Consider the following 127199-nt stretch of genomic DNA (forward strand, 5'->3'; position numbering starts at 1 on the left):
AAATGGCCTCTCTTTGCTTCACCTGAAACACTTGTCCTTTTCTGTTTTCTGAAGGGGCGCCAACTATGAAAATCTACAAGGAACAACCAGCCCCAGACCCCTTGTGTTAAAACCAAACACATAGGATCTGTGGTGTTTATCCAGTCTAGGTGACCATACAAGATACATGCAAACTAGTACGGATATGAATGTGTTGGTGTGTGTGTGTGTGGCTGGTTACCATAGATCTACTACACAGTGTGCCTATGTGCTAAACTATTGATCACTCAGCTCAGTTCTCACCCTGTCATGTTTTCACAAAGAAACTTGAGCCCAATTTTCAGGTAATTATTCATTAAGGCTTTGATGATGTCCTCTCTTGCCTTACCAATCACAAAGGGTCCCAAGTAGTAGACATATGAATGTGTTTAACATGTGCCCCTGTGGGACACCTGAATCACTCGTTCTCAGCATTGCAATCACAACTGAAGCTGTGTTAGCATAAAAAGTTTGAGATTAATAAAAGCAAGTTAAGACTCCAGAGGAAATGTGTAATGGGGCCAGTCAGTATGGGGTTAGTCAAAGGGGAAAAGGTAAGCAAGCAGCATAGAGAGTACTGATGCAAGAAATAAATGTAATTGAGGCACAATATTGATGCTCAGTGACTAAAATACCTCCAAATCCTAAAAATATTATATTATTTTCTGTCATAATTCCACTGTGAATGCACTGGTGTTCTTTGAAATAGTGCATATCGGAAGTTAAAATATAAGCTATGGGGAACCCACATCAACTCTTATTTCATTTACAATGAAATACAGTGTGGAGGTGAGTCCATAACTTTCATAAATAAAACGTATTTTATTTTTTAAACCGTTAGTAGAAACCAACTTTCCTGTGTTTAGAAATATATTAACTTCTTGTATTTTTAATTAAAAAACAAATTTCTTGAGGTTACTCATAAATATGTTTTCTTCATTTTAAGATTTTCATAAATAACATCCTGAAACTGACTTAATCCTCGTCTTTCTATGAAATAATAACCCATGTTAGCAAAATAGATTTAAGAAACTGTAATAATATTCATTTTTAAAGTTGCTTTCTATAAATGTATGTGGAAGAACTCTATAGACTGCGGTGAAACCTTCTCACAAATTCTTTCCAGCTCACTTTAAAATGTATAAACCAAAAGGTAAAAAGAGTGCAATGGTAATTTATTTTACATTCAAATGCATTACTTGCTCATCTTGTGATTATGATAGGTCAGAATAATTGCTTAAGTGCATCAATTTAAAGGATTTCCTATCACTCCTTGAAAGGGGTGCTATTATTGTTATACATAATGCATAAAGAGTTGTACATTTGTTAAAGAGAAGAAAACTGTTCAGAGTTTCTATGGTTACTTTAATATATTATAAAGAACACTAACAATTGAAAAAAATAGTTAATGAAATAGAAATCCCCCTAAGAGTTCTCACCGCCATCTTTGTTTCTCCACTAAAGGAAGTGGGAGTACTTCATATACTGGGTGCATATATCAAGCTATACCTCATCTTATAAGACAGTCATTATTTGAATTTCTATATCAATTACACCTCAAGGTAAATATATGGAATTAAATATATGTCCATCTTAATTTCTTTAAAGCTTTTTATACACCTTGTGGTTATGTTGATGAAATATGTTAATGCCATGGGATCTTAATTTTACTGTTACTCTTATATACTGTACTAAACTTCAGCTATCATACTTCGACATGGAGAATAAAGTTAACTAGAAACAATATTAAATTAAAACCGCAGTATTGTTTTTGAACTCTAACAAAGATACTGCAGGGTATTTGTGTAATCTTAACAACTTTCTTATGCATTATTCAACTATTGTTCAGTCTGGGGTCTTTGAGGCAAATCTAGCCCTTCAGCTGAAATTCAACATGAATTTGAACAGAATTGTAAACAAAGACAAATCTCTAACCCTTATTTTTCTCATTTAGTATGTGTTCCTGCCCCATTCTGAAGAAACATAAACTTCCTAAGACAAGTCTAGCGTTTTCATATTAAGAGCTGTGATGATGAAACAAAACTTATTGACATCATTATTCATAAATCTAAGTTGGCAATAATACCAATATAAATCAAACTTAAGAGGGTGATGCATTAGGACTGGTGTCTTTGGGCAGTGATTGGGTAGTTGATCACTGAAGCTACTGTAGCATAAAAAAAGACCAAACTGAAACAGGATGTCTTTATTGAGACAAGCTCCATTTCACAGATATTGACTGAAGCTTGTGTGCTGTATGACTTTTGACAAAACTATCACTAGCGGGTTATTAAAAACAAAAGCTGATTATTATTGTATTGACCTCAGCCACCTTCATTAATAAATCCAAACTATGATAAGTTTGAAATGTGTTAACATTCGTAGAATTGTAAGCTTACGATTAGCAATATAATTCCTATAGATGTCCTCGAACCTCTTCCAAGGTTTTGTTCTTTGGCTACCTTTTGACCTTTTATTTTAAATCAGCTAAATGCTGGATAATGACAACTACTTATAACAGACAGCATAAAGAAATAATTAAATTGTGCCATCAAATCAGCTACAAAATATGTTTTGGAACCAATCTAAAAACTGAAATATATTCTCATGATATGCTTATGGTAACTATAAACGTTTCTCCCTAAACATGAATAAATACAGAGTAATACATGTTAAATAAATGCTACTTTCCCAAGTGATGAAAATGTTTGTCTCAATGCATTGGGCATCAGAATACGTTCATATGGAAGAGGTCTTCGACAGATCCTATGGAAATAATCCAACCTTCTGTTTTACCATTGTGTCTACTTTAGTGTGTGATTTAAGTTGTTATGAGTTCCTGCTTTCGACAGACAGGAAATGCCTCAATTGTTCATGTTATGTTCCTGAAAAGCATTGTATGTTTACACTAAAAAGCTTACTTGTACAATGCAATTGGTTTCTTCCAAATAACAGGTATTGTGATCTCAAAATTCCACATATACTAAGAGGAGGAAATCTTGAGGTTGCACTGGTGTTGGCACACCCTGTATTTGAGGTATACTTGCAGTCTTATTAATATTCAATGTGAAAATGATGGGATTAAGTAGTCAAAAATGACTATAAGCAAGATGTAGGAAAGCAACAAAAACATGCTATTGTGCCTGAAACTGTTACTAATTAATTACATTTCTCATCCTACATTGGCATAAATCCATATGCATTTTTAGAAGATATTAGACCAAAAATTGAATAATATTCAAATGAATCAAGGTTGCGTTATGGATGGTGCTGAATTCTATGAACTTACTAAACTGGCTCTTTTGTTTACTGTTGCAGTATTGACATTATTGCTTTTCATCCTAATGTACATAACCTGATTCATCCAAAAGGATCTAGGAATATTTTAGAACACATGTCTTTACATATTTGAGAGAATGTATCAGTATATGTCAGTGGAAACATCAATACAGCCCTGTATTCATCATTACAGTATGTGGTATTGTGGTATTCTTATCTATATATTTGACTTGATGAAATGCTTAAGTTTATTAGATCCATACATATAAGTAGCCTATCAATATACGTCTTTGTGTTTAAGGATGAGGGGACATTATATATATATATATATATATATATATATATATATATATATATATATATATATATATATATATATATATATATATATATATCAAAGTGATCTTAAAAGTCCACAAACAAATTCAAAAGGATATTTTCACCTTGTAAAAATAATCAAAATCCCACTTATATAGCAGGCATTTGACTGGATGTAAATTACTGATATATATATATATATATATATATATGCACACATACACAGATGTGCAGAATCCTGTCTCATAAAGCACAATGCAAATTTCTCCCACAGCCTCTAAAACAGTGACTCTCTAAAAAGCCCTCTACATTAAACCAGTGCAAACTCAACCAAGTCATCAGTACTGACTGAATGGATGAGAGGTCTCCCATAATACCACTACTATAAGGAATAACAATAATTATATTATAAAAACATGATAGGGAAACCTTATGTGCATGTCTTTCAAAATCTATGAAGAAATATTCACCATCAGTGGTCGGTTTGGTATTAATTCTATGTGTTTTCTTATAATAAGGTGCTTTACTCTATATTTTAATGTAAAGGGTTTAAGAGCCTAATTTCCCAATTCAATTTAATCCCTCCCAACCCGGTTGATTCACATTATTTTCTGACAAATAGTTCCGTGAAAGTTTTTTTTAAGGGGCAATACTATTGAAGGCCTACTGTATGTCACTAAACTTTCATGCCAAAGTGAAAGCAATATGTATCTTTTAATACAAAATATTAAGGCTTAAAACAAAATAAAAAAGAATAGAAAATACTATATTCAGTTAACAGTGTTATACTGCCTTGAAATTGCCATTGACAGTTCAGACCAAACCACTCTGCAGTTCTCCCCATTAATAAATAGTCAATTAATTTCTAAATATGTAATAGAATTTAGATACTCTGAAAGTACAGTTCTATTTCTTCACAGTCCATGGACAACAGGAGTGGTCTGCTGACAATACAATGGGGGAAAGGGGGGCTCTGTTGCTGCCTAGACTAGGGACAACAGTCTATTGTAACTATTCATCATATTTTGATGGACAAAAGTTGAGCAAAAGAGTTCTCCTGAAAAAACAACTTAATAGAGTGATCTGATGCAGTGTTAGTGGGAGGCCAGCTGAATCACCAGCATGTCCTTGTTCACCTGCCACCACCAGCAAACATGAGGCAGCAGCCTTCTAACTACCCCTTCACTGAAGACACACAGATGACCCCTCTCACAAAGACTAGATCTGCAGGTTCTCTTTTCTTTGGGAGCAGCCTTCTCTCTCTCTCCACCCCAAAAAGCCCCCCTCTTATCCTCCAACGGCTCTAATCCCCCCTCCCTCCCTCTGAAATCCCCAGGCTGGGGCTAAGGCAGAGGCAAAGGGTGTGTAATTTGATTCAGCATGAGTGGTGGCTAAATGGGGCGTTTCCTCCGCTTTCCTGTCAATTACAATCGTCTGATTTCATTCTGAAGGCCCAGTGCTAGCCTGCCATTGGCTAAGCCTGTGTGTCTGTGGTGAGTGGGCAGCTGCAGGATGTCCCATACAGACAGGAGATAAAGGGGGGGGGTACTCTATGGAAACTTCGATCTGCACTCGCTCTCTGTCACAAAGGCCTCCATCCAAATTGGGGGGGGTGATGAACTCCAAGTGATCAGCCTCCTCGTACTCTTAAATGATACATGTCTGCATGTTTTCATACCCTTATCTTATTGAGAACACATGGAGACATCTAGTTCAGTGGGGCATTTCAAAGAATTGGATCTGTGTGTCAGAATTGTACACTAGGTAATTACTGTATCTACTGACACTGTAGATATCCTTTCTTTCTCCAAAGTCCCCTCACTCTCATTTCAGAGCTGGCAGCCTGTTCAGTTGGTCTCTTTCTTTCATATGCTGCTTTTTTCCTGAGTGTTGGGACAAAGGAGGCCCCTCTCCCCAGTAGGGATAGCTCAGAGCAGTAGAGAAGGAAAGAGGGAGGGGGATATGGAAGGAGGGGTCCCATTCGCCCAGCTGCACCCAGACTGGACCTTCTGTGCCTGTGACAGAGGGGTGGGGCGGTCAGCAGCCCACGCCGGGACTCTGTCTCACCCCCCATTCAGCACCAGGGTCGCCACACGGTCCGCACCTGGACCGGACAATTTGCCTAATTATCAATGAGTCTCCCCGGGCCGTGTCCGAGCACTCCGGGCCCACGCCACCGCTGGGCCCAGACAATACGCCCCACTCAGGGAGGCAATGCATTGTGGGTCAGCTGCAGTCATTACTACCTTCAACAGCCAACGATCGAACAGTAAGCGCGGGGGGGGGGGGTAAGCCACTCCCAAAGAAAATAGAAAAAGAGGGGGCTATTAAACACCTGCTTCTGCACAGCTCTGATAATTATAGGCCTCTGAGCTAAAATACAAAGCTGCTGGACGGGGGTGGCGAGGGAGCTCTGTGGATGGTGGTACTATATTCTAGGAGCTTTTCGCTCATTTAGGCACACTATTACCAATTCAGAGAACAGCTCAGTGTTTTCCTCAGCTTCTGTCCACTCTAATGGCTGACGCTCTAACTGCGCAAACCTCAGAGAGATGCCTGTCAAAAGTGGCTCTCGTTTTTTTGTCCTACATCGTTCAGATAACAGCTAAATTACCACATAAGACAATAAAGTGGGTATAAGTTGGCTTTGAAACTAGTCCGTCGGGGAGACGGATCTCCCAAATTAGCCAACTGGACAAATTCCAAGGCTCTTGGCCTCACAAATTAAATCAGTGCTTAACACCGGCGAAAGAAACCTGCTTTTCAAGTGCCACGAGGAACAGGCATCGCTGAAACTTTTCACCAAACTGCAGTGATATTTCAGCAATATAATGTGTTGCATTCATTCACCTCTTTGTGAAAAAGGAAATCTGTAAGACATATCTGCATAAAAAAAGGCGTTTGTCTGCTATTCTGTCCCATATTATTACCATTCTAACAGGTGTTTAGGGAGGACTACCAGGTATAACAACAAGCTTGTAAAGGGACACAAATGTCAGAAAGATGACAATGATGGAATAGTCTGTCCTTCGATTGGAACAAATTTAGACTTTCAGTGACAATATCAAAGCTTGTTCCATTTTTTCGAGCCACATTGAGGGATTTACCTTTTCATCAGCTACGTAATTTTTCTGGATGATTGACAATCATTAATCTGACTATCCGAAACTAAGACGATTATAAGGTGCAATGAAAGATTCAATCTTTTTCCTTCTGTTTGATTTTGACTTCCCATATCATTCAGGTACAGATAAGATACCAGGGAGTTAAACTGAACCTCAATGATCACCTCCTTCCTTTTCTCCATATAAAACCACTTCATGGTAAAATAAATCTGAATCGTAAAATGTTCACGTTCCTACTACTCCGCCCATACTGTGATTCGTGAATGAAAAACAGCAGCAGTAAAAAAAAAACTGAAAAAATGCTAGGTACTATACTTTTCTTATAAACAAAACTTTTATAAAATATATATGTATATATATAAAAGAAAAAATTCAAAATATTTCTTATACTTTTTAGTAAAGCAAGCAGTGCCTTCTAAAATATCTGCTTGTTTGTTTTAACTTTTTCTGAGAAAAGAAAAGTATAATAATAATCATAATAATAATAATAGTAAATAATTGTCGAACAAACACTGTGATAAAACGAATGGTAAAAACTGACGTGGTGTTTTTTAGGAGAATATTCGGATAGCCTGAGAGACCAGGGTGTGGCACACCGGGCACTCTGGATGGTTGAGCTCACAGATGCGGATGGCACACTCCATGCAGAAGAGGTTGTGGCCGCAGGGCACCAGGGCGGCCGTCACTTTGCTCTCGAAGCAGGTCATGCAGTCCCGGAGGATGGCTGGTGGCGAGTCCGGTACAGGGAGGCGTCCAGGGAACCCCGCGCCCGAGGTTGGCTCGCTGTGGGCACGGCGGGCCTGGGCATGAGGAGAGCCAGACAGAATAGTGATGCTGGTGCCCGAGGAGTTGCCGTTGTTCCCTCCACAGGGGTCAGGAAGGCCTGGAGAGAGTCTGGTCAGGGGCAGGGGGAGGCCTCCAAAGCTCTTGGAGCGCTGCTGGGCATAGAAGGCCACCTGTTTTGGGTAGTCTGGGTCTCCCCAACTCTGGGTGCCCTCTGAGCCAAAGTAGGAGCAGGGCTTCTCTCCAGGGCTGTTGAAGTTGCCCTTGCTGTAGATTACCCCACCTCCTTCTCCTCCTCCAACCATGGCATCTGAGAAGTTCTGGCGGAAGCTGCTGGTCAACGGCTTGCGCTGGCCCCCCTGCAGACCCCACACCTGCTGCAGGCGGCTCTCCAGACCCCCGGAGCCTACTGGGCTGCCGCCATCTGGCCCCAAGCAGTCATTCTCATTGTTGTGGTCATGCAGACCTCCCGTTCGGAATGCGATGTGCGCCTCGATCTCCTCACGGGCCCTCTCGGCGTTGCTGGGTGATCCTGTGATCTCGAAGACGGGGTCACGGTCTCGGCTAGGGGTGACGATGTAGGTGCAGGTTTGCTGTTGGATGCGTTTGATGGTGGAACCCTTGGGCCCCACCACCAGCCCCACCACGCGGTAGGGCACCCTCACCTGGATGGTGGTCTGGCCCGGCAGGGGCGCAGGCGGGGAACCGCTGAAGGACACACCCAGCTTGTTGCGGGAAGCTCGGAGCATGGAGAAGTGCTCGGCGGCAGAGATGATCTCGCGCCGGGCCAGGGCCACATCTTCCTTTCGGCCCGTGATGAGAAACACAGGCTCCTCGCCCCTCACAGGGGTCTTGATGTAGGTGTTGGTCTTGGCCCGCAAGGCTTTGATCTTGCAACCTGCAAAAACAAAAGACAAAGTTTTTAAAAAGCCAAGGACACAATTTTAATTCAATTTTCTGATACACTCATCAAAGATGAGTAATTTGGAATAGCTAAGATTGTTACACCTACACGGTAATACGAAGCAATGTTTTTTTCTTCTTCTATGGAGGCAAAGACAGAATTGATAGTTGACATACCTTTTTAAAAGATGACAAATTTTGGTCTAAAATGTTCACAACTTCAGAGTTGTTGGGTGTGACTCCCTTTTAATGCCCAGTGCCTCTGACCCACCAACCATCCACCCACCCATTTATCCCTGCTTGTCTAACCAACCCCTCTGTATCGTTTGGACGCATCACAACAGAGCCAGTCAACAATAGGTGCAGTCAAACAAAAACAACCATGTAGCACAAAGCAATAAGTTGCTGGTTCTGAGAGTTGTACAGGTTACAAGCAATCTGGAGAATCGATAAATAGCCAATTTGAGTTGATCACAATATCAATATGGGCAATAGGTTTTAAAAAGGCAACATATTTTGTTATTATTTGTTCTTATTTTATATCAGAAAATAGAAGAACCACACAACATTCAACTCGACACGTTGGTCCAACTTCTGGCTGAGTCACGCTTCGATTCCTATGATCATCCCAAGTGTCTACTGGTAACACTGCCTAATAAGGTACCCCTCCCCTCACTTTCACACCTTTGTTTGACAGCTGCTGTCATTCAAGTTCATGTCGAGGTCTTCGACAATTACTCAATACACAGATATATCCATCTTAAATCTGGGAATTCACTTTTAAACTGCTCAAGAAAAGAGAAAATAGAGAAACACACTTGCCATTGTCTAATTGTGTCACTGGGGCAGTCAGCAACAAAAACAATTAACATAATTAGAATTTACGAAACCGAAAACAACAGCTTGAAAACACCAATCGTCACTCAAATTCAAGTTCTATTCACAATAAAGAGAATAAACAATTTGTAAACATTTCAGGGCGAACGAGATTCCTCCGTTACCAGCAAGCAGCACGTTGCGTTTTTTTTAACAGTCTCGCGCGTTCAGACGACAAAGGAAGCAAGTGCGATCCCTGCCTGAAGTGTGCGTCTGTGAGCTGACATTGATGGCTGGATGTAGAATAATGCGCCCATGAGGTAACGGTTACAGTCCTGCTTTGTGTCTCCCCACGTTTGAAAATCACTAGACGGACAATAGAACGGAGCCTAGTTGCAACAATGTTGCAGTTTCTGCCACTGTATGTTAACTTGAAACAGATTTGTTACCATGGCCAAAGAGTGGCAAGGAAGCCTGTGTAGAAGAATACAACAAAAAATAACACCACTCCCTTTTCTATATCAATAACACCAGCTAACGTAACAGTTATAGAGCATTATCAAAACACCCTACAAACTACAGGGAGAAACATTAAGCTCAGAACTGCAACATAACTTTCAATAGGAACATTTGGTTGGAATCTTTACCTTGTCTCCCCACTATTTCGGCCACATGTTCTGAGCTGGGCACGGGGACGCATTCTGTTATGTTGCAGCCTCGTCCTTTCGTCTCACTTGAAGAACCCTCGTACAGGACACATAACTTGTTCTTCCCTTGCAAAAGCCCTGTGTCACCAATACCTCCGCCAATATTATTGGTATGGTTGTGATGGTTATTGTTATTGTTACTGCGATCCTGTACTCCCGTTCCAGGAGCCCCGCCACCGTCCTCGCCTTCACCAAGCCCCAGTAGAGACAGCTGGCCCAGCGCGACCCTCAGGGCACGGGAGTCGTCTTCTTCCTCGTCGGGTGGCACCAGGAGACCTTCGCTTCCGAACCCGGAGCCGGCTAGATCCCCGCCGTAGCCCCCATTTTTCTCCATGATCCCTGCTAGAACCAGCAGGCTAGGCATGGCTAACAAAAGAGTGTGAGACAAAGACAGGGGAAAGAGACTGGAGAAACAGCACCCGTGCCGCCTCCCTGCCCCCTCCTCCTTCCAATTCTCCCTCTGCGCTAGTCCCTCCCATAGACCTGCCCCCCTCTCTGTCTGCTATAGGCCTACTTGCGATACAGTATTCTCCCAGCTCTAGGCAAACGGGACACAAGGCCGTCTGCACTGAGAGGGGCTAGGCTATGCATCACTCCACCCCGTCTGGTACACAGTCCCCTCCTTGCTAAGACAAAACGAACCGCCCTCCCGTTATACCATTCCGTCTCAGGTTCCCAAGCCTGTGGCATCTCAGAAACCAACCCCCGCGTTTTTCCTCGCGTATGGAAAAAAATACAAAATATTCCCTCCACCTTTCCTTTGTCCATATCAGCCATGCGTTAGAGCCAAGCAACGCTACTCATTCCCCATCCCTGCAATGCAAGACCGCAACGGTCTTTGTACTGTAGGATACTTACACAAGGATGCATGGGCTATAGCTTAATAATTCCCCCTCAATAAAATGTCCAAAGTGAATGCATTTAGGATTGTTTCCGAGTCAAGTTACTATTTGGGCACCAGAGCGTACTGTTTTGGTATATTGCCAATGTTGTATTATATATGGTGGGACGCAGTAGCCTACTGAGGGATAGATGGACTTTGGATGGAGTTTATTTGTGAAATCTTAACGAGTTCGTTCACTGTCTTGGGTAGGATTTGCGTTATTCTGTCTGTCGAGAATGAAGGAGTTAAGTGACATATTTCGGGGTTCCGCCCACCCCACTCGTCGTGGGTTGCGGCAGGTCACCGCGTTGTTGTCTCGGGCGCCGTTGCGCATGGGGGCTGTAACGTAGGAGGAGGGGGTGAGGAGGAGAGGAGAAAGGGAGTTGTCAAACAGGCGTTGCAGACCCTGTGCAGCAGGGATCTTTAAAAAAATGTCCTTACATATTTCCCGTAAGCAGAGCTCTTGCTTGCAGCATTTCTTGCCTGGCGCGAACAAAGAACCGCGTTTGCCTCGCGAAATCTACATACCAAAATGTCCTCTAGAGAAGCCACGCCTGGCGGCATGGTTTTATAATAACACAAAGACACATGTGCTTAGTAGTAATAATAATAATAAACATAATAGTACAATTGAATAATACAATCTATCTCCTGTGTTTTAAATTAAAAGGTCTCCAATGTCTAATTTCACAAGTGAACAATACAAACTCTCAATAGTGAATTGGAGCGGAACAGTAGTCTATCTCTAATGTAGCCTATAGTGCCTGTCGCGGGCGCAGTGGGTGCGCATGGCAGGGCTGTGGCAAACTGTGGGGGGCATCACTGCTTGCTCTCTTACCAACGATGATACGGTTCATTTGATCGGTAATTGACCGTTTCCATTAATTCTTACTGTGCACTTCGCATAAGCAATTATGTTATCTTGCAGTTTCTGGTGTCCATCGAACTAACTGTGGAAACCTTGACGTTTGTCACCAAAGCCACCCTCAAATGGGTGGGCACTCACAAAACTATAGTTAGCCTAACCGATTATGAATATTATCGGATGATTTGATGCTCTCTTTGTATTATCAAAGGGGATATGGTTTGGCTGGACTGGCTTAACCAGACTATCTGAGGGCTTGAACCCCACTGAGTGAGTTCAATTAATCACTTGTCACCATATACTGTATGTGTCCTTGTCATGCATCACACTACTGATAACAACAACAACTGTCCTTAATTTGGGATGTGACAGACTGGGTATGTGATCAGACAGTCTGCCACTCATTTCATGGGCACAAATCCCTATACAATAACTATACCTAATAATGTGGTAATACAGCAGTAATACATGTTCATAATGAATGTTTAGCCTAATACATTGATAAAAACACTAATTTATAACCATGATGATGTTTACGCCATTATTGTTTTTACAGCCATTACAACTTGAGTATGTATGAAACTGAGAAACAATTACTCAATAAATCATTATTTAATTTATGATTTATTTAGTTATATGCCATTTATTTATTAACAGGGACAGTTCACATGAATCAGTAAACGTTTCAGTGTTCTCATTAATGTACTGTAAATGTGCCAGAGTCTGCAGATGAGCTAATTTTCTCATCCATAATCTCTGTAATTAATTTGTAAATAGTTAAATGAATCCCTTGTAAAGACATTTTAATTGAAATCCCTCAACTTTCTCTTCTGGTGACATGAGACACTGACTGAGTCACTACAGATGAGTAGGCTATGTCATGTGTTGAAAGACACTGTCACAACAAAGGTCAGTTCAGGTGCACCTGTGCATAATCATAGTCTAGAGAGTCTAGACTCTGACACCTGCCCTGGGTGCTAATCAGAAATGGGTGCTCACCCAAGGCTGGCCCATGAGGAGAGGGGAACTAATATGTACAAAGGAATACAGGATTAAAAACCCTGTATTAGTCCACCTAACCCCAAGGCCTCTATGACAACAACAGCACCAACAGCCTGATTGCTGGGGATGAATAAAGGACTGGGGGAGGGGGTCTGTATCCCCCTAACCCAGCAGAGAGGCTTGAGGGCTGGGGAGAGTGTGAGGATGGGGGAAGAGGCTTTGGGGCAGACGCTGGAGAAGGGATAGCTTCTCAGTGACACACAGAGCCGGTGTTGTCCAAGAGGTCATCTGCCTCCATTAATGGGGTCTGCAGGGAGCCCAAGGCCCAATCAATAAAGAGGACAGATCAGGGATAATCTTTCCCCCCCACCCCAGTCTGTCTGGGGCTCCGGGTTACGGGCCTGTTTGTGATGATACTGTATTCCTTACTTTATTTCTCTCAATAAACCTACATTTAGGGACCCGGATCTGACCCCACCCCAGTACAAGTTTCACACAGTATGCCGCTAAAACTTCAGACACAGCAGGCCTGGTTTACATCCAGATGTTATTACCTAGTAGTTTGAGTGTACAAACTCATCAGCTGTGCGTGTATAGAGGATGCTTGATAAAACCCAGAGTGCTGAAGTCATGTTACATGCCCACATAAAAAACTCTCAATGATCTTGACCATCTGGCTGTTTGATTATGCCTGTCTCCCTTCTGCACCCTCTGAAAGGGAAGCTGCATCTGTGGGGAGGTGCTTTGGTTTACTGTGCCACAGAGACAGACAACAATCTCTTTGTCCAACAACTCATGCAAACACCGTATCCACCTATGGACAGTGTCTGTCTTTCAAAGTGGACTTAATGGAGTGTAAAGACATCTTTAAGAAACTCCCAAGGGGCATCCCTTTGATTTTCATGTCCAGATGTCCTTTCATGACATGTTTGGTGCCCCGCTGTCGCCTGAATGATGCTATGAGCACAATGGAGATGTTGGCCTGGCGCCAAATGCTGATGTCTTACAGTGAACCAGCACATGTGGATGACGTAACTCCTCCTGCATATGATGTCACCATGTCATATCTTGCACTAATATCTCATTCTAAGCTGAATATAGCCTAAAATGCCCTGCATTGCATCAGCTTTGCGCAGACAAGACGGCAATAGAATCCTCTGTAAGAGGATCAGTTTAATATTGCAGATTATTTCACATAAACCATAATCAGTTAGCTTGACTTAGACAAACATGACACTTATCAATATGTTATTCACTTAAACCTGGTCCTTGCTGGTTTTATTTGCCTCTTTGACTTTATCCAATTGATTGTGTTTTTTCCCTGAACACTGTACAAGTTGTCAATGAAACTGCAGCATTTTCTCAATGAACGGCAACCCATAAATACAGCCCGATAAAACGTATTTGTGAGTGAGGCTGTTAATGTGTTTCTCTCACTACAAGGCAAGCTCCATTTACTGTATGTGAGGGAATGTGTTTGTAACAGGAGAGTGGTAGGATTGGTGTGACAAACATATCCACACCAAGGTTTATTCAACACCCTCTTTCGCTATTAAACGCATGATCCTCACCAACAACTCTCTGGACAGGCATACACTCACTCACTTTCTCTCTTGAATGCACTGACACACACACACACACACACACACACACACACACACACACACACACACACACACACACACACACACACACACACACACACACACACACACACACACACACACACACACACACACACACACACACACACAGGCTTATGGAGATTGGGAAACTGGTCTCAGCTGGGAATATGAGTCAGGTGGCTATGACTTCATCGCTTTTCTTGGGTATTAGGTCATCCCCTCCTCTCTCTCTTAGCAAACTGATCACATCAATGCTCAGCAGGTAGTGACACACCTAGTGATGAGTACGGTTCACCTCACCTCATGTTTTCCGCTCTCTAATGATATCACCCATAAGATACTGAAGTCAGATTTATATCAAATATGTCCTATAATTAATTACAATATGTGTAAAATAGTTTTCCTTTCAAAAAACAGTAATGAAGTATGTTAAAAATAAGCTTTTCTGTGTTTTTTGTATACATATTTTTTTCATTGGCTCTATGCACACTCACTAGACTCTACCGACACACTCACACATACTACACTGACACTCCAACACGCACGCACACACACACACACACACACACACACACACACACACACACACATGCATATTGACGCCAAACACACACACTCACACAGACAGTCTTTTATACTCTTTCACACTCTTCACATGCGCTGCTGCTACTCTGTTTATTATCTATCCTGATTGCCTATTCACTTTTATCCCTACCTACATGTACATATTACCTCAATTACCTCAACTACCTCATACCCCTGCACATTGACTCGGTACCGGTACTCCTTGTATATAGCCTCGTTATTGTTATTTTATTGTGTTACTATTTTCCTTGTTTTATTTAGTACATTTTTATTTTATTATTATTTATAAATATTTCTTACTTTTAACTCTGCATTGTTGGGAAAGAGCTCGTAAATAAGCATTTCACAGTAAAGTCTACACGTGTTGTATTCGGCGCTTGTGACAAATACAATTTGATTAGATTTGGAATGTTTCGGGAGTACCTCAACAACAGAATGGTGTGGGCATATACTGATCATAAAAAATATTAATGCGGACCGCTGATTGGCCAGCTCATCCTCCTCAGGAGGATGACATCATCCTCTATGAGGAACTAGCAGGCATTTTTTGAAATGGTCTGTTTGAGATACAAGTGTTTTTTCCCACTTAATGCTTTCATTATTTGGGGTATGAGTTAACAGAATAGAAACTTTTAAAATGGAGACTTTCACTGCAGTTACCAGTGGTGGAAAAAGTACCCAACTGTCATACTCAAGTAAAAGTTAAAGATACCTTAATAGAAAATGAATCAAGTAAAAGTAGAAGTCACCCAGTAAAATTCTACTTGAGTAAAAGTCTAAAAGTATTTGGTTTAAAATATACTTAAGTATTGAAAGTAAAAGTATAAATAATTTCAAAATCCTTATATTAAGCAAACCAGATGGCACCAGGGGCACACTCCAACACTCGGACATCATTTACAAACAAAGCATGTTGGTTTAGTGAGTCCGCCAGATCAGAGGCAGTAGGGATGACATAGGATGTTCGGTTGATAAGGGCGTGAATTGGACTATTTTCCTGTCCTGCTAAGCATTCAAAATGTAATGAGTACTTTTGGGTGTCAAGAAAAATGTATGGAGTAAAAAGTACAATATTTTCTTCAGGAATGTAGTGAAGTAAAAGTAGTCAAAAATATAAATAGTAAAGTACAGATACCCCAAAAAACTGCTTAAGTAGTACTTTAAAGTATTTGTACTTAAGCACTTTACACCACAGACAGTTATTTTAATCTCTTGTACCTTTTCTGGTCTTTTTGTGTGTTTATTCTAGGTGAACAAAGTCATAATGCCTAACAAAGCAGTGTACATACATAGAACGTTGGGTTACAGATGTAACCTTGGTTCTCTGAGTAGAGTAAGGGGCCGCCAAATGACCTATGGGAACTCCTTCCCCTTCACGGGATGTGATTTAGATGCTTAATATCAAATATGTATACATCTACAGTCACGCCACACCCTTACTGTACCTATGTGACCTGTCACTATAAAAGGCGGTGTGACGTACTGTCTATTACATCACTTGAACTCCACGGAGGTGGAGGAACGACATGAAAGCTTGGCGACCCATTACTCTACTCAGAGAACCAAGGTTACATCCATAATCCACCGTTCTCTTTAATTTTCGTAACTGGTCACCAAACGACCTATGGGAAAGGCTGTACCAAAGAGGTCTTTCGAACAACAGAGAGGGATGACTCACCATTTAACTTCTTCCAGATGAGTCCCTGGGATTTCCTTATATCCCCCACAGGATGCAACATAATATAATTACTCAACAGGGTAACACAAAATTTCAACTGTGGTATACAACCGTATACACACGCAAGCTGAAAGCTAGAACTTAGAACATGAGGCTTCAATTGGGTGCAACAGCACCAAGACTAGATGACCTCTGTATAGAACATCCATCTCACTGATGGTTGATAAGTGCAAGGTTCACGGTATGCTCACTTATCTGTGTTGAAAGAGCGTGCAATGTCCAGAACCACAGACGCCACTGATGGTGTGGACAGAACATTGAGTCTTTAGTTCCTCATGAAAGTCATGGTTGTTGCCCAACTTGCAGCAGCACAGATAGAGTCCAGTGAGGCCCCTCTGAACAGGACCCATGAAGTGTCCATACCCCTGGTGGACTGTGCTACCACGCTGTCTGGAGTTGGTCTACTTGCTGCAGTATAGGATTTTGACACTGCATTGGTAATCCAATGTGCCAGTCTCTGCTTCCCCTTTGGTGTTATCCCCATAACACACAAAAAGCTGTTCTGTTTGACGAACAGTTCTTGTTGCAGCAAGATAGGCACTCAATGCCCTAACCGGGCAAAGTGAATGCAACTCACAACTCTCCTGTGAGAAGTGGGGAGGCGGGTGAAATGCTGCTATGATTAAGGGCTGGTTAGCATGTGATGATGAAAGCACCTTAGGTAATAATACTGGATTTGGCCAAAGCATTGCCTTAGATCCAGCTTCTGCTAAAGTGAGGCATGAAGGATGGGTAGAAAGCTCATGTAATTCTCCAACATGCTTGGCTGAAACAATAGCCAATAGAAAGGCAGTCTTGACTGAGAGCTCAAATAGATCAAGTGAAGAGTGGCTCAAATGGTGGGCTCATAAGTGATAGTAGGACAACATCTGACTCCCATGAGGGTACTGAAGGAGCCTTGGGGGGCCGTAGCCTGTGGGCACCTTTCATGAATTGCGATACTTGAGGGTGTGCCCATGATGATGCAACCGCAATCTGGTCATGACCCATAGAGATGGCTTCCATATACACCTTCAATGTAGATGGGGACTTCCCTGCAGTCATAAGCTCCTGGAGGAAAGTCAAAATGACAGATATTGGGCAGGATGATGGCGATTCTGTATGGTCGACACCACCTCCTGAACACGTTCCACTTTTAGGAATACAGGGTTTGCATAGAGCAGGCCTATGCAATTCCAGTCCTTCGGGGGCCTGATTGGTGTTACACTTTTCCCCATCCCTAGCAAACACAGCTGATTTAAACTAATTGCATTTTTAACTGAAGATCATGATTAGTTGATTATTGGAGTCAGGTGTGTTAGCTGGGGCTGGGGTAAAAGGGTGACACCAATCAGGCCCCCAAGGACTGAAGTTGCCCAGGCTTGGCGTAGAGGATGCTCTGGCTGCCTGAATTGTATCAATCACCAAGGAGGGCAACACTGCAGCTACAAGGCGGTCAAGTTCGGAGGCCACACCCACAACTTCAGTATGCCTGGTTTGAGGTGCCAAAGCTTGCCGTTCGCTTGTGACAGGAGGTCCGCTCAAAGAGGGAGTTCCCATGGTTGGGAGGTTGTCAGCTTTACAAGGTCTGAAAACCAGTGCTGCTGTGGCCAATGTGGAGCAACAAGTAGAACTGACTCGCTCATGAGAACTGACTCGCTCTCAAGACTTGAGGGAGCAAGAGAATTGGTGGAAACGCATACTGCAGCCCCCTTGGCCATCTGTGTGGCCGAGGTGGCCTGATTTACCCTTTATTGAGAACCAAATAGGACAATAGGTTGAGGCTTGCGATGCGAGCAGATCAACGATGGCCCTTCCGAATCGCACCCAGATCTTCTCCAATACTGTGGGATGTATCTTCTAGTCTGAAGGAAGAGGGCCTCCTCTGGAGAGAAGGTCTGCTGCCTGATTCTCCACCCCCGGCAGGTGTATCACTTTTGTTATCTGGTGCAGTGCCATTGACCTCAGTCCGCCCTGGTGGTTGATGTGTGCAACCACGAATGTGTTGTCTGTCCGTATCAGTACATGTTGTCCTCTCAGTACTGGGAGGAAGTGCCAGAGTGCAAGGTGAACCGCATTGAGCTCCAGTACGTTGATGTGAGGCATTGTCCATGGTGCTGACCATACATCATGGACCACTGACTGGTTCAAGACTGCTCCCCATCCCTGTAGGGAGGCATCTGTGGTCATAGTCACGCGGTGTCATGTCTACTCCCGCTCCCCCGCTCCGGCGCTTGACATCGCCGGTCTACTAACTACCGGTCCTGGCAACTCATCATTACGCACACCTGTGCCCCATCATTAGGCACACCTGGACTTCATCACTACCCTGATTACTTCCCCTTTATCTAGCACTCTGTTGTATCACCCATCAGGCAGTATTGTTTCTGTTTTCATGTTCAGACGCTACTCTTGTTTTTGTATTCTCTCTATGTTCATTCTGGTTAAACTCACCTACTGCACCTGCTTCCTGACTCCCTGCATCTTTGTCACACCTGGTTGTGAACTGCGCCTAGGAGAACTCCACTGGGAGTTTGAAGTGCTAGGGGCCACCATTGTATTACTCTCCAGCAACTCATTGAAATTGTCAGCTTTTTGTGTTTGTCCCTTCTGTTATACCAACGCTGTATTGGCCGCATGTGGAGCAAGCCTAATGGTACAAAATGGACTGCAGCAGCTAGGTGTCCTAGGAGCCTCTGACTCGCTGTCACCTGTTTTCTCAGTTTGAATGTTGAAAGACAATTTGTCAAAGATACCACTCTTTCTGGAGAGTGTTTCTCGCATGATTTGATTGTCCAATGTCTAGCCCAGAAAGTGCACACATTGAGTGGGGACTAGATAACTCTTTTCCAAGTGAATTGTTAGTCCCAACTCGGAGAGGTGATGTGAGACCATGGATGTGTGTTCCAAGGCTTTGTGACCCTGCACATATTACACATCGTGTGGAGTTCCCATAGGTTGTTTGGCGACCCGTTACGAAAATGAAAGAAAACCACAGATACATGTAGGTAATAAAGTAATCAATGTAGCCTACAGTATCAATATTAATGCAGATTCTGTATTCATACTTTTTTTTTCAATTCTATGAGCATGGTCATTATTTTCTGGCAATTAGATTAGGTATATTAAATAATCCAGACCCTTGTTTCAAACGACATTATGGATAGATTTCAGTTATTGCATTTTATGGAAATCTGATGACACCAAATGGTGTTATATGCAAATTGATCAGTGCAATGGGAAAAAGTGAAAATGTCATCTCACCTCCTCTGTGTGGCCTTTCCCTTGACCCATGGTAGATATGGGCCCGGTTTCCAAAAAGCATCTTAAGGCTAAATTCATCTTAGAATCATAGGATCTTATGGTTCTAACAATGAACTTAGCCTTAAGATGCTCTTTGGAAACTGTGCCCAGATCTACCATGGGATTTCGGGCCTAGATCAGAAACCAAACCCAGATCCCGTAGCCTACTACGTTGGCTGATCATTTAAGAAAAGTGTCAACTTAAACTAAGAAACACATAGAGCTTGCATACAGATATTTTGCCTCATATTTAGCCCCATTTTCTATTAAAAACAAACTGTTCTACTGTGAAATTATTGACAATTCAGTCAGGGCGCTCGCCTCTTGAATTGGAATTTGAAATAGTTACAAAGTATTTTTACGCAACCTACTACCTGCCATTTCAGGGACCAGTGGGAGGAAAGTTTTTGGAGAAAGTGGATCCCTGCCTTTTGGCTGGTCCATATGTAGCCTTGGGCTGGGTAGAAAATAAGTTGGGTACTTTTAAATAGGTGAAGGTGTGAGGACAGATGCTGGGAGACGAGAAGCAAGTACATGGAGTGAAGATTTAATGGATAAACGGACATATAACAAAACAAGAACAGCAACTGGACCGGGAACAAAATGACATTAATGCAGACACGGGGAAGAAACTGAGGAAGTGACAGATATAGGGGAGGCAATCAATAAAGTAATAGAGTCCAGGTGAGTCCCATGAAGCGCTGATGCGCATAACGATGGTGACAGGTGTGCGTAATGATGGGCGGCATAGCGCCCTCGAGCGCCAGAGAGGATAACGGGAGCAGGAGCAGGCGTGACAGTACCCGGCGTCCCACCTGGGCGAGCCTGATGGGCTAGCCCGCGGCGTGGAAGCCCGACGAGCCAGCTGAAGCGCGGAAGCCACGACGAACCGGCTGAGGCGTGGGAGCCCGATGAACTGGCTGAGGCTTGGGAGCCCGATGAGCCGGCTGAGGCGTGGGAGCCCGACGAGCCTGCTGAGGTGTGGGAGCTCGACGAGCCGGCTGAGACATGACATGGGATGGGAGCCTGCCGAGCCAACTGAGGCAAGAAAACCTCTAGAGCCAGCTAAGGCATGGAAGCCCGACGAGCCAGCTGAGGCACCCCTGGTTCCTTCGGCAGCGGCACCCGGACCCGACGTCACCAACCCCCCCCCAAAAATGTAAAACTCCCTGATGCTTCCAATATTGGTTTCTGCATTCTGTGTGGACAGTCGCTGGGAGACGAGAAGCAAGTACAGGGAGTGAATATTTTATGGATAAACGGACATAGAACAAAATAAGAACAGCGTCTGGACAGGGGGAACAATACAACATTAATGCAGACACGGGGAAGAAACTGAGGAAGTGACAGATATAGGGGAGGCAATCAATAAAGTAATAGAGTCCAGGTGAGTCCCATGAAGTGCTGATGCGCGTAACAATGGTGACAGGTGTGTGTAATGATGGGCCGCCTGGCACCCTCGAGCGCCAGAGAGGGGAACGGGAGCAGACGTGACAGAAGGTAGCTCGAAGTGGACGCGATGATTTTCTGTTTTTCATCCGTCCAGAGGAAGCAGGCACTTCACGTCACGTGACTAGGGACAAGACCTGTGACTTGCTTTGCTCTCCGGAGCAGTACACCTTTGAAAGGAGTGATTACTGGGGTGGCATTAATTTTTGAGATTAGGCAACTGAAATTGAAATTCCCTGTTTCTGTGACGCCCGCCGTTTTTGTGAGATGCCGTCCTTGTAGTGAAACTGTGAAGACATTACATTGTCTGTCCTTTTGAGTTTTGAAGCAGACCTGATAAAGTAATGTAAAGATATGTAGTTATCCAGTGAGAGCTTTGGTGCCAAACACATTAAGGTGTTAGAGATGCCAAGCTTATGATCATGTTGCAGCAGTGTGTAGGAGGGAGATTCCAAGATGTGAGAAGTGTGTAGGAGGACATGGGACAAAGGAATGTGTAGTATCGGTGTAAAAAACTGTGTGTGTCAATTGTCGGGGTGCCCATGTTGCTGGGGATCAGAAGTGCCCGGTGCGAGAGAGACAGGTTGAGGTTGCCAGGGTTAGAGTAGAACAGAAAGTGTTGTATGCTGAGACAGTGAAAAGAGTAGAGGATGATGGGTCAAGTGTGAGTAGTAGGCCTAGGGTCAATACAGAGTGATATGAATTTGTGCTTCAGTAAGGTTGGCTTCTTAGTGTTCATTGCCATCAATCCAATCACAGAAAATAGATGTTGTGGTGGCAGCTGCAGTTGGGTGTACGAGGTTTTACTGCAGAAGAGTTACAAGGTTTGTTGAACGTAAGAGTCCCGTCCTACCTGGCCATTGGCCTGGTGTAGGATCAGTTAGATGATAATTCTTCACGTTTTACTGGTGAAACTGCATCTGCATGTCAATCATTTGATTGATCTCAATCAGTTTCATGGGAGTAGCCTATGCATTTCGATCTTATTGAATTACTGTTTCGTGAGTGAATTAGAGCAGATGGTGTCATCAAACTATTAGCCTTTCTTGTATTTTGTTTCAATGAAAGCATATATCCTTCCTAGTGGCTCTGTTGAGTTTTGGCTTAGGAGATTTTTTGTTGTTGTACTATTCAGCATCAGCTAACCATCCTAAAACCTAGTTTGAAATAAGGAGGTGTTTTTGGTGTAACAGTAACGTTGTAGACATGCTATGCAATTATATTCGGTTCTGTTATGTGATCTTGCAAGACATTGATTCAGCTTTGATCTAACTTTAGTGATAATCTTCTATTCATAATAATATAATAAGTGATGAGTAGGACTATTAGCTATAGCCAACAGATATTGATGATTGTTATTTTAAATGATTGGCGCGCCCTTGGTAGTTCTAAAAGGACAGCGCTAAATGAACTTTGATTTAATTAGCTTGAACACATGGTTACAATATACCCTATTACAGAATAAAATAAAACAGAGGTGAATTATCAATTCATAGAATTTATTTGCATAGATTTAATCATCAAATTGACCAAGTAGTGAACATAATTTGCAGGCAATTCATTTTAAAACGGCCATAAAATCAAGCTTTTGGTGTGGTGTAGCCTATTCATGCATCTCAATGAACTATAATCTAAATCCATTATTACCTCCAACTTGGCCCGATTCACATTTCCAATTTCCCAAGCTGACATACCAAGCTAGAACGGGCCCTACGTTTCAACCAATAGCCAATATAGGCTAAATATCCCTAGCAGGGCTACAGGAACTTCCAGAAGGTCAGGCTCTTGGGATTTGTGTTAGCGACTCTGGTTTCGGTATCCTCGGCAGAATGGTGTCGCCGTAACCAAGTGGTCACATATTGTTCTGGGTTCCACTGCACAAGAGGGGGTTGTGGAGTTTTATAAACATCAAGGTGAATTTAGATTTTTTTTCAACGGGCCTTTGCAGTACACACATGTAGCCTACAGTTTTTCATCATTCTCACCACCGAGAGAAGACAGGGAAGAAACCATAATTTACACTACCTACTTCTAGCCTGCTGTAGCCTACATATTTACAGTGCATTCGAAAATTATTCAGACCCTTTCCCTTTTTCCTCATTTTGTTACGTTACAGCCTTATTCTAAAATTGATTTTTTTTTTCCTCATTAATCTACACACAATACCCCATAATGACAAAGCGAAAACTGTTTTATTTTTTTATTTTTGCAAATGTATTAAAAATAACAAACAGAAATACCTGATTTACATAAGTATTTTGACTCTTTGCTATGAGACTCGACATTGAGCTCAGGTACATCCTGTTTCCATTGATCATCCTTGAGATGTTTCTACAACTTGATTGGAGTAAATTCAATTAATTCAATACATTTCACATGATTTGGAAAGGCACACACCTGTCTATATAAGGTTCCACAGTTGACAAAGCATGTCAGAGCAAAAAAACAAGCCATGAGGTTGAAGGAATTGTCCGTAGAGCTCCAAGACAGAATTGTGTCGAGGCACAGATCTGGGGAAGGGTACCAAAACATTTTTGCAGCATTGAAAGTCCCAAAGAACCCAGTGGCCTCCATCATTCTTACATGGAAGAAGTTTGGAACCACCAAGATTCTTCCTAGAGCTGGCTGCCCGGCCAAACTGAGCAATCGGTGGAGAAGGGCCTTGGTCAGGGAGCTCCACAACTCCTCTGTGGAGAACCTTCCAGAAGGACAACCATCTCTGCAGCACTCCACCAATCAGGCCTTTTGGTAGAGTGGCCAGACGGAAGCCACTCATCAGTAAAAGGCACATAACAGCCTGCTTGGAGTTTGCCAAAATGAACCTAAAGGACTCTCAGACCATGAGAAACAAGATTCTTTGGCCTGAATGCCAAGTATCACATGTGGAGGGAACCTGGCACCATCCCTACGGTGAAGCATGGTGGTGGCAGCATCATGCTGTGGGGATGTTTTTCAGCGGTTTTGATAACCGTGTAAATATTTGTTGTCTTGCATGATGTCTACTTTGATGCTAATTAGCATTTTTGAATCTGATAGTAAATAGAGCTGAAAATATTGGTAAACATCACCTTGTCTGAGAGAGATTTACATGGTTATCAAAAACTCACGCCAGGGTAAGACTACATGAAATAAAGCCCTTTTTTAAGTACATTTTAGTCATTCAGCAGATGCTCTTATCCAGAAGTGAATGCATACGTTTCATTTCATTCAATTTTTTTTTTGTACTGGCCCCCCATAGGAATCGAACCCACAACCCTGGCGTTGCACACACCATGCTGGCATTGCAAACACCATGCTCTACCAACTGAGCCACAGGGAAGGCTAAGTGTTTCTAAAATTCCCTATGGGAAAAATGAATGCTGAAAAAACTATTGGCACTATTTCCCTGTTTGAAACCAAGATTTTATGGGTATTATGACACCTCTACTGTGGATCTCTATTTGGTTTGTCATTCTATTATTTTTCATGGAATTTTTGTGGTAATTGAATATAATTGATTCAGAATTTCTAAGAATTAATTTCCTGTAATTCTCAAAATGAAAACGCTTCCTCGGCACTACACACCTGTATATAGATATTGGGTTTAGTGGTGCCATTTTTTTCCTTTTCCCCCTTCCTTTTTTATTTTTGTATCACAAAATGAATATAACGTGATTGACCACACACTACCGCACAGTAGGTGGCGGCATGCACAAACAAAATGAGCGAACGCCATGATACCATAAGAAGAAGAAGACGTTAGCGGGCGCAGCAATGTAATTAATCAAATTTGCAGATGGCTGTAACACCGTAAGGCCAGGTAGTTTACAATTAGGCTACATCAGTATTTCAAACAAATTGTAGGCTACTTACATTTCACTTACGGGTGACAAATGCGTATGTTTTTGAAGTGGCTTTCTTTCATCAGTCAACAAACCAAAAAGTCCCCAACTAGTTGTGGTAAGTTTTATCAAAGAAGCCAATATGGCCATATGTCTGTTGAGGTGAAATGGTTTGCTGTTTTCAATCAGCATTATTCCGTCACAATTTTTCCTTCTATAATATGTTTCCCAAACTGTAATTCCTGCACTTCACGCCAGTCAGAGTTCTCATCAACAGTTGGCCGGTGGGTGGCGCTTATGCCTTTGTTTCTGCCTGTGTTTACTGAAGGAGGAATAATTGTCTTGCCTGGATGGATAACAGAAGGCAGGGGGCGCGGCCACGTGTCTCTCAAACGTCAAGTACTACCTACCAAAATGTCCATTCCAAACGAATGGAAAGATGAGAGATTTATTACTTTTTTTGGGATTATGAGAGATGAATTACATTAAATTCCCAACCCATATTTTGGGCCTGCTCGGCAGCCTCAGTAGTCACTCATTAGATATTCAGCAAGCCGTATAAACAAGTGGTTAGGAAGAGGCTCATTGGAGGAGGCACATTGGAGCTCTTTTCCATTTTGAGCCCTATACCCTCTTTATCTGTTCCTATGGGACACTTCATAATCACATCATGTTCCTAATTATGCTAAATGGGAACTTGGGCTTGATCCTTCGTCCCTTGTGGTCCTGTATCTTTTGGCCCCACCCAAAGGGAGGATGCCTGTACAAAATAAAGTTAGTACATGTCTGCCAATGTAGTCCTACTGTACTCTGCTGATACATTTTGTAAATCAGGAGCAGAAGAGTAGAGCATCTGAAGTGAAGCCTGCTATTCTTCCCCTGAGGGTAAAGGATTTACAGTTAATACTAGTCAGACAATGCATCAAAAGCCATTCATACAACATAGAGTATAAACCATCTTAGCATACACTGACATTTAACATTTACATTTAAGTCATTTAGCAGACGCTCTTATCCAGAGCGACTTACAAATTGACTGAAACTTTAATACAAAGTAGGCTAATGTATCTTTACATTTATTTTTGTTGAACTTTGTAGAGATTGATCCTGGTTACACAAATTCACACTCAATAAACTGAGACAGATAGATGGGCGCGCTAGCTACAGCAAAGCAAACAGCCTATAGCAACATGTCTCAACTACATGTCAAAAATAATTTTCTGTAGCTATTTGTTCATTTTTCAAGCTAACACAAAATAAACCAAGGTGGAATTATGAAATAAACTAGGATATGCCATGCAGGATATGCCTTGCAGTGAGAAATGTAACAAGTGATAATACTGTTAGAAGGGTAACATGAAATGGTACTGTAATTATGATTCAGATTCGGGTAAATATTCCATACTTTGTGACTACCATTTGCAGTTTTACTGTGGCCTTAGATGATATGTGATTCACCACCTGGATTCGGTCTTATGTAGCAAAATTTGAAATTGTGGGTTTTACTTTGGATAAAAGTAGAGACTCGGAGCTACAAAATTATATATCATACACAGCATTTTTGAGGAACAACGGGAAAGTAATTCTGCTTTGAATGTTATACGCTTGTAAAATCACTTTTGAGAAAAGGGCCTTTGAATGTTTTGGTACCTACTGGAGAGCTTTCCTTTGTCTACACCCATTCAGTATTGTTCACACCCTCTTAAACCAGGCCCACCCATCTCTTTAAGGATTCACATGAGGTCATGTGCTAAACAGTGAGTAGTGTAGTAAAGGTTAAGACTAAAAGTGGTAGTAGCCTACAATAAGGAAAAATTCCAGGTAAACAAAGTGTCCAGATAAAAAAATATTTTATAAATTTTAGATGAAGCTTACCCAGACACACTTGTCTAAATTGATGGGTCATGTGAAAGAAATGCTATAACCCCAGCCACATCCTGTACATAGTGCATCAGCATTCAATAGAGTATCTCATTTGTAAAAAAGAAAACATATTGCTCAACAGAGTGCCTTGTTTTTTGCTGCCCTCTTGGAATGCTATAGGGGAATGGAAAGAAATAGTGAAAGAGAATGAAACAGAAAGGGCTGACTGCAGAGTTAACATGCCGTTTGTTGCCTGTCATGTCTCGTAAGTTGCATCACAGGCTGTCATTCCTGCTCCTGCCTGTTGACTGGATGAGTGCCTCAGAGAGTTAGAGCATTCACTCCTGACCCTGGATTTCAGCGGACCCACTTTGTGTGTTGGTTTTACATCAAGCAACAGCCTTCATCCAAAAGTCCGATCTCTCTGTTTAGGGCTGTGAGGATACCAGTAACATAACATTTCTTTACATGGCAAAAATGAGAACACGAAGCAGACCAAAGTCTTTGGTCCTTTAAAACCTGCTATACAGTTGAAGTCGGAAGTTTACATACACCTTAGCCAAATACATTTAAACTCAGTTTTTCACAATTCCTGACATTTAATCCTAGTAAAAATTCCCTGTCTTAGGTCAGTTAGGATCATCAATTTATTTTACGAATGTGAAATGTCAGAATAATAGTAGAGAGAATTATTTATTTCAGCTTGTATTTCTTTCATCACATTCCCAGTGGTTCAGAAGTTTACACACATTCAATTAGTATTTGGTAGCATTGCCTTTAAATTGTTTAACGTAGGTCAAACGTTTCGGGTAGCCTTCCACAAGCTTCCCACAGTAAGTTGGGTGAATTTTGGCCCATTCCTCCTGACAGAGCTGGTGTAACTGAGTCAGGTTTGTAGGCCTCCTTACTCGCACACACTTTTTCAGTTCTGCCCACAAATATTCTATAGGATTGAGGTCAGGGCTTTGTGATGGCCACTCCAATACCTTGACTTTGTTGTCCTTAAGCCATTTTGCCACGACTTTGGAAGTATGCTTGGGGTCATTGTCCATTTGGAAGACCCATTTGCAGCCAAGCTTTAACTTCCTGACTGATGTCTTGAGACGTTGCTTCAATATATCCACATAATTTTCCATCCTCATGATGCCATTTATTTTGTGAAGTGCACCAGTCTCTCCTGCAGCAAAGCACCCCACAACATGAGGCTGCCACCCCCGTGCTTCACGGTTGGGATGGTATTCTTCGGCTTGCAAGCCTCCCCCTTTTTCCTCCAAACATAACGATGGTCATTATGGCCAAACAGTTCTATTTTTGTTTCATCAGACCAGAGGACATTTCTCCAAAAAGTATGATCTTTTTCCCCATGTGCAGTTGCAAACCATAGTCTGGAGGTCTACAATTTTTTTTCTGAGGTCTTGGCCGATTTCTTTAGATTTTCCCATGATGTCAAGCAAAGAGACACTGAGTTTGAAGGTAGGCCTTGAAATACATCCACAGGTACACCTCCAATTGACTCAAATGATGTCAAATAGCCTATCGGAAGCTTCTAAAGCCATGACATCATTTTCTGGAATTTTCCAAGCAGTTTAAATGCACAGTGAACTTAGTGTATGTAAACTTCTGACCCACTGGAATTGTGATACAGTGAGTTATAAGTGAAATAATCTGTGTGTAAACAATTGTTTGAAAAATTACTTGTCATGCACAAAGTAGATGGCCTAACCGACTTGCCAAAACTATAGGCTGTCCCTGTGGCTGTCCCTGTGGCTCAGTTGGTAGAGCATGGTGTGTGCAATGCCAGGGTTGTGGGTTCGATTCCCACGGGGGGCCAGTACAAAAATGCATGAAATGAAATGGTTCACTACTGTAAGTCGCTCTGGATAAGAGCGTCTGCTAAATGACTAAAATGTAAAATGTATAGTTTGTTAACAAGAAATTTGTGGAGTGATTGAAAAACGAGTTTTAATGACTCCAACCTAACTTCCGACTTCAACTGAATGTAAAATATTGTGTGCTATAGTTTGGAAAATAAATAAATGTTACTCTGGATGACATAATGTTTGTTTCCAAAATTAGGGCTGTTTTCCTAAAGACGTAAAATCCACTTTGTGTTTGGTTTCCTTGCCACGAAACTAATGAGTATTGTGATTCTGGCATCGTCCCGGTCTTACTATTGTTAACCCAAAGGGTTTTATGGTTATGTTATTTGTGCATGTACCAAAATGAAGTGCATTTTTATTTAACCTTTTATTTGACTAGGCAAGTCAGTTAAGAACAAATTCTTATTTATATTGATGGCCTAGGAACAGTGGGTTAACTGCTTTGTTCAGGGGCAGAATGACAGATTTTTACCTTGTCAGTTCGGGGATTCGATCAAGCAACCTTTCGGTTACTGGCCCAATGCTCTAACCACTAGGCTACCTGCTGCCCCAATTTGAAGCAAACGCAGTAGTGGCTTCTTTGTACTAGGTTTTTTGAGTCCTTTATGGTTCAGGCACAGATGCAGTCCACCCAGACAGAGAGTTGGCTATTTGCTGCTTTTTAGTATAGTCCAATGTCCAGTATAAGAGTTTGGGGTAAATACTTCATTTGGAACAAGCTTGTTGTTTGTTAGGGGCAGTGGTGTAAACTACTTAAGTAAAAATACTTTTAAGTACTACTTATGTAAAGACACCCCAAAAAACTACTTGACTTTACTATTTATATAGTACTCAAGTATGACAATTAGGTACTTTTTCCACCACTTGTTAAGGGGAATGCCTAAGGAGCAAGAACAGTGAGAGGGAGGGAGAGAAATGGGGGAGAGGGAGGGGTTAAAAAAGGGGGCACCGCTGAACACGGTGAACAGTTTGTGCTGGGATATGTGACTCAGAGAGAGAAGGCCACAAAATTACAGGTCCTTTCCACTGCTAGGGCTTCGCCAGGGTACTCCCATAGCCACTGGGCCTGTCCAATGCCATGCCCACACTCTCCATCAACAACACACACACACACACACACACACCAGAATAACCATCCTCTCCTGACATTGGACTTGATTGGACCTGTTCTTTTATTAACTCCACCCCGAGGCAATAAATACAAGATCCATCTTCGAGGAGAGATGATAAAGAGACCTGGGAGCTTGAAGATGACCTATGGGAATTACTGTATTGGTGTACTGTGCTCTACCCTTCATTGGAAATATAGCAGTAACATAGACTATTTTCTTTGGGATTTTTGGTCTTTTGATAAAAAAAATGGTGCAAACGCAATCTTTTTTTGTGAGCTGACAGTAAGGTGATGATTTGCAATTGCAGACTAGACTAATTTGTACAGCTCCGTACAGTTAAATAATGGATAACGGCGGATTTTCCATCCAACCATTTTTCTCTGTCTGTTTGCACTTGAAAGTGGAGCTTTCAAGCAGTTGGGATCACTGTGTCTGTGAAAAGAGAGTAAGAGAGAGACACCAGGGAGCTGAGTAGTTGCTGTGCTGTGTGTGGGCTCTATCTGTATTAGTCCAGCCTGGCTCCTCCTTGCCCCACCCTCTCCCTCTCCCTCCTTCCCGCTCTCTTTCGCTCTTCAGCGATACATGTGCAGGGAGAGACTGTGACGCAGCCATTCCAGAGCGTGAGCCAAAGGCACACAGACAGCACTGATCCTCCTCCCTATACTCCACAGGGGCACCCCAGACCCAGAGAAGAACACCTATCTACAACACACAGCGGCAGCTGAACTTCCATCGAGGTCCGGCTGTGCAGACACACACACTGCTCCATCAGGAGGCTTCCACTCACAACCTCACACTCTCACTAAGGTAAGATAAAGACATTTTGGCTCTGGTTGCACTTTGACTGACAGTTGTGAATGTCAGCCCACACTAACAGAGATGTGAGAATAGGTTCCTGCTTGTACTTTGATCTTGACGACTACAGTGTACAGTTCAAATTTCATTTCACTTTCGTTGTTGACCGGTTGGGGGCGTAGGATAACAACTCGGCTGTGACCTTTTTAAAGTATATAAGTCATTCAGTGTAAGTTACTCTAATGCATGGTTATTGGGGAAAGTAATGTAGTAGTTACTCTTTCCAAAAGTACCTCATTATCTATGGAAAGGGCTTGACACATGTACATTATAGGGAGTGCTAAGGTGTTCACATTCACTAGTTACTTATTTATCGTAGATGCTGTATCATTGCATGAGTAATGAAATAGATTACGTCTATATGTTATTGAGTGATTCCTCACAAAACCCAGACAAAAAAGACCATGATTTTGGGGATTTTCTCAAAATGTAATCCATCCTTTGGAAGAAGGATTGTTGACATACAATGAGTGTACAAAACATTAGGAACACCTGCTCTTTCCATGACCGACTGACCAGGTGAAAGCTGTTAAATCCACTTCAATCAGTGTAGTTGAAGGGGAGAAGACGAGTTAAAGAAGGATTTTTAAGCCTAGAGACAATTGAGGTATGGATTGTGTATGTGTGCCATTCAGAGGGTGAATGGGCAAGAAACAAATATTTAAGTTCCTTTGAACAGGGTATGGTAGTAGGTGCCAGGCGCACTGGTTTGAGTGTGTCAAATTGCAACACTGCTGGGTTTTTTAATCAAGTTTCCCGTGTGTATCAAGAACGGCCCACCACCCAAAGGACATCCAGCCAACTTGACACAACTGTGGGAACCATTGGAGTCGACATGGACCAGCATCCCTGTGGAATGCTTTCAACACCTTGTAGAGTCTGTGCCCCGACGATTTGAGGCTGTTCTGAGGGCTAAAGGGGGTGCAATATTAGGAAGGTGTTCCTAATGTTTAGTACATTCAGTGTGTATTTGGTATTTGTATCTAAAAGCATAATTGAGAAATAATTAATCAAAGTTGGCATATTTATGACATTTTGGGCATACCAAGGCCTCCTTTAAGACTCCATATTGTTTAATCTGTAGATGCTACAAAGCAAGAATTGGTGGCATATGAAGCTTTACAGCTTGCTCTGTAATATGAGTAGTATTTAGATTTCAATATTTATTTTTACATTATTTTATGAATATTGAAAAGTATATTAACATGGGTATTGAAAATATCATTTTTTTTATGTTGCTAATTGTCAATATATTGTGGAAACATAATTTACTCTACTGCCATCTCAGTGTTCCAGAGTGGAATCTCAGCTAGTTTTTTGGGCTTCGAAAGCCTTTCATCCAGTACTTTCTGACAGTCATTTCACTGCTGCCTCTGCCCATCTAAACATTGAGAAAGTGGTTCTTCATCTCCTAATCAGGGCATCCTGCTGTGTTTGTTTATGTAGTGAGTCAAGGCCATGGTATAATGACTGAGATTTAGGCAAGCCGAATGTAAGTGGAGGGAGACAACCATCGGACAGATTTCTCCGAATTAGTGACTCTGACATAATTAGCAGGCTGTTAGTACTTCTTCACTCTGTCTCAACAAGCAGTTGGCCGACAAGGGAGATGATGCAGATATTCTTTGCTTGTATAATGTTTGTTCATTGTTTTGTATGCTTCTGAAGTTCTTGAATACATATTTTGTGTATATTATCAAAATGGTCTAATTGCCTGTTCACTGTGCAGACGCCAGACGGTGGGAATTAGACTTGCTCAGGAGAGAGCTAAAGTTGCTTAACCACCCAAACAGCAATTTTAGTAGAGCTTCTCTGATGGTGAGAGAGATGCGTAGCTGTTATACGCCTAAGCCCCAACCCCCTCCTCCTTTACTATTTTCTATTTTGGCACATGCCATCTCACATGGTTCCTCCCTCAGGCTTCGCTATACTTGTTCTAACATTTGCTGTATCAGATGTTGATTAATTAATGAATCCTTCCCTCCACAGCCTGTCTCCCAGCCAACCACCTGAACCACCTGCTGGATATCCACTATGGAATCTCCGGGTCAGAAACGAGGCAGTCGTGTTGGGACTGCCACCCCACTCTCCCCAACCCGCATCTCCCGCCTGCAGGAGAAGGACGACCTGTGCAACCTCAACGACCGGCTGGCTGTCTACATCGATAAGGTGCGCTCGCTGGAGATAGAGAATGCTGGGCTGCGGCTGCGCATCACCGAGTCCGAGACCGAGATCAGCCGTGAGGTGACGGGCATGAAGGCGGCCTATGAGACGGAGCTTGCCGACGCCCGCAAAACCCTCGACTCGGTGGCCAAGGAGCGCGCCCGACTGCAGCTGGAGCTAGGCAAAGTCAAGGAGGAGTACAAGGAGCTCAAAGTCAGGTAGGACACATTGGGTTGGCAGGGTTTAGGTTATTTTCTTCGTAGGCAGCATGCAAAGGCTGCAAACACAAATGTTCAGTTGAATTGAGGCCAAATGTTCTAGGTGGGTGGCAAGAGAACTAGCAAAGATGGGGTGGCAGGAGTATTATTAGGGGAAACCCTGGGATGGGGATGGGGATGGAAAGGCAGGAGGTTTATGGGTAATCCTGTATCTGAATGTGGTGTCATAAAGTTAGTCTATTGCCATGCTCCCTGTTGTAAGTTTCTGGCTGAGGGACACATTGGGTTTTGGCCAAGGGTGTAATTAATTTAGTCTAAATTTGAAAGTGATTGTGATTCAGCATGTAATCTCACTGACACACATTTACCTGCCTACAACCTACTATATAATGATAGGGAGGGGCATATTCAAACCAGAGGATGAGACACCATCTCATTTCATTATACCTCATTTGTGGTGATGTTATTTCCCTGTACTGGCTCTGACTCATCAACCAGTGCAGGTCTGCTCTTACTCCAGTCCTTCACTACAGTCATTCTCAATGAAGTAGATTTCCACTACTATATCATGTTCCTCTTTCTCTTCCAAACCATAAGTACACCAGCCCTGAAACCATTTTCACCCTGGACTGGATACCTAGTATGCTGGCACATTTGTCAGAGCGTTGGTCAGATAAGCCTTTACTAATAAATAATTTAATTTAACCCATTGCAACCTTTAATTCTGTTAATCACCACATCCTCATCGGCAGACTCAGTAGCCTTGGTTTCTCAAACGATTGCGTCGCCTGGTTCACCAACTACTTCTCTGACAGAGTTCAGTGTGTCAAATCGGAGGGCCTACTGTCCGGACCTCTGGCAGTCTCTATGGGGGTACCACAGGGTTCAATTCTTGGGCCAACTCTTTTCTCTGTATACATCAATGATGTCGCTCTTGCTGCTGGTGAATCTCTGATCCACCTCTACGCAGACGACACCATTCTGTATACTTCTGGCCATTCTTTGGACACTGTGTTAACAACCCTCCAGACGAGCTTCAATGCCATTCAACTCTCCTTCCGTGGTCTCCAACTGCTCCTAAACACAAGTAAAACTAAATGCATGCTCTTCAACTGATCGCTGCCTGCACCTGCCCGCCTGTCCAGGATCACTTCTCTGGACGGTTCTAACTTAGAATTTGTGGACAACTACAAATAACTAGGTGTCTGGTTAGACTGTAAACTCTCCTTCCAGACTCGCATCAATCATCTCCAATCCAAAGTTAAATCTAGAATTGGCTTCTTATTTCGCAACAAAGCATCCTTCACTCATGCTGCCAAACATACCCTCGTAAAACTGACCATCCTACCAATCCTCGACTTCGGCGATGTCATTTACAAAATAGCCTCCAATACCCTACTCAACAAGCTGGATGCAGTCTATCACAGTGCCATCCGTTTTGTCACCAAAGCCCCATATACTACCCACCACTGCGACCTGTACGCTCTCGTTGGCTGGCCTTCGCTTCATAATCGTCGCCAAACCCACTGGCTCCAGGTCATCTACAAGACCCTGCTAGGTAAAGCCCCCTCTTATCTCCGCTCACTGGTCACCATAGCAGCACCCACCTGTAGCACGCGCTCCAGCAGGTATATCTCTCTGGTCACCCCTAAAGCCAACTCCTCCTTTGGTCGTCTCTCCTTCCAGTTCTCTGCTGCCAATGACTGGAACGAACTCCAAAAATCTCTGAAACTGGAAACGCTTATCTCCCTCACTAGCTTTAAGCACCAGCTATCAGAGCAGCTCCCAGATCACTGCACCTGTACATAGCCCATCTATAATTTAGCCCAAACTACTACCTCTTCCCCTACTGTATTTATTTATTTTATTTATTTTGCTCCTTTGCACCATATTATTTATATTTTAACTTTGAACTTTCTTCAAACTACAAATCTACCATTCCAGTGTTTTACTTGCTATACTTTATTTACTTTGCCACCATGGCCTTTTTTGCCTTTACCTCCCTTATCTCACATCATTTGCTCACATTGTATATAGTCTTATTTTTTTCTACTGCATCATTGATTGTATGTTGTTTTACTCCATGTGTAACTCTGTGTTTTTGTATGTTGTCGAACTGCTTTGCTTTATCTTGGCCAGGTCGCAATTGTAAATGAGAACTTGTTCTCAACTTGCCTACCTGGTTAAATAAAGGTGAAAAAAAAAAAAAATAATAATAATTCCAAGGCAGTTTGCCACTGAGGATGTGAGTGGTAGTGCTTCTAATCCATCCTGGGTGATGTAACATCCATTTTGCACCAGACTGCACACCACCTATTAGTTAAACTCTGACTTCTAAAATCCTTTAGAAAGAGGTGTGGAGAGTGACATGCCTGACATTAGTTGTGTACATTCCTGGTGGTTTTCAGCAGGTTGGGTAGTAATACTGTATACCCCCACATGGTAATGACAAAGGGCCCAGCCACGGGGCCACGCCCTGACAAACAGCTCGCTCTGTTTAGCTTGACTTACGAGTGTAATGACACAGTCAACACTCCCACAATCCCATGCATGCAATGCGTTATTACGCAACGCATTTCAATCAAAGCCTGTAAGCAGGTTTACAGGTTAAGATAAAATATGCTTTAATCCAAACTGGTTTGAGCACCATTCTCCAACCAACTGAGCCATCTGAACTGGCTGGGTAGGTTAGACTTAGACCTTCGGGAGAATGTTAAAGGAATCTGTCTACCAGAGTTAAGTGGTTAAATGTGCCCACAGACAGAAAATAGCTCACATCTCTCTCTCACTCACTCACTCACTCACTCGCAGGCAACGGCCCGCAATGACTCCACAGGAATGTTTGAATGTCTTGGCAAAGTGCAAATTGGGTTGCAGTGCGTCTGAGAAAATGAAAGACAGTTGAAAGTGTTAGTTGTATTTACTTGTTATTTTACTCTTTTACTTTGTTTCTTCAACGTACCCTCGTTTATGCACGGGGCTTCCCTCCGCAGGGAGTAGCAAACAGAGAATAGGAATATTTTAAGCTACGCAAACACTGTCTTCAACAGCTTCTCATTGGCATGACTCTGAGTTTCAACACCATGCAATTGCAATGTTGAAGCAACGGCGTCTGTACAGAGACGTGAGGGTGGAGTCTTACTTGTCCAACCATAGTGCCAATGTGTTTTCACTGGGTTCATGTTTCAATTAATGTTTGCAGTGTATCTGTCAAGATGGAATGTACAGTATTTGATGTGCCCAACGTTGCAGGTGAGGGTGTGGCTCTGGGGCGGGTTTGTGTTTGAGTGCCGACCTTGGTCAGGGTGTGGACTTCTGGGTCTTGACTTGAGGGTGTTGAGTGAGTTAGGCTGTCTGAAGAGTAGTGACTCTCTTTAAAAACCAAGCCTGTTTGGTGAGTGAATGGAATTTTACAGTTCACTTAAATTCTCTTTCCCATTGTGCCGTAAGGTCCCTAGCTGAGTGAAGAATAGCAACAGCGCCTATAATTGTATTGGTTTCCTTTGGAAACCAATCATTTGTTACACGTGTGGTGGAAATGTATCACTCAGGCCTGCGTGGGCAGCCTCGGTCTCTTACGCTGCAGCCGGGGTGTTTGCCAGTGTTAGGTTGCCATGGCAGCTGGGGAGTCTTGGCATGGGCGTGTGACAGGGTGGTGACTCAGAGGTTTTTTAGGGCCTTGATTGTGGGAAGGGAGCTGCTGGCTGTGGCCTCTCTTTAGGTCTGGACCTCTGGGGCAGAGCAGCGAGCCATCTTTATTAATAGTTAATGTGTATAGTTCCCTATCAACACCATGTTATTGCCACTGGCTGGTGCCCTATGAGGACTTGCAAGTAAATGTAACTTTCTTATCAGAGACAGAGCAGTATACCGTCCCAACAAATAAACAGTGTGCATTTCCCTTTCAACAATATTCTTAGTCATTCAAATATTATAATACCCCATTACTGTAGGCCCTACATTATCATTTTACATTTTAGTCATTTAGCAGACGCTCTTATCCAGAGCAACTTACAGTAGTGAATACATATATTTCATTTCAGGCATTTTTTTGTATTATTTTTTTTGTACTGGCCCCCCGCGGGTATCGAACCCACAACCCTGGCGTTGCACACACCATGCTCTACCAACTGAGCCACAGGGAAGACAAGGTTATTTTCTTCGTAGGCAGCATGCAAAGGCTGCAAACACAAATGTTCAGTTGAATTGAGGCCAAATGTTCTAGGTGGGTGGCAAGAGAACTAGCAAAGATGGGGTGGCAGGAGTATTATTAGGGGAAACCCTGGGATGGGGATGGGGATGGAAAGGCAGGAGGTTTATGGGTAATCCTGTATCTGAATGTGGTGTCATAAAGTTAGTCTATTGCCATGCTCCCTGTTGTAAGTTTCTGGCTGAGGGACACATTGGGTTTTGGCCAAGGGTGTAATTAATTTAGTCTAAATTTGAAAGTGATTGTGATTCAGCATGTAATCTCACTGACACACATTTACCTGCCTACAACCTACTATATAATGATAGGGAGGGGCATATTCAAACCAGAGGATGAGACACCATCTCATTTCATTATACCTCATTTGTGGTGATGTTATTTCCCTGTACTGGCTCTGACTCATCAACCAGTGGTAAGTTACATTTACTTGCAAGTCCTCATAGGGCACCAGCCAGTGGTAATAACATGGTGTTGATAGGGAACTATACATATTAACTATTAATAAAGATGGCTCGCTGCTCTGCCCCAGAGGTCCAGACCTAAAGAGAGGCCACAGCCAGCAGCTCCCTTCCCACAATCAAGGTCCTGAAAAACCTCTGAGTCACCACCATTATACAGTGCCAAGCCCTCTAGCCCTGTTTTGATGTGTGCTGCAGCAGATGTAACTGACACTTACCACGGCCTGTGACTGTACACACCTGTTCTTAGACATGCCATTGGGCCACGCCACACAGTCGTCTTTGTGTCGCAACAGACACATGCAACTCCCCTGAGGGCAGACCAGCGCCATTGGGCTACTAGGATGTAAACTGCTTGTCTACAAACCAGTCTAGCTTGTAAATGATTTGCCAGTGGGGATAAAAACAAACCTTATTTGGCTAAAGCATGTTCCACTGTTAGGATAAAGTAAGAATTGCTAGGCTAGAACACAAGCGGGCTAGCCTAAAAATATTGACTGCTCACCTAAGACGCTGCTATGCCGCAATTTGATTTGCTAAGCTTCAACATGAGCCCCAAGGCTTGGCCCACACTCCCACATTCGTCAAGGTCTAGTTATCCACTGTGGATGCTCCTCCTCTTGAACATAAGAGGGGCGGCGGACGCTAGTCTCATGCCACAGTGCCTTCCATCTGTGCCAGTGGCTGTGAAACAGGAGCATGTGTGGGGGAACCTGCTCCTGGTCGTCATTGGCAGGACAACCCCTTGTCTCCCCATCCAGACGATGAATAGGCTGCTTTGTGTTGACAATATACAGGGAGACCCATGCAAGCTCTGCAGATACGGTGTTCTCTCTAGATCTTATTGTTGGTTCACCTATTGAAAAATGCCACTTTGAATTCTGCCCAGTTTATAATGTGAATTATATTGTTAAAACCTATTGCTTTTTGACCTTCACTCCCTGGAAGTAAAGATGGTTCGTTAATCTATTGCAAACTGAAAAACAATGATTTTTATTGTCGGAGTTGTAGGCATTCGGGATTCATGGTGGTGGAATAGGCTAGATCATTGAGGAAGTTCAAAAGTCAATACCCCTTGCCATTTCCAGACTCTTTTCCAAGGTTGCTGTGTGCAAGACCTGTTGGCAAAGAGTAACAGATAAGCGTAGCTAATGGTGGGCCAGGACAGATAACATCTAGCACAATGGATCATTTGATAAGATCTTCTAACACATGTAGTCCAATGATGTTTTGTCTGTTTATTGAGGGTACGGTATGCAGGATAAATGTTCATTAGAATTAATATGGTTACAGTGTGAAGTATCCCAACATATATTTCCTTTTTTAATTGTCATTTCATTCCAATGACATGAATGATGGAAAATCTGATATGAAGTCGTTAGTCTTCCCTGTGGCTCAGTTGGTAGAGCATGGTGTTTGCAACGCCAGCATTGTGTGCGCAACGCCAGGGTTGTGGGTTCGATTCACGCGGGGGGCCAGTATAAAAATGTATGAAATGTATGCATTCACTACTGTAAGTCGCTCTGGATAAGAGCGTCGGCTAAATGACTAAAATGTAAATGTTTGGCTTCTTTATGTACTGTAATGTATTTTGTGCTGGAGTGGCTGCCATGCCAACGTGTAGCACTTTGGGGCTATCAGAGAACACAGCAGGAAGTACACTTATCATATAGCACGAACACATTTCCTTCATTAAGAAAATTTGTTCTGTTTCCTTTCTGCGCTCGCGCACACACAGCATGTGTTTTACTATATTTGTGGGGACCTAAAATAGATTTCCATTCAAAATCCTATTTTCTCTAAACCTAACCTTAACTCACAACCTTAACCCTAAACCTAACCCATAAGCTTCAAATAGCCTTTGTCCAGGTGGGGAGAATTTCTTGTTTTACTGTCCTTTTGGGGATTTCCGGTACCCACAAGGATGGTAATACAAGGAGGCTAAGTGGTCTATTTGTAGGCCCAAATATTTTATAAACACATAGTTTGGTTACCACTAGTAACCAAGGACTGTACTGCTACTTTTAGCTCTGGGAAACTCTAAACAATTCGCTGATGTGTACTGCACTCTACTTCCATTTAATCATGTGAATGTTCTGCCGGGCTGACACACAGCTGGACAACAGGAGGGACCCATTGAAGTCCATTTGTTATGCTAAAGTGTTTGAATTATGTCACTCTCCCTTAAAATGGACAAGAGCAAACATCCTCTCCCCACCAATGAATGATGATGTATCAAAGCTGTTCAAATACTCTGGGGTTCTGTACTCCCGCTCAATCCCTCAGGATATTAATGTCTAAAGTTCACAATAGAAACAGGGAAAGTACACCTCAGAGAGAAATAGTTGGTGCACATCCTTAATTGTGCAGAACATAACTTGAATTGAATATAAGAAGAAACATTTCTTATTCAACATAGAATCAATCCATCTTTGCTACAGTTCGTGAGGCACAAAGAATCAATATTTGGTTTCTAAAGCGCTCACTCTTCATGGAACAGATAGAAACTCAGCAGTGTGGGCAGCCTTTTCCCCACTCGTTTTCCTCAGGGAAGAAATGTGTACCATGACAATTTATTATACTACAGCTTCTCCCAGGAGGTTTGGATCACCACTCTCCTCTATTCTCTCGGTAAACTCCCTCGAGGACAGCGTCATTCTACCAGCATGACCTCATCCTGTATCATGTGACACAGTGTGACCTTCTCAAGTTATACAGAACCAAGTCTGTCTGGACCGCAGGCTCCCTGGATTTGGGTGACACGCTTTATTTTAGCCACAATGGTGTGTAGGCCACAAATGAAACCTGTTCTGTGACCTGCTATTAGAGAGACCGGTTCAGGCTTATTGAAAATGTTTAAGTATATTTAAAAAATATGTTATAGCAAAATTGTTTGTCTTCATGAACAACCAGTTTTCATGTCGTTGATTATTTGTATTTTTTAAATTTGACCTTTTATTTAACTAGGCAAGTCAGTTAAGAACAAATTCTTATTTACAATGACGGCCTAGGAACAGTGGATTAACTGCCTTGTTCAGGGGCAGAACGACAGTTTTTCACCTTGTCAGCTCGGGGATTCGATCCAGCAAACTTTTGGTTACTGACCCAACGCTCTAACCACTAGGCTATCCTGCCGCCCCATTGAGAGCATTTTACAAGTGTTTACTGTGTCATTAGTTGTTAGTTCAGTAGCTGTTCAACTAGTTTATTGACTAGTAATGCATCGGGAGCTTGAAGGCTGACTGTTCCAATGGCTGCTGTTATACAACATGGAATGTTGTTAATAGGAAGTCTGTTATGAAGGTTCTACAATTGATGGCTATTCTCATACATTGTTTTGTCTTTCAACTTAGTGTCCCCTAGGCTCTAGGGCTCTCCAAAGGTGTGAGTGGGGCAAGTGGGAGTATACCTAGCTTAGTCTCGTGGCTACGCGCTCCACTGGCCTTAACAAAGTACATAGCAATGGAAAACAGATGTGCTAAGACTGTACATGCGATGTCTGCAATATAGAACTCTCTTTGTTGGGCTGAGTTTTGATAATTAAAGAGTAGTGTTTGGCCTTTCAGTAGACCAGTACTGTGTGCGGAGAAGGCATTGGCGGGCTGGAACGAGTGTGTGTGGATCAGAGTTTCCATAGCACTTTGATTCTTTTCAAGACCCAGCCAAGCTGAATGAGTCATCCGCTCGCTAACAGGGTAAATCACTTTAAGATGCTGGGCCTCTGCACACATGCTCACTCTACACGAACACACATCATACTTAGACACACACTGCATGTACACAAATTAAAACACACACACACACCTCAAAGTAAGTTACACACACTCAACACACTGGGAAGTTCCCATTTGGTAGTGGATGAAGTGGGTGCGACCCTCAAATGTTCTAATCTGATCAGTAATGTAACTGCCAGTGGATTACCACAACTCTGAATGCTCAAAGTACATTTGAGATGATCAATATGTCTGAAGCTTTTTCATTTCCTTCAACAGAGTTTGATGTTTGCATGGAGCATTTTGAACATTCAGGAATACCTCCAGATGTTTAGCATTTTGTGTCACTCAACATCACTCTTGTTTACTGGAGCCTATACAATCCAAGCTTTAAAAGGATTGTGATGGTTAACCAGATGCAGGCCAATGTTGTCCAATGCACTGCTATAGACTACTCCTCAATGCAAGTGCTCACTAGGGAAATGTTTACTGACATTTACATACCGTAATGCAGAAGGAAACTAATCTTTACCTATTAAAGATGGATTATGTAACTTTTTGGGCGACCTGACCAAATTCACATAGAAATGTGGTGGGTTGTAGAGCTGTCATTCTCGTTGAAAGTAAGTCTAAGAAGCGGTAGATCTGTTCTATGTGCACTACTTCTATGCTTCCTGTTCTTAAGTTTAGTTTTTGCATCGTTTACTTTTCGGTTTTGCACACCAGCTTCGAACAGCTGAAAATACAATATTTTTGGTTATGAAAAATATATTTCACTGTGGTTTAGATGGTACAATGATTCTCTACACTATACTTGCTTGTTTTGTTACAAACTGAAATTAAGCTAACTATTAGAATTTTAGCAACCAGGAAATGGCAGTGCGATTTCTGCATAGTGCATCTAACAGTTGGGTGCTGTTACAGACTTATTCCCATTGGCTAGAATAGGCTAAAGAATGTTAAAGCTAACACTGCTCCTCCTCAATGGCGCCACACAGTCTGCTGTATTCGTTCCATAATGCTAACGTTAGCACCACTCCCCATCTATTCACATGGCACCACAGCAGAGCTTTCATTGTAACTCAATGCAGCTGCATGGGGTAATAGGCCTCAGATCAGTTAAACTCTGACTCTGTTCAGTGGCGTGCCCAGAACATTTTGAATGGGGTGGCCAAGGTGGGACACAAACCCAGTTTAGGGGGACAATACCATTTTGAACCTGATTTTTATTTTTTATTTTTTTAAACGTTTTATTTTTTAATATATTTTAGTTTTTTTTGTACAAATTTAAATTATAATGGTTCAACACATTAAATGCTTAAGTTTGGTACATTTCCCTGTTCAAATAAATCAATTCCAAAAGTGTTGTTTGCATTTGAGGTCAGGATTTTATAGAAGGGTATTAGCATTCACTTGAAAATTCACTTGAAAGTGACATCTAGAGAGCACCCCCTGCACACACTGTTTGTTGTTCATCTACATGGAGCGTATGTTCTACCAAGGTTAAAATGTATGCAGTAGTTTGATTTCATGCGATCTCAATTCATTTCATTAGTGTTATTGTCTGAAATTTGACTAAAGCTCATAAGTGAGACAGGTTTAAAATACATTTAGAGGTGTAAGAATTGATTTACATAGCATCATTTTCTGTGTGTAGGTAATACTCCTGACAGTTTAAGTATTATAGAACGAGTGTTACAAGTGGTAAAAGACAAGGACAAACTGGCTAACCTGTGTTCTCTAGTTATCTACCTTATCAGGGCTAGATAATCAAATCAAACAACAATAGCTAGCTCTTATGCCAACATGCTGAATGAAAGGGCACCAGGCTTCTGACTCATGTCATGGTGAATCACTAACTAATCATTAAAAGTGGAACCAGGCCTGTGTCACGTACATACAGAGCCAGAGCTACATAAAAGGCTTTATCTGTGGGAGAGATGCTTTCTTTTGGTCATTGCTGGCCATGTGTTTGAATGGGGATATTATGGGAGGAAAAAGCAGGGTCATGTTCAATAGACATGACAAGGGGTAAAAAAAACATTTAGAAGGGGGGGGGGGTAGTTTTCTGTCTACTGAGCACGACCCATGTGTAGGCTGTTTATGTGCCATGAAATGGCATCCTCTCCACCCCCCCCCCACCCCCCCCTCGCTGCACAATGATGTTGGTGGTGAAACACTAGGAACTCTATTCCCATCTGCCCATATGGATGTGGTGAGTGGGTGGCTTCTGGCTATGGCTGGGTTGTTTTCCCCTTGTGATTTATCTCTCTTTCACACACACACACACACACACACACACACACACACACACACACACACACACACACACACGGAATGAAAACAATCCCTTCCATTGTGTTTTAATCCCAGAAAAGACATGATCATGTGCCAGCCTGTACTTTGGATTGTATTATTTTCTTTTAATGTCAGAGATCTCCATGTCCTCTTAACAGTGCTTCTAAATGATGTGCACATAAACAACCTTTAGTTGAAATAATACTATGACATACTTAAACGTTTTGTTGAATCAATACAGAAGTTGAACCAATCCATGGTCTGAATACTTAACTTTAAATACGAACGGCACATTTTTCATTTAATCAATGCTGTTTTCAGAGTTCTCCTGAAACTCTGACACATTGTGTAGTCTGGCTGTTGGTCTTGGAAAAAGTCTCTACTGCTCTTTCTGGACCTTGTTTGCACTAAGAACCCATTATTCAACAGCCTTTTCCCCTCTGTGTTCTCTGTATCCTAAACTTACCACTTTGGTATTGGGAAAATGGAATTGTGAAGGATAGCTATTAATAGGGATGGGAGCCCGAAGATCGTCTTTGGGGACGGAGGACCCCTGGTAATTTCCAGCTTCCAAGGAAACCCACCCACACGTGTTCACACATGCCAGCCAGACGGGCGCGGTGTCGTTCCTTAGTAGCATACCGTACCAATAGGATCAATCAACCATTACAACTCTGTGCAGTGGAAGACTGTGTAGTAACACCAGAGAGGGAGGGGGGGATTACATTCTCATTCCTAACAGACCCCCTAATAGCACAGAGAGGCCAGAGGGCTTTTTGCACTGCCTGATTGACTGTGTGACTTTCTCATTAGTGGGGTGATTTAGCATTGACCGCCTCACTACAGTGCACTGTTAGCCCGTTAGCCTGCATTGATAGGGAAATGGCTGTGTTTACAAGGTCGGGGAACTGGGCAAGTAATTTACTGTGCGTAACAGAGTGAGAGTCAGAAAGTGGGTGTGGTAGTTTGAGGGGACCAGAGGATGGGTGCGGACACACACACACACACACACACACACACACACACACACACACACAGTATAGGAGCGTTCATAGTTGTCTGTAATCATGCCGCTGTAGTAGTTATGTGTAAAAAGTCATTTGGATATGAACTATGTATCCCTGGTTAAAATGAAGTGTCTAGTATTGTTCATATGCTTCCTACCCTTTAAAATATGATATAGAGTGCATACAATGAATGATCTGTTTAACATCAACTTCATGGGAAACAGATACGGTTTCTGGTTTCTGGCTGGTCTTCATAGTGAATCATTATTTGGGCATTACTGCTGCCAGGACATTAAAAGACTTTAAGACTTTGTGGGTATTCCCGCATGATGCATCTGTCATATTGTAGTAATTATAGGCTAGATTTTCCACCAGGAGCCTAACAGGAAAGCTTTTCCAAATAGGCCTATGAGGGAGGAAAAGCTCTGTCGAAAAGTTATCTCTGAAATATGCTCAAGGTAAGCATCGGCAGTGATATTCTACGTGTTTATCCATTACATCCAAAATGTGGGGAAATGCCATACTTTAGGCCTGATGAGTAGGCCTCTGTTGTCATAGCAACGGCACAGCAAAATAGCCAGGGTTGTGGGTTTTCCGTTGTTTGCTTTTTTTGGGGTGGGCTCGCTCCATTGTCGTCAATGAGGTGGACAAAGATAGCAGTGAGTCACCCAAGAGTGGAGGAATGAGGTGGACAAAGATAGCAGTGAGTCACCCAAGAGTGGAGGCTGAACCAACACATTCCTCAGTTGTATTATTCCTCCCCTTTCTCTCTCTCCTCACCTTTCTTTCTCCCTCTCTCTCACACACTCACTAAACTGTCATTCGGCAGTAGCTCTGCTGCTCACTATGTATACTGGAAAACGCTTCGAGACAGCTCTTTGTCCTTTGCCCTTTTTCAAAGTCGTGTGAGCTTTGATATAACACTGTTGTCACAACAGTAATCTCTCGTGGACAGATTGTGGTGGACACATGAAACGGCGTGAATCTGGCAAGGCTCACAGAATTATTTGATTACGAGCAGCAGTAGAGTTCCTGGTTTGATGTTTTTGTTGTTGATTACTTGGACGAATCAGGATTGGGCGAAGGCGGTGCTTAAACTGGTGTGGTCGATTTTCAAGCCCATGTGTGGATGATAAACGATTTCCACTAGATTACACAGCCACAAAGTCAAAATTGTCTCTACGTACAAATTCATGAAAACTAAAATGTGCATTTTGGCCATGATAAACACTGGGGAAATTAGCGGAAGGCAAGGGTTTACCCGAGAGTTTCTGTTTCCAAGGGAGGAAACTTTGCTTCCTTCCTTTGTACAAAGGTAATCATAATTGTTAACGCCATTCCCCCCCAGAAGTAAAACAGGAATTGACAAACTTTCGCAAGAGAATTTTACTTCTGGGTAACCAAGATTATCACAACAGTAATGTGCACAGGAGAAACAGTCGGGCTACAGTGTGTTCGAAGCATCATCAACTATTTCTCTTATCTAAATCAGACCATTGAATGGTTAACTGTAGGCTTCCTTAACTCCTTTTCTTTACATGGTTTCTAGATGCCCGGCTCAATGTCCTATGAGTAATTGTGACAATTGAACACATCACACCCTATATGCTATAAATACAGTACACCGGTTTGGTTCTTTATCCCCTAAAATTCAGTTGAATAAACTGTTCACATCCAACACATGCTGTTTTGATAAACAGACTTCCATCCACACCGGTTTCTGAAGTGTGGTCCAAGTTTGGATGGATTCAAATGTAAACTTAATTCGAAGTACATTTTGATCTACAAATGTATTCAGTTTGCACACACACATTCACGCTCTCAGGCATGACGTTCAGCCATGTCCTCCCAAACAGGTCATGCGTTCCGTTAAGTCAACATCCTGGAGCAAACAAACGCATTGCAGGCTTACTGGCAGTCATGGATACACAGGCATCCATATCCTCAACATTAGAGCGGATCAACAATGCCATTCAAATTCATTATCACCTATATTCTCAGCACTACAGCTGATGAACAAAGTTACTGACACACATCACAGCCAATATTGCCATACTCAGGTCATTCACATTCTATGTCATCACAGCCAGGCCGCCTGTATTACTATATCATCTTAAAGCCATTCGATGTTACCTTTTTATTACATTTTTTTATTTAACTAGGCAAGTCAGTTAAGAACAAAATCTTATTTACAATGACGGCCTACCCCGGCCAAACCCTAACCCGGACGATGCTGGGCCAATTGTGCGCCGCCCTATGGGACTCCCAATCACGGCCGGTTGTGATACAGCCTGGAATCGAACCAGGGTCTGTAGTGACGCCTCTAGCGCTGAGATGCAGTGCCATAGACCGCTGCGCCACTCGGGAGCTACCAGCCATTCACGAGTTAATATCATATACATGCTTATTATTTACATTCTATATCACCGTAGGTTCAGTACCAGAGCTGATCCACATAGCCCATTTAGTCATAAATGGCCCACCACCCACACATAAGCTACAGTTCTAGAGGCATTAATGTAGCCCCAGCATGAAATGTTTACATGTCTTATTTAAACACTGAATGTCTGGACACAAGTGCTTTACTGTTCCAACTCAGTGTGCAAGTTGGGCTAAACACACATGCGGACACTCAAACTCATGCCTCATAACACAGGACTAACAGCCCTATGTTGGGTTATTCTGGGTTCTCCTGTGTCTATTATATTTGAATGACTATTATAAAGTATTCCACACAAACAACACCCTCCCAACCATTGGAACAGTGAGAACTTCATTAGGGCCACAGTTAGGCTATAAGCCAGACAGAGGGAACTTGGCCCCACCAAAGGTGGTTAAACGTAACAAATATTGTTGAACGTAGGTTGGAAAAAAGACAATAACAGTAGAGTAACTGCTGTTTCATTTGCCCCCAGTCACTAAGCTGTCCGTCTTGATTCACTTGTTTTTGGTTGAGAGGTTGCTATTTAGTGGGAGATGTCTTCACACTACCTTGTATTATGCCCTCCAAGTACCTGGGTGTATAAGGGCCTGTGTATGTGTGAGCATCTGTGACATAAGAGCTAGGCCTATCTAAAACAGTGACTCTTGTTGCAGTTCAGTGGAAATATTTCAGCACAGGAGCCGACCGGAAATAATTCCTTTCTTCTTATCCCTCTCTTCCAGAAAAAAAACCTTATCTCTCCTCACTTCTGCCTGGCCTTGTCCGGCGACAGTACCAGCACATTCCTCACATGACTCCTTGTTCACATCCCACTGAGCTCTCCTGTGTTTCTCTGTCAGTCAGGCTTATCAGTACAAGCTGTTAGACTGGTCCTCTCCATCCACACAGGTGGAAAATAAGCTAAATATGACCCCAGTGTCTGTCATAAAGTCTAACGAGTAGAGCCCAATCAAATCTAGACCGGGGTAGAGTTTCCTTAAGCCTCTAGAAATCAAGAATAATGATTGAATTAATTCGGATCAGAGTAGGCAGTGTACTGCCACATGTACAGCTAAGCTATTATTGATTAAATATGCAGACAATGTACATTTTAATTGCTGGATCTTGTCCATTATCACTGTAATATATGTATGGGTGTTTGTGTTCCTGTGCATGAAGGATGTTGTGTTGGGTCTTTGTTTTCATGCAAATGGTGGGGGCTGTGTGGGTGGCTGGTGCCGGTAAATGTGGTTGGGTGCCAACTGTTAGTCCATCAATCACTCACCCTGCTGAACATTAGTGCTCTCTGGGCCTTTGTGAAATCTGAGATGGGACAAGGGCTTCTCTGTATGTGGCAGAGCATATTTCTACTCCATTGTAGACTTTATGTGTGTTCTTGTACTGGTGTAGGCGTGTACATATGGTTCCGATTTTGTGTGTGTCTTTTTATTGAATTCATGCATACATTTGGAAGTAGAGAGGGTTGTTGTAGGCTGGCAGGGGGAGCATGAGTGGTGGGTTAGTGGTCTGGAAGCCATCTCCCAAGCAGATGGACGTCATTAGTGATCATGAACATTGAAATGCAAGGGCCAAATGTAATAACGGGGAATCTATTTCCTGTTCGGCTTTCAATGAGCACCTTTGCCAAACTGGTATGAAGCTCAAGCTACCACTTTCCCATCCTCTTCTGTTTGGCTATATAGTTTTTCCACGGTCCGGGTCCAAGTTTCAGTTTTTTTACCACTACTGCAAATTGATGCCTGCTTTAGAGGTCGGACACAAAAAAACACACACATGCAAACAACAAATGTGAACGTTTTTGATTTAGGTCGTGGCTGCAATCCAAATTTCCGGAAAGTCTCGAAGCTTCTGCCCATGTTTTTCAACTTTTCGCGCATCTCTCTGCTCTACTCGTAGAGAACAGGCTACTCTGGCGAATAGTGCTCGTTTTAATAAAGTTAGACCAAAGCTGAATCAATGGCTGCAAGATCACATAATGATAGTATTCTACATAACCGAATATAATAGCATAGTATAACGTTACTGTAAGGACAAAACACCAGCGCAATTTTCTCTCGTGGCCAAAACTAAAAAGCGCACGCCACTAGGCAAAATACACAAGTAGGCTATGCTACAGTTTAACACCATCTGCTCTCGAATCTGCTTACTGTTTATCATTCAAAACAACACTGTAGACAACTTCGTAACTCAGGATCTAATTGCATATCCCCATGAAGTACGTTGGGCCAGTAACCGAAAGGTAGCTGGTTCGAATCCCTGAGCTGACTAGGTTAAAAATCTGTTGATGGCCTTTGAGCAAGGCACTTAACCCTAATTGATCCTGTTAAGTCGCCCTGGATAAGAGCATCTGCTAAATGACTCAAATTTAAATATTTAACTGATTGAGCTCAAATGGTTGGAATGCAGATGCTGCATGGGCATTTCAGCATTAACACTTGAAGAATTACCATGTGAAGGGAAGGAGACCACAAACGTGTGTGTACAAAGTAGAGGTAAAGAAACACATGCGCAGAATGTGGTCGGGGTATGCGCTGAGGGAAAAGTTGGATCTGCAGCCACTATGTTTGATTTAACTGGGATTCCCTCAGGAGTGCCTATGTTGGCCTTTTATTTAGAACACGTGAGCTTGATTAAATTATGTTCCTGTCAATTAATTTATTCAGTATGATGGGAGTTCAGTTAAGGACAGCTCAAGGCATTCATGAGTCTTTCATAGATAGTGGTAGTGATTATGTTATCCCAGAATTGGAACCTATGTGGATAATGTTTGTCAATGGGAAGTTTGTGTAGAGGTTACTAAACAGTTTGACCCTTTTTAAGAGCCTAAATGCATAACAGCTTTTATTGTAATCATACTGCATTAGACACAAGTTGCTCAAACACAGACCGTGTTAGTGAAACAGGGAACTGATATATTTGTCTACCTATGTCTCAACAGAAATGGGAAGAAGGAGTCGGACCTGGAGGCAGCTCTGGCCCGGCTGAGGGATCTAGAGGCTCTGTTGAACTCTAAAGATGCCTCTCTGTCCACTGCCCTGGGGGAGAAACGCTCTCTAGATGCTGAGGTCAGGGACCTGAAGGCCCAGCTAGCCAAGGTAAGAGACTAGTGGTAAAGGCCTAATGGACAACTCTGAATTCTACACATACTACATACTCTCTCCTCAGGTACAGGGTTCAAACTGCATATTATTGATTAAAAAAAATATATATATATATATATATAATCTTCCAGTGTATATAAAGAAAAAAAAATTACTTTTAAAGAACTATCAATTGTGAATATGACTTTTGGATTAGTGCTGTAACAAGGTCAGTGCATCACCGTGGATTGTTCTCAATGAACTCCGAAATGAATAATATTCCTACGCCACCTTCTGGTCACATAAGTGAACTATAGTTTCACCCAGTCATGCTTTCACATCTTACATGCAGCTCCTCTATTCCTCCTCGTTAAAGCGATTTGATAGCTAGAGTGATTTCAGATCAACAAATGATTCATTATTGATCTAACAGAACCCTAAAGATAAACATCAAACTTTAAACGCTCTGTCCCTTAGCTGGAGACCGGTCTGCGCGATGCTAAGAAGCAGCTTCAGGATGAGATGCTGAGGAGAGTGGACGCTGAGAACCGCCTGCAGACCCTCAAGGAAGAACTGCAGTTCCAGAAGAACATCTACGGAGAGGTGAGACTCTCTCTCTTACCTTACACTCTTACACGATCTCTCCTTTTCTTCCTTGACCTCTCTCTCTTTTTACCTCACTTTCTTTTTTCTCTTTTCCTTTTTTTTCCTCTGATCTGCTCCTCCTTATCTATCTCACTCTTTTTCTCTCCCTTCTTTTGTTTCCTCATCTGTCCTCTTCACTAGCCTTGTAAACTAGACTGATGGAACACCGAGGTCAGTCTGTCTTATGAGGTTACCTCTTCACCCCCTCTTCTATAACTCAAGTATGCCTGTACCGTCTATCTCCCTGCAGGAGCTGAGGGAGTCCAAGCGCAGGCACGAGTCTCGCATGGTGGAGATTGATAGTGCAGGAACAAAGCAGGATTATGAGAGTAAGCTGGCCGAGGCCCTGATGGAGCTGAGAGCCCAGCACGAGGAGCAGGTCCGCATCTACAAGGAGGAGATCGAGAAGACCTACACCTCCAAGGTAGGGAGCACAACCCACGGGTCCACACTGCCAGCTCAAGCGTGAACTTGAAGTAAATCAGTTCAAATCAGTAGTGTTATTTCATTTTAATTTCACTAAGCTGTCCATCCAGTTGAAATCGGTAGTACTGTCCATGCATCATTCAACATCCTTTCACTGGCCCAATGTATTGGGGTTTTGTTCTGACCTCTCTGGCCCTGTGTGTGTCTCAGCTGGAGAACGCCCGTCACTCGGCAGACAGGAACAGTACCCTAGTGGGGGCGGCCCACGAGGAGCTGCAGCAGACTCGCGTGCGGATGGAGGGCATGTCCTCCCAGCTCAGCCAGCTGCAGAAACAGGTACGGCTGCACCCTGTCCACCTGTCAATCACAGAAGTCTCTTACCATACATCTCCATACTGTGGAGCTCTGACAGCTGTTATCTTAGCTCTAGTGTTGGCTCTAATACAAAGTATTAGCTCAGTTCATCTCATCTCTGTCAAATATGGCCCTTTTGGTTGGTCTAACCGGGGTATCAACCCTCTGTGTGTTAGCTGGCGGCGAGGGAGGCCAGGGTGCGTGAGCTGGAGGAGTCTCTGGCCCGGGAGCGGGACACGATGCGCCGGCGCCTGGAGGACAAGGAGAGGGAGATGGGGGAGATGCGCATGCGGATGCAGCAACAGCTGGATGAATACCAGGAGCTGCTGGACATCAAACTGGCCCTGGACATGGAGATCAGCGCCTACCGTAAACTGCTCGAGGGAGAGGAGGAGAGGTGAGGAGACATTACGGAAATGCACAATACACATCATGCATACACAAATACACTGAAAGCCACACACAGACATTTACACACAGACTGAAGTAAATAAACTCATGTAACCTACACACCCACACTAGATTTGTATCAACACTCTTCTTCTCTGTCACCCCCCCCCCCCCCCCCCCCCAGACTGCGTCTGTCCCCCAGCCCTCCCACAACCCGAGTCACTGTGTCCCGTACCACCGGCTCGGGCTCAGCACACACCCATACCACCCGTACCTCGGGCTCAGGACACAGCCACAGCGCCCGAGTGGTTCAGTCCACCAGCGGCAGCCGCAACTCCTCAGGCACGGCCAGCGCCAAGAAGAGACAGCTCAATGACAACGACAGCGAGACCTCCAGCCTGGCAGGGGGCGCCGTGACGCGTACACGCATTGCCCAGCAGGCCTCCGCTAGCGGCCGCGTCACCGTGGACGAGGTGGACCTGGAGGGGAAGTACGTCCGCCTCAGCAACAAGGCCAACGAGGTATGGAGTTAATCGGTCAGATTGACATACAGTGGGTGCTTTCTGCTACGATGCGTCGCATTCTTTCTGTTATGGTCAAATGCACAGGTTTTGTAAGGAAGCTACTGTAGTAAAAACACCCTGTTAGGTTGATGTTGTAAAAGGACAATCTCTTCTACCTAGTGATTTTAGTTGATGTTGGCTGAAACAGACTTGATGCTTATCTGTTCTCCTTCAGGACCAGCTTCTGGGCCACTGGCAGGTGAAGAGACAGGTGGGCACCAGCACCCCCATCGTCTACAAGTTCCCCCCCAAATTCAACCTCAAGGCAGGACAGACCGTTACAGTAAGTAAAACCTTCGTCATGTCTGCACTGTCATCAACTATGCTTGTGTTCAGTTTTTAGTACACCATGTTGAGAGAAGTGTGTATTCTAACAGAGAGCAGCATGTTTGTCACAATGTGGGCTTGTGTGTAAAGTAACTATAGTATGTGATGAGGTCATAACATTCCTGTACCTCTTCCCTCTGTAGATTTGGGCTTCAGGAGCAGGCGGCACCCACAACCCCCCCTCAGACCTGGTGTGGAAGACCCAGAACTCATGGGGCAGCGGAGACCTGTTCCAAACCACCCTGGTCAGCGCCAATGGAGAGGTGAGAGACACACACGTCACATGCACATGTTTGTAGTTGTACCTTCCCATTGTCCCATTGACTGTTCAGTCTTTCTCTTGGCAACATCATCCCACTTCCTACATATTTGAATACATGTGAGATTTGGTAAAATACCTTGCTCACGTCATAGCCGGTTGACAAACTGACTGTTCTGCGCCTCTCTTTCCAATAGGAAATGGCACAAAGGAAAGTTACACGCACCCTGTTCCAGGAAGATGATGACGATGATGTGAGTCTCACTGTTTATGAAAGACACAGGTTCAGGATGATAAATAAATTACTCAAACTATACTTGCACTGAGAGGAAGGCTATTGAGCCAAAACATTGTTCAGGATCCCCTGTTTCAGATGAAAATAGGTTAATTTATATAGAGTACTTATTTAGTCACCGAACAAGGCCAGGGGTGTGCGATGATACACTTAAATATGTCTCTAAAGGGTGACAAGAAAAATGGAAAGACTTTTATTTACCATTACTGGGTCCCAGTGCTAAAAAGTGTAGGAACTAATGCCTCACAGTGGCTACAGTTAGTATTTACCAGTAATGTTGGAACCTTCTGTTCTCTGTCTCCCTCTGCAGGGCAACCACAGTGCGTGCGGTGTGGACAGTGACTACAACCTGCGGAGCCGCACGGTGGTCTGTGGCTCGTGTGGCCAGCCGTCTGATAAGAGCTGTGCCACCTCAGGGGTGTCCAGTGGCTCCTGCTCCATCAGCAGTGGAGGAGGTCTGCCTGAGGGCCTGATGTCTCCCCTCTTTATAATGGGTAGCAACTCACCCAGACAGGTACTGTAGGACTCCATCTGTTTGATCATGTATATCGTTTTAACCTCTATGGGCTAGGTGGCACGTCACCGTCCCACTCTAGTCAACAGCCAGTGGAAGAACGTGGCGCGAAATACAAAACCTCAAAAATGCAATCATTTACATTTTTCAAACATACAACTATTTTACACCATTTTAAAGACAAGACTCTCGTTAATCTAACCACATTGTCCGATTTCAAAAAGGCTTTACAGCGAAAGCAAAACATTAGATTATGTTAGGAGAGTACATAGCCACAAATAATCACACAGCCATTTTCCAAGCAAGCATATATGTCACCTAAAACCAAACCACAGCTAAATGAAGCACTAACCTTTGAGGATCTTCATCAGATGACACTCCTAGGACATTATGTTATACAATGCATGCATGTTTTGTTCAATCAAGTTCATATTTATATCCAAAAACAGCTTTTTACATTGGCATGTGATGTTCAGAACATGCATTCCCAAGTTACTTACCATAAACGTTGACAAAATACATAACAATTATTTGAAGAATTATAGATACAGAACTCCTTTATGCAATCGCTATGTCAGATTTTAAAGTAGCTTTTCGGCGAAAGCACATTTTGCAATATTCTGAGTACATAGCTCAGCCATCACGGCTAGCTATTTTGACACCCGCCAACTTCGGGACTCACTAAACTCAGAATTACTATTAGAAGAATTGTATTACCTTTGCTGATCTTCATCAGAATGCACTCCCAGGACTGCTACTTCCACAAGAAATGTTGTTTTTGTTCCAAATAATCCATAGTTATGTCCAAATACCTCCGTTTTGTTTGTGCGTTCAGGTCACTATCCAAAGGGTAACGCGCGAGCGCATTTCGAGACAAAAAAATTCTAAATGTTCCTTTACCGTACTTAGAAGCATGTCAAACACTGTTTAAAATCAATTTTTATGGTATTTTTCTCGTAAAATAGCGATAATATTCCAATCGGACAATAGTGTATTCATTCAAACAGGAAAAGAAAAAACAGCATGGTCGCGGGACCGCGCAACTCCAATCTCTTTGTCACTAGGCAGACCACTGACAAACTGTGCTAGTATACTCTGCCCAGAGACAGGAGACGCCTCAATCTGCTTTCTGAAGGCTTTAGAGAGCCAATGGAAGCCTTAGAAAGTGCAACGTAACCCCAGAGATACTGTAGGTTCGAAAGGGACTAGAAAGAAGAACTACAATTTCTCAGACAGGCCACTTCCTGCTTGGAATTTTCTCAGGTTTTTGAATGCCATATGAGTTCTGTTATACTCAGACACCATTCAAACAGTTTTATAAACTTCAGAGTGTTTTCTATCCAAATATACTAATAATATGCATATTCTCGTTTCTGGGAAAGAGTAGTAACCAGTTTAAATCGGGTACATTTTTTTATTCGGCCGTGAAAATACTGCCCCCTAGCCCAGACAGGTTAACACACATTTTAAGACACTTAACACACACTATTTCTGTTTCAAAGCACAAACACCCCTCATTCTCTCTCTCTGACACATGCACACTCATGCGCACAGCATCCCAGTTTTCCTGTTTCTCCTGCTGTTATGACAACAGCCCCTTCCTGTCCCCTCACTTCCTCTAACGCCCCTATGTCACTTCCTGTCTTTCTCAGGGAGGTCCCAGACCGGAGAACTGCTCCATCATGTAAAGCCAGGCAGGCACCAGCTTACCTGGACAAGTACCTCCCACACCACACATGGATGGGAGACGCCTTTTTTAAAATTACTTTTTTATTTCCTTTGTTTCATATATGATCTGCCTTATTTTGTATGACATAATCTGCAGGTTAGATTGCCTTTGGTGTTTGGCAAAGGGCTTAGGAGCTGTGTATTCACTTCAGATATATGAGCTTGTATATTCTAGTTATTGCATGTGGGCTGGGCAGATGCTTTCACTGTTTAGGGCCATATCTAGGGAGAGAGGCACAGAAAGCACCTTTAACCATTACAGTGGACTTTGATCCATAGTGGGCTTTTGCGTCATGTCTAAACTGTCACAACACTAAACACGCACAGCAGCAAACCCTGCTATGAATCAGTGGACATGGGGGCTGGAACCAGGGATCTCTGGCTTGGTATTCCATATACACTACCATAGAATGTCTTGAATGTCACTAAATGGAGATGGCGTTAACCCCCCCTGACCGCTAGAGGATTATGGAGTTTTGTATTAGACTGAGCGATGGGATTGGTCATTCTAAAGCCATAGTTACAAAGAGGAGCTCAAACTTGACACTGCCATCAAGTGGTTTATATTTCTGAACACAAGACACTCGTTTTTTATGGAATGACATCTATATTATTACTCATGAAACAATCAGACAACTATGGTAATATGGATATAGGTTCCAAATTGTGACTTGTTTTCACAGGCTTGAAAGAGGTATGTAGTTGTTAAAGAAAGGATACCAAAACGAGATGAGCACACAGATATGGGGAAGACAAAGTAGTACTGTATTGTAAAGTTGAGTGCGGGCTTGACATGACCTCGGACCTCCAGAAATAGTTTCCTCTTAGAGGCTGATAATTCTTGTCTGACCTCTGACCTCGCCTTTGTCTTGTATGACAAAACAGTTATGCCACGCTTTTTTGTTTACGTAGTTGTACTGTAGGGCAACTCATCAGATCTAGACACAAAAATATGATTTGTAGGGATTATTTTGCTTTTTGAATCTGAGATAATTGCCAGATGGATTATAGTAATGTTACTGTAACCTTCTAATATTGATTCTCCATTTTTAGGTTTGAGGGAATGTGGCAGCTTGAGAAATAGATGTTCTGGTTTGTCAGACTCTAAAGGCAGAAATTGTCTGAGTTGGAAGTGTGTTGATTTAAATGAAAGTACAATGCTTACCTTCTCGTGACAGCAGTGCAACAATGTGTACATTCTGTAACTTTGTTTGTATCAGGTGTAGTGTCAGAAAGAATGGGTACAGAAAGAAGGAAAACCTTGGACAAGTAAGCCTGAGCCTGAATGGCCCGTAGGGGTAGTTGGACTATATGGTATTATCTGGCCAAAAGTTTACTTTATTAATGAACTACACAGTATGTTGCATTGGCAAACATGTTGGTGCCATATTTTCAGTGTAATCAATTATCAAGGTGTCACTTTGACAAGGTCAGAAAGATTATTTAACTTGAGAAGGAAACCTAAATGAAACTTAAACCATCTATTCCTCACATGATACCAATTTTACATTGACATCCTCTGTATTCATGTATTGTAGTCTTGAGACTATTGTCTAGAGGCCTCTCTCCCACTAAATGATTATAATGGCTGTGTTTTTCTGAGCTTAGTGGCTTTTCTTTTGGGTATGTTTTATTCTTTTTTTGGGGGGGGGGCTTCTTATTTCTTTACAACTATGTCAAAAATGAGCTACAGTCATCTACAAAGCTTTATCCACTGCATATTAATAGAGGCATGTACAGTAGTCTGGCAGCCTTTTATAGGATGTGTAAGCAGTAAAGATTTTCTGAGAATACTTGATACTTTTTGAAACATTTAGTTTTTTTTTGTACTTCATACACATTTCTATCACTACCAAATTGGAGAAAATGTGATTATTCTCACTGCCCCAGACATACCTTTGAGAAGCTCAATAATATTATTTTACTTGACATATATAATTACTTTTGTCACTTTTCAGTATTTCTTTTCTCATCATGTCTCAAGTGCCTTATTGATACCTGCTAGTGATAATTGGAAATTATGTATTCTTTTTGCATTGTGAGGTGTCAATTCCAAAGATATGCGATATTTTGTCTTTCAAGACAATGGAATTTATAGATTTACAGAGTATGTTGGCTATAGTTGCATATTTGTACGGAAATTGTCCTTGTACATAATGCTCAATTGAATTTGTAAGAAATTATTATACCTAATATGGGAAAACCATGCAATCCAGGTAGAATGTAGTAGTGATGATTTACCAGCCTTTTCTGTTCGAGACGACACAAGTAAAAATATTTTCCCAACAAATGCCGTCTTGTGGTTGACTTCTTAATAAAATGTAATCTGTGGTTTGATGTGTGATATTATAGAAGCTACCTGAGCACAAAATACTTCTGAACAAGTGCATACAATGTTAAGCCATTTAATGTACATTATATACAACATATTGCATGATTACATTGTAAAACATTGAGGAGCTAGCTGTACAAATGTGCTCTGGATTTCCCCTAATTGGAAGCTGACATTCTATTGTCTATAGGGGAGGGGAAAAGGGGCTTGAGGGGACATCATACTAAACTACTGACATCATGGAGATATAAAAATGCCTTTCAATTGCCGTCCCGGTTTATGTAATTCTGGTCAAAAGGCTTGAATGCCAAATCATGTGCTCCAAAAGCCAAGTCCCTTTATCCGCAGTATGAAAATAACATTTGAAGGAATCCCAAGTTTGGTCAAACTCAAATGCATGCATGTATGTCCTCAAACTGCGATACTGCCATTCTCAAAGCCTATCCCCACATGCCTTGGCCCTTGAGTCTGGATCACAAGAGTGTAACGGTGGATAAAATGCCACCGTAATCCACCAGGGGGCAGTGTTACTATGTAAACCCACTGACAGAAGCATCGGCATAATCTGCTGTCTTTGTCAGGTTGCCCTGACTGTCACTGCTGCAACTGACTGTTTTGTAGCCTTGAATAACCCCAAGACAACTTCCTACCAATGTTTTTGAATGGCAGTAAAGTTTAAATGAGTTCTTCTGCGTTGTGATGTTCAGAGTAGGGCTGGTGTCATTGGGGCAGTCTCCTGCGTACGGGAGAGGGTGGGCGTCGGACAGGTGGCAGGTCATAGTGTCCTGGGATGTGGCTGTTCACAGGTAGGTCATAGTGATTATGGGGCTCCTGCTCCGGGACACGCCCAAGGGAACTGCGCTCTGAAAAAATTGAAATAAACATTGTTATTGTCATCCGTCTACTGGAGTTTATATTTCTGATTGTCTTTATGTTTACTCAATGTCAATGGTAAATTAAGGATTATACTATAAAATATACAGTAGGATTCTCCTGGCCTAGGAATGAGGTTATTGCTATGGTCAACCCTTTCTCCAGCCCTCATACTGAGACTTTCCAATCCATTCCTGTGGTTTACTCCCCTCTCCCTTTCCTCACATGACCTCCTTTCATTTCCATGAAAACAGTACTGCCCATTCAACCATGTGTTACGGAAACCCATCCATCTCATTTGTCTATTTGCACAGTCTTAACATTTATTCATTTTTTTCTGAGTATGCTATGCGAAAGCTAAACGTTTTACATAGTGATAGAGAATTATCTGTTTTGTTGTTTTACATGCTAGCATAGCCAGATATTCCGCGTATACTACTGATTATAAATTGGAAGGGTCTTGAACAACAGTATAGTTACCCACCTCTGCGTAATGTTGATGTGCTGAATGGTGGAGGGCTGATCTCGGTGTAGGACCTCTCATGGGGCATGGCCGTCCTCATCTCCATGTAGCTGCTCTCAGGAGGGCCGAAGGGCAGGCCGGGCAGGTCTTTAATGGTGGCGTAGGGGTTCTCACTGTTCAGAGAACTGCTGCTAGCTGCCACTCCAGTGTCCTTTAGTTCTGTCACTAACAAGGGGCAGAGTGTAAAAGTTAACAGAGGAGCTGACTGGCTCTGGGTCAGCCAGGTCACATGTAGTTTGTCATCTGGTGATGGGTCGACAGTTCAGGCATGTTTTATGTTAAATATGCCACAAAAGGAAGGCATGTGTGAAAATGGATTGATGGAAATGTAGCATATTTCATGTTAACTTGGAGTTGCTGGAAATGAAGGAGAAAAGGGATATAGGAAGCATGGAAAACTACCTTTGTTGTAATATTTCCCAAGGCTGGCACTGTAGCTATAACTGCGGTCAATGCTGAAAGCTCCTGTAAACATTAAAAAACATTTTGCAAAATCTATTTTATTTATAGCAAACTCATAAAAGACAAATATCCTGTCTTGGTATTAAATCAATACCAGGTGATGAAATGGAGGATGAAAGTTGGCGAAGAACGGGCAGTTTGAAACAGGCAGTAAAAAAGACGGACCTGGTTCTTTGCGAGCCTCATGGTGTTTCCAGTCTGCAGGCAAAGTGGCATTGCTCTCCACCCCGAACAGGCCTCTCTCCCGCTCCATGTTCTTCACGTCACAGAAGAGCTGGTTATTGGTGTTCTGTTTGAAAGACACCGATATTAACCAATCAGAAATCATACAGCTCCTCTCAAACAAGCATATCCTGTATAAAGGACACGGGTGTAACACAGTTGACTCGAGACGGAGGTGACAGTAATGACACTTGCCTTGATGGCGCGGTCGTGGTTGTTGGGGACGTGTGGTAGAGGGGGTCTGCTCCCAGTCAGTGTGTGATAGCTGTGGTTGTAGTAGTGGTGGTAGTTGTGAGGAACATCTGAGGAGCAAGAAGGGACATGACATCAATAACCAGCACTGTATATAAAATACATTACTGTGTATGAATCCTAACCAAAAACTGTAACCTAGCCAGCGCTACAGTATGGATACATTATGTGGTCAAACTATTCGCAAACATTTGTTTTTTTAACGTAATCTTTTAAACCAACGCTGTATCAATACAGTACCTGGTATTGCGTATTCGGAGTTGACGGTGCGTGAGGTGGAGAAGGAGACTGTTGGTGTGTTGGCTTGCTTGTCTTTCTGCCGGCGGCGGTAGAGCAGTAGCAGGGCCAGCAGTAGCACCACCAGCATGACCAGCACCACGATGCCTGCGATGGCCCCCCACGAGTCCCTCTCCCCCGGGGACACGGGCACCATCATACTCACAAAGCGTTCTGTGTGGAGCACAGAGAACAAGGGTCATCACCGTCACAGGCCCTCCAGTCATCACCGTAACAATACTTAACGCTGAATAGCCTTAGGTAGATAATAACCAGTTTCATTACTGTCTTATTTAACTGGATTGTAGCAGATTCAATAGACAACTCAATAGACAACTATTATAGTCTGGTAGCTATGGGCAACAGTATGTCATTACTAGCTTGTAAACTGATGTATGGTTAGTAACTGTTCATTGGGTAAAGGGGAGACCATACCTTTTTTGCAGTCGATCCCTGGTCCTGATTCACACACACACTCCCCTGTCTGTGGGTCGCAGTAGAAGTTGGGTGGGCAAGAGCAGACTTGGGCACAGTTAAGGCCAAACATCCCATGGTGGCATTCTAGAGACACAGGCAGAGATTCAAAGTATGACTCGTGAATTTCAACTCTTTATAAAACAATGTCATTGATTTCGATCAGCAAAGGTCAAGTTGGGCATATGTTGTGATAGAGTAAAAAAATCCATTGAGCCAGACTTACGTAGAGTACAGTCAGGGCCTGTCCATCCTGGGGGGCAGAGGCAGGACCCATCCTGATGGTGGCACGATGAGTTGTGGGCACATCTACACACTCCAGTACACTGCTTACCATAGAGACCCACTGGACAGGCTAGGAATTACACCAAAACACACGTCAAGGTTAAATATAATATACACAAACATTTTTTACATGTAAAGCACTAAAGTATGCCAAGATGCTACGGGTCTTCTATATGTATGCTAGTTTGACTATAGGTGAGATATGGTTTAGTGCTGACCTTGTTCACAAAGGGCTCCAGTGTACCCGGGTTTGCACACACACTGGCCTGTGACATGGTGGCAGGAGGAGGAGTGGGCACAGGACGGGCATGTTATACTGCACTGGTCACCATACACACCTGCACTGCACACTGAGAGAAAGAGAGAGATTATGGTGATTCATAACAATTTAGCAACTTGACACATAACTTAGCATACGAATGAGATTGATGGCGATAGAGTGACATTTTCTACTTATTTATACAGGCATCAATATCAAGCATTTTCTGTACTCACTATGTTGACAGGTGGGTCCCCAGTAACCGGGGAGACAAACGCAGGCACCGCTGTGTGGTAGACAGGTGGCGCTGTTCTGACAGAAGCAGCTCTGGTTACAGTGGCGTCCCCATGTACCCTCTGGGCATGTCTGGGCACAGCGGGCACCTAGGAGAGAAAAGCACACACAAGACAGACAGAGAGACACAGAGAGACAGAGAGACACAGAGACACAGAGAGAGGTTAAAACCTGTAGATCACATTGGACTGACTAATTTCCAGGTCTATCCCAAGCTGACACTAACTCAACAGGGGCGTCGGTGCTTACCAGTCCACCCTGGCAGACACTGGCACTGCCCGCTGGCACCCTGGCAGCCGTCTGCGTTTAGGCAGTCACACCTCTTCAGGCAGCCTGGCCCGAACGTGCCCATCTGTACAGCAAACACATGCCAACCACGAAAGCATCGTCAAGGGAATCCCTGAACCATTTGGCCAGCACAGTCAGAGTCAAGCAAACTGTACTTTGGCAAGATACACTGTAAATACATCATAGTTGGCAGATTATCCTCATTGAAGGAAAGGAGGACTGAAGATAAGGGGTAGTCCAGAATATAGGCTTATGGATGCACAGAATGAGCTACAGTAAAGAAATAAAGACAGTGATTATATTATGAGTAACATTACTAATCTATGCATTGAAAAAAAATCACATCAGGCCTATGTTATGTTAAGATTATGTTACCTTTTAACAAACGTTATAGCTACAGTATTATACTGGCACTTACGGGGCATGGTTGGTCGCACAGGGGCCCCTGCCAGCCTGGAGAGCAAGTGCAGGATCCGTCTGCTGGGTTACACAAAGCCCCATTGGCGCAGTGGCACGTGGCGTTGCAACCCGGGCCCCAGGTGCCCTTAGAACAGGGTATGGAGCAGTACCGCCCTCGCCAGCCTGGAGAGAGACAGAGAGGGACATTTTGTAAAGGAATCATACAGGTCTGTGTCTGTCAGCCTGTATGTTTGTCTAAGCGTCTTTCTGTAAAGAGGAGCAACCATTTTGGAACAAAACACAGGTCTGCTTCTGATACCTATAGATTCAAACGGTATCGCGGTAGTTCAGCGTTACAGCGTGATTGAACTTTAAAGGCAATGTTCCCACGTTAGCGGTGACTGCATTCACGGTAAACGCTGCATATGTCGGCTCAAAAGGAAATCCCGTTTAAATTTAGATTGCCCAATCTGTAACGCTTCAGCGACACAGATGGAATCGCGCCCTAACTGACTGGTTCATACAATAAGGTAGCCACAGACATACTCACACCGTTGATATTATGACTATTCTCTCTCAGTCAGACTGTCTCTTATCAGTGACTCACCCTCTTTACAGAAGCAGATCCCATCAATGGGAGAGCAGTCCACTGAGTTGGAGCAGGAGCACTCCAGAGAACAGTTCTTCCCATAGGTACCACTCTTACAGGGACTCTCACAGTGAACACCCTACGCAACAGACATAAGCAGGTTATAACAGCTCACAACAACAGAAAAGCAGAATATATGCAATATGAATATACATTTCTGCATGCATGTTTATTATCTCAAGGAAATAACCCAAATAAATGTTACTTTAGTTATTGTCGGTGCCATCCCGTGCCCCATTCAGTGTTTCCTGTCCTAATCACTCACCGTGTACCCAGGGGCACAGTGGCAGCGCCCGCTCACACTGTCACACACCCCTCCGTTGACACACAGGCAGGGCTCCAGGCAACCATGTCCGTAGTAACCACGGGCGCAGGTCTCGTTGCAGTAAAGCCCCGCCCAGCCTGGCTGGCACGTGCACTCGCCTTTCAGTGGGTGACAGCTAGCCAATGGACAGAGGAAAACATGGTCACATGGGTGAGCACAATTAATACAGAATTTAACAAATCTACGAATGATAAACAACAAAATCATGTAAAAACTATTATGGGCTTTTGTGTGTGTGTGTGTGTGTGTGTGTGTGTGTGTGTGTGTGTGTGTGTGTGTGTGTGTGTGTGTGCGTGTGTGTGTGTGTGTGTGTGAATTGTTATGTGTGGCAGTGTGTGTGTGTACCCTTTCTTGATCCATACCTGAGTGTGTGTGTGTCGTGGCAGAGGCAGGTGCGTTCACATTGAAGGCCGTAGGTGCCGTGCCTACACATCCTCTCTCTACACTGGGGTCCACTGAAGCCAGGCTCACACAGACAGCCTCCGTCTATGTTATAGCAGCGAGACCCGTTGGCACAGTCGCACACACCCTTACAGTCCCGCCCGTAACTACCCACCTGACACTCCTCACTGCACCTGTGGAGATACAACACATACATACAAATCAGGACACGCTCCGAAACCAAAGTGGAATAATATATCTCTGGCTTCAGCTGAATCAGAAACTATTCTATTTGTATCCTATTTAATATCCTGTATGAAAGATACATGAACTGTATGATATAAACAACTTCTACCCAACCATGGGCGCAGGTTGAGTATACAGCACATGTATCTGTCTCTACTGCAGCGAGTTAGATAAACACACACACCTGTTCCCAGTGAAGCCTTCAGCACACTGGCAATGGCCTGTCTCAGGGTCGCAGTGGCCCCGGTTGTGACACACACACTCGTGGGCACAGTTAGGACCAAACCTGCCCTCTGTACAGCGCTCTGTACACACCTCACCCTGAGGAAGACAGAGAAAGAGAGAAAAAGAGAGAAAAAGAGAGGAGAGAAAGAGAAAAAGAGAGAGAGTGTACATGGTACGATGACATTAAAAGAGGGATCTGATTGATAACCTCAAAAGACAAAGATTTCCATGTTGACCCACTGATGCTGTTTGTCAATGTAGGGATCAGGAAACATACCGTCCACCCAGGGGGGCACGCACAGATTCCCTTCCCCTGGCAGATGCCCCCATTCTGGCATGGGCATCGCAGCGGGCATGGACTCTTTGGGCATGCCTTCTCACAACTGAGGAACATGGAGGAAAGAACTCTGAGTGGCAGCTCAACTCAGATTGTGTAGAGATGGAAATGTAGGGTACAAGTTAACGAGTTCCTATCTTTTTCAATTTAGTAGAATCTCTTTGCGATTCAGTGCATAAACATACAGAGAAAGTTGTTTAAGGACAAAAAAATGACTGCACTTGCAACAAATACTCAACTGTACACAGTAGAATTCATCAATAGCGGTACATTGCCAAACACTTCTACTAGCGCTTATAGTCAAAGGGACTGCCACCAAAAAAAGGCTTCAGAAAAGGTATTCCGTGACCCAGGAAACAAAACTGCAAAGTTTCAACATCATTACATAGATCATTTTATGAGTATGAGGACTGTGTGGTTCAAAACTTGTAAAAGTTGCACGTTGCTTAAATATTATAAATCAAAGATACAATTTCAAAATCATAGCATTTTGGGTAATTTCCTCTAGCAATGAGGTTGGCATGTTACACCTTGGTTACATTTGTTACACACTTTCCGTTGTCCTTGCTTGCAGAAAGCAACTTGTGTACCGGACCGGAGAAATCCCAGAATAATACGAGATAAGAAGCTGTTGAAAGGTGCTAAATAGATTTTTTATCAGATTTCAGAACAGCGCATTATGTAGCTGTCGGGACCTTGAATGTTTTGAGAGCTGTGTTAGCTGGCAAATGTGCTGTCTTTAGTTTGGCTAGAAGGCAAAAGCAATGATGGCCCTTGTAAGCTAAATACAGCTGACAAAACATCTTATACGGGTTCATCTGGATCAGTGAAGGACCGGTAACGTGTTGCTTGAGTTTATTCATAGAAGAACACCAAACGCACAAATAGTTCTGTGCACCAGTGTGTAACAAAAGTAACCAAGGTGAAACATAGCAACGTCAGAACGTTGCTAGGGAACGTTGCTAGGGATATTATCCAAGATGCCCTATGATTTTGATGCTAAAGACGTAACTTTTATTAAAAATAACAAATTAATATGCAACTTTTACAAGTTTTGAACCACACAGTGTTCATATTCACAAGATGATCTACCTAGTTGCTGACATTTTGCAGTTTTGTTTCCTGGGTCATGGATCAACACATTTTTTGGTGGTTGGCCCTTGGACTATTAGAGTGATGTGCTGATTTCTGACATTGGCAGCTGCCTCATATAAATAGTTTCCACTAATTCCTAGTGGTTCTCTACTCATCCTCAGGGGCATCTAAAACACAGGTTGTAACTTATGACTCATGCTCTAACCTAGTGTTTCAAGAGGGGCTCTTTTCCTGCTTTGGTAGGATGGAATAAGGCCATGGGATATGGTATAACAATTAGTCTACCGCCTCTGCATTTTGTCTTTCCAACCTTAACATTCTATTTACTTTATATTAATACATACTGCTCTAGGCCTATTTGAGAGAGCGTTAGTTCTACAACTCACAATGTCCCAGTGAAATTTTCTCGACACAGGCACTCTCCGGTCACTTTATCGCAGGAACCCCCAGTTCCACACTGGCACTTCTGAAGACAGCCCTTGCCAAAGGTGCCTGGTGGGCAGGGGTCCTCACAGCGGCGTCCAATGTAGCCTGGAGGACACTGGCAGGTACCGGTCACAGGATTGCACAGGCCACCGTTCTCACACTTACACAGCTGACCACAACCTGGACCCCAGTGTTTGTCATCGCAGGCTGGAAGACACAGACACAGATGATGACAGACACATAAAAAAGAAACCCCATACAACAAAATATATGTAATCATTTAAATGTATGCATAAACCAGTGGACTAGTGGGCCAGTGTACAATGTTTTCCATCTGATATCTCTGAAAAGGTTTTCCTTATATTAACTTAACCTGATGTAGTTGTATGGTGTTACACTGTATACTATATGTGATGTCATTGCAATGCACATTAACAAAAACAAATCCAATTCAATTCCATTTGGACCACTGGTCATGTTTCATCCCAACAACAACAGCACAGGAACCTGAGTAGAAGACAATGGTAAAGATCACTCCCCCAGGGACAATATATCTATATAGTCATGAATTTCCAACAAACCGAGACATAGTCTATGTCCAGCTCTAGCCCTAATAGCTCCAGAATCTTATGTTACAGACTTGTGATTCACGATTGACAGGGCGATTTGCATGGAGCCAACAAGACGGACGAGGTTAAAATTGAGAATTTCACAAGCGGCCTTTCGGGATGGCTCCGGCGGTTATCGCCAACCTGTGATTCGCACAGGGTTTGGATTTCAATCAGAGTTAAGGAGCATCAGGGGGGGATCATTCCTGATTCCACGAGAACCAGGATCCCACATGGACACACACTGACCCCTCCAATGTCTCATCAATAATACAGACTGACTGGGGCACAAACCCTATTCAATGGAGAGAAAAAAGATATCCAATACAGGTGATGTAACTGATGCTTTGCACACAAGTGATGATCTCACTAACTATCATGATGACAACCATTCAATGATGGATTGATACTTGTCTCACTGAGCTTATTTGGGAAGGATCAAACAAATCATAGGGTTCTAAATGGATTCTAGTGTGCTTGCTTCAGTCACAACTACTACTGCAGTAAAAACTACTACTACTTCTTCCACTATGAGAAAAATACTTTTAGACAGCTGAAGCAAGCACACACATTTCCTATCGGAACTGTATCTTTTCCACGTAGTTTATTAATGAGATCTTCCACCCACCTCTCTTTCCTTCAGTCACATACAGTATGTACTGTGTCACAGTTTCAATCAGGACGTCTTTGACAATTAAATGGAGGGGACAGTATGGCCAAATTAGGGTTTGGAGCATAAACTACCACATAGCAGAGAAATGTTTATTACTCTAACTCAGAACAAGACCTTTTTCTCTTTTCTTTGTTTAAATGAATCAAACGTTTACTCATTCCCTGTGTGGGCATGCGAGAGACGCTGAGAGACTGCAGTTGGAGTGTGTGTCACATTGAGTTATGGGAAGCTCAGCTGGAGCAGCAATAATGTTTGCACAGGCGTTCTCCAGGACGCCAATGGAGATTTAGGACCTGCAGGGTACTAGGCCTTCTACTATCTGCTATCATAGTCCAGGCCTGACAGGCCCAGCCATGAGTGTGGGTGAGTGAAACGTGATGGATTGGACACCTATGCTTTGAAGAGCTGTGCTAGGACCAGCTGGCTGTGCCCAAGCCTCTGCACGTACCAAACTTATAACAGAACCCAGACCTGTTCTCACAGAAATTGTCGATGTGTTTGTTTACATCTGATCAGGGTTCAAAAGTGACAGTTTTTCGATTGATGCGCTCTTTAAAATATGGCAAGTCTCCATTGTACTGTAAATGGAATGCATTAACATATAAGGTGGGACAATTCCTCTCTTTCCCGAAGTGTATTGTCCAAGTGGTGGTGGAGGTCACTTCTGCATCCAACCACAGCATTATCTCCAACATATCTAACTGAACCACGTCCAGTCCTCCCAAAACAATCTCTTATTAAACTACATTTATTTATTTATTTCTCTCTCTTTCTTCCTCTCTCCTTCTCTTTGTCCACTTCTCTCTCTCTCGCGCTCTCTCTGGCTGCCTCTGCCCCCTTCTCCCCTCTCTCTTGGTCTCTCTCTCTCCCTCTTCCTCTATTTTTCTCTCAGCTCTCTGTGCTAAACCTCAGCCTTTCTCTCTCGTTTCCCACAGCTAGCTCAACACACAAGAATCTATTCCAGGAAGTGTCAGCTCTCATTCTGCCAGTGGGCTTTATTATAGGACTCAGCAGTATGGGGCCGAGGCCAGCACTCGTTTGCCCAGAGAGAGAAGGAGAGAGAGACAAAGTGGGAGAGGGGTAACATTTTCCATTTCCCCTTCCCATCATCCCCTCTGAAGGCATCATACACCACCAGCTTAAGTTAAGCCCTCCATTCAGCACTGTACTAGTGACCTGGTTGAGTTCAGAAGAACACTGGCATTGATTAACTAGAAGTTTCTGGGTTAATAAAATGTTTCTGGGATAAATAAAATGTAAAACTTAAATCCTGTGCTGAGATAAAGCTATTTTACTGAATATGCAAACTATACATTTTTTAAATATTGATTTACATCCCGAGCCCTGGGTCTAAGCATGCAGTATAAGCTTTGGGGATGTTACATACTTGATGTAGCATAAAATGGCAAGTGAAAGGAAGGGGAGGGAGTGGGACATAGTGTCCTCCTGGTCTAATAAACTGTTTTCTGGGCTGTGGCTTACTTCAATGACGCATCACTGTTTACTTGGTCCCTTGCAGTTTCCATTGGAAAGCCCTATGTGTGTTTGAGTGTTATGTGTGAGGATCAGTTTTTGAGTAATGGTCATCTGTCATTTCCTGCAGACTGTGTGTGTGTGTGTGTGTGTGTGTGTGTGTGTGTGTGTGTGTGTGTGTGTGTGTGTGTGTGTGTGTGTGTGTGTGTGTGTGTGTGTGTGTGTGTGTGTGTGTGTGTCGATGTTGATGTAACGCACCACTGGAGCAGTCGTCGCCACGCCAGCCTCCCTCACACTGGCAGCGGTCTGGAGCAACACATCTCCCATGGACACACTCCTTAGTACAGCGGGCTAGTGATGAAAAACACACACAAACACACTCTTAAGTAGACTAGAAGGTTGGTGGAGAGTATAAAGAACAGTATAAAAAATATATATTATGTAAGCCATGCATGTCAACTCTGCAGAATGTAACCAACTCAGCAACCAAGCACAAAACTGGATGACTTCTAGAAATCAATGGCAAAATATGTAGAAATGTAATTAATTGAAATGCTACTGATGAAACCAAGTGAATCTTCTAAGTTTGTTTTGATATGCTAAGAAAGAAAAGCCATGGCGTTAAACTTACGGACACATTTGTCTCTGCTCTCGTAGTAGCCAGGGCAACACTGGTACCTCCGGCGGTAGTCCATCTTCACCGCCTGTCTGTATGCTGTCTTATAGGTGATCCTGGCCAACACAAAGTCAAATACAGAATACTTCCTGTTACCCTCTGACCTCATGGACACAACCAGGAAGTAAACATGAAGTGAGTCGGCAGACTGTGTTACCTGTGACGGGTGCATCTGTAGGAGGTGCGTGGCTCAGAGCAAGGTTCCTCTGTCACCTGGTCATAAGGGTGGGCATACGACTCCTTCACTGACGTTGTGAAGCTGGATGAAAGGACAAAATGTACTCAGACATAATAATACATTGACAGAATGGACCCATTATGGTCTAGATTTGAGACAACCTGAAGTTCATATTTTGTGCTACATATTCAATGATAAGTGCAACAATGAACAACAAGTTAGCTACAATGAAACCTGCTGCTACTTCTATTTCTTTCTCACACACTAAACAGTATAAACAAAAAATGTGCTCCCTTCTATTCTGGTACAATGAAATGAGATGAGCTACTCTGACTTACCTCTCCCATAGGCTACACACGTTGGGGTCCCTGGGGTTCAGAGACCAGGACAGGCCAATCAGAACGCTCAGAACCAGCAGGACGCTACAGGTCTGCAGTGACTGCATGGTCCTGAGGAGAGAAAGGGAGGGAAAAGGTTATGTAGGATATTTATAATGTCGATCTATGGGAGCAATAGCAGTGATAACAGGCTACAGATCGAAAGCATGAGGACCAACATTTGAGGAAAGGGTTAGTTATTAAGGATCAGGTTATTAGCAGGAAAGGGAATCAAATACCTATATTTTTTATTTTCTCATTAAACAGCAAATCAAATCATACTGGCTTTGATAAACTGACACTTGTCCGTTTTTTGTTTGGCACTGCTTTTAGCCCGCCATCTGAATTACAAAGATATCAAACACTTCACAATGTAAAGAATATGAACATTTATCTGAAACCTTCCCGTAGTTTCACTCCAAGGGGAATCTAATGATATTTTCAGCACCTATAAAGCATGGTAACTATTACCCCTTGTAAAAGAGTTCATTAAACACTAAGCAGAGGTAAAGCAGCGGGCCAGCATTGAGCCGTTTACCCAAACCCTCCCCGTCGTGCTCCCTACTCTCCCCATATGGCAACTTAGAACAGAGGAATCTGAGCAGTGGTGTAGAGTACTTAAGTAAAAATACTTTAAGGTACAACTTAAGTCATTTTTTCAGGTATCTGTACTACACTATTTATATTTTTGACAACTTTTACTTTTACTTCACTACGTTCCTAAAGACAATTATGTACTTTTTACTCCATACATCTTCCCTGACACCCAAAAGTACTTATATTTTGAATGCTTAGAAGGACAGGAAAATTGTCCAATTCACACACTAATCAAGATCCCTGGTCATCCCTACTGCCTCTGATCTGGCGGACTCACTAAACACAAATGCTTAGTTTGTAAATTATGTCTGAGTGTTGGAGTGTGCCCCTGGCTATCCGTAAAAATGAAATAAAAAACGTTGTGCCGTCTGGTTTGCTTAATATAAAGAATTTGAAATGATAGTATATTTAAGCAATTACATTTACTTTCGATACTTAAGCATATTTTAAACCAAATACATTTAGACTTTTACTCAAGTAGTATTTTACTGGGTGACTTTCACTTTTTCTAGAGACATTTTCTGTAAAGGAATCTTTACTTTTACTCAAGTATGACAATTGGATACTTTTTCCACCACTGAATCTGTGAGAGAGCGAGAAAGAGCAAGTGAGCGAGCGAGCGAGACAGAACTGGATTGGGGGGAGGAATGTGACTCCAGCTACCATCCTAGCTATTATCAATCAGAACTGGAGAGAAGACTCCACACTCTTCTGCCATGTCCCCTTCCACACTCACACCATCTGGATCCAATCAAAACGCAGACCCAGGGGAACGCCTAGTGATGGGGACCGGAGAAGGCTCTCAGGGAGGCCTGAGTTACCCCAAAACTCCCATGGACATTTAGGGAAGTTCAGGAACACTATAGCATGGGTCGACTGAAGGGCCAGTCCCCTCATCATGGGAAAGGGACGGTCTTTGGAGGATGGACTCATGTTGACATAAAATTGGTCAATGCTTTTTATTCCCTCTGACAGAGTTAGTGTACTATAGCTTCTCATGTCACCAACAAGCATGAAATAAAGAGCTTGGGGTATTCAACTATTTCTATCATTATTCCAAAGGAGATATTTAGTATTTTTGTTCAGTCAAGCAAAGAGAGGAACAACAAGCCACTTAAATAAGTCTAGGTCTAGCCCTTCACAAGGTTTACTTCTCCCCCCACAATGTAAGGGTGTGGTTCTTCAACAATGCCACGCTAGGATCCTTTTTAGGGGCTTCAGCCCTAGCATTTTCCTAATCAGAGTGACAAGCATACTGCAGCCACACCACAGCAGTCACACTAAACCTACAGCTGTAGATATGAGTTGATTTGGCACAATTCTCCCTGTAACATAAATCATGTTCATTCACTGATCTGCTGCTTTTGATATATCACCCCTCACAACCCTCCTGTCCTCTGTGTCAGGAGATAATACACATTCTGGCACACCCTCTAACGCCTTAAAAAGCTGCACCACAAAAACAGAATTTTATAAGAACAGGCATATGGTTTTTATTAAGAGGAGCAATCGACTTTAGCAGCCACTTCATTGGACTGGAGTAAATATTTTTCATTACCTTTTTTCTTTTTAATTGAGCTTCGTTAGACAAAGTCTTGAAACCGCATGGGAATGCTTAAGTGCTGAGAAAGAGAATGTAGGTTTAATGAGTGCAGACGTGAAGAGGGACAGCTCTGACTGAAAGTAAAGTCAACGCAGTTCACATTACATGTTTGGGTTACCTTTGAATTGAACGGTAGGTCGGTAAGTAGGCTTTTATTTGCTACTCCACCCATACATGTGGGTTGATTATTGATTCCTGCCCAAGCCTTTGCTGCTGAGAGTACACTCTTATAAAATTCAACTTACAGTTTATTAGCTTTATCCTCATCATCTTTTATAAAAATAAAGATTCTTCTTCTGTGTTTCTTCATGTAATCAACATAAGATAAAAACATACACATATGGCAAAATATATTTATTATTATTATTTATTATGTTACAAGCGCAGATGGGCACCAGATTTGGCTCTACATATCTATTAGGTCCGGGGTGTAATCTGGACCAGAGGTACATCTCTATGTGCCTTGAATGGTACAGAGGTGGTTCTGGACCTCTAATGCAGCAGCCTGCACTCGAAGGCTTTTGGGTTAGATTCAATGAGCAAAGCAGACCATCTCAATTGGACTTTCATGTGGCCCAATAAAAAAAAGAGACTAGGAATACACAGTACAATGCACGCACACACACACACACACACACACACACACACTTTCTAATACTTTCATCAACAGCTCATTTGTTTTTCTTGTTCTTAAAATGTTCCATGCACAAAATGAGTCCCATACATTCAAACGAGTACAGAGAGACTATTTATAGTATCTGAGTATATTCGCAAATTCATTGGACTCGTCTTGGCTCACAATGTCAAGCGCCACAGAACTAAACAAGTGGCCCACGCGTGTGCAGATCGTACCAACTGGAGAATGTCCTAATGTTTAAAAGGGCCCCACAATGCTCTTTCCAGAACTGCACAGGGACTTCAATGAAAACAAGGCCCAAATGAAAACAGATGTACTCGTGTCACATTAATCTTGCAAAACCGAGACACTCTTATGCATGTTATTACCATTCAATTTCAGTCATGAGTCTTGCAAAAGCCTCAGAAATGAGACTAAGGAAAAGTATTTGATTTGGTTTCACACAGATTGCGTTCACAGTTTTCATTTAATGACAACTCAGGAGGCTACTCACACATATTTACTGAAACTCTTTTATTATTATTATTATTATTATTATTTCATCTTTACCATCATTTGAACCATGAAATATGCATGCAATAGTGATTAATTCACATTTACTGAGCATCCTAAAGCTTCTTGTCTTCCAAGACAATCCAGTCCTGAGTGGGGTGGGGTCTTAATGGTCGCTATTGGATAACAAGCTCCTTAAATAAGAGTAGAGAGTTTTTTTGAAATGTATTTTATTATTATTATTATTTTTATTTTTTATTTATTGAATATTCGAAACATACAATATACTTGCAGTGAAGCCGCTCAACAACTACATCATACCAGTCATCCAACAGATTCCCATTCAGAGCGACACACAGAAGCATCCAGGGTCAATGCCCTGCTCAAGGGCTGTCACGACTTCTGCCGAAGTCGGTTCCTCTCCTTGTTCGGGCGGCGTTCGGCGGTCGACGTCACCGGTCTTCTAACCATCGCCGATCCACCTTTCATTTTCCATTTGTTTTGTCTTGTTTTCCCACACACCTGGTTTACATTCCCTCATTACTTGTCGTGTATATAACCCTCTGTTCCCCCCATGTCTGTGTGTGATTTTGTTTGTTGTCAGGTTGGCACACTTCCAGCTGGTTTGCGCCGGGTTTTGTTTTACACCCGTGCTTTGTGGCAGCCGGTACTTTGTACTTGGTTATTGTACTTGGTGCTGCCTCACTTGTTCTTTGGGCATTTGTTTTTGTGACACGGTTGCGTTCTGTTCAAATAATTGCCTCAGTAAAGTGCTTTGTCCACTCATCTCTGCTCTCCTGCGCCTGACTTCCATGCACCAGCTACACCCACCGTTTGACAAGGGCACGTTGACCAATCTACCACCAGGCCAAAAAACGTGAACCCGAACCCTCCAAGATCCCCCCCCACAGTTCCCTAATAGTTGTCCCTCAACCATTCGAGACCCTTCCCACAGTCCCCCGCCAGGAAGAAAAATTCAAAATACAACTAATTCCATTCCCCACCCCCAAGAACCCCCCAACGCACCAACAACCAAGAGAATGGACTAAAGAGAAAGAAGGAAAAGATAGAAGAAAACAGCAAACAACAATGCAAAACAATTATAAACTAATTTTAAACAAAGGACATCAAGGACAACTAAAATCATAAGAGCAATGCCAACTGTATATGTTTGTGTGCATGTCTGGCACTATTACATGTATGTGTGTGTTCTTGTGTGTGTTTATTTGAATGAGAGTGTGTGTATATGCATGTGTACAAACACCTGCACAGCATCAGCCTCAGGCAAACCGGCATTAGTTGTAAAAACACTGCCACTTAGTGTCATTCAAACGTACTTTAGAGTAGAGGGAGTCAGTATATGGTGAAATTCTAGACACCGCACATGGCACTGTTTAAAATGTTGCTTGCTTTTTTTCCCTCCCCTCTACTCCTCTCCCTCTTTGGGGTTGAAATGTTAATTGAGGTAGAAAATATTAGTCACTCTTTGGAACAGAGCGTCGCAAAGGAAAATAAAATTGAGAGAAAAACATTGGCTGTAGATTGGTGACAGGTCGAGTGAGAAAGAGAAAATAGAAAAGGAGAAAAGAGAGAGAGGGAGAGAGAGAGAGGGAGAGAGAGAAAAGAGAGAGGGAGGAAAAGAGGGAGGAGAGAGGGATGCCAAGAACAACTCGATTTTCATAGAGGGGTGCAATATCTAAGCCAGACTAAGAAACTAAGCTACACAATATGAAGTCTCAAGTTCACAGTCATTTCTCAAAGTTACTCCTGGGAATCTCCTGGCATTGTAAAATGTTATAATAATGTTACATGATCAATAATATGAATGCCATTTCTAAATGTCCAAATGTTCCAAATTATGGAAGCCAAAGACAGAAAATGACACAGGAAAACAATTTATGCACTTCAGTATTGCATTCGCCACGTCTGCACTGCGCAAAAACGATGGGCTAAGCGTCAACACTTTGTAATGAGGTTGATATCCATTCAAAAGCCAACTCCTTTATATGATTCCATGATACTTATAAGGTAACAACAACCAATCAATGGTCAATGTCACCAGCTGCACTGCTTTCATGATAGATGACATTCAGAAGCTGAACATTATACATTACAGTTGAACATTATAGTTGAACATTATACAGAAAATATTATTTAAAAAAGCTTGAGCTAAATCATATATGATTTTCAATGGATATCACTTGTCAACATGATATAATTGGCTGAACGCTTCTGAATGTCAATTCCCCTGATTAGTGGTATCAAGAGCCTTTTTAGGAAAAATATAACCATTTCAAGCTTTAGACTTTGTGTCATCAATTTACATATGAACTGTAAGAATAACAAATCCATAAAAGTGCTCTCAAGCTGACAGGCATTGCCAGTTGGAGTGAATAAGATGGAGAGCTTGATGTGTCACTCTAACCACAGTCTATAGTCCCAACTCTGCAGCATTAGCCCCCACCCCCTTCCCCCCTATACCCTCCATTAAAACACAGTTACTATAAACTAGATATATCATCCCATAATCCTTTGCATCTGGGATTTCTTCATGACGCGCATGAGAGATTCGGCTCCTTCGACCACAGCTAGGCTGGCACACACTCCCTAGTCGCTGTAATGCCACATGTTAGGTGGATGGGTGTGGGGGCAAAGGGAGTAGGCACCATCAACAACCCTTTGGGAGAATGGGGACTTAACGGAACAACTACACACCCAAACTTTCAAATTCATACTTTCTGAAACATGAACGTTTTTTGCAAATCAGAAATATATGTGGTGCGTAACTGTCGATTTGGTCAATTTCTTGCATTTATCCATTACATATTTTATTGTTTCTTGAACATGACACATTTTGGGGGTATTCACAGTGAGGCATTGTACATTAAGGGTGGTACCGGACCACAAGTCTCATCCCCCACACACTGGAACATTCTGAGTGGAAAGTCTTGTCTTGGCAGCTCATATGCATTTACATTTACATTTAAGTCATTTAGCATACGCTCTTATCCAGAGCGACTTACAAATTGGTGCATTCACCTATAATATCCAGTAGAACAACCACTTTACAATAGTGCATCTAAATCTTTTAAAGGGGGGGGGGGGTTAGAAGGATTACTTTATCCTATCCCAGGTATTCCTTAAAGAGGTGGGGTTTCAGGTGTCTCCGGAAGGTGGTGATTGACTCCGCTGTCCTGGCATCGTGAGGGAGCTTGTTCCACCATTGGGGTGCCAGAGCAGCGAACAGTTTTGACTGGGCTGAGCGGGAACTGTGCTTCCTCAGAGGTAGGGAGGCGAGCAGGCCAGAGGTGGATGAACGCAGTGCCCTTGTTGTATGGTTGTCGTAGGATTTGCATGACAAAGGGATGATATGGAGGGAAAGAGGAGGGGTTCGTATTTTGGGAAGTTACTTCTCGGAAGGCTGTATTTTGCTGAGTGAGCTTGGAGCTGCAGAGTGTGCTGTCTTCTGCAGGATTCATGCGAATGAACTATGAGTTCTTGAACTTTGACCTTAGACCTGAGAGAAAAAAAGACACCTTTAACTTTTGGGTGTCTGCTTCTTTTGTCTTCCTTTTACAGAATTGTTATTGTATCTCAGCAGATCTGTTTGATGCTTTCGTTTTGCTGAATGTTCTCGAAAAAGCACAGACGTAAACATTTTGGAGGCGATTCAACGCAACACAGTCTCTCCAATACAGTGACATATGCTTAACGGTGTCTGCTAATCTATGCTAGGGTTTGAGTCATAGAACATCTCTCTAATTCTACGTTAAATCAGGGTAGTTGCTATTGAAAAACAAATAAAATGGTCCCTATGTCAACTGTATGTCATCCCTATGTCTAATTTCCTCAATCATAATGTTGTACTTCTTATTTTCTTCATGACTCTTCAACTCAACTTCTGTCTTGTTTTGGGATCAGAGTATTGTGGGAACCTCTACTTGAGTGAAGTATTCTAGATGATGTGTATCGTCATCGGCTGATCTTCTCATGACACTGCCAGACATAACGCTCAGCTTTTACACATACACAACAAGGCCAAGAGGTCACAAGTCTTTTAAATATTTTGTGGACCATCAGAAAACAAAAACAACCCCAGCTAAACACTGTGATGACCAATGATTAACAACTGACAAAAGCATTCGCGTCTAAGTCAGGGATGGGCAGCTAGTGGTCCGTTTTTGTAGACCCATGGAGCAACCTAAAAAAAACAAAAAATGTATATTTTAAACTCAGTCGGGGTCTCAACTTACTGTTGAGAGTGAGAATAGTAGAATACACAAGGTGCAATTTCGAAATTTGGTCGTGCATCAGCTGTTTTTCTCTTATGTCAGTCACTGACAGTCACTCATTTAGCCCATGTCATAAAAAAACAATTTGATTGGTAAATTAGTCTAGCCAGCTATCTAAACCAGTAGTAATCATGGTCTAATTACAGACCCGGGGGGGGGGCATTTATTTTATTAATCACTCTCACTCTGATATCATATTAAAGCTGCAAACATTTCTCTCCACCCTACGGCAAAAAATGTCACTTAAAGCCACCAAAAGGCTAGTGCTGGCTCTGACTGCATGTGTGAGTATGTGTGGGTACGCAGACCCGCGAGCCACTGCGGCCCCTCATGATGAGTTCAGATGGTGGCCCCCAGCCCCATCACAGTTGCCCATCCATGGTCTAAGTTTATCAACTGGCCACTAGTTCAACTTTTATGGCAAAAGATAAAAGACCAAAAATAATTTCTTGAACTTGACCTGTTCTTAACTTTTGATATATCACTTTTGGGTGTCTGTTTCTTTAAAAATGTTATTGAACCTCGGGAAATCGGTTAGATTCGGTCAACATTTTGAATACGATTCAACACAACCCTTCTCAGCAACAGCCTCTTCAATACAGTGACATTCTGTATGCTTAATGATGTCTGCCAATCTATGCTACGGTTTGAGACATAAAACACTTCTTTAACGCTTTGTTAAATCAGAGTAGTTGCTTTGGAAAAATAAAACAGAACCTACGTCTGTATGTCAACTCTATTTCCTCACACTTCTCTTCTTCTGCTTCACATACAGGGCCGGACTACCGCATATGGGGCCCTGGGCCACCGACCTCCAGGGGAAATAAGCCATGATGCAGAGAGAACAATGTGTAGTTGTATAATGCTGTTCTACACATTCTGTCATGAGGCTGAGAGAACATTTTGCAGTTTTAAAGCTAATTTCCAGCAATTCTACACATTTTGCTATCATATGCTATCTAGAGGAAACGAGGGACACGCACCATATTATATTTTGTCAGGCAACGGGTCCAAGGCCTGTGTGTGAGCAGGGCCGGATTACCGAACGGGCATGCAGGGCACACATATTGCTAACATCTGCTATCAGGGGGCCCCACGACCTCCAGGGGGACGAGGTCTACGTGATGGCCACACCTTTTCCTCTTCTCCTAGAGAGCAGCTTAGCAGTCTGATAAACCAGAGTTGGGGTGTATGTGTTATACTCTATCCCTGTGAGGTTGGTCATGTGGTTCTGGTGTAGAAAGCTTATGTCATAGGCACTGTCGATAGGGCGACACTGAACAGACTGAAATAGATAACGGAGGTAGAGTTGATAAGGGTACCATGGCAATGCTGTTGTTTTGGGCCTTATGAGAACATCAACATGAGCTCTACACATGGCCCGAACAGTCAGCCATGGAATATGTGACTTATGGTGTTGTTAAGATAATACTTGTAGCTAGTTCATGCATGATCATTCGGTCCTAATATATCCAAATTAAATCAAATCAAACTTTGTCACATGCGCCGAATACAAGTGTAGACATTACCGTGAAATGCTTACTTACAAGCCCTTAACTCTTCTTGAACTGCACTGTTGGTTAAGAAAATATTTACCAAATAAACTAAAGTAAAAAAGAAAAAATAATTCAAAGTAACACAATAAAATACCAATAATGAGGCTATATACAGGGGGTACCAGTACCGAGTCAGTGTGTGGGGGTACAGGTTAGTTGAGGTAATTTGTACATGTACAGTAGGTAGGGGTGAAGTGACTATGCATAGATAATAAACAGCGAGTAGCAGCAGTGTACAAAACAAATGGAGGCGCTAGACTTGGCGCTCCGGTACCGCTTGCCATGCGGTAGCAGAGAAAATAGTCTATGACATGGGTGAGTGGAGTCTTTGACAATTTTATGGGCTTTCCTCTGACACCGCCTATTATTTAGGTCATGGATGGCAGGAAGCTTGGCTCCAGTGATGTACTGGGCCGTATGCACCACCCTGTCAGGAAGTTCAGGATCCAGTTGCAGAGGGAGGTGTTTAGTCCCAGGGTCCTTAGCTTAGTGATGAGGTTCGTGGGCACTATGGTGTTGAGCGCTGAGCTGTAGTCAATGAACAGCATTCTCACATAGGTGTTCCTTTTGTTTAGGTGGGAAAGGGCAGTGTGGAGTGCAATTGCGATTGCGTTATCTGTGGATCTGTTGGGGCGGTATGAGAATTGGAGTGGGTCTAGGGTATCTGGGAGGATGCTGTTGATGTGAGCCATGACCAGCCTTTCAAAGCACCTCATGGTTACTGACGTGAGTGCTATGGGGCGGTAATCATTTAGGCAGGTTACCTTCGCTTCCTTGGACACAGGGACTTTGGTGGTCTGCTTGAAACATGTAGGTATTACAGACTCGGTCAGGGAGAGGTTGAAAATGTCAGTGAAGGCTCTTGCCAGTTGGTCCACGCATGCTTTGAGTACACATCCTGGTAATACATCTGGCCCCACGACTTTGTGAATGCTGACCTGTTTAAAGGTCTTGCTCACATTGGCTACTGAGAGCGTAATCACAAAGTCATCCAGAACATCTGGTGCTCTCGTGCATGCTTCAGTGTTGCTTGCCTCGAAGCGAGCATAAAAGGCATTTAGCTCGTCTGGTAGGCTCGCATCACTGGGCAGCTCCTGTCTGGGATTCCCTTTGTAGTCCGTAATAGTTTTCAAGCCCTGCCACATCTGACGAGTGTCAGAGCCAGTGTAGTAGGATTCAATCTTAATCCTGTATTGACGCTTTGCTTGTTTGATGGTTCGTCTGAGGGCATAGCGGGATTTCTTAAGTGTCCAGATTAGTGTCCTGCTCCTTGAAAGTGGCAACTCTAGCCTTTAGCTTGATGTGGATGTTGCCTGTAATCAATGGCTTCTAGTTGGGATATGTACGTACGGTCACTGTGGTGACGACGTCTTCGATGCACTTTTTGATGAAGCCGATGACTGAGGTGGTATACTCCACAATGCCATTGGATGAATCCCGGGAACATATTCCAGCCTGTGCTAGAAAAACAGTCCTGTAGCGTAGCATCTGCGTCATCTGACCACTTCCGTATTGAGCGAGTCACTGGTACTTCCTGCTTAAGTTTTTGCTTGTAAGCAGGAATAAGGAGGATAGAATTATGGTCAGATTTGCCAAATGGAGGGTGGGGGAGAGCTTCGTATGCATCTCTGTGTGTGGAGTAAAGGTGGTCTAGAGTTTTTTTCCCTCTGGTTGCACATGTGACATGCTGGTAAAAATTTGGTAAAGCTGATTTAAGTTTGCCTGCATTAAATTCCCCGGCCACTAAGAGCTCCGCTTCTGGGTGAGCATTTTCTTGTTTGCTTATGGCCTTATAGAGTTGGTTGAGTGCGGTCTTAGTGCCAGCATCGGTCTGTGGTGGTAAATAGACGGCTACGAATAATATAGATGAGAACTCTCTTGGTAGATAGTATGGTCTACAGCTTATCATAAGGTACTCTATCTCAGGCGAGCAATACCTCAAGACTTCTTAATATTAGACATCGCGCACCAGCTGTTATTGACAAAAAGACACACACCCCCATCCCTCGTCTTACCAGACGTAGCTTCTTCTCTGTTCTGCCGGTGAATGGAAAATCCCGCCAGCTCTATATTATCCGTGACGTCGTTCAGCTACTACTCGGTGAAACACAAGATATTACAGTTTTTAATGTCCTGTTGGTAGGATAATCGTAATCGTAGGTCATCAATTTTATTTTCGAATGATTGCATGTTAGCAAGTAGAACGGATGGCAGTGGGAGTTTACTCGCTCACCTACGGATTCTCAGAAGGCAGCCCGGCCTGCGCCCTCTTTTCCTCCGTCTTTTCTTCACGCAAATGACGGCGATTTTGGCCTTTCCCCCCGGGAAAGCAGTATATCCTTCTCATCAGACTCATTAAAGGAAAAAGCTTCTTCCAGTTTGTGGTGAGTAATCGCTGTTCTGATGTCCCTGTAAAACGTCAGCCATCCTCTTCAGAGTCATCTTATAGATCAGGTTGGTATGAATGCCTGGCCAATTGAAACGTGTTGTACTGACACTCTGGGAACATATTCTCTCTTGTTGTGTTGGGCGTTTGGCCAAGTTGAGGCCTCTCTCTCCAAGTTGAGTCCATCCCTGCGGCATTGCTCCACAGTGAGGGCTTGTGTGTTCTCGTCTGCAACCAGCTAGCCACACAGTGTAAACTACCTCAGGGCCGGCACACTCCAGACCATAACCACAGGCAGAGTGACTGTGGTTTCGTCGGTCAGAGAAAGTGTAGGGGTCCTCACAAACACAAACACTCCGGAGTACTCTAGCCAGAATAAAAACACATGCATATGTACATGTTCAGTACACCCCAAAACACTCACCTCAGATTAAAAAGTACTGTTTAGGGTATTAATAGTATTTTCTATGCAAGCTTAACTATATGAAATGGTGGAAAACCTAAAATGGCGGCCCTGGCTGAGGTTTTGGAGGGACATGACCATACAGAGCAGTAATTATATGCGTCGTGATGTACTGGGGATCATAACGTGTGCAGAGACACTTGGGCTTCTTGTAAATAAAAATAGCCTTTCCACAAACCATAACCAGAAAACACAGGCTTGAAGAACACGGTAGAAAGACCACACCGTTGGCATTATCGTGCGACCATCGCTTAGAAGGCTCCAGTAACAGTTCAGGATTCTGAACATGTAATTACCATAGAATCAAGTGGTATTATTTTAGAGACCATATATAATTACCATAGAATCAAGTGGTATTATTCTAGAGACCACATGCGTGTACAGTGAGTTTTCATAGTGAATGAACCTCCATGCTGGAGACAAGCTGTTTAGTATAGTTTAGTTGGTATAAAAGAACAATCCACTAATGGTATAACCCCATTCATAACCGAATCCTCAGCTGTAGATGAATATTTACCATAATTATTCTGAAGAAATACTGTAACATCCTGACATACAGGTCTTGAATAACGAATCAATAAATTACTACATAATTTGAGATTTTCACAATTACACAATTTGTGTTATGACTTCTAGACATCCTGATAATCATGACCAGTGAAACATTCGCAGGAATGTTGATTTTACCGGTGTTGCAGCATGAATCATCATCAGTAGCTTGCTTGTTCAGAACTACCCCTTCCTTTGCTCTTCCTGCCATGCCCTGTAGTAATATCCCTTGTCCTACTACAATATGGTGGTGACATTACAACAGGAAGTAACCTATAGTCTGAAGGTCTCTGTGAGTCACCCTGTGGTGCCCTGGACCCCACAATCCTATTGTTATACTACCCCTTGAATCACTTCACACATGATGCCATGATCATGATGCTCATCCAAGTCATTGGATTAAAGTTAGAAAAAGGCCTTGGTTCCTGACAGTGAAGAGATATGAGTCTGTAAGGTGTGAAGTTTTTTTTTGTGTACGAGAAAATGGGGGTATAAAGTCAGATATCAGTCATACCTCTACACATCACCCTCCTCATGATGTCGGACTACACATGCACTACCGTTCAAAAGTTTGGGTTCACTTAGAAATGTCCTTGTTTTTGAAAGAAAAGCACATTTTATGTCCATTAAAATGACATAAAATTGAGTGTAGACATTGTTCATGTGGTAAATGACTATTGTAGCCGTTTTCTTTATGGAATATCTACATAGGCGTACAGAGGCCCATTATCAGCAACCATCACTCCTGTGTCGCAATGGCACGTTGTGTTAGTTAATCCAAGTTTATCATTTTAAAAGGCTAATTGATCATTAGAAAACCCTTTTGCAGTTATGTTAGCACAGCTGAAAACTGTTGTTCTGATTAAAGAAACAATAAAAATACCCGCAAAACACCAGTCTCAACGTCAACAGTGAAGAGGCGACTCCGGAGTGCTGGCCTTATAGGCAGTGTTCCTCTGTCCAGTGTCTGTGTTCTTTTGCCCATCTTAATCTTTTCTTTTTATTGGCCAGTCTGAGATATGGCTTTTTCTTTGCAACTCTTCCTAGAAGGCCAGTATCCCAGAGTTGCCTCTTCACTGTTGATGTTGAGACTGGTGTTTTGCGGGTACTATTTAATGAAGCTGCCAGTTGAGGACTTGTGAGGGGTCTGTTTCTCAAACTAAACACTCTAATGTACTTGTCCTCTTGCTCAGTTGTGCACCTGGGCCTCCCACTCCTCTTTCTATTCTGGTTAGAGCCAGTTTGCACTGTTCTGTGAAGGGAGTAGTACACAGCGCTGTACGAGATCTTCAGTTTCTTGTCAATTTCTCACATGGAATAGCCTTCATTTCTCAGAACAAGAATAGACTGATGAGTTTCAGAAGAAAGTGCTTTGTTTCTGACCATTTTGAGCCTGTAATCGAACCCACAAATGCTGATGCTCCAGATACTCAACTAGTCTAAAGGTCAGTTTTATTTATGCTAACATAATTGAAAAAGGGTTTTCTAATTGTCACGTGTGCTCCCCCTCCGGCCTCTAGGTCACCAGGCTGCTCGTTATGGCGCATATCTGTCACCATCGTTACACGCACCTGCGCGTCATCACTCACCTGGACTCACTTCCTTGATTACCTGCCCTATATATGTCACTGCCTTTGGTTCCTTCCCCAGGTGTCATTGTTTCTGTTTCCTGTCTGTGCGTTGTTCGTGTTTCTTGTTTTGTATTATGTTTCATTTATTAAAACACTCACTCCCTGAACTTGCTTCCCGACTCTCAGCGCACATCGTTACACTAATGATCAATTAGCCTTTTAAATTATAAACTTGGATTAGCTAACACAACGTGCCATTGGAACACAGGAGTGATGGTTGCTGATAATGGGCCTCTGTACGCCTATGTAGATATTCCATAAAGAAAACAGCTACAATAGTCATTTACAACATGAACAATGTCTACACTGTATTTCTGATCAATTTATGTCAAAAATTGCTTTTCTTTCAAAAACAAGGACATTTCTAAGTGACCCCAAACTTTTGAACGGTAGTGTATAAATGTATGTAATTCCATAAACAAAAGTGGACTTCATCATAAAGAATGCGTATGGTACTTTATAAACACAAGTGATTGTCGTATACACAAGGCAAGCAAGCATAGACAAAGAGCTTAACATACTTACACAAACACATTGGATGGACAGCCAGTGACAACAATAATATAGCTACTATGACCACCGCCAATTTGAGTTAGACACTGCAGATTTCAGTCTTTCATTATTATTCGAAAATATCCTCTACCACTCTGATGTGTCCCACATCATATCTATTTTTCCAACATTTACACCACAACGTCAATCTAATTTCCTCAATCATTATTTGAATCTCCATGCTCTTTTTCTTCATGTTGTCTCTTTAACTCAACTTCTGTCTTGTTTTGGGACCAGAGTATTGTGGGAACCTCTTGAGTGAAGTATTCTAGATGATGTGTATCGTCCTCGGCTGATCTTCTCATGACACTGCCAGACATAACACTCAGCTTTTCATCCATGTTTGTTTTCTTCTGGGTTCTTCCAACATACACAACAAGGCCAAGAGGTCACAAGCCTTTGAAATCTAAAGTGGACCATCAGAAAACAAAAACCACCCGACAAAGCACTTGTGTCTAAGTTCATCAACTAGCCACAAGTTCAACCTTTATGTCAAAAGATAACAAGACCAAAAGAGAGTAATAATGTTATCTTGACCTGCTTCTATGGTCCTCAATGATGTTTGGTTTTTCTATAGGCACTTCAGTTTTGTTATGAAATCAATCCTCCTTATGATCACCCAAGTTGTCAAATGCTGGGTGTAGCTGGTGCATGGAAGTCAGGCGCAGGAGAGCAGAGATGAGTGGACAAAGCACTTTACTGAGGCAATTATTTGAACAGAACGCAACCGCGTCACAAAAACAAATGCCCAAAGAACAAGTGAGGCAGCACCAAGTACAAAGTACCGGCTGCCACAATGCACAGGTGTAAAACAAAACCCGTCGCAAACCAGCTGGAAGCGTGCCAACCTGACAATAAACAATACCCCACACAGACATGGAGTGAACAGAGGGCTAAATACACATAGTAATTATGAGGAGATGTAAACCAGGTGTGCAGGAAAACAAGACAAAACAAATGGAAAATGAAAGGTGGATCGGCGATGGCTAGAAGACCGGTGACGTTGACCACCGAACACCACCTGAACAAGGAGAGGAACCGATTTCGGCGGAAGTCGTGACACAAGTCTAGAAAAGTCATGCCTGTTTTATGACCACACCGTAGTCTGAAACTGTGCACATCTGGATTTACTACACTGGCGGTGGCAAATTCAAAAACACTCTCTGCATCTCCTACTTCCTAAATTTTGCGGTCTGTCAATCAATACCCAATTAATCATTGGCCGTAGAGCAGCAATGGTACAGTATTCCAATAATGTTTTGTTCTGTATTTTCTCACTAAGGGAAACAGCCAAGCATTATGTACTCTAACAAAAGGAAATGCTGAACTGATGTGGACAGCAAAAAATTGCCTGGTCATCAAAAAACCTTCCATCAAACATCCACATAAACACAGATGTGCACACACAGAGAACAACAGTGACTTCATGGAGGACCTCACATGCCCTCCCCCACAACAAGTGTGTGCACGCACACTTTCGATCTCTAGCCACTATCCCCTTTCCCTTGGTTGAATCCCATGCAGATTTCATACTACTAGTCCCAGATCTTAGCTGCAGTCCCCTCTCCAGTGGCAGGGTGTGGTAGCAACCCCCCTCTGCCTTGGCTAACACTAAACCAAAAGGAACCATGGTCTCAACAGGACACACAGCGACCCTGATAGGTACAGTAACACAGATTTGGATGTTACACTATACTTTAGTTTAAGTATTTCTACAATACAGGCATGGTAATTCCTAATATACAGTGAGGGAAAAAAGTATTTGATCCCCTGCTGATTTTGTACGTTTGCCCACTGACAAAGAAATGTTCAGTCTATAATTTTAATGGTAGGTTTATTTGAACAGTGAGAGACAGAATAACAACAAAAAAATCCAGAAAAACACATGACAAAAATGTTATAAATTGATTTTCATTTTAATGAGGGAAATAAGTAATTCACCCCTCTGCAAAACATGACTTAGTACTTGGTGGCAAAACCCTTGTTGGCAATCACAGAGGTCAGACGTTTCTTGTAGTTGGCCACCAGGTTTGCACACATCTCAGGAGGGATTTTGTCCCACTCCTCTTTGCAGATCTTCTCCAAGTCATTAAGGTTTCGAGGCTGACGTTTGGCAACTCGAACCTCCACAGATTTTGTATTGGATTAAGGTCTGGAGACTGGCTAGGCCACTCCAGGACCTTAATGTGCTTCTTCTTGAGCCACTCCTTTGTTGCCTTGGCCGTGTGTTTTGGGTCATTGTCATGCTGGAATACCCATCCACGACCCATATTCAATGCCCTGGCTGAGGGAAGGAGGTTCTCACCCAAGATTTGATGGTACATGGCCCCGTCCATCGCCCCTTTGATGCGGTGAAGTTGTCCTGTCTCCTTAGCAGAAAAACACCCCCAAAGCATAATGTTTCCACCTCCATGTTTGACGGTGGGGATGGTGTTCTTGGGGTCATAGGCAGCATTCCTCCTCCTCCAAACACGGCGAGTTGAGTTGATGCCAAAGAGCTCCATTTTGGTCTCATCTGACCACAACACTTTCACCCAGTTGTCCTCTGAATCATTCAGATGTTCATTGGCAAACTTCAGACGGGCATGTATATGTGCTTTCTTGAGCAGGGGGACCTTGCGGGTGCTGCAGGATTTCAGTCCTTCACGGCGTAGTGTGTTACTAATTGTTTTCTTGGTGACTATGGTCCCACCTGCCTTGAGATCATTGACAAGATCCTCCTGTGTAGTTCTGGGCTGATTCCTCACCGTTCTCATGATCATTGCAACTCCACGAGGTGAGATCTTGCATGGAGCCCCAGGCCGAGGGAGATTAACAGTTCTTTTGTGTTTCTTCCATTTGCGAATAATCGCACCAACTGTTGTCACCTTCTCACCAAGCTGCTTGGCGATGGTCTTGTAGCCCATTCCAGCCTTGTGTAGGTCTACAATCTTGTCCCTGACATCCTTGGAGAGCTCTTTGGTCTTGGCCATGGTGGAGAGTTTGGAATCTGATTGATTGATTGCTTCAGTGGACAGGTGTCTTTTATACAGGTAACAAGCTGAGATTAGGAGCACTCCCTTTAAGAGTGTGCTCCTAATCTCAGCTCGTTACCTGTATAAAAGACACCTGGGAGCCAGAAATCTTTCTGATTGAGAGGGGGTCAAATACTTATTTCCCTCATTAAAATGCAAATCTATTTATAACATTTTTGACATGCGTTTTTCTGGATTTTTTTGTTGTTATTCTCTCTCTCACTGTTCAAATAAACCTACCATTAAAATTATGGACTGATAATTTCTTTGTCAGTGGGCAAATGTACAAAATCAGCAGGGGATCAAATACTTTTTTCCCTCACTGTATAGGTTTCCGTGCAATGCAGATCTTTAGAAAAACTAAAGACACCCCAAGGAATAAACAAAGATTTTCTACATTTAGTGTAACATACACTGATCCTTCAGAATCCCATGGCTGAGTATCTGATTCAGTGTCCTCTTCAATAACACAGGGTTCAAGCACCACACATTTCATGCCATGGGCATTAGCTTTAAAGGCCTAATGAAGCCGTTTTATATCAATATTATATCATTTCTTGGTAACAATTAAGTGCCTTACTGTAATAGATTTCCATTCAAATGGGCAAAATTGCATTTAAGCAAAAAACTATCTCTCAAGCAAAACATTTGCTAGGACTGTCTGGGAATGCTCTGAGTGGGAAGGGGAAAACTGAAAACTAGCTGTTATTGGCAGAGCGGTTTGGAACGCTCTTTGTTATTCGTCTATTAACCAATTTACCCCATGTCGCCATGGAAAGCCGAAACTCCCTCCTATGCAAACCTGCTAATTAGAAGGTCCTGTGTATATTGTATGTTCAACCAGCAACTATCAGGAAATAACACTGACCACATTTGTTCATACTTTTACATTGTTAGTTTCATCAGCTCTTGTACAATACGATACAAAACAGAAGTTTGACTGCACTGGGCCTTCCCATTTTTTTTACTTCACAGTTCCATGAAACTGAGAGCAATTTACAATAACAGACTACGACCATGCAGCATCTGCTTTCGAATAAGACAACACTTCTAATGTAACTGGCTGGCAAGTTTATTAGCGGTCAGTGAGATAAGCACGAACTGGAACCCATTTGGGTAGCTGTTGGTATATCTTTTCTCTGTTGTTGTTGTTCATCTTCTTTAAATTTACAGGATGAGTTCTGCGCATCATTTCCTGTTTGGGGAGTAATAATGGTGTCCCATCTGGGCATTTATTTACCTCATGTACCCCCTAAATGTAAAAAGCCTGCAGGGTATGTGGTTAGGTCATTATGCATAAGGCATGAAGAGACATAGACCTAAACACGTGCAGGCAGATGTGCATCTACAGACTCGTCCCTCTGTCTGCATTATGGCTGAATGACTGCACATCAGAAAGGTACTGTGACATGCTAGCAAAAATAACTCAATGGGACAGTAACCAGGGGAAGAACTAAGAGTGGGATGCATATCATAAGGTACTTGTCTCTTTCTTTCTCTGTCTCTACTACCTCTCTGTTTTTCCAGGAAGTTCAGTCTGGGCCAGTAAATTCCTCTCATTTAAACCCAATTGATTTACTGGCCTGCCTCTGGCCTTCGGTGCGCTGCTTTTGGAGGGCGAGGAGGAAATCTGCTCCTTATTAAAGTGATCCTTTTATCGCAGCTTTTTCTTCACAGAACCAAAATATATCCCTCGTTCTGAGTTTTTGGAAGTTAAAGACCAAACTAATTGTTTTATTTTTTTGTCACTTTAGAACTTGAGCCACGTGTGCTACCCTGAAGGTGAACCCTTAGAAATGTTCCTATCCTTTGTCTTTGTGACTATGCTTTTCACAGTGGTGGTGCTGTAACCTATTTTGAGACCTATAGGTGGCAGCGTTACTTTTTTCACTTCGGCTCCAAAACATAAAAGTGATAAATTCAGCAAAGAGTAAGAGGAAAATACAGCCATGTGGTTGTTATGCATGCAAAATATAATCATATGGTTAAACAAATGTTTTGTGTCACACCTGCAGGTCTGCTCGACAGAACAGGAAGGCAGGGGGCAACCTGGAGACAAGGGCCAGATGCACACCACCGCCACCACACAGGACTGTCCTGGGCAAATAACGCAGGGGCAGGTGAGGAAGGAGAGGGGCCAGGAGCATCCCTTCCTCTTTGGCTATGATCTTCGCCAATCAAGGAAACAGCAAACAAATGTAACACTTTATTTTTCTGTGTGCAAAGTGGGAACTAATCAGTAGAGATCTGAACTTACGTAAAAAAATAAGTTGAAGTGTTAATGTGGTATGCTCTAATGGTAGCCTAACAACTAATAACTATAAATGGCTATAGCTGTGAGTAGGTACCAAGTCATTTCCTTGTAGTTAACACACTGTAAAATTAAGTGTTACTGCTTCTTCCTTTCCTTCAGCACTACTCCAAAAGCATCCTTTAAATGGGGTCATCTTGATCATATAGGTCATTCTACCATTTAAAAAAGATGGCTCAATATTGACTCTACTAACTCATGTGCTCGCTCACCTCTTATAAAACACAGGGGCCAAGCTGTCTCTTGACGCAAATAGTTTGTTTGTTCTGTTTATCTGCCATGGTGCAAAAAGAAAACTAAGTTAAAACATCCCAGTCTCCCAAACCCCCACAAGTTCACATTCTCCTAGCTCTTCCCCTCGCTCATCGCTGTGGAGTGCAGGGAGACAGAACTAGGACAAACAATAGGAAGCGGATAGGAAACATCTTGCCTGTAAACCCAGGTCTGCATCCCAACCTTCCCTTCCTCTGACAAGTAAACACAACTGAGGAGGGATTCAGGCGGTTAAAATAAAAACTATCCTCTACCAACACCATCATACCAATATTGGCATTGCTGTACCCAGAGTTTCCAAGAGCAAATCCATTGGGATGCTAACATAAACTGTTGTTTTGAATAATGGTGATGTTGACTAGGGATACTCTCTCATTCTGCATTTCTCTGTGACTAACTCTCCCTTTTATTACCTGACCTGAATAATGGAAATGTTTGTGAGGGGAGGGGATCTCATAAAATGCATGATGGAGAGCCATGGACTCACTGCTCCACACAGCTGGTGGACGACTGGGTTGGCTGTAGGTACATGTCAATGGGGTGCCAAGCATGACATAACAGTTATTTATTTTAGCATTCAGAATTCACATTAAATTATAAATATGAATTCTTATCCAACAGTTGAGAAAATAAACGGCTCTTGCTTCATTTACATAAATGACCTCACACCAGCTGCTGAAAGAAACGAAGAGTGGAAAAAACAACCATTTTCTCAAGACGGCCTGAGAAAGCAATGAGACGTTAAAGGGAATACATTTCCTCCCTCTACAGCTCAGGTTTCTGTTTGTTACAGCCTTCCTCTATAGACACCGCATAAAACGAGAGGCACCAGAACAGGCCCCCAAATCTTAATTACAAATGTCTCCACCACCCCTCCACAATACCACCCTCCCTACCCAACATCACCCACCCAACCAACCAACAACACAAGCAGCTCCAAAGACACTCACCACAGTACAAGTACTCTGTGGTCACTCCATTAGCCCTTTCCAGTCCCCTCCCCCTCGATCCTCTATCCAAACCAACTGTTCTTTATGAAAGTTTATTTGAGCCAGAGCCTATAGTAACTGTCCATGTTCCACAGCAAAACCGGTCCAAAACCACGTCTTGCATGGCTGCAGTCGTATCTGCTCCAAATTATCTGCACGGCTGCAGAGCATATGGGGTTGAGAGACTTATACAAGCATGTCGTAGGAATATTACATCTCTGTCACCTTCTTTTGAACGTGCCATTGCTTTTTGCTGTTTTCCATTACGATGATTTATCTGCACAAAAGACTGAAAAGACAAGATTGACCAATCATCAAATCAAGTCAAGTACTAATTTTAATATTGACAATCACTTTGGCTGGGAAAGAAATCCTTGGGAGGTTTATGAATCAACTAGGAGTTTGCTGTGTAGATTTGACAACATTAAATCTGCCAGACTACAATGTCAAAAAACCTCGTAAGAACCTCCCAGGCCCTCTGTACAGTACAACCATTAATCCACCTTCTATATAAACAATGTTTTGAGTCCAAAAAGTGACATGTTTGGATAAAAAAACAAGCAAGGATCCACAACTACAATCTCAACTCAATAACAACACACAAATGGTGTGTGGCCTGGTATAAACCGTTCATGAAAAGCCATAGCTTTCAAAAGAAAACACATAGAGACCCAGTGTACTATGTGGAGTTACAATAAACCTTTATAAACAGAGGGTTTCTGCCATTTGGAAGATCAAATTAACGTGAAGTAAATATACTGTAACAACCTCATCTCTACTCGTCCTATTTCTACCTCGGCTCTGGTGTGTCTGGCCAGTGTCATCCCAAATCAAAACATATCCGATGGCTCACCAGACCTCCATACTTCACCTCTTGGATGGAGAAACAGATGGTCAATAGAAGGCCAGTCAGAGGAGAGCAATGGATAAACTCCAGCTGTTTGATTGAAGAGAGGAATCAGTAGTTAGACCACAGACAGAAAAGAGATCACCAAATCTTCATACAGTACTCACTGATGGCAGTAACAGTCTGTAGACAAACAGACACGTATCCAAGAGGTGTACTGTAGATATGCAGAGCAGTATGTATGGACATCAGACAGAAGAATCCACACGGAATCTCGATTTATCCACTGGGCACACGCTGGTTGAATTAATGATGTTTCCACGTCATTTCAATGAAATGATATTGAACCAACGTGGAATAGATGTTGAATTGACGTTTGTGCCCAGTGGGTATCTACTTTTGTAAAGAGGTCAGCATACTACAGACGAATATCAATGTGTTTTCCTGAGGATTTTGGTGAGCAGTCTTGAAGAGCACAGTAGATGGGAGTTTAGGTGCTGTCAGGTCCAGGTGGCAGCGGCTTACTGTGTAAATCACATATCCTATCTTTCCTTTCCAGGTGTTGAGATTTAAAGTGTTTCTATGTGCAACAGCGCCAAGTTCTCCCAAGAGCCTCCATTCACAAGATCTCTTTGGGTACTACACTGGAGGATTTTAGGCCAGTTCGCAGTCCTAAGGTAAAGCTGGGTGACAAACAAAGACATATAGCTTACCTTTATAGCAATAAGAAATAGTCATACAAAGAGTACAGTTTAAGTCGGAAGTTTACATACACCCTAGGCAAATACATTTAAACGCAGTTTTTCACAATTCCTGACATTTAATCCAAGTAAAAATTCCCTGTCTTAGGTCAGTTAGTGTCACATCCTGACCAGTAAGGGGTCAGTTGTCATTGTAGTATGGTCAGGGCGTGGCAGGGGGTGTTTGTTTTGTGTGTTTTGGGGTTTTTTGGTTCTAGGGGATTTTTTCCATATTTGGCCGAGTATGGTTTCCAATCAGAGGCAGGTGTTTTTCATTGTCTCTGATTGGAAGCCATACTTAGGCAGCCTGTTTTTTCCTTTGGGTTTGTTGGTGGTTGTTTTCTGTATAGCCGTGTGCCTTGCAGAACTGTTGATTGTCGGTTTATTGTTTTCGTTTAAGTGTTCTCTTTTATTAATAATAAAAGAAGATGGGCACTATACCCGCTGCGTTTTGGTCACCTTTCATCGACGCATGTGACAGTTAGGATCACCACTTAATTTAAGAATGTGAAAAGTCAGAATAATAGTACAGAGAATGATTTATTTCAGCTTTTATTTCTTTCATCACATTCCCAGTTGGTCAGAAATGTACATACACTCAATTAGTATTTGGTAGCATTGCCTTTAACTTGTTTAATTTAGGTCAAATGTTTTGGGTAGCCTTCCACAAGCTTCCCTCAATAAGTTGGATAAATATTGGCCCATTCCTCCTGACAGAGCTGGTGTAACTGAGTCAGGTTTGTAAGCCTCCTTGCTCGCACACGATTTTTCAGTTCTGCCCACAAATTTTCTATAGGATTGAGGTCAGGGCTTTGTGATGGCCACTCCAATACCTTGACTTTGTTGTCCTTAAGCCATTTTGCCACGACTTTGGAAGTATGCTTGGGGTCATTGTCCATTTGGAAGACCCATTTGCAATCAAGCTTTAACTTCCTGACTGATGTCTTTAGATGTTGCTTCAATATATCCACATCATTTTCCTACCTCATGATGCCATCTATTTTGTGAAGTGCACCAGTCCCTCCTGCAGCAAAGAACCCCCACAACATGATGCTGCCACCCCCGTGCTTCACGGTTGGGATGGTGTTCTTCAGCTTGCAAGCCTCCCCTTTTTCCTCCAAACATAACGATGGCCAAACAGCGATATTTTTATTTCATCAGACCAGAGGACATTTCTCCAAAAAGTATGTTCTTTGTCCCCATGTGCTGTTGCAAACCGTAGTCTGGCTTTTTATGGCTGTTTTGGAGCAGTGGCTTCTTCCTTGCTGAGCAGCCTTTCAGGTTATGTCAAAATAGGACTCGTTTTACTGTGGATATAGATACTTTTGTACCTGTTTCCTCCAGCATCTTCACAAGGTCCTTTGCTGGTGTTCTGGGATTTTCGCACCAAAGTACATTCATCTCTAAGAGACTGAACGCGTCTCCTTCCTGAGCGGTATGACGGCTGCATTGTCCCATGGTGTTTATACTTGTGTACTATTGTTTGTACAGATGAACGTGGTACCTTCAGGCATTTGGAAATTGCTCCCAAGGATGAACCAGACTTGTGGAGGTCTAAGGTCTTGGCTGATTTCTTTTGATTTTCCCGTGATGTCAAGCAAAGAGGCACTGCATTTGAAGGTAGGCCTTAAAATACATCCACAGGTACGCCTCCAATTGACTCAAATGATGTCAATTAGCCTATCAGAAGCGTCTAAAGCCATGACATCATTTTCTGGAATTTTCCAAGCTGTTTAAAGGCACAGTCAACTTAGTGTATGTAAACTTCTGACCCACTGGAATTGTAATACAATGAATTGTAAATTAAGTAATCTGTCTGTAAACAATTGTTGTTAACATTACTTGTGTCATGCACAAAGTAGATGTCCTAACCAACCTGCCAAAACTATAGTTTGCTAACAAGAAATTTGTGGAGTGGTTGAAAAACGAGTTTTAACGACTCCAACCTAAGTGTATGTAAACTTACGGCTTCAACTGTATATGTGTCATCCAAAGAGGAAATGCGCTCCACATAGATATGAAAACCACTGGGTGAGCCAGATCCACCAGAGGACTCCCTATGTTTGTCCTATTGGTATGTTTCCAACTTGACAGACTACACATGGAAGAGTGTTGAATGTTGACTCAATCACTCAGACCATGTCACAATGTGTCGCACACTGCGAGAAGTGACAACCACCTCATCTCCACGTTTCGTTGCCATTAGTCAGGACTCTTGCCTTGCCTCAACGTCAATTAAGATCTTGGAATACCCCAGAGGCGCTTAATAAAATGAAAGTAGCACCGTCTTTGAAACAACTTGAACCCTAAACCAATCAACTGCAAGCCTGATCAAACAATACACATTAAGATGGCACTCTATGATAGTCAGATATGTTTTGCATATCAAGACTATAGGCTAATCCTTTTAACAAAATATGAATTGACCCGGTTTAGTTATGATGATTGAGGATATGGCTATGCCCCAGCAAACATTAATGACAAGAAATACTCACAAAATCAACACTCCAAATACAAGCGTTCAGTATTCACGTGTTATTTTCTATTTACTAATATACATGGTAATAAGCAGGCATGTCAGGATGTATTACTGTATGTGCTGTACTTCAGAGAAAAGAGCAAGACAACAGTATGGGAGAGAATTTAAAAAATCATACAGATCTAAATATGACCGTTACAGTTTGAATAATCTGCAAATACTCAGGCATAATCAGAATCTTGGTTTTACAATAGAGACTTTATCGTTTGTTTTCTAAACGCATATGTTTTCTGTACTCACCTGGGTGAAAAGCATTTGTTGTTAATCCACTGTATTTGCGATCTCGAAGTAGGCTACCTCAAGATATTATAACACATTTCCAGCGGTGGAAAATGAGTTCCAGATGAAGTCAGTGAAGAAAGAGGAGTTGTATAACTTCACAACTTCAGTGCGTTGGTTTCAGCCGCATCCATCCGGGGAGGGTCTGTAGTCGCAGACTGTGGATTGAGAGGAGGAGAGGCAAGTAGCGAACTGAAAAACTGTGACAGGAAAGAAGAACGAGAGAAGAGAGAGAGAGAGAGAGAGAGAGATATACAAGTATAGAATAGTAAACATTTGATTGCAATTAGACTTTTCACAATAAACAAAAACGAAATTGGCAAATTGATGTATTATCTTGTTGAAGGCCTAAAGTATATGGTTGATACATTTTCATTGGGGTTGAACTAATACAGTAGGTGATCACGTCAAAGTGCACATTAGAGTTTTATTCAACTCTTTGTCATACATGATCGCTATTCATTACAGTAGCCTAGTTTAAGATCTGAAGAAGTGGATGAGGAGATATGATCAAGAATTTGTGGTTCAGATTGTAAGTAAGGACCAATCGCAATGAATACTTGATGGGAAACAAAGTAACTCATTGCATGCTAGGTAGACAGAACATCAGTTTGCTACGACTGGCTCATATGGAGGACAGATCTAGTGCATCAATGACATGTAGACGCAGTGTTTGATGAAGGCATCTTTAAATAATTTTTCACCACTGCACAGACCAATACTTCAACATAGTAGGCCTCGTGTTGTAAAGGTTTAGTCACGTAAATGTACTCCTGTTGAAAAATGATAATATGCATACTGCACATTATACATTTTTTCCTCATCTTTCTTTCCCCTTGGGGTTTTCCCCTCCCCAGTAGGTCACTGAGTTTCAGGACAGGGATGTTAAACATGACCAGACAGTGGACACAGGTTTTATTGACATTGGGTATTTCTGGCTCACAATATATGTTGCGACTGCTGTGCTAGCCATGTGTCTGGGTGGTTTATAGGGACTGTAAGGCAGCAAGAGAAGAGTTTCCTGGTAAACAGTAGGCTGGTGATGATAACTAGGGACTTCAGGATGTGTGTTTTTCCTACCGCCGAGTGTTCACACAGATAAACAGCACTGCATGGTGGGTTAATGGTGCACACATCCTTGTCATGAGGAAACCAAGAGCCAACGGAAAAAATAAAATGGTTTCCTGTAGGCTGGAGTGCCCGACCAGGGTCCTATGAGGCAAAGCCTGAGTGGACTCCTGTAGGATGGAACTAATCATGTCCACCTGCCGGCTGTGCACTAATTGAGCCTGGGGATGCAGTTAGAATGGAACTGTAGCCTATGTCTCTACACAAACTCAAAAGCTAAATTAAAATCAATTGAGCTCATGTCCTGCAGAAAATCATGGAAAGATGTGCTTGACCATGGCCCATCTGTTGATTTTCAGATTGCTCTCTCTCTCTCTCTCTCTCTCTCTCTCTCTCTCTCTCTCTCTCTCTCTCTCTCTCTCTCTCTCTCATATGACCTCTGATGGATTATGAAAGACTTACTCATGTGGCAAGCTGCTGCTTTAAAATATTGTGATAAAATATGATATTAATTATGAATCATTGACATTTTCAAAGCATGATAAGTAAAACAATTACAATGTCTTGATAGCTTCCCATAGGTTCCATAATTCTAAGAAACGTGCAACATTTTTACAACAGGATGGGTATAAGTTGGAAAGGTTGGGAAAACAGCTGTTGAGGAAAACGTTATCACAATGCAATTTTACAGTTACATTTACGTCATTTAGCAGACGCTCTTATCCAGAGCGACTTACAAATTGGTGCATTCACCTTATGATATCCAGTGGAACAACCACTTTACAATAGTACATCTATATCTTTTTTGGGGGGGGGGTAGGGGGGAGGGTTAGAAGGATTACTTAATCCTATCCCAGGTATTCCTTAAAGAGGTGGGGTTTCAGGTGTCTCCGGAAGGTGGTGATTGACTCCGCTGTCCTGGCGTCGTGAGGGATCTTGTTCCACCATTGGGGTTCCATTATGGGGTTTCTCCATTGGGGCCCTAGGAGGCAGTTTGCAAGAACAAGGGGGCAGGTAGGCCCACTGTCAACTGTGACAGGCTAATCAAGAGTCCACTGTTGGAAGGATATAGGGCACATTCGTTTCAAATGACTGTAGTTTCAACACAGGAGGTTTGTGGCATCTTGATTGGGGAGGATGGCCTTGTGGTAAGGACTGTAGCGGAATGGGTGGAATGGTATCAAATACGTCAAACACATGGTTTCCATGTGTTTGATACCATTACATTCGCTCCGTTCCAGACATTATTATGAGTCGTCCTCCCCTCAGCAGCCTTCTGTAAGTTTCACATATGTATTGGGTAAGGGTTGGTATTGGAATGGCAATGGCAATGAAACACACTCTCTGTTCAGTTTTGCTCACAAGTACAACATTTACCAATTATTAAATAATGATTATTTGCAAGTTCAAAATCCCTTCTAATCAACTAAAACTAGAAACAAGTTCAGAACGTTGCCGATTCTGCACGTTGAGGGTGTAATCATCAGTCCAAACCAGTGGAGGCTGCTGAGGGGAGGATGGCTCATAATAATGTCTGGAACGAAGTAAATGGAATGGCATCAAACACCTGGAAACCATGTGTTTGATGTATTTGATACCATTCCACCTATTCCACTCCAGCCATTACCACGAGACCGTCCTCCCCAATTAAGGTGCCACCAACCTCCTGTGGTCCAAACGAGAGTTACTATTGGACAAATTCCGCTAGGTCCCTCCCCGTTTCGTTCTGTTTGCTGCCGTTTAAGAAACGTAAAGAATACACCCCAGTGTTCAGTCACTTCAACTAAAGCGGGAGATACACAGTGTTTGTGATGCTCATCATTTGGTGCAACGCAGACAGGGTGGCGTGAGTGGTGAAACAGAAGTCGTTGTCTGTTCTTTTGAGTTTCGATGTTGAATCTTTGCCCGACAAAGTGATGTTAGGATATATAAGTTATCCCATATGAGCTTTTGTGCCTTACGTTGTTACACGTGTCAAGTTTATGGGCAGGTGGCAGCAGTGTGTAGGAGGGAGGTTCCTAGGTGTGAGAAGTGTGCATAAGGGCATGAGACAAAGGAATGTGTAGCATTGGGGAAAGTAGGGATATGTGCAGTGGTGGAAAAAATACCAAATTGTCATACTTGAGTACAAGTAAAGATACCTTTTAATAGAAACTTACTCAAGTAAAAGTGAAAGTCACCACGTAAAATACTACTTGAGTAAAAGTCTAAAGGTATTTTGGTTTTAAATATACTTAAGTATCAAAAGTAAATGTAATTTCTAAAATATACATAAGGATCAAAATGTAAATAAAAATGTAAAATTCCTTATATTAAGCAAACCAGGCAGCACCATTTTCTTGTTATCTTAATGTACGGATAGCCAGTGGCACACTCCACCACTGACATCATTTACAGACGAAGCATGTGTGTTTAGTGAGTCCGCCAGATCAGAGGTAGTAGGGTGACCCGGGATGTTCTCTTGGTAAGTGTGAATTGGACCATTTTCCATTCCTGCTAAGCATTCAAAATGTAACGAGTACTTTAGGGTGTCAGGGAAAATGTATGGAGTAAAAAGTACATTCTTTTCTTTAGGAATGTAGTGAAGTAAAAGTTGTCAAAAAAGCAACGTAAAGTACAGATACCCTGAAAAACTCAAGTAGTCCATTCAAGTACTTTCCACCACAGGATATGTGTTAATTGTTGGGGTGCCCATGGGACTGTGGATCAGAAATGTCCAGTGCGAAAGAGGCAGGTTGAGGTTTTCAGGGCTAGAGTAGCGCAGAAGTTATCATATGCTGAGGCAGTGAAGAAAGAGAGGAAGATGGGTCAAGGGGGAGGGACTTTGAGAGGAGTGGTGTGAGTACTGTAGTAGATCTGTACCAGTACAGAGGGATAGGCCAACAAGTGATATACAGTACCAGTCAATAGTTTGGATACACCTACTCATTCAAGGGGTTTTCTTTATTTTTACTATTTTCTACATTGTAGAATAATATTGAAGACATAAAAACGATGAAATAACACATATGGAATCATGTAGTTACCAAAAAAGTGTTAAACAAATCCAAATATATTTGAGATTCCTCAAAATAGCCACCCTTTGCCTTGATGACAGCTTTTCACACTCTTGGCATTCTCTCAACCAGCTTCATGAGGTAGTCACCTGGAATGCATTTCAATTAACTGGTGTGCCTTGTTAAAAGCGAATTTGTGGAATTTCTTTCCTCCTTTAATGCGTTTGAGCCAATCAGTTGTGTTGTGACAAGGTAGGGGTGGTATACAGTAGATAGCCCTATTTGGTAAAAGACCAAGTCCATATTATGGCAAGAACAGCTCAAATAAGCAAAGAGAAACAACAGCCCATCATTACTTTAAGACATGAGGGTCAGTCAATACAGAAAATGTCAAGAACTTTGAACGTTTCTTCAAGTGCAGTCGCAAAAACTATGAAGAAACTGTGAAGAAACTGGCTCACATGAGGACCGCCAGAGGGAAGGAAGACCCAGAGTTACCTCTGCTGCAGAGGACAAGTTCATTAGCATTCCCAGCCTCAGAAATCGGCATTTAACTGCACCTCAGATTGCAGCCCAAATAAATGCTTCACAGAGTTCAAGTAACAGACACATCTCAACATCAACTGTTCAGAGGAGACTGCGTGAATCAGGCCTTCATGGTCAAATTGCTGCAAAGAAACCACTACTAAAGGACACCAATAAGAAGAAGAGACTTGCTTGGGCCAAGAAACACGAGCAATGGACATTAGACAGGTGGAAATCTGTCCTTTGGTCTGATGAGTCCAAATTGGAGATTTTTGGTTCCAACCGCCATGTCTTTGTGAGATGCAGAGTAGGTGAACGGATGATCTCTGCATGTGTGGTTCCCACCGTGAAGCATGGACGAGGGGGTGTGATGGTGTGGGGGTGCTTTGCTGGTGACAATGTCTGTGATTTATTCAGAATTCAAGCCACACTTAAACAGCATGGCTACCACAGTATTCTGCAGCAATACACCATCCCATCTGGTTTGCGCTTAGTCCCACTATCATTTGTTTTTCAACAGGAAACACACTTCCAGGCTGTGTAAGGGCTATTTGACCACAAAGAAGGAGAGTGATGGAGTGCTGCATCAGATGACCTAGCCTCCACAATCACCCGACCTCAACCCAATTGAGATGGTTTGGGATGGACCGCAGAGTGAAGGAAAAGCAGCCAACAAGTGCTCAGCATATGTGGGAACTCCTTCAAGACTGTTGGAAAAGCATTAAGATAAAATATATTTAGATTTGTTTAACACTTGTTTGGTTACTACATGATTCCATATGTGTTAATAGCGTTGATGTTTTCATTTTACCTTTATTTAACTTGGCAAGTCAGTTAAGAACAAATTCTTATTTTCAATGACAGCCTAGGAACAGTGGGTTAACTGCCTTGTTCAGGGGCAGAATGACAGATTTTTACCTTGTCAGCTCGGGGATTTGATCTTGCAACCTTTCGGTTACTAGTCCAACACTCTAACCACTATGTTACCTGACGCCATTATTCTATAATGTAGAAAATAGTAAAAATAAAAACCCTTGCATGAGTAGGTGTGTTCAAACTTTCTGGTACTGTATGCTTCATTAAGATTGGATTTTTTTTGCATTTATAGCAATGGTTTTCAACTGTACTGCAGGGATGGAATGTAAGTTGCAGAAAATTAAAGTTGTGGTGGATGCTACAGAGAGGTATTTGGGTGTATGAGACTTAACGTCAGAAGAGTTACATGGTGTATTGAGTGGTGGTGACCTGTCCTTTCAGGCTGTTGGCCTGAGTTAGGCCTAGGTAGATTTAAATAGTGGAGTAGGGTGGTGAGTGTATGGTTAGATGGTAGGGTATTTGATTTGTTTTTATTTTGTATTTACAAGCAAAGTATAAGGGAGTTATACTCCAGTCTAGTAGGTGGCGGTAATGCAACATTTATTGGATGCCAACTGCCGTTAAACCTCGTCGAAAAAGAACAAGAAAAGTAGTATTTTCCGGTGTCGTGTCAGCATGCTGAATTTACCTCATGGTTCAATAGAACTGGGAAAACGTTTTTATTTATACCGTTTGAACAACAATGTGAGTCTAGATAACCAGACGAGGAAAAATAATTAGTTCCATTACTCCGGTCGTTGTTTATGATTTCATTTCCAGCCCTTATTAGCACAGTAACGTTAATGACTTGCATTCAAGTGTAACTGTTCTCTTAAAACTACCTAACTTAGCTGCTATACCTTGTTAGATTTCGTTAGCTAAACCCAAACTGAACTTTGATTGAGCAGTATTTTTTTTGCAGACTTCCAAACGGAATGTGTATATTATATTTGAATAAAATAGTGTATTGTTTTGTGCAATACTGTTCAACTATCTAATACATAAATGTTGACATCTGAGACTGACCTGCCAAATGCAGTGTAATATAGCTAGCTAGCTAACATGTTCATTTCTTTGCAAGTAAATGGCAGAAACTGTTCAGGAAAGGAGCCGTGGACTGAAGTTTGCAAAGCAACAGCTACTGCGTCATGGATGGGAACAAGGTAACGTTAATGTTAGATTTTCAGAAATGTATTTAGTAACTATAGTCAATTAATGATGGACAATCTGTTAGCTAATGAACATCGATTACAGGCAGGAGTTTCTCAAATCAAAGTTTATTTGTGACGTGCGCCGAATACAACAGGTGTAGACCTTACAGTGAAATGCTTACTTACAGGCTCTAACCAACAGTGCAATTTCTAAGTTAAAAAAAGCTATTAGATGAACAATAGGTAAGTAAAGAAATAAAAACAACAGTGAAAAATAACAATAGTAAGGCTACTATATCAAGAGTAACGTTATACATATGTCAGCTTGAACTTGCTTGTAAATTACATTAGTAGGCAGGGCAAACCCGTTTTGGTGATTTCTGGTATATCATCAAAATAAATCCATCACAGCACGTTTTTGGACTCATTAAACAGTTGTTACCAGATTTTAAGTACAATACCATTGGAATTGAATGTTAAAAGTTCAATTTATATTCCTAAAACTTGTGTTAAATGATGCTGGCACTGCTTCCTTTTGACAAGCCATTTGGATAAATAGCCCAATGTCAAAACAGTTTTAACGTGTCCAAATCAATACCCAATATGCAGAAAGTTTGATATCTTGAAAACCTAAACATAAAATGTACTATCATACATGTGCAACAATTAGTAATCATATTACTTGTATTTTTTATGCACCAAAAACCCTGTTTTAACAGGTGGCAATAAATCACTTATATCGATTAGGGGGAAAATCCGGTACGAGCTGTTGAAACTAAAAACACTGGAGAGATTTTTACATCACTGGTTAGAGAACATCCTGTAGAAGACAGTGGGCTACATTGGGGTGATTCATTTTGATATGGGGGTTGCCAAAACAGAAAAAGAATCCCAACACTTATTTGTCAATCACGCCTATCGAAAACCACATGGAATAATGTGTACATCACTGGTTAGAGGACAATTTGTAGAAGACTGCTAGCTAAATTTTGAAGTGTTGAACAGGGGGCAAACGTTTGGAGTGTAGCGCTGTTTAAACTAACACTATTCAAAGGCCACAAAGAATCTTGGAATAACCTGTATATGGTTGGTTAGATGAGAACTTGAATAAGGCTGATATCTATATTTTGGAATGTCGGATGTTGATTTCCCGAAGCTGCAATCACGACAAAGGGAACAAATCACTTAACGTTAACCCAAACGTGGTGATTTGTTTAAGTTATCACGACCCATAGGATATCAACAGTGACAACGATTGGCTGATATAAATTATAGTTTGATTGTCAAATCCATTGGTGTGTCCCCAGCAACTTTTTTATAGAGAGACTGCCCCAAATTATTCGTGCCATTTCATTAACTCCGCGTTCTGCGCATCCCAGCACGTGTGACGATCAGCGGTACAAAACCAAATATATTGATCTGTTTTAAGTAATCAATCTTATGTCATCGTGATGACTATATTCTTTTATACTAACATCACCAATCTGAGGTAAAAGGATATGTAATTCCACTAAATAAACACAGCAAAAATAGAAACATCCCTTTTTTAGGACCCTGTCTTTCAAAGATAATTCATAAAAATCCAAATTACTTCACAGATCTTCATTGTAAAGGGTTTAAACACTGTTTCCCATGCTTGTTCAATGAACCAGAAACAATTAATGAACATGCACCTGTGGAACGGTTGTTAAGACACTAACAGCTTACAGACAGTAGGCAATTAAGGTCACAGTTATGAAAACTTAGGACACGAGAGGCCCTTCTACTGAACACAAAAAGAAAGATGCCCAGGGTCCCTGCTCATCTGGATGAACGTGCCTTAGGCATGCTGCAAGGAGGCATGAGGACTGCAGATGTGGCCAGGGCAATAAATTGCAATGTCCGTACTGTGAGACGCCTAAGACAGCGCTACAGGGAGACAGGACGGACAGCTGATCGTCCTCGCAGTGGCAGACCACGTGTAACAACACCTGCACAGGATCGGCACATCCGAACATCACACCTGCGGGACAGGTACAGGATGGCAACAACAACTGCCCGAGTTACATCAGGAACGCACAATCCCTCCATCAGTGCTCAAACTGTCCGCAATAGGCCGAGAGAGGCTGGACTGAGGGCTTGTAGGCCTGTTGTAAGGCAGGTCCTCACCAGACATCACCGGCAACAACGTCGCCTATGGGCGATCCGGTGGGTTTACTGGACTAGACAGGACTGGCAAAAAATGCTCTTCACTGACGACTCGTGGTTTTGTCTCACCAGGGTTGATGGTCAGATTCATGTTTATCGTCAAAGGAATGAGCGTTACACCAAGGCCTGTACTCTGGAGCGGGATCAATTTGGAGGTGGGGGGTCCGTCATGATCTGGGGCAGTGTCACAGCATCATTGAACTGAGCTTGTTGTCACTGCAGGCAATCTCAACTCTGTGTGTTACAGGGAAAGACGTCCTCCCTCATGTGGTACCCTTCCTGCAGGCTCATCCTGACATGACCCTCCAGCATGACAATGCCACCAGCCATACTGCTCGTTCTGTGCGTGATTTCCTGCAAGACAGGAATGTCAGTGTTCTGCCATGGCCAGGGAAGAGCCTGGATCTCAATCCCATTGAACACGTCTGGGACCTGTTGGATCAGATCGGAGGGTGAGGGCTAGGGCCATTCCCCCCAGAAATGTCCGGGAACTTGCAGGTGCCTTGGTGGAAGAGTGGGGTAACATCTCACAGCAAGAACTGGCAAATCTGGTGTTGTCCATGAAAAGATTCACTGCAGTACTTAATGCAGCTGGTGGCCACACCAGATACTGTTACTTTTGACCCCCCCTTTGTTCAGGGACACATTATTCCTTTTCTGTGGAACTGTCTCAGTTGTTGAATCTTATGTTCATACAAATATTTACACGTTTACTCAAAATAAACACTGTTGACAGTTAGAGGACGTTTCTTTTTTTGCTGAGTTTATTATGGGTTGAAAATGCAAGCTTGTAAGGTAGTAACAAAATGTCCACATTAGGGAAATTAGTGCAATATTCAATATGGCGAAATAATTAAACATGTCAATTTAAGATGATTGTGTATGTTGCCCACTCAAACTATTGCAACAATGACATCTATTTCTCACTAATTTAATGATTTAGAGTGTAAAAAAATGCTCTCAAACTATTTAACCGTTCGTTCTAGACTAGAGCCTCTTTGTCTGTGCAGTAGCCTGAATGTTTGATGTCACTACTAGTAGTAGTTGCCAGTTGTATCTAATTCTGTGTTATGAATGGTAACTAGATCTAATGTTCTTAGTCTACCACTAATAGAAGACCCCTCACTGTTCACAGGTAAAGGTCTTGGTCGGCAGGAGAATGGTATATGTGAGGCTATCATTGTGAATGTGGCAAGGGAGGGATGGGACATTGTCAAGGGGAGCAGTTCACCTTCCATTGGTGGGACCATGTCTTCAACAAAGCATCTTCTAGCCTGGAAGTGGAATCTGGCGAGTTAAGTCCTCAGAAGGGGTGTGTGAAATGAGTATTTTACCACGCATACACACATTCACACACTTACATTGGGCCTGGGCTACATCTCCACCTTTCTGTTCTAGAATGGTGTGCAGGTGAAGAAGTTGGTTGAGGAGGAAGGAATGATTTCCAACAAGCAGCCAACGAAAGCCATGCTGGGAAGAGACAAACTTTATGGATGCTTTGTGAAGGTACAGATAAACAAATCCAACTGGAACACACTTCCATATCTGTGCCAATGAGCTCTCTTGATAGTAGAGAAAGATACTGCACTTAGGCTAATGATATGGACTGGAAAGGTTGTATTTCTCTTCCTCCTAGTCTGCCACCCTCCTGGCAAGACTGGAGCAGCCAGAGTAGAAGTCGTCCAGTACAGATGACAGCAGCAGCTCTGACGATGAAGACCAGAGACTGGAACTCTCCAGCACCACCAAGTAAGAACCTCACTGCCCAATACCATCCACCACCATACAGGGATTGATATCAGTTTGTGAAGGTTATTTGTTTTTATATCAATGTGAAGATGAACAACAGTGGTTTTATGTACTCACAGGTTTAAATAATAAATGCTATTTCCCTCTTTGATGCTGACCTGGTGAAGGCTTGTGGAGGACGCACCGCTCACAAGTAAGTATTTTGCTTGTCACCAATAAGTTTGTAATAAACCATAAACAAATCACATGAACGTGTGTTCTATCTTGGTGCATGCTGTTGGTGAAGGGCTTGAACCTGGTCTTGCATGTCTTAATAAGGAAACTAAACATGGTTTGTCCCTATTCCTGTTCGCCACAGAGGAGCCAGACACAGCCTTACCATGAGTGCCAAACTAGCCAGACTGGAGCAGCAGGAGCAAGAGTTCATGGCAAAGTATGGCAAGAAAAACCAACTAGCGGCTGCAACACCAGATAGCGTCACCACCATTACCCAGCCAGCTGCCCAGATCCCTGAGGGTGAACTGACGGATGAGACCCAGGGGGGGAAAAAAGAGGAAGAATCACTGAGGAGACCCGTGAGAATGTGGCGGAAGAGAATGCTGATTCTGCTGTCGTCTCCAGAAGTTTGGAAATAAAGGTGAAAAAGAAGGATAGTTCAAAGGAGTGGGGCGGTGGTACCTGTAGAGGAAGAACTAACGTCTGTGGAAGATAATACAGCAGACAATGCTCAGCCAACCAAGAGGAAACGTTCAAAACAGAGGAAGGTGTTGGAAGAGGGCGAGAGCTGTCATCTAAATGGAGGTGTGTGAAACTGCTGTCATTTCTATAGAGAGTGAAGCCGGAGGAGGCGGTGAAGAGGCTTCAGAGGGAGAAGGTGCCACTCAGCAACAGACTGACTCAGACACTACTACCAAGAAGAAGTCCTCCAAGAACAGAGGTGGCTCTGGTGGCTGAGGAGATAAAACACTCTGATAGAGAAACCAACCAATCGGAAACTGTGGCAGACTCCCCTCCAAAAGAGAAAAAGAAACGGGATGGAGCAATAGAGGAAGTGAGAACGGTGGAGGAGGAACCTAAAATAAAAGGTAAAAAGAAAAAATAGGAAGAGGACAAGCAGACCGTAGAGGACAGGTTGCATGATGTATCGGACTCCATACCTCTAAATAGAAGAAAGCTAAACAACAGGAACCAGATTGATGAGGAAACAGGTCAGGGATTTGGGTCAGGGCTCTACTACGTCTCATAGACACATGAAACCATCTAACGCTCAATGGCCATTATTGCAACACCATGCAAAAAGGATGTTTTGTTTCTTGTCATCATATTTATTTGTATGGAAAGATTCAGCTACAGACTGTATAAGAAAATATATATTTCAGCGTCAACTGGTGTTTTTATACTTGTCTGGTGGTCTTGTATTGTTAATATTCTTAACATGGCTGTTTTAAACAATGTGATCTCAACATCAGATATGAGGTTGCTACATATGAGCACAGTAATGCATTTTATTTGCTAAATTAACTTTCCTTACTACTCTCTGAGGTACATTTACATGAAGTGACAAAGCTGCTAATTTAGAAGTATTGCATCGTTTATAAAACAGCAATTTTTTAAATATATTTTTTAATAAAAAACGGAACCTATGAAAGCCCTACACAAGTGTTCTATTTAAATGTTTTATACACTGCTATACAATAGATATTTTGACTGTGTGAACGTGGCTCAATTTACCCTGACCATATTAATGCTTTACTCTCACAGATCCATCGGTTTCTCTGGCCACACGATGCAGCATTCCAATTAGCCAAAGGTGCATTGTTTGGGTTAGTTAAAGCACAATCGCGACCCCATACAGGTTGAATCTTCCAAAACCTGTGAAAAGAAATCCTACAATGAATGAAAAAACATAACCCCCAAAAATAATGATTTAAGGCTGGATTCAATGTATCGTGGAAGAGCCACGTTAAGATTTAAAGGTAATGGTTTCCAATTGGGCCGGCATGCAGCGTTTACCGTGAATGCAGTCTGCGAACGTGGGAACATTGATTTAATATTTTGTGACTTTTCCGCGATACCGATTTGAATCCAGCCCTTAGTGAAGAATTGTTTTAGGCAACATGCTTCTTTGGAATGTCCTTACCCATCAGTCAGATTCTGATTACGTCCATCAACCCAAAGCCATTGACCGTCTTCTGCTATGTCAGTCAGGCCGATCCAGTACCCATGATCTTCATCATAGTAGGCTTGAGTGTTGTTGAGAATGAATTCCTGAATGAGAAATTAAGGAAACCACAAGTAGATAAAAATAAATATAGGATACATTTAACAGTAATCCACAGTTTTGTGAGGCAGTGTGACAGTGTCTAAACGTTATGGATAAATGCATCTTATCGGGTCCAAATGAAAGAGAATACAGTTGTCAGTACCCTACTTTTTATGAATGGGCTTCAAGCTTATATAATCAAATTTATGAAAAGGCGGTCATACACAGTGTACACAACTTTAGGAACACGTGCTCTTTCCATGACAGACTGACCAGGTGAAAGCTATGATCCCTTACTGATGTCACTTGTTAAATCCACTTTAATCATTGTAGATGAAGGTGAGGAGAGACAGGTTAAAGAAGGATTTTAAGCCTAGAGACATTTGAGACATGGACTGTGTGTGCCATTCAGAGGGTGAATGGGCAAGATCTTTTGAAGTGCCTTTGAATGGGGTATGGTAGTAGGTGCCAGGTGTACCAGTTTGAGTGTGTCAAGAACTGCAAGGCTGCAGTTATACTCAACAGTTTCCTGTGTTTATCAAGAATAGTCCTCCAGCCAACTTGACACAACTGTGGGAAGCGTTGTCCACATGGGGCCAGCATCCCTGTTGAACGCTTTCGAACACCTTGTAGAGTCCGCGCCCCGACAAATTGAGGCTGTTCTGAGGGCAAAATGAGGTGCAACTTAATATTAGGAAGGTGTTCCTAATGTTTTGTACACTCAAGTGTATTAGGTGTGTGTGTGTGTGTGTGTGTGTGTGTATATATACACACAATTCTATTCATATTCATGTATTGATAGCTCATACCCGATTCCTTTTATCAAAATATTTGATGCTCAAGAAGTAAGACGCATTGCCAAAAGTTAGAAAAGTCTTATTTGAAGCCCATTCTTAGCCTACAAAACGAGACAACAGGAAGTACCACTTTCATACCGTGTATCAAGGAGCACAGTTGTAGCAGTGTTAATGAACTTCATGTTATGAGGGTGTTTCCATGAACATACAGTAGCTATATGTCACATTTTAATATGGTTCCTATTCCTACTTTTTGTACATTTGTATTGCTTGAGTAACCCTTTAAACGCTGTGTGAATCTCCCTTAAAGCATTTACCTGTAGCAGTGTCCTACCTGTTCCTCTTGACTGCCTATGTCAACCAAATCGGCATTGTTGTTTTTGCAGTGCTGTCTGCTTCCTTGCCAGGTCCTCCAAAGGTGACCGAAGGGTACTTTAATGTGCAGAAACAGGTAACAACTGGATTGGAACAGCACCCAGCCAACTTGACAAGGTTTGCACTCTCTATCTGTGCAACATGAAACATGCAAAGTAATAATATTAATATATACCATTTAGTAGATAGCAGATGCTTTTGTCCAAAGCGACTTAGTCGTGCGTGAATACATTTGTTCTACGAGTGGTCCTGGGAATCAAACCCACTATCCTGGCATTGCAAGTGCCATGCTCTATCAACTGGGCAACAGAGGACCACTACGACCAGCTACATAGTGTTTTTGACATTTAAAGTAACAAAGTATCACTGTGACACATTCTAGACCATCAGTGTATGAACCAGTTCAAATTAGGAAATGTTCACAAGGATGGAAACGTTACCTTTGGTGTTGGCATCTTCATATGGGCAGTAGTTATTAACTGGGAAATTATTCAACTGAAAAATGACCCCAAGAGTCCAGTTGAGCCCATCCCTGTCTCTTGACAAGTTCATCCTCTCTGCCTTCAATTGCTGGTTTTCAGTAGACACATTGATGTAATCGCTCTGCAAAATGTGATTGGCTACACTCAGCTTGCAGTAGAGATTCATTAGGTCCTGATTGGCTGCCAGTAGGGATATATGCTCATCTGTTAGCTGCTCCAGTTCCCTCACCAAATTCATGTTGTGCTCTGAGAGGGCAGTGCTGACTGTGGAGAGAAGGACATGCTTACTCAACCTGCACCTCTCCAAAGTCCATATTATTGTGTCTTTATGATCCACATACTCACAGTAGACACAGAGAGGTAAAATGGCTGACACCAACAGGACACAAAGAACCCCCAAACACACTGCCAGTCCTCCAAAGTGTTGAGAGTGGGGAGCAGGGCCCTCCACTAGGAATAGCAAAGATAGGAGTGCATTATAGCTACATTTTAATATGCTTCGTTAGTGAATCTGACAGTATGCTATTATTCAAAGGAGTCAAATAATTGAACAATAAATGGTGGATATTGAGCTGTTATTTAACACATGCTGTGGCAGGACCAGGTTGACTGGGTGCACTCCCCCTTGCCTTTACTTCAACATATAGCTTATGTTCTTCCTTTTCCTCTTTTTATTCGTGGGAGATGGAGATTATTAGTTTTTACACAGAGGTACTTGATTAAACCTTAATTTACAATTCATTTGGCATCAATGTTCTCCAACAGAGAATTGGTAAAACATTCAAATAATCTGGAATAAATAGCTGCCATAACTGGCTTGCTTGCTTTAAGCATCCATCACTTTGAACATTTAAAAACATATGTTTTGGTGCTAAGTCTGGCAGTGAGAATTAGCTGAATTGGTAGAAATGCACTATCAGAGAGTAAGATAGATGAAGAGAGAAAAAAATGCTAAGACTCACCTTTTGGTGAAGACATTTTTTAATTTTTTAAAACCACTGTAGAATAATGCAGCTCTTCTGGCATCCTTCAGATACAAATAAAACCATAACCAATGGTGTCTGAAATACATGTGTGACTACTGTTAAAAAGCATTCCTTACTCCAGGACTTTAACAGGTGACTATCAGGAAAATAAAGAAAACTAGTTCTCTGTCTGCATTGATCTGTTTCATTTAAAGCAAACGGGCTTATGTTTTGTCATTGGATGCCTTCATAAGCGCCTTTTCTTTATTTCTCTGTTTATTTAAAGGTAGTTATTTACCTGTTGAAGTGTCCTGGGGTGAGGAAGGCTTTTTGGGATTTTCAAGTCCCTCAGTCGAGCACCGGATTCCTTTTTTTGTTCAAGCTGGTCTGAAGCGTGTTTCGGTACGCTTTATTTCTACAAGTGTGACTACTGTTGTTATCCCCAAAAGGATCTGTATAAGTACTTCTGGGTTGACTCTGGTCTGCATTAATTACTCACAGATAATCTCCATCCAGCTGGCTCTCTCTCTCTGTAGCAATTGAGCCTGGGGACGAGGTTACTTCACAGACAGACATTTCACTGTACAGATTCACACATCTGACTCAAAGGGGGAAGGTATGTTTACGTGTCATGATGGTAACGTTGCTGTGTGGTACTCGATATGGAAAGCTCTATAGCTGTGGGAAACAGAAATACGATTGTCTTTCATTCCTCTCTTGTTTTAGGGTGAGCATATCTCTGAAGACTTGCCATGCCCTCCTTATAACCTCCAGTCACTGATTGATTCTTAATAAGTAGACCGAGCCACATTGACTGGTTACAAGTTCAAGGAAATTCCCTGACTTGCTAAGATGTCAGAAAATGTAACAGTTTTCCAATTTGTCTGTAATAGATATTAAGTCATTTCCCATATGAATGCAGTAGATCTTCAGTACACTATTGAACCAACCCTTGGAGGTTGAATGGAAGCGGGGTTGCTACTGTACAATGTGGACGTTTGGCGGTTGCAATGTTGAATACTGTCACCAGAGGGTAGTACTGAGGTCAAAATGGATCTGAGAAAATAGCTGCGCCATTTGTTTATTAAAGATAAACATGGACACTACTATGTTCATATCTAGCAACCTTTTATCTGATGTAGCATTGTTTAAAACATCCATGTTGAGAATATTAACAATACAAGACCACCGTACAAGAAGCGGTATATAAACACCAGTTGATGCACACAAAATTATTTCTAATATCCATTCCACAAGTATATTGTTGAAAGTCTGTTGTTGACAGGAAACAAAACATCCTTTTTTCATAGTTTTGCAATAATGCCAGTTGAGCCCAGATTCAAATATACTGTGTTTCATATGATGGTTGCATGTGTCTATGAGATGAAGTGAACATTGGAGCTCTGACCACAAGCTCCTAAATGCCTGACCTCTTTGCCTCTCCAACAATCTTAGGCAAGTCCTCATCAAGCTTGTTCCATATTATTTATTTTTTTAGAAGTTTGGACCCATTGTGTTACCTGTCCTCTACTGTCTGCTTGTCCTCTTTGCATTTTTAGGTTTTACCTTTTATTTTAGGTTCCTCCATGGTTCTTCCTTCATATTTCTCTCCTCTATTGCTGCATACAATTTCTTTTTCGGAGGAGAGTCCACCGCAGTTTCTGATTGGTTGGTTTCTCTACGTTAGTGTGTTCCATCTCCGCTGAATCCTCTTTGTTCTTGGACGACTTCTTATTTTTGATATTAGTGTCGGAGTCGGTCACTTGGAGAAATTCATGATTTGATTGACATTACTGTTTTGTAGAAGACTGTCTCTGCATATACATTTGCAATTATTGAATTAAATATGTACACAATGGTTTTAGTTTATCTGATCAAGATTGAGACTATTTTGTGTAAAAAATTTACTAATCTTATCAATTCATCTTATTGGATAATTGATGGACTGAATAAAGGATTGGACCCCATCTTTTGCTCAATGAGCTTTCCTTACTGTGATCTGACACATTTGCATGATGCTTAAAGAGGGATCCATTTTGGACTTGAATGAATGATATGTACCCATTGATTCTTAAAGAATATAACTTATAAATGCCTCATGAGCTTCGTTCAACTGGGATTCTCCATCAGAACCAAAAATATAAGCTTGTTTTCCTCCAATGTTTGTAATCAAAATAAACATAAACAAACACTATATAGCCTCATAACATGGTTAAAACTATAATTTTGATATCATGGATGGTCAGTCATTGCATCCATGGCTCTTTCTATGAATATGACAGTGGTTACATTTCTCCAGCCCCATCCCTCAGATTTCTTTTTTTACTAAAACAGGGGCGGGGATGTACTTTTGTTTCAACTCCTGATTGCTGCTTTAAGTAAAAGATTTTATAAAGTGCCTAAAGCTGCTGATTTAGAAGTATTGTATAGTTTATAAAACTGAGTGATTTTGTTAACTTGCATTCCATGTATTAAACTTGTACTTCATATGCAAAGATCTTTCAAAATCGAAAGAAGATAATCTTGGAAGACAAGTCCTGCTTTGCTTTGTAAACTGAACATGATATGATTTCTGATCTATGAAAGGCCAAAACAAATGTTATTCTAAAACACTACTATACATAATACAATAAGACAATAGAACATTAATTTTACTTTGATAAAGAAAAATGTGCCTGATTTATATGAAAGCTAAAAACTTAACATTGTTCTAAATATACTGTGGTTAGTGTATTTGGAAAGTATTCAGACCCCTTGACTTTTTCCACAGTTTATGTTACAGCCTTATTCTAAAATACACACAACACCCCATAATGACTAAGCAAAAACAGGTTTTTAGAAATGTTTGCAAATAAAAAAAATAAAAACCGTATTCAGACCCTTTACTCAGTACTTCGTTGAAGCACCTTTGGCAGCGATTACAGCCTTGAGTCTTCTTGGGTATGATGCTACAAGCTTGACACACCTGTATTTGGGGACTTTTTCCCATTCTTCTCTGCAGATCCTTTTAAGCTCTTAGGTTAGATGGGGAGCTTCGCTGCACAGCTATTTTCAGGTCTCTCCAGAGATGTTTGATCAGGTTCAAGTCCAGGCTCTGGCTGGGCCACTCAAGGACATTCAGAGACTTGTCCCGAAACCACTCCTGCGTTGTCTTGGCTGTGTGCTTAGGGTCGTTGTCCTGTTGGAAGGTGAACCTTCGCACCAGTCTGAGGTCCTGAGTGCTCTGGAGCAGGTTTTCACCAAGGATCTTTCTGTACTTTGCTCTGTTCATCTTTCCCTTGATCCTGACTAGTCTCCCAGTCCCTGCCACTGAAAAACATCCCCCACAGCATGATGCTGCCACCACCATGCTTCACCATAAGGATAGTGCCAGGTTTCCTCCAGATGTGACGTTTGGCATTCAGGCCAAAGAGTTCAATCTTGGTTTCATCAGACCAGAGACTTGTGTTTCTCATGGTCTGAGAGTCTTTAGGTGCCTTTTGGCAAACTCCAAGCGGGCCGTCATGTGGCTTCTGTCTGGCCACTCTACCATAAAGGCCTGATTGGTGGAGTACTGCAGAGATGGTTCTCCACAAAGGAACTCTGGAGCTCTTCCAGAGTGACCATCGGGTTCTTGGTCACCTCCGTGACCAAGGCCCTTCTCCCCAGATTGCTCAGTTTGGCTGGGCGGCCAGCTCTAGGAAGAGTCTTGGTGGTTCTAAACTTCTTCCATTTAAGAATGATGGCCACTGTGTTCTAGGGGACCTTCAATGCTGCAGACATTTTTTGGTACACTTCCTCAGATCTGTGCCTTGACACAATCCTGTCTCGGAGCTCTACGGACAATTCCTTCGATCTCATGGCTGGGTTTTTGCTCTGACATGCACTGTCAACAAGCCAGGTCTACAGCTTTGACTGAGTTCCAATACTAATATAAACCAGATCTACACCTGCATCTCAGCCCCAATACCCATACGAACCAGGTTTAGACCTGTGTCCATGTCCCAATACTCTGATAAACCAGCTCTACTCTTTAGACTATTCAGAAAACCTAACATAAACCAGGTTTATCATTGCACAAGAGGCAGTAAATAAACCTATTGACATTACATATTTGCTTGATATGAGGACAGTAATGTCCATAGTTTTCTTTGCTCAGTGAGCTAAACTTACTACTACAGTATCTGTGATGTCACACATTTGCATGACGCTTAAAGGGGCAATCTGCAGTTGCTACATCCATTTTGGGATGTATAAATGAATGATATGTACTCAATGATTCTTGAAGAATTTAACTTCTAAATGCCTCATGAGCTTAGTTCAACTGTCGTTCCCAGAACACAAAACATAAGCTTGTTTATCTCCAATATTTGTAAACAAAATAAATGTAAACATACCTCCTGTTTAAAACTATAATTTTGATATCATGGATGGTCAGTCCTTGCATTCATAGCGCTTTCTATGAATTTCAGAGTGGTTACATTTCTCCAGCCCCATCCCGCAGCTTTTTACCAAAACAGGGGGACGGGGAATTGTCTTTGTTATTGTTTCAACGGCTGATTGCCGCTTTAAATATGAATTTCATCAGGTGCCTAAGCTGCTGATTTAGCAGAAATATTGCATAGTTTATAAAACTGTGTGATTTAATTAAAAACAACTTCCATTCCATGTATTAAACTTGTATTTCATATGCAAAGATCTTTCAAATTCTTAGGAAGACAAATCTTGGAAGACAAGTCCTGCTTTGCTTTGTAAACTGAACATGATATGATTTCTGATCTATGAAAGGCCAAAACAAATGTTATTCTAAAACACTACTATACATACAGTTGATCTTTTATTGTGAACATAACTGTACGAAACATAATACAGTAAGACAATAGAAGAACATTTATTGTCAAAGTGAAATTATTGATATTAAAGATAAATATGCCTGATTTATATGAAAGGTCAAAACAGAACATTATTTTTTAACTTCTCTATAGCTACATTACAACAAATCCTTGATTGTTAACATATCAAAAACATACAAAACAGAACCGGATTGGGGTCAATTCAAATTGAAGTCATTGTAAATTTTAAATTAAAATCACTTCCTGAATTGCGTGAATTCGAATTGACCCCAACAGACAGATGCAGGGTCCTTAAATTAGAAGAATAAAACTCAATGTAATTCTCAAGTAAAGATGCAATAATATATGAGTTCAGTATGTGAGAATACCTCTTAAGAGAGTGTCCCTGCAATTTAATCTGACCATATTAAGGCTCTACTCTCACAGATCCAACGGTTCAGCATGCTACATGATTCAGCATTCCAATTAGCCAAAGGTGCATTTTTTGGGACAGTTAACACGCAATTACCCCCAGTTTGTCTCTTCCAAAACCTGTGAAAAGAGAACACCACCATGAATGAAAAGAAATGACTTGAGTCAAATAATGATTTAACATTGCTTCTTTGTTGTATTTACCTTGAATGAAACATCCTTACCCATCTGTCTGTTGACTTCCATTAACCCAGAGCCATTGGCTGATATTAGCTATGCCAGACAAACCGATCCAGTACCCATGATGCATATCAAAGTAGTACTGAGTGTGGTTATGAATGAATTCCTGAATGTGAAATGAATGAAATCACAAGTAGTTCAAAAAAAATGTTTTTATAGAGAGAGTGTCTAAACGTTATGAATAAATGTATATAAATCGGGTCCAAATGAGCGAGAATAACAAACGGCACAACAGGTAGCAGCAGTATAATGACCTTTGTGCTTTTGTTTTTCAGTAACAGCTGGTTTACCTTGAGCTCATATCTATATATCACACATTATTATATAGTTCCCATTTCACTTTTTGGAGATCCACTTTAAATGTGAAATGAATCTGTCCCTCAGAACTCTAGTCTGTAGCATTGTCCCACCTGTTCCTTTTGATTTCCTATGACAACCAAATCAGCATTATTTTGTTTGCAGTTCTCTCTGCTTTGTTCCCAGGTCTTCCACGGATTGGAAGGGTATAAAATCTGGTAACAACTAGATTTGAACAACGTCCACCCACTTCGACAAGGGTTACACTTTCTCTCTGCAACAATGAAGAATTACAGGTAATAATTATTATTTGGTAATTATTAAGTAATTATACTACATATGTATTATCAATATTACAGAGTAAGATAGAAAGTGTAAAGTTTGTCTTTAGTGTACACTAAGGGTGTCAAACTCAGTCCATGGAGGGCTGAGTGTCTGTGGGTTTTAGTTTTGTCCTTCAATTAAGACCTAGACAACCAGGTGAGGGGAGTTCCTTACTAATGAGTGACCTTAAATCATCCATCAAGTACAAGGGTGGAGAGAGAACCCGCAGACACTTGGCCCTCTGTGGGATGAGTTTGACACGTGGTGTACACTATGATGGAAACAAGGCCAACAGGAAGGGGGCTTACCTCCTACGCCATCTTTTGGTGAACAATATTGACTGACTGGAAAATCTTCAAACTGATATATGAACCTAAGACTCCAGTTCAGTCTATCCCTCTCTCTTGACAATGCTTCTTTCTCAGCTGCTAAACGTAGGTTTGCAGTGCTTACATTGCTATAATCACTCTGCATAATGTGATTAGCTGTACTCAGATTGCTGTTGAGGTTCGTAAGGTCCTGATTGGCCGCCAGTAGGAATGCACACGCATCTGTTAGTTGCTCCAGTTCCCTCACCAACTTTGTGTTGTGCTCTGACAGGGCAGTGCTGACTGTGGAGAGAGAAGGACATGTTAATCTATGATGTCATCCTGCACCACTCCACAATCCATATTATGTTATGATCCACATACTCACAGTAGACATAGAGGCCTATAATGGCTGAAACCAAGAGGACACAAAGAACACCCAAACACACTGCCACTACTCGAAAGGGTTGAGAGTGGAGAGCAGGCCTCTCATCCACTAGGAATAGCAAAGATAAGATTAATGTTATTATAGCCATATTGTTAACATAAGTGTATACATTTAATGGTAAGCGTTAATCCATAACTTGATGAAATCTAATAATTGAACAATAAATGGTGGATAATTTGAGGAAATGTATCTACATTTTGCTATTTACTATTTCTTATTTTATTCAAGCGGATAAGGTACTCGCATAGGCAGTGACGTAATTCCTCTATGCCAAATTGCCGTTCAGAGGGTGTTAAAACGAAATATTTTTTAATTGTTGGAGGCAACCCAGATATTGTGCTACCTGTCCCAGACCTGCTGTTTTCAACTCTCTAGAGACAGCAGGTGCGGTAGAGATACTCTCAATGATCGGCTATGAAAAGCCAACTGACATTTACTCTTGAGGTGCTGACTTGTTGCACCCTCGACAACTACTGTGATTATTATTATCTGACCCTGCTGGTCATTTATGAACATTTGAACATCTTGGCCATGTTCTGTTATAATCTCCACCCGGCACAGCCAGAAGAGGACTGGCCACCCCTCATAGCCTGGTTCCTCTCTAGGTTTCTTCCTAGGTTTTGGCCTTTCTAGGGAGTTTTTCCTAGCCACCGTGCTTCTACACCTGCATTGCTTGTTGTTTGGGGTTTTAGGCTGGGTTTCTGTACAGCACTTTGAGATATCAGCTGATGTAAGAAGGGCTATATAAATACATTTGATTTGATTTAGAGACTAATTGCACAATAACGCAGATCTTCCGCAGTTCGGTATCTATCAAATGTACCTGCTGTGGCAGGATTCCGTTGAGTGACTGCATTTCCCTTAACCTTTACTTCAGCATATACTGTTTCGTCCTCTTTTTTCTCTGTGGGGAAGAGAAAGGGGACACATACATATTCAATAATATTAACCCATTTGTTCCTACATTTTTCCTAGACATGCCACTATGCAAATCTTATGCCATTAGTAAACCTAACATGTAATCCGTATTGCTTTTTTTTAATGAAGATTTAAAAGTATATAAAAAAAACGTATGTTTTATTCTCTGGCAATTGTGACCAATGTGAACACACATTTACCTCTGCCTATAATACAATTGACAAACATTTACCCCCATCCCAAGGCCCAATATCTTTATACCTCAGTCCACTTACCCACACACCTAAACCCAAATAACCCACACAACACAGCCCTGTTACCCCCAAACCTAACACCCACATGCCAATACCCTAATATTGAAACAATCAAGTACTGATACATCCATATCCTACCCTTAAATGTCCTATTTGTTACTCATAGACCCCAGTTTCTTTGTCAAAACTCCTCGTCCCTGTTGCTTTCCTATTCTTCAAAGTAGCCACCCTTTGCCTTGATGACAGTTTTGCACACTCTTTGGCATTCTCTCAACCAGCTTCATGAGGTAGTCACCTGGGTCCGGATTCACAAAATCTTCTTAAGACAAAATGTATTATTAACTTAAAGAAAGTTAAGCAAAGTTGCTATTCCTCAAAAAGGTTATTGGAAATGTTATTGTACTATTTCTTTTGTTTCTCCTTAAACAAAAAGTTTACAAGAAATTAGATTCTTGAAAATAAAATTATTGGATTTGTTATTAATTCCGAGATAGCTAAACCCTTGTCTTAAACTCTGGGCAGTGAGAGAATAAGCAATTTAACATGTTTAATCCACTCAAACGTCATATGAAAGTTTCAGTATAGATTATTTTAAACCAAAGTACATATTTTAGAACAGTAATCTCAGTAGGAAATATGCTAACATGATTACCATTGCTAGCTAGATAGCTAGCTAAATTGGTTGCCTAGCAACAGACATCAGAACAAACATAAGAAGATTTGTAAAAAGATATATGAGGAGTTTGTAAGAAAATCATTAAAGGAGAATGGAAACACTATGATTAAGAATACCAGCTAACTGTAATTGTAAATCGCCATATTGGCATTGTTGCGTCACTGGCAGGAGAGAGCATTTTGGAATTCCCCAAAATGTCAGAATTTACAGAGTAGCTCCAAGTCTGAGAATGAGTTTATTACAGAGAATGACATAATTGTTAGTTAGGGAGCCAATAAACCTACTGAAGCCGTTCATGTTTGAGCCGATCGTTGCCCCTGATCAAAGAGTTTGTTCTCGTAGCAGTAACAACACAGATATGCCTCCTGAAACACCTCAGCTAGAGGGTTGCCGTAGGCAAACACAAACTGGTGTGAGTGGGGATGCTGCCAGGTAATGGCTGGAGAAGGAGTGTGTGTGTTGTAATGAGATGGTAGCGATACAGCACAATATCCCAGCGGATGGTGGCTGTATTACATGCAGTCAGAAGTTCATGTCAGTCTGTCTGGATGGCGATGTATTTATTGAACGTGTTACTAATCCTTATGAATGACTTCCTGGCAGAAGAGGTTACTCGACCAGTCAGCAGCTGATCTGCCAGTTAAATAATTGGTGAAATTTTGCTTGATTATAAATTGCTTAAGGTTAATATCAATAGTGGGTAGGTGTTCAGTATTTTATAATGATGTTTATCATCAGCGCTGTTTGCCAAGTTAGTAACACATTTCCCTTTAGATTAGACAGGAGTTCGAATCGCAGACAGCATCATGATTCATGAAATCTCATTCTAACCAATAATGGGGCATGCTGATTGTAAATACATTGTGATTTAGTTTTGGTATCAGACTAACATTTCTTATGATTTTGTTTGCAGAGCATACAGGCTGGCTTATCTCCAGTTCACCCTATCGGCACAAGGGAGAATTGGACGAGGTGTATGGCGTCTCATCCCTGCGTGTGCCGTTTCTTCCAAAACACCATGTCCAAACCAGACACGCACATGCACAAATTGATTTTGTCCCCGCACACCAAATGCGATCACGACACGCAGGTTGAAATATCAAAACAAACTCTGAACCAATTATGTTAATTTGGGGACAGGTCGAAAAGCATTAAACATTTATGGCAATTTAGCTAGCTAACTTTCAGTTCCTAGCTAATTTGTCCTATTTAGCTAGCTTGCTGTTGCTAGCTAATTTGTCCTGGGATATAAATGTTGAGTTATTTTACCTGAAATGCACAAGGTCCTCTACTCTGACAATTAATCCACATATAAAATGGTCAACCGAATAGTTTCTAGTCATCTCTCCTCCTTCCAGGCTTTTTCTTCTTTGGACTTCCAGATAAACTTGCTTTGAAGATAAAACGACTTTCAGTACGCACTAATCCAGTGTCCCTGTCGCTAGAGTAGTAGACCTCTTCTCAACTAGCTTTGTCTGCCATCTATTGCAAAGGAATGGTACCTACCCTGAGCAACTAGTTGGCAGTCAAAGTATACTTTGATAATATATGCCATATAGCAGACACCTTTATCCAAAGTGAACTGGGTACATGGTAGTGGAAACAGATGATAAAAACAGGATTACAATTTTGATATCATGGATGGTCAGTCCTTGCATCTAAAGCGTCTATGAATTTGAGAGTGGTTACATTTCTTCAGCCCCATCCCTCAGCTTTTTACCGAAAGAGGAGCAGGGAGACACTTTGTTATTGTTTCTACTGCTGATTGACACTTTAAGAAGTTAAGATGCTGATTAAATCCACACCAAAATATGTTACAGATACTATAAAAATATCCAATCACTCAGACAGTTAGTGAATACACAACAGCCAGCACAGCAAACAATCAATCCACTGTATTTTACAGAAGCCCTTATTACATCAAAATAATAACCACAGTGGTTATAGAGGGTGCAACAGTTCAACACCTCAGAAGCAAATGTCAGTTGGCTTTTCATAGCTGAGCATTCATAGGTTGAGAGAGAATACTAAATAAAATTTTTTTATGTTAAATGCACATGTTTAGTATTAGTGGATTGAATATATCTCTTTGCTTAGATTTACTTCCTAAAGTGCTTCCTTTAAGTGTTTTGTGAATCTGGGCCCTGGAATACATTTCAATTAACTGGTGTGCCTTGTTAAAAATTTCATTTTGGAATTTATTTCCAATCAGTTGTGTTGTGACAAGGTAGGAGTGGTATACAGAAGATAGCCCATTTTGGTAAAAGACCAAGTCCGTATTATGGCAAGAACAGCTCAAATAGGCAAAGAGAAATGACAGTCCATCAAGACCCAGAGTTACCTCTGCTGCAGAGGATAAGTTCATTAGAGTTACCAGCCTCAGAAATCGGCATTTAACTGCACCTCAGATTGCAGCCCAAATAAATGCTTCACAGAGTTCAAGTAACAGACACATCTCAACATCAACTGTTCAGAGGAGAATGCGTGAATCAGGCCTTCATGGTCAAATTGCTGCAAAGAAACCCCTTCTAAAGGACATCAATAAGAAGAAGAGACTTGCTTGGGCCAAGAAACACGAGCAATGGACATTAGACAGGTGGAAATCTGTCCTTTGGTCCGATTAGTCCAAATTGGAGACTTTTGGTTTCAACCGCCGTGTCTTTGTGAGAGACAGATTAGGTGAACAGATGATCTCTGCATGTGTGGTTCCCAACATGAAGCATGGAGGAGGAGATGTGATGCTGTGGGGATGCTTTGCTGGTGACACTGTCTGTGACTTACTTAGAATTCAAGGCACAATTAACCAGCATGGCTATCACAGCATTCTGCAGCGTTACGCCATCCCATATGGTTTGCGCTTAGTGGGACAATAATTCATTTTTCAACAGGACAATGACCCAAAACACACCTCCAGGCTGTGTAAGGACTATTTGACCAAGGCGAGTGAAGGAGTGCTGCATCAGATGACCTGGCCTCCACAATCACCCGACCTCAACCCAATTGAGATGGCTTGGGGACCTCAGAGTGAAGGAAAAGCAGCCAACAAGTGCTCAGCATATGTGGGAACTCCTTCAAGACTGTTGGAAAAGCATTCCTCATGAATCTGGTTAAGAGAATACCAAGAGTGTGCAAAGCTGTCATCAAGCTAAAGAGTGGCTACTTTGAAGAATATTAAATATATTTTGATTTGTTTAACACTTTTTTGGTTATTACATGATTCCATATGTGTTATTTCATAGTTTTGATGTCTTCACTATTACGCTGCAATGTAGAAAATAGTAAAAAGAGAAAAAGAAAAATAATGGAATGAGTATGTGTCCAAACTTTTGACCGGTACTGTATTTTATAAATTAGAGACACTGTATTAATTAATATACCTCAAGCATCATGGATTCAATGTATTGAAAATTAAGGCACATATGCTACATGACCAAAATTGTGTAGACACATCTCATTCCAAAGTCATGGGCATTAATATGGAGTTGCTCCCCCTTTTGCTGTTATAACAGCCTCCACTCTTCTGGGAAGGCTTTCAACTAGATGTTGGAACATTGCTGCGGGGACTTGCTTCCATTCAGCCACAAGAGCATTAGTGAGGTTGGGCACTCATGTTGGGTGATTAGGCCTGGCTCTCAGTCGGTGTCCCAATTCATTCCAAAGGTGTTCGATGGGTCGAGGTCAGGGCTCTGTGCAGGCCAGTCAAGTTCTTCCACACCGATCTCGACAAACCATTTCTGTATGGACCTCGCTTTGTGCATGGGGGCATTGTCATGCTAAAACAGGAAAGGCCTTCCCTAAAAGGCTGCCACAAAGTTGGAAGCACAGAATCGTCTAAAATGTAATTGTATGCAGTAGTGTTAAGATTTCCTTTCAATGGAATTAAGGGGCCTAATCTGAACCATGAAAAACATCCCCAGATTATTATTCCTCCTCCACCAAACTTTACAGTTGGCACTATGCATTGGGGCAGGTAGCGTTCTCCTGGCATCCGCCAAACCCAGAATTGTCCATCAGACTGCCAGATGGTGAAGCGTGATTCATCACTCCAGAGAACTCGTTTCCACTGCTCAAGAGTCCAATAGCAGCGAGCTTTACACCACTCCAGCCTACGCTTGGCATTGCACATGGTGATCTTAGGCTTGTGTGCGCTGCTCGGCCATGGAAACCCATTTCATGAAGCTCCCGACGAACAGTTCTTCTGCTGACGTTGCTTCCAGAGGCAATTTGGAACTCGGTAGTGAGTGTTGCACTGTTTCCACTTTAACAGGACTTAATTGACCGGGGCAGCTCTAGCAGGACAGACATTTGACAAACTGACATGTTGGTAAGGTGGCATCCTATGACATATCCTATCCTATGAAAGTCACTGAGCTCTTCAGTAAGGCCTTTCCACTGCCAATGTTTGTTTATGGAGATCGCATAACTGTGTACTCAATTTTATACACTTGTCAGCAACTGGTGTGGCTGAAATAGCCGAATCCACTAATTTGAAAGAGTGTCCACATACTTTGGTATATATAGTCTATGTAAACTAGACCCTTTAAACATTATATTTACAGAGAAAATATTGTTTTATTTCAACAACGTATTTGTTTTTAAAGCTGTTGAGTACAGACTTCTGGTGCCAAGTTTGTCTGTAAAAGTACATCTTGGAGAAATATGCTTGTGGTCTTGTGACCATTTTTGAGAAATCAAATTAAACTTCTCTAAATGATTTGATAATGTATGAAACATTGATTATAAATACAACTTTAACTTCTCCAGAGCCTGTAAAGTACAAAAATATATTCTTGCTATTGTGACCCATGAGATTAAATGGGTTAAGAATGTAATTTGTACTTGATAAACTGTAAAGATACTTGATTAAAACATAATGGCAGAGTAGATTTGCCATCACAAAGACACAAAAAACATGAACATGATTCAGCATACTCTAGCTGTCACATCTGGCTCACTTGATTTAAGGACCCTTCAATTGGAATATTCACAAACAACTGTGATTGTTTTAGTCTTCAGTCTGGAAGGGGCATTTTTGTAAACTGATAGAAATGAACTAAAAGTGAGTGACATTGATGAAGAGAAAGAAAGGCCAAGACTCACTTTTCTGCAAAGAAACTATGGGATTCTTGAAAACCACTGTAGAATAATGCAGCTCTTCTGCCATCCTTTAGTTGTCAACAGTGTGTTTCTTAAAAAAAAATGTAAAAAAAGAATAAAAACATTTACGTCATTTAGCAGACGCTCTTATCCAGAGCGACTTACAAATTGGTGCATTCACCTTATGATATCCAGTGGGACAACCACTTTACAATAGTACATCTATATCTTTTTTTTTGGGGGGGGGGGTTAGAAGGATTACTTTATCCTATCCCAGGTATTCCTTAAAGAGGTGGGGTTTCAGGTGTCTCCGGAAGGTGGTGATTGACTCTGCTGTCCTGGCGTCGTGAGGGAGCTTGTTCCACCATTGGGGTGCCAGAACAGTTTTGACTGGGCTGAGCGGGAACTGTGCTTCCGCAGAGGTAGGGAGGCGAGTAGGCCAGAGGTGGATGAACGCAGTGCCCTTCTTTGGGTGTAGGGACTGATCAGAGCCTGAAGGTACGGAGGTGCCGTTCCCCTCACAGCTCCGTAGGCAAGCGTTCTGGATGAGTTGTAAGGGTTTAATGGCACAGGCAGGGAGCCCCGCCAGCAGCGAGTTGCAGTAATCCAGACGGGAGATGACAAGTGCCTGGATTAGGACCTGCGCCGCTTCCTGTGTAAGGCAGGGTCGTACTCTGCGAATGTTGTAGAGCATGAACCTACAGGATCGGGTCACCGCCTTGATTTTAGCGGAGAACGACAGGGTGTTGTCCAGGGTCACGCCAAGGCTCTTAGCACTCTGGGAGGAGGACACAATGGAGTTGTCAACCGTGATGGCGAGATCATGGAACGGGCAGTCCTTCCCCGGGAGGAAGAGCAGCTCCGTCTTGCCGAGGTTCAGCTTGAGGTGGTGATCCATCATCCACACTGATATGTCTGCCAGACATGCAGAGATGCAATTCGCCACCTGGTTATCAGAAGGGGGAAAGGAGAAGATTAATTGTGTGTCGTCTGCGTAGCAATGATAGGAGAGACCATGTGAGGATATGACAGAGCCAAGTGACTTGGTGTATAGCGAGAATAGGAGAGGGCCTAGAACTGAGCCCTGGGGGACACCAGTGGTGAGAGCACGTGGTGCGGAGACGGATTCTCGCCACGCCACCTGGTAGGAGCGACCTGTCAGGTAGGACGCAATCCAAGAGTGAGCCGCGCCGGAGATGCCCAACTCGGAGAGGGTGGAGAGGAGGATCTGATGGTTCACAGTATCAAAGGCAGCAGATAGGTCTAGAAGGATGAGAGCAGAGGGGAGAGAGTTAGCTTTAGCAGTGCGGAGAGCCTCCATGACACAGAGAAGAGCAGTCTCAGTTGAACGACCAGTCTTGAAACCTGACTGATTTGGATCAAGAAGGTCATTCTGAGAGAGATAGCAAGAGAGCTGGCCAAGGACGGCACGCTCAAGAGTTTTGGAGAGAAAAGAAAGAAGGGATACTGGTCTGTAGTTGTTGACATCGGAGGGATCGAGTGTAGGTTTTTTGAGAAGGGGTGCAACTCTCGCTCTCTTGAAGACGGAAGGGACGCATCCAGCGGTCAAGGATGAGTTGATGAGCGAGGTGAGAAGGTCTCCGGAAATGGTCTGTAGAAGAG

The 127199-nt window shown here is 42.3% G+C and overlaps 5 protein-coding genes and 1 long non-coding RNA gene across 17 annotated transcripts; 2 read left to right on the forward strand and 4 right to left on the reverse strand.

The window, feature by feature from the left end:
• Positions 1-5491: 5491 nt before the first annotated feature.
• On the reverse strand, positions 5492-10790 carry LOC115178651 (RNA-binding protein MEX3A). The gene is made up of 2 exons (XM_029739906.1): positions 9890-10790; positions 5492-8421 (listed from the first exon to the last, which is right to left on the reverse strand). Exons 1-2 carry the CDS (start codon positions 10311-10313, stop codon positions 7292-7294), a joined length of 1554 nt encoding a protein of 517 aa, XP_029595766.1. The 5' UTR covers positions 10314-10790; the 3' UTR covers positions 5492-7291.
• Positions 10791-30612: 19822 nt separating this feature from the next.
• On the forward strand, positions 30613-58290 carry LOC115178684 (lamin-A). 2 transcript variants are annotated; one of them, XM_029739958.1, is made up of 13 exons: positions 30613-30861; positions 32899-33290; positions 50358-50514; positions 50977-51102; positions 51395-51568; positions 51781-51906; positions 52101-52321; positions 52499-52835; positions 53053-53160; positions 53348-53467; positions 53661-53717; positions 54069-54272; positions 55925-58290. In XM_029739958.1, the coding sequence occupies exons 2-13, from the start codon at positions 32944-32946 to the stop codon at positions 55958-55960; spliced, it is 2013 nt and encodes a 670-aa protein (XP_029595818.1). In that variant the 5' UTR covers positions 30613-30861; positions 32899-32943; the 3' UTR covers positions 55961-58290. The 2 variants fall into 2 exon arrangements, with proteins under 2 accessions (XP_029595818.1, XP_029595823.1); XM_029739963.1 differs by lacking the exon at positions 30613-30861 and adding an exon at positions 32656-32727.
• A 99-nt stretch (positions 58291-58389) lies between these two features.
• LOC115178658 (platelet endothelial aggregation receptor 1) lies at positions 58390-96525 on the reverse strand. 6 transcript variants are annotated; one of them, XM_029739931.1, is made up of 24 exons: positions 96320-96522; positions 92825-92890; positions 70570-70680; positions 70211-70312; positions 70009-70109; positions 69636-69728; positions 66584-66830; positions 65043-65148; positions 64725-64861; positions 64276-64488; positions 63854-64028; positions 63547-63667; positions 62959-63122; positions 62502-62604; positions 62195-62341; positions 61918-62049; positions 61641-61769; positions 61376-61501; positions 60905-61114; positions 60608-60714; positions 60356-60479; positions 60131-60193; positions 59690-59893; positions 58390-59195 (listed from the first exon to the last, which is right to left on the reverse strand). In XM_029739931.1, exons 3-24 carry the CDS (start codon positions 70674-70676, stop codon positions 59053-59055), a joined length of 3054 nt encoding a protein of 1017 aa, XP_029595791.1. In that variant the 5' UTR covers positions 70677-70680; positions 92825-92890; positions 96320-96522; the 3' UTR covers positions 58390-59052. The 6 variants fall into 6 exon arrangements, 5 of the variants coding, with proteins under 5 accessions (XP_029595791.1, XP_029595779.1, XP_029595800.1 ...); XM_029739919.1 differs by having other exon boundaries at positions 92807-92890; XM_029739940.1 differs by lacking the exon at positions 60131-60193 and having other exon boundaries at positions 92807-92890; positions 96320-96523.
• A 5866-nt stretch (positions 96526-102391) lies between these two features.
• Positions 102392-107973, forward strand: LOC115178716 (uncharacterized). Of its 2 annotated transcripts, none has more exons than XR_003872674.1 (7): positions 102392-102507; positions 102884-102965; positions 106276-106452; positions 106539-106646; positions 106777-106889; positions 107009-107082; positions 107248-107973. It is a non-coding gene; the product is annotated as an uncharacterized LOC115178716 (long non-coding RNA). The 2 variants fall into 2 exon arrangements; XR_003872673.1 differs by having other exon boundaries at positions 102397-102507; positions 107057-107082.
• A 627-nt stretch (positions 107974-108600) lies between these two features.
• LOC115178697 (asialoglycoprotein receptor 2) lies at positions 108601-112380 on the reverse strand. Of its 4 annotated transcripts, none has more exons than XM_029739975.1 (6): positions 112070-112380; positions 111769-111833; positions 110765-111256; positions 110284-110456; positions 109030-109157; positions 108601-108761 (listed from the first exon to the last, which is right to left on the reverse strand). In XM_029739975.1, the coding sequence occupies exons 2-6, from the start codon at positions 111782-111784 to the stop codon at positions 108617-108619; spliced, it is 954 nt and encodes a 317-aa protein (XP_029595835.1). In that variant the 5' UTR covers positions 111785-111833; positions 112070-112380; the 3' UTR covers positions 108601-108616. The 4 variants fall into 4 exon arrangements, with proteins under 4 accessions (XP_029595835.1, XP_029595839.1, XP_029595857.1 ...); XM_029739979.1 differs by having other exon boundaries at positions 111769-111867; XM_029739997.1 differs by having other exon boundaries at positions 110765-111070; positions 111152-111256; positions 111769-112380.
• A 4069-nt stretch (positions 112381-116449) lies between these two features.
• Positions 116450-120888, reverse strand: LOC115164973 (CD209 antigen-like protein 2). Of its 2 annotated transcripts, XM_029717945.1 has the most exons (7): positions 120764-120888; positions 119455-119535; positions 118572-118679; positions 118184-118486; positions 117665-117825; positions 117239-117360; positions 116450-117134 (listed from the first exon to the last, which is right to left on the reverse strand). In XM_029717945.1, the coding sequence occupies exons 1-7, from the start codon at positions 120774-120776 to the stop codon at positions 116996-116998; spliced, it is 927 nt and encodes a 308-aa protein (XP_029573805.1). In that variant the 5' UTR covers positions 120777-120888; the 3' UTR covers positions 116450-116995. The 2 variants fall into 2 exon arrangements, with proteins under 2 accessions (XP_029573805.1, XP_029573814.1); XM_029717954.1 differs by having other exon boundaries at positions 116450-117360.
• Between the last annotated feature and the right edge of the window lie 6311 nt (positions 120889-127199).

This window comes from Salmo trutta, chromosome 3 (genome assembly GCF_901001165.1).
Source record: "Salmo trutta chromosome 3, fSalTru1.1, whole genome shotgun sequence".
Taxonomy (NCBI): domain Eukaryota; kingdom Metazoa; phylum Chordata; class Actinopteri; order Salmoniformes; family Salmonidae; genus Salmo; species Salmo trutta.

Coding starts and splice junctions, on each gene's coding strand:
- LOC115178651 (XM_029739906.1), bottom strand. CDS start 10,313: ATGCCTAGCCTGCTGGTTCTAGCAGGGATCATGGAGAAAAATGGGGGC. Junction 8,422..9,889: donor CGAAATAGTGGGGAGACAAG/GTAAAGATTCCA, acceptor TTGTTTTTGCAG/GTTGCAAGATCAAAGCCTTG.
- LOC115178684 (XM_029739958.1), top strand. CDS start 32,944: ATGGAATCTCCGGGTCAGAAACGAGGCAGTCGTGTTGGGACTGCCACC. Junction 51,907..52,100: donor TCAGCCAGCTGCAGAAACAG/GTACGGCTGCAC, acceptor TCTGTGTGTTAG/CTGGCGGCGAGGGAGGCCAG. Junction 53,468..53,660: donor TGGTCAGCGCCAATGGAGAG/GTGAGAGACACA, acceptor TCTTTCCAATAG/GAAATGGCACAAAGGAAAGT.
- LOC115178658 (XM_029739919.1), bottom strand. Junction 64,489..64,724: donor GAAGGCTTCACTGGGAACAG/GTGTGTGTGTTT, acceptor GTATCTCCACAG/GTGCAGTGAGGAGTGTCAGG. Junction 60,480..60,607: donor ACCACGACCGCGCCATCAAG/GCAAGTGTCATT, acceptor TCTTTCAAACAG/AACACCAATAACCAGCTCTT.
- LOC115178697 (XM_029739975.1), bottom strand. Junction 109,158..110,283: donor TAGGCAGTCAAGAGGAACAG/GTAGGACACTGC, acceptor TTTCTCATTCAG/GAATTCATTCTCAACAACAC. Junction 108,762..109,029: donor AATCAGAATCTGACTGATGG/GTAAGGACATTC, acceptor TTCTTTTCACAG/GTTTTGGAAGATTCAACCTG.
- LOC115164973 (XM_029717945.1), bottom strand. Junction 117,826..118,183: donor ACCAAAAGATGGCGTAGGAG/GTAAGCCCCCTT, acceptor TCATTGTTGCAG/AGAGAAAGTGTAACCCTTGT. Junction 117,135..117,238: donor GGAAGTCAACAGACAGATGG/GTAAGGATGTTT, acceptor CTCTTTTCACAG/GTTTTGGAAGAGACAAACTG.